Below are 144,179 nucleotides of genomic sequence, written 5' to 3'. Positions count from 1 at the left end.
GAACCCGGGTCTCCGCGGCGCTGTGTAATGTCTTAACCGAATGAGCTAATCGTTCATATCCTTATCAAGAACCTTGTAGATAATAATTCTTATAGAACTTAGAAGTTATTTTTTGTAAAAAGACATACTTATGCGAAAAAATTTAAAATTAGAAAAAAAAATATGTAAAATAAAAAAAAAAAAATTTTGTTATAAGAAAAAAAAATTCAAAAAAAAAATATATATATATTATTTTTATGTTATTATTTCCTTATTAATGAAAAGAATAAATTATTAATAAAATTACAAAATAATACAACGAATTTAATTTGATTTTTTCAGCGCCTTTTTAAAAATGCGTTTTTAATATTTGCTAAAAAAGCGTGGCCGAGTTATCCAAAAAAAAATAAATATCCGTGTTCACTCAAGGCGTGCGACCGCACGCCTCTCCTGGGAAGGCCTGGTCAGAGAAAAATAGGTATTAAATTCGGTGTAAATCAATCGACAATTGGTCATCAGTTAAAAAAGGTGAACATTAAATATAGAAAACGTGAAAAGACTCCAAAATACAATATAGAACAACAAACAAAGGCAAAGAAAAGAAGCAGGAAACTAGTTAACCAACTCTATAACACAAAATTGCTTCTAGTCATCGATGACGAAAAATACTTTTGTTTTGCAGGGGACAACATGCCTGGAAATTCTGGATACTACACAAACAACAAAAAGACATGCCCAAAAAGTGTTCGTTTTATAGGAAATGAAATATTTCCAAAAAAATTATTAATGTGGATAGCCATATCTGACCGTGGTATGTCCGAGCCATTGTTTCGCACTTCCAAGGCTGTAGCAATCAATTCATCAATCTATGTTAATGAATGTTAAGAAAAACGACTGCTTCCATTTATTCACAAGTATCATTGAGACTTTAATTATTTATTTTTGCCAGATTTAGCAAATTCTCATTATTCTAAAGATTCTCTAAATTGGATGGACCAATATGTCTATTACGTTGATAAAGAATCCAATCCCCCAAATGTGCCTCAAGCACGACCAATTGAAAATTTTTGAGGACATTTGGCACAGAAGGTTTACATGGGAGATTGGCAAGCTTCAACAGAGCAAGTTTTGATTGATCGCATTAAACTAAAATTACAAGAAATTTATTTAAACTTTTTACAGTCGCATATGAAAGGCGTCAGAGCAAAATTGAGATCAATTGCAGATGATGGTGTTTTTTCATATAAAAAATAATATATTTTTATTAAAAGATAAATGCTTTATTAAAAAAAAAATATAATAGTAGTTTGTTTTTTTATTTATAAATAAGTTATTGACATTTTTACTTTGTCCGATAACTTCCGCATCACCCGTTATATTGTTCCCACCAAAGAGTTTTTCCGGTGCTATTCGGAGTAATTATTCTCATTTTCAGACAAGTGCGCTTTTTTTGAGTACTAGGTTGACATACTTTAAAAAAATTTATTTTGGACAGTAATATGGACTGGTTAATTATTAAAAGGTCAGTTGGGACCCCTAAATATATATATATATACATATATATTATATATATATATATATATATATATATATATATATATATATATATATATATATATATATATATATGTAACATACTACAGTAATACATATTTATACTGCAATTTTGCATTTAAATATTACACACTACATTACATTACATATTAAAGGACTACACTACAGTCCTGATTAGATTTTTAGATCCGGATCCAGCTCTATTTTGTGGGAATTGTTTTGGAGAATTTGAAAATAAAAATTATTTTCTTTAAGAAATGCTTCTGTTTGGGAGCATTTCTTAATGTGCAATTGTGATGAGTGTGTACAGGATGCAAATGTATTTGAAAATTAAAACAGCTAAAAGTTCTCATTATGTTCTACAAAGTAATTGATAATTTATTATCATGATACTGCTAAAAGTATCAAAAGGTAATTAAAATTTGTTTTAGCCAATGGACTAAAAATGCCTGCTAGTTCAATTGTTAATGTAAATATTTTAATGTACTATGCTGAAGATATCAACGTTTAAATAATAACACAATTTAAAAAATGAAAGTTGAAAATTTTATTTCTATAATTTGAAAAAATATCTGAGTATTAAGAGTGCCATGTTGTGCATGGAGAATATCTCTAGTAGTGCATTATTTTTGTCCCTGGCAGTGCGTTTCTGATCAAATTGATTTTTCCTCTAATTCATCTTTCATTTAATTATAGTGACCACATTTTTTATATTAGACACCCAAATTTTAGGAAAATTTTTAAGAATTTTTTAGGAGACACTTTTTTTTTTCTTTCCATTTTTTGAATGTTTTATTCTGAATTCACTACCAACAAAAAATTTATTTTTTAAAATCTAATTCACTCCCAACAATGCTGCAAGCGGTAGTTGGTAAAATGCAAACCGCGAGCTGCAAATTGGTAGTATGCAAACTGGTAGTATGCAAACTTTTTTTTCCGTTTGCCATTAAATTGTTTATTTTACTATATATTTTATGGACTTCAGCAAAAATATAAATTATATTTTATTTAAAAGAAATGTAATCTAATTTAAATTAAATATATCAAATTCCACTATATCTAATTCAAATTAAAGAATTGATTAGCAAAAGTTTTTTTAAATATCATAGATGTAGCGATCATTAAAATATAATGTCTTGATTCACAAAAAAGTTTTTAGTTTGCATTTTACTGGCAACCAATGAAAGCAACAGTACAGGAAAGTACATGAAAACATGATGGGAGAGAGTTCCAAAAGATTGAAGTGCGGGAAAACAAGATGGAACAGAGTTCCAAAAGGTTGAAGTGTGGGAAAACATGATGGGGGAGAGTTCCAAAAGGTTGAAGTACGGGAAAAAAAAACTAGATGAATGAAAGTTTTTAGAGCATGCATAGACAGATACATTGAAAAAATAAAAAAGGTAATAATTTAAATAATTTGTGTACTGTTTTACTTTTACAGTTTTAAGTACATTAAAAAGAATAAATTTCCTTTATTTTATTGTTTTTTTAAAAAGGAAAGCGAAAATATAAATTGCTATCTGTTTGTAAAATGTATTTGTATACTTTTAATGGAGCAAGTATATATTGTCCCTAAATGAATATGTCTATGTAATGAATGCGTATATTTTTATTTACGACTTTTATTATATAATTATATTTATTTGTTCCTTAGTATATGCATATTTAGCTTATTTGGATAAGGCATTTATTCATACACGGAAACTCCATGGTTCAAATCCCACCATTATTTACTTGCTCCATTAATTTTATACAAATACATTTCACAAACAGATAGCAATTTATATTTTCACTTTCCTTTTTTAAAAAAACAATAAAATATCGGAAAATCATTCTTTTTTATGTCGACTTAAAACTGTTTTTTTTTTTGCTTTTCTTTATCCAATTTCCTTGCTCAAAATAACAACCACCCTAAAAAACAAAAGTGAAAACAGTGCACAAGTTATTTAAATTATTACTTTTTTTTTAAATTTAAATTTAATTTAATTTCACATTTTGTTAGCTTTCTACGCCTAATATAATAAAACTTGCAAATGCCCGTGACCAATTTGTCTAAAATAAAATGTAGTTGTCTAAAATAAAATGTGTGGACATACAAGAGGAAAAACTACTCATTTTCTGGGAAAGCTTGATGTATGTATAAATGTGTGTTTAGATAACATGTCTAACATCACACTGAAATAACCTGCGCCCCCTCCCTTCAGTAATAGTTGTGTATATAAGCTTTTTGTGCTACCACCAATACTTTAATTTTTACGCCACTTACCAATCTACTATAAAGATGAATATATATACGTTCGATTCAAGAAGGAAAGGATTCAAGAGGAAATCATGTAGTTCAAACAATGTAATTCTTAATGAAACTTAAATTACTGACAAATAGATAAGTTTATAACAGTATTTTTCTGAGAAAAATTGTTCAATAATTTTTCTAAAGTTGAGTTTTTTTGCCTCCTTGTTTTCAATGAAGAATATTGCAAATGGTGTCAATCTTTTTTGCGTCATCAATGTACCTAGGTAGGTTTTAATTAACTTCAACTTGCTGAAACTATGTTCACTGCTGGGCATTGTTGCTAGAATTGTCAGCAATCTGTACTATCCACAGATTAGTAAAAAGGTCTTTTCAATTGGTGTTTTTGATTATATTGTGTGATAGTGTTTTGTTGGCTGCCTTCTGCTTCTGCTTCTGCTCACACCATTTGTCAAAAACAGTTGTTATCAAACTGACGTGTAGAATTTTCATGGTATAGTTTTCCCCCATTTATATCTGAAATGTTTTTCATAGTCAGGTGTTCTTGTAACATTTATAATCCCCTTTAAGTTTGTCCTTTGGTGGAAGTTTTTTCAGGACAAATAGAAATCCCCAATGACTCGTATTTGGAAAACTTGTCCATTCTGTCTTGTCAATTAGGGACACGAAAACATAATTTTTGAAAAATTCTTCTGTGCTATGTATTTGACCAACACTCGATTTTTTTTGATTTTGAGCTTGAACACCTTTTCAAACTGCAACCATATTAGACCTGCGTCATAGTCTTAACCTCTACAATTGTTTACGTCTAGCCTACAAGTCTTTATTTCTTCAATTAGAAGGTTAGAATGAGCTTCACCAGTCGACCTTTCTTGGCCGATTGCTTCATTTTCTTTATGAACATAGCGGATGGTTAGAGAAATTTGGCCTTTGAGACTAAGGTCAAAAGTGTAATTCAAAATAACTAAAAAATACTTTCCAAACTTTACCTTGTTCACTAAAGTTATAAATGGCGTTTTTTTTAATTTTAGAATATTCTTCATTGCTCTTCAGGAAAGGTTTTGGAAATTTCAGTTTTAGTCAAAGATAAATAAAAAGAAATCATTAAAAAATATATTAAAAAAACTTTTTAAAAACATCATTTTTTAAATTGTCTAAAAAAGTAAATAAGTATTAATATATTTAAATAAATTTTTAAAAAGCAACATTTCTGAAATAGACTCAAAAGTAAAAAATGAACTTTTTCTCGGGACCTGAGGACTTGTACACAACCTGTAAAACCCATTAAAGTCAATGAAAATGTTGAACGCCTTAGATTTTAAATGGTAAAGATATTTTATGAAGTATGTATAGTAAACGACCAGGGCTATGGCCGGGGCCAGGTTTGATAACACATAGCCGCGACCGGGGATGAGTTTATGATCAGTGCTGAATTAATATTGATAGATCCTATAAAAATGTTATTTTTAGTTGAAATTTATGATGTGAGTTATAATTAAAAACAATTCTTTTATTGGATCTACCAATAAAAATGCAACCCCGGTCATAAACACGGCCGGGGCTGCATTGAAATTGATAGATCCTATAAAATATTGTTTTTAAATAAAATTCATATCATAAATTTTAATTAAAGATAACATTTTTATAGGATCTATCAATATTAATGCAGCCCTGATCATAAACCTGGCCCTGGTCATCGCTATGTATTATCAAACCTAGCCCCGACCCTGGCCCCGGTCACTTACTATATATGTATATATATATATATATATATATATATATATATATATATATATATATATATATATATATATATATATATATAAATGTATATTATTTGCCTGCCTAATCCCTCACTTTAATTCAACATACATACTGAGGTGTATATTTAACTTCATTCATAAAATTTAAATTTAATGTAAATTCATAAAATTTAAAATATATTACAATTTTTCTATTCCTATTTTTCAATCCAATATTTTATTGCGACAATTTTATGTGCATAACTCTATATATGTTACAGCTCTATATTTATGTGCTCAAAGCAGTTAAAATGTTTTATAATTTTGTAAAATGATGTAGTTGTGTCAAAAGCGCCTATAGAGTCATCACTGGAAACAAAAACTGAAGAATCGAAAGCATCTAAAAAGGATGTTAAAGAAAAAGAAAAGGCAAGGAAAAAAGATGAAAAAGAAAAGGTCTAAAGTTTATTCATTATCATTTTTTTTTTAATAATATTGAGTGTGTATATTTTCAATTTAATTTGATTTGTAGTTTTTTATCGTGGTGTTTTTATATTGCTGTTGTTTTCTTTTTAGGAAAAAGAAGAATTAAATGATATTAAAAAGTTAGAAAGTTTGTTTGTAAAAGCCTTTCAAAAAACTAAAGAAGATTTACAATTGGAAGATTCAAAGGTAATTTTTTCACTTTAAGTTGTTTAATAGCTTGTATTTTTTAAATTTAATTAAAAAATTTTTTTTTTCACTTATTAATGAGTTAGGAAAATTTCTGTTCTTTTGTTAATTGTTATTATTTCTGAAATTTGTGAACTGCTCTTTTATTTTATTTATTTTTTTAAACTATGAATTCACATAATTATATATTTATGAAGGTTTAAAAATAATAAAAGAGATACTGAAGAAATGTATTTAAAAAAAGACAATGATAAATTAATTGTTGACTTTAATAATTTTTGGTATTTAATAATTTGTAACGGAGTTGTAAAATAACAAAAGTTTCAAATTTATTGAATTATTATTACGCAAAATGTGTATATGAAGAAGCTTACTCCTGCTTCGATAGTTGGAATTGGTTTCAATTAATTTTCTCAAGTTCTGTTAACTCAAATAGAAAGTTGTAACAAAGATCAAATGTGAATTATTTTGATATTTAAAAGTTCAACTAAAACATTTATTAAAATTTGTTTATAAATTGAAATATAAAATAAATATATATATAAAATGAAAGTCTAAGTTAAACCTCCGATAAACCTCAATCAAACATCCGATACTTCTCTGTTACATTTATTTAAGACGTTTATTAGGGGTTGTCCATAAAGTACGTACGCTCATAGGGGGGAGGGGGGAGGTCTTCAATAAGCGTACGAAAGCGTATGGGAGGGGGGGGGGGAGGGTTCAATTTAAAAGTACGTACTTCGATTTTCTAATTTGTCACAATTAAACAGCTAATCAATAGAAAAGTTACATTCTGACTAAAGATTCTAGTTTGCCAACATAAAAAGATGTATGGTACATGGAGTAGAGGGTAAGGGAAAGTATGCACCCTTGATCCAAAAATCCAAGGGGAAAAAAATTAAACAAAAATTTACGAAAGAAAAAATTATAAAACTACTTTAGAGTTTTCTATATTTATGGTTCTAATAAACTTTAAGAAAGTATATATAAATTTTGTAGTCAATATTATTTTTACAATTATTATTAATTTAGGAGAATGTTATTAACATAATGCGCCCTGGATTTTATGATCAAGGGTGCACACTTTCCCCTATAGTTTTCCTCTATGCACACACATGTATGGGCGCCCTCAGAATTTTTTGATGTTCCAGATAGGACACTTTCACACATCGTGCAAACTCCAAATTTAAGTTTGTTTATACCTATGAGGAGGCCTTGCAAAATATCGGGATGGCGGAGGCCTGTGAACAAAAAGCCCTAAAACCCCTACCCTCCCCTGCCCATATGTGAGGGCACTAATATAGTAAAATTTTAAACTTTACCATCTAAAACTAAGTTTAAATTTTTATTGACAGATTGTAATTTTTGTAGAAAAATATTGTAAATTACAAAAGTTATGACCATGCAAATTTTCCGACCCCCAAAATGAGAGGGGTGTAAATTTTGCATGGTCATAACTTTTTTGTAATTTACAATATTTTTCTACAAAAATTAAAATCTGTCGATAAATTTAAATTTAGTTTTAGATGGTAAAGTTAAAAATTTTGCTACCTATTTCCCTCACGTTTGGGCAGGGAAGGGGGGAGGCAAACGTTTTAGGGCTTTTTGTTCCCAGGCCTCCGTCATCCTAATTTTTTGCAAGGCCACCTCATTTGACATATTAACAAACTTAAGTTTGCACGATGTGTGAAAGTGTTCTATCTGGAACATCAAAACATCCTGAGGGAGCCCATGCACACATGCCACTCCTTATATACTGGCCCTGAGTAAGTCGTAAAGTAAAGTATCTAAGGTACCCTCCGCCTTTTTGTTTTTTTAAATAAACTTTTTTATTAAGAAAAAAAAGTTAAGGGGGGGGGGGGGGTATTTTAGAAACGTACGTATTTTTTAAGGGGGGAGTGGGGACATAAAAGTACGCATGGCAACAGGGGGAGGGTCAAATTTCAAAATTTTTGGCGTACGTACTTTATGGACGACCCCTTAGTATAGCTAAATTTGTATGTATATTGTATATTTTATAAATTTATCTACACATAAGATAGTACTTATAACATCATATTAAAATAACCATGTACTTAAGAACATACATTGATGAGAGTTAGGCCAGACAATATCTACTTATGAGAGACATTCATCATAGCAAAAAAAAATATATTTTTCTTTTAGCTTTCTATCTTGTTAGAATTAAAAGGAGTATTTGGTAGTGGTGTAGTTATATATATATATATATATATATATATATATATATATATATATATATATATATATATATATATATATATATATATATATAGTTATATAAATTGTGTAGCTTTCTATTTTGTTAGAATTAAAAGGACTGCGCTCAACTTGTTTCTCCGCGCAGTGACCTTGTTCGTCAAGGTTCGTGTTTCTGAGTTAGAGAGTTGAGAGAGGGTTATAACCACAAGTAGCCTCCTCATATGTAGTGGCCTTCTTTGCCTTGGGAGGTGAATTATAAAATTTAAAAAAAAAAAATTTTTTTAAAAGTGACCTGAGTATACTCTGCCAACTTAAATCTGCATTGATAAATTAATCCAGATTCCAAACAAAAAAACTTTCTTTTGGTCTTATAAAAAAAAATCTCTATCATATTTAGCTACTGCTCTAATACCTAGGTACTGCTCTAATCTTTAGTTCCTATAAATAAATGTTTTTCCAAAGTTTGAAATAATTTTGTTTTTGTTATTATATTAAAAAATAATACTGTTTTTTAGAATTTTTTATCTTTTTTATTTTGGAACACTGTAAAACTCAAGTCACAACTTAATAACTATAAAGTATATAAATGCTTCTGAATAGATAACTATATAGGCTTTTGAATAATATTTTGTAAACATTTTTATTATAGCCTTTTCCTACCTTGGTTCCATTTGTTTGCAAGCTTGAATCAGAGTTAGTTGGTGATGCAATAATGGTGGTTGAATTTATTAACATCTTTGGAGCTTTGTTAAATATATCTAAAGAATTGGATACAAAAATAACATTTAGTAATAAATTATTTGTTTTATAGAAATTATTGTAAATCTAAAATCAGGCTTGGCCTTTTTTTAATGTCATAACCTTTATGTAAATAAATTTGTGATAGGTTGGCTTGAAGAAGCTCTTTTGGAACATGATGCTGAAGGAAAATATTATAAATTACTAAAATCTCTTCTACATTCGTATTTATGTATGGAGCAAGAAGAAACGAAACAAGTAGAGGTTGTTGATCATTCTTCAGATGAAGAAACTTTAACTCAATCATCAACAGGGGTTCAGCCTAGCCAAACTGATCTAGGGGAGGCAAATGATACAAAGGATGTAAGCTCATCAAGCTCTAAAGCTGCAGCTGCATGGCCTATACTTCACCAAGGAATGGCTTTGCATGAAATACCAATCGAACCATTTTCGTTAACAGAAATTTTAAGATTACATATTCTCTCATCAGGGATCAAGCTTAGTAAGTTGCAGTATTTTTTTTTTTAGTATTAAAGTACAATTACTTTTAAAGTTTTTTTGAGAATTAGAGTATTATACAATTTTTTAGTTTGTTTAAAATAGTTCTGTGCAGTATAAGATTAAAAATAAGGAAGTTTCCAATAAACTAGGAAATATTTTGATACCTAAATTTGCATTTTTCAGGTATTTAAACTTCGTGTATCTAGCATTTCTATATTTGATAAATTAGATGTCTGCATTTAATTATATATTTAAAAAAATATATATTTATTAACAAATACATATTATTAAAATGTGTTAGTTCTCATGAATGCATACACAGCTCTTGAAATCCAGATCTGCATTTAGCAATATCTACATTTGCATCAGACATTTAGGAATTTCTACATGAAAACTTGCTATGGCAGGGTGTTAGCCAGAAATATATTTTATACTGCTGTTTTGCAATATTGGAATAGTTATTGTTATTGTTCTACAAACGAATAAATTTTTTTTAAAAATTGTCTCATTACAACAAAAAAAATAAATAATAATAAACAAAAAAAAATTAAAATTGAAAATTTGAGCAAATTCCTCAAATTTTTATTCTCATAAAGCGGAGCAATTACTCCAAAAATGCTGAATAAAAGCAATTGCTTTTTTTTATTCACCCAACCTATTAACTTAGCAAGGTTATTAATTAATTAAAGAGATCAATTTTAAAATTAGGTACCTGTTCTAAGGTATCAAAAGCGATGGCTTTTTGTCAAGACTCAAGATGTGTCATAAGCAAAAAGAGTCATCTAAAAGATTCATCAGGAAGATTGTTATTAAAGATGAAAACTGGGTCACCAGCGGTCTTAAAATATAAAATATAAAAACTTGTGGTACCTCAAAAATTACTGGAAATGAGAGAGTGCTGTTGATGATTTTGATGTTGCGGTCAGAAAGGAATGCTTCAATAATTTATATACATTATGTTTACTGTTTCATGTTCTCTTCTCATCTTTGCTATTGCTGCGTTGTTTAAAGTCAAAGAAGAAAATTTTTTTTAAGTTGTATAATCAGTTCATAAAATACATCTATAAGAATCGCTGCATTTTTTCTCCTTTTACATCTAACTTTTCATAGTTTTATCAAGCATAATCTACCTATTTTTTTCATTAATTTCTTTATTAAAACAAGTAAAATATTGGATCTAAAATACAAAAAATGGTACTTTTTAGAACAATTTGTATGGCAAGCTTTCCATAATTCAATATATTTCTCTTATAAACCAATTTATATGATTTACATAAAAAAAAAAGATTATAAATACCAGCAGAAACCAAATTAAGTTTTTTTAAATTTTTGTTTAAATTTTTATTATGCTAATAGTTATATTTTTGCTTTAGTTGCATACTTAATTCTATTTATTATTTTACTATATATTATGTATTTCTTTTGCAAAAAAAAAGTTATTTGCTAGGTGCTTTTTTATACAAAATATGATTTAGATTCTCGAATTAACTATGTGGATTGGCAGCGTCGAGGACAACAGCAAATGTCAGATAATCCCTGTGTATACTTTCGGCATACTGAATATGATATTATGAACAACTTAGTTACAAAGTGTGTTTATGATTTTTCACCGAAAGACAAATTGAAAATTCTTGTTTTGATATGCAATCAGTCTCTTATGTTATCCACTATCAGAGAGTATATGGAAGATGCTTTTGACAAGTATTTTTTTTTGACTTTTTATTTTTATACCTTTATGGTGGTTTTTAAACTTTGTCAATTCTTGTGGGTTTTAGTGTTTTATAAATATGTGCTATACACTGACAAATCTGCTGTGAATTGGCAAAATGGGAGCATGTTACAGTTTTTCCATAAAATGATTTATGATAAATTTCATTATCGGAAGCATGTTACCATATTTTAAAATATAGCGTCATAGAAACCGGCAGTAAACAAAGGGTTAAAATATTGTGTTAACTTGTTTTTATTTTGTTTATAAACGTTACACTTTATTTTCATATTTTTATTACATTATTTTGTTACGTTATTTTTATCACATTGTTACTTCATATATTTATTGCAATATGTAAGTTAAGAAGGAAGAAATAAGCATATAAATTTACTTTTTTATTTTAAAATTTTTTTATTTCTACTTTTTTTAAAGTACATTCTTTTATCAATTTACAGCAGAAATCGAGGTAAAAAAAGAGTGACAATTGGATAAACACATAAAAATAAGTTTTAAGTAATCACAATTTTATAATTGTTGCAGGTGGAGAGAGCCAGATTGCCTTCTGGATCTGTACTTGATCTTACTTGGATATGTACTTTCTTCACATTTTGTAATAGCTTTATCAAGAACAGCTTTGAATAAAAAAATTATTTTTTAGTTGTAATCAATTTTTTTTTTCAAAAGGCAAAAAGAGCTGAGGAAACAACTTCGAGATATACAGCATGAAGAATCAAAACGTAAACAGCTTATTCAAAAAGAAAAATGGCAAAAAGTACTAGCTGACAGGAATAAGCTTAAAGAAGAAATGAAAAACAAAAAGTAATTTTTCTTTTTAAATAAAAAATTATAAATAAATAAAAAAATGTTAATTAAAAAAATATATTATTTGATTTTAGCTTGATAAAAAAAGATGACCCAAAAGAAGATTTAAAGGAGCAAGATCCTGAAAAACTAAAAAAAGAAGCAAGAGATAAAAAAACAGAAGAATCTTTGCTTGAAAAGTACCAATTAAAAGAGTTAGAAATTTTAAAAGAGATGGTAAATTACAGCTCAGTAACAAATGAAAAACCTTTAGGTCAAGATCGAGCGTTTCGTAATTATTGGAGTTTGGAACATATGGGTGGGCTTCTTGTAGAGAATTCTGACACTAGTGCATTTTTCTTAGCAAATACTTCAGATTGTGAGAGTGAAGAAAGTGACGTAGAGCCATCAGGTGTAAGTTTTTTCATTTTTATTCGTTTAGGTGCTGCATATCTTTAAATTTAATGCTGTTTTCTTCAAATATATTCAGGAAAATACTAAAGATGTTATCGAACAGTTCCCAAAAGTGAAAGTTAGTGATATAGTACATGCTAGAGAAACAAATAATTCATTAATTGAAGATTTAGTTTTAAAACGTTATAAACTTCCTTTTACAAATAAAAATAATTTATACAATAAAAGTAATATAATAAAGTCATATATGGATAATATCAAAAATGGTGAAGATCTGTCTATTTATTCAACTACTTGTTTAACAAAATGGTATTCTGTAACAACTAAGGAACAGTTAGAATCTATAATTGATTCAATGAACTGCCGTGGTATACGCGAGAGTGCTCTAAAAAAGAATTTAATTAAAAAAAAAAAAGAAATTATCAGTTATTACGAAAACAAACAAGAAATAGAGATTAAAAAGGGAACTAGAAGAGAAGGCAAGTTAAATGCAAAACATGAAGAAAAAAATGATATAGATAAGAATATGTTTAAGACGATGGATGATTTTATAGAAGCAAATTTGCGTGACCAACTGGTTGAGTTAGAAGAACAACTTTGGATTGCAGGTTTAGGTGGTTGGAAAGATAATAGAACAGAATGGCGTTTAAAAATGGAAGACCAAATGATACAATTAGTTAATGGGGATAAAAACGAAACCCAAAAAACGACAAATGACGAAACCAATGGTGAAAATCATATTACAACTGAATACATTGCAAATGGACATCGAGAAACTGAAGTCAATTATAAAAACGAAATATCAGACTTAACTATGAATCTTGAAGTTTCTGAAAATGAACATTATATTTCTAAACAAATAGATAATTTTAGTGTATACAAGGAAAAAAAAATGTCTAGATGTGGCACACCAGTTACACTTCCTCACTCTGATAAACAAGGTGTTGTTTCTGAACTTTCTCTTGAGCTTTTAAAGGTAAATTCATACTTTAATATATTAAAATAAATACCTACCTTTAAATATATTATGTAGTAATATATTTAAAGGTAGGTATGTAAGTATATATACATACATACATACATACATACATACATACATACATACATACATACATACATACATACATACATACATACATACATACATATATACATACATATACCACATTGGCTCACTTTGGGAATAATGTGAGCCGTAAATATAGGCATAATTTCAAAAAATATGGAAAATTTGGAGTTGAATTGGAAATAGTTTTGGGAAATCACTGTAGTTTTCAATTATTTGTGGTTTTTCTTAAATGTTTAGAAGAGTTAAATATTTTAAAAAATACTTATTTATGAACCCATTTTCAAGTTTTCATGTTGATTGTTTATAGAAATCTCTTTAAAATTTATCACATCAACTAATTAATTTTTGTCTTTTTTTCCATCCATTCCAATTATTTTTAATTAAAAACTTTTTAATTAAAAAAACTTCTTGATGGTGCTTAGTGTTGATTGAAATAGTCACTTTCTAACAAAATACCTTATATTCAGCAGACTTGGACAGGAACAGGGTGCCATCGCACGCTGTAACTGGCCACGCTTGTATATTTTTTCTTTACAATTTGACCAGGGCTGTTTTAATGTTTTAACCATTTAAATGCAACAAAAAAATTGTTACATTATGGATAACTTTTATTTGTTGATCTTTTCTAAAGTTTTTAATTTACGAAAAGGTTTTAACTAAAATAAAAAATTAGTTATTATAGTTTTTAAAACAGATGCATTTTGTGTAAATTAACAAAAAATGTTATATTTGAATTTTCTCAATGTAGGCATGTATTTTGATAAAGCATGTATGATAAACTTTAACAATTGAAACTATTTTCCATGTCTTTCTAAAAATCTTTTAAAAGATAATATTTTTAAGTTATTTTAAATTATGAATAAGTTAAATGAAATCTTCTTATTGCAATGGAATGATTTAATCGCTTTATTTTTTTTTGTTTCTATTTTTACAAAGAATTCTTTAAAGCTTTTCTTTTTTAACTTGACTTACTAAAAAGTATATTGTATTTTAAAAAGACTATGCTATTTTTTTAAACAATTTTTGTTTTGCAACTTTTTTGAAAAAAATAAATTATACAATTTTAAAAATATAATATATAAGACTTTTTAATTTAATTTAATTTATATTAAATTTGTTCATTTATTAAACAAACATTAGAATTTATTTGTAAAATGTTTTGGATTACTTTATTAAAGCATTTCAAAAGATAAGTTTTAAAGTAAATTTATTTCAAATTTATTTCAAAAATAATTAAATCCTAACAAAAAATAATTTGAGTTTTTTGAGTTTGGTTTTAGTGGTTATATATTTTCTTTTTCTTAAGGAATTGTGTTCTTTTTTTTCAATTTTCTTCCTAGTTTAAGTTTAGCTTAGCTTTTTTTTTTTCAGCGCATTTCTGAAATGTTTATATCATCAAAACATCTAAACAGTCTTGGTCAAGTTGTCAGAAAAAAAATCATTTGCATGGTCAGCCATAGTGTTCGATTGTACGCCATTCCTGTCCAAGCCTGATTCAGTTATCATTCCATATTTTTCAGTTACAATTCCATAGTCAATTAACACAGCTGTTGCTATCGCAGCTGAAGCCACATCACTAACTTCATATCTTATTGCAGCTTTAAATTAACTCTATATTTTATTTCAAACCCCTCACTTTCAGCTCTATCTAAACTTGAGGATTCATCACTAAAACTATCATCTGAACTAACTTCTAATGTTGTTTGAAGATTTCTCTCTCTAAATTGCTTTCTAGTAGCCTCTTTTTCCTCTCTAGTAAATTTTTTGCAACCCTTGTTGCCTCTGCTTGGTTCATATTGCCCAACTACCAACTTCCTCTCAGTCATATCTTGAATCTTTGATTCTTTAAATATTCTCTTTTCAGAACAGTAATTGTGCAGAACTAAAGTTGAAAGTATTTTAATTTAAAGTGACAAGTTAACTAAATATGAAGTCTTGATCAAATGATTAGAAATAAGCAGTTGACATTCTTTCCTTTTACTTAACAAAGCAATTTTATGAAGTGTATCCGTAAATGCTAATAATACAAGTAAAATAAAAACCACATGTATTACCTTTCTATTTTCCTCACGGGGACAAACTATGTAATTCATTGTGCAGTCTTTTTTCCGACATCCAACTCACGTAAATGTTTATTTAAAAAAATTGTATTGAAATGATTTAGAATTATATTTACCTATCTTTACAAGCATCAATAATTGGAAAATCGCACTAATAAGCAAACAGATCGAACAACCATCTGTATGATTTTCATCATCATGTCCAGTTTCTTTGGACCTACAGTTTCTAGATTTATCTCTTTTTTAAAATGTTCTTAAAATTTTATTTTTCAATGATTTATCTTTTATCAAAGGGAGATTTGAATTAACACTATATCAAATCACTACTGACTTTTGTTACAATTGATACCGAGTCAATTTCGTCCATTAAATAAATCTTTCTCAATCTTGTAACTGTATTAAATATGAGCTGTTTGTAAGTCGTTAGATTGTTCATTCGTAAATGTTAATTCACCTTCCCAAGACCGAGAACGCCACTACAGTTGAGGAGGCTACTTTTATTGTGGTTACAACCTTTTCTCAACTCTAAAACTCTGAAACACGAACCTTTAACAAAGCTGCTGCTTGGAGAAATAATTTGAGTGCTGTATTATCAAGGACGTGGTGTGGGGATCAAACTGGGAACTCCTCGGTTCTGAAGCAAGATCTCTACCACTACACCACTACCGTATTGTTTAAAGCTTTCATAGATTTTTTATGCTTTTTTGAGATCATGTTGATATCACGATATAAATTTATTGTATAATTAAAAAGTAAAGCAAGAAACTATTTTTGGGGCCACAGTAGCCTCACAAAACTGGCAACAGTTTTGGATAAGGGAAAACATTAAACAAAACGTGTTATTACTGCGTTTGTTCAGTGTTTTTATTGTTAGCGCTGCATTAAAATATTGGAAATATCAAACAAAACGCGCTAATGATGAGTTTTCTTCAATGTTTTCTCCATCCAAGTTGATATAACATTTTGTAACGCTACTTAGACCCCAAAGATTCTTCAATTTAACTTACTGAAGTGAGATTAATTTTGGAAATTTAAACATGGTATAAACAATTATTATTGTTATAAATCCTCATAAAAACATGATATAAACAACTCAACACATTATTACCATGGTCAGTTTATATTAAATAATGTTACGGGTCCAAATATACAAGCATTATACAAGCAACTAATAATAATAATATTATAATAATAATAATACAAAAATATGATACAAACTGTTAATGTTATTTAATACGTAACAGTTACACAATCAATAAAAAAATGTTGTGAATATGATACAACACATAAGCAATGCTTAAGTAAACTAAATTGTTTTTAAATGTATCCATATTATGTACTCACTTAAAACAGTTCATTAATTAATTGATTGTTTTAAATGTATCCATATTATGTACTCACTTAAAACAGTTCATTAATTAATTGAATATTTTTAAATGTATAAATATTATGTACTCACTTAAAACAGTTCATTAATTAATTGAATATTTTTAAATGTATAAATATTATGTACTCACTTAAAACAGTTCATTAATTAATTGAATATTTTTAAATGTATACATATTATGTACTCACTTAAAACAGTTCATTAATTAATTGTAAAGCATTAGTTTTATTAATTGAACATAAAGCAAAGTTTCTTGCAACTTTTTCAATATCTTTATTTTTATTATTTATTATTAAAAATTATTATTTACTTTTTATTAAAAACCGTCTTAAAATGTTTTATTTGCTTTTACCTTAAGTGTATTTTGCCTTAAATATATTTTGACTTAAGTGACTCCACTGTAAAAAATTGCAGGTTTTTCTTTTATATTTCCCAAAAAGATTAAAGGTTTTTTAAAAAAATTTTTTCGGCAAATATTTAATATATCTATAATACATAAACTGCAGACTGAGCCAAGTGTTATTCTGTACATGACTTAACATATATAAATTTTGTATATGCTAGGTTATTTTAAGCATGAAATAGCCTGGCATATATTTAAAGGCAGCAATTATTCCAAGCATAGTTGGAAAATGCTGCCAAATTAAATAATTAAAGGTGTTGCTTAGTAAGTTAAAAGTAATTCACCAAATACTTAAATGTAGCACCATTTTAAGGTGAATTAGTTTAAACTGAAAACTTTTCATATGAAAAATTTGGATACAGTGAAAATATTGAAAACTTTAACTTATGAATCAAATATTTATATATGTTAATATACACTAATTTTATATTTCAGATTATGAAGAGTATTGAAATGAAATATTTAAAACCACCTCTAGGGGAAACTGAAGAATCTCGAAAGTTGCGCATAAAAGAAATGATAGAGGCTACAAAGGCGGAATCAGAAGCTAACAAAATTAAAAAAATTGATAAAACTGAAGAAGAAGAGCAAAAAAAACCATCTACTTGTCTTGCTCGTTGGCAAGAATCTTTGTTAAAATGTATGAGTTTTTCACAAGTGTTTGTTCATCTATATACCCTTGATCGTTCTATCATATGGGATAAATCTGTGCAGCATGTTAAGTGCAGAATTTGCAGAAGAAAAGGTATGGGTACTAAGTAACACTATTACAATATTATGCAGATGATTGTTTGTGTATATAAGTGAACAGATCTCAAATATCTTTATGAGAGGAACAAAGTAGCATTCATATGTATGCTAGGAATATATGTTCATTTGTATTTTAGTAAAGAGCAGATGATTTTTTCATAAATTTTAGTCAACAATTTTTAAGTACATTAAACACAAATATTTAAAAATGTGTAAAAGGTTATGGTTCATTTCTATTCAGCTTCTTAAATTTATTCCTGGTTTATTTTCAGAATAGAATTGAAAGTCAAAATTTCAAAGTTGTAAAAAATTAAGATAAACAAATTTGCATAAAAATTAACATTCAAATTTAAATTGTTTTAGGTGATGAAGATAAAATGTTGTTATGTGATGGATGTGATAGAGGTTTTCATATGAATTGTTTGAATCCTCCACTTAAGAAAGTCCCCACTGGTAACTGGTTCTGCAGTGACTGCCGGCCAGTAGAAATAAGACGTCAATATCGAAAACAATCATCTAAGTACCGCGATGATACTGAGGTACAACTTTTTTTTATTTATTACCTATTTATAGTTGTTGTAAATAATTATGAATAGTTATAAATTGTTAGCAATAAAAAATAATAGTATAGATAGTTATAATTATTGTTTTTGTAAAAAAACATTTTTTAAACAAAGTTTTTTTTTGCTGTTTGAGTTGGTATTTTTAATATCTGTAATGAAGAAAATGAGTTCAAAGATAAATTTTACTTTGTTTAAGTGATTAGTAGAAAAATAAACTTGTTACCAACTAGTTTATCTGCAATTAAAGGTGATTTGGAGACAAGTGTTAAATGTGTTTTACAATCAATTACTACTTTAAAAAGTTTAAATTGATTTTTTTTAAAATTAACTGTAACTGTTTTGATTGTAACAATCACTCTACTTCTGATGATTATTTATATCTGCATGTTATATCACTGATGAAGTCATACTGAAATAACTAGAAGTAGGGGTTTTGTTGCATACATCTATAAAGGACATATATCATGGTTAAAAGTTTTTTTTTGTGTTTCTTCTCTTTTTTTTAAGGAACTTTCATAGAATTTAGAGAATTTTTTATTAGATTTTATTTTCTACAATGATGTCTTGATCAATATAGTTATTTTATAATATTAAGAGTTTTGATGTTAAAATGCTATATTTATATCAATTTATAAATTCCTATCCATTAATTTCAAATTTAATTCAAGCTTTAATTTTATAGGAGGAGGAAGTTAGTGAAAAAGAAGAAGATTATGAAGAGAGTGAATCTGAAAATGATTTTGAAGAGCCTAATGATGATTATCAAAGTGACAACAACGATGATGATGAAAATGATGATGGTATGTATGTTACAGAATTGTTTTTGATTGTTAAACCAATAAAGGTGTAAAAATAAATGCCAAAGTTTTTTACATTTTAAGGTAATTATGATACAGTGTGTGGATACTACATATTCACACACTGTCTGTTAATATGTTCACACCCTAACCTGTTTGTTAATATGTTCACACCCTATCCTGTCTGTTAATATGTTTACATCATAGTCTAATGAAAATACAGTATTTAATTGGGCTTATGTTTAAAAATTTTAAACATTTGTTATAATTAAATGTATACACTAAAACTTTGTGTTAAGTTTTATTGAAATAATTAAGATAATGAATAGAAAAATTCGAATACAAAAATAAAAATTGTTAAATAATGTATAACTTGTCTACTTTACAATGTTTTTGTTTTCATGGTTTAAATAAGTGGTAATATTAACTGAAGCTCTTTAATAATTTTATTTAATCAATACAATGCACAACTGTTTTATTATTATTATTATTATTATTATTATTATTATTATTATTATTATTGTTATTGTATTCACCTTTTAACTTTAAAGCATAAACCTTTATGAACAAGACCAGAGAGAAACCAACTTAACTTCTTATTGCCAATCATAAAGAACTTCTGAAGTACATTCCAAAAAGTGTCTACGTAATTTTATTTAATGGTGTAATAAGATAAGATAAACAGAGATAACTAGATAATAGCAAAATATTTACTCGGATAACTATTTACAGAAATGACTACTTACAGAGATAATTATTAACATTAAACAAAATAATAAAGTTGTATAAATTCATATAAGTTTATTAGTTTAATAAGAGAATCAACAGTTAGTTGAAATAGTTGATATTTAAGGTAGAAGTATTTTAGTTGAATTCACTTGAAAAAGTTGATATTTAAGGTAGAAGTATTTTAGTTGAATTCATGTGAAATAATTGATATTTAAGGTAGAAGTATTTTAGTTGAATTCACTTGAAATAGTTGATATTTAAGGTAGAAATATTTTAGTTAGTTGAATTCACTTGAAATAGTTGATATTTAAGGTAGTTACTGATATTTTAAATTTTATTTTTTGTTTTTATTTTTAGTAAAAATGATTAATTTCCTGAAATATTATGTTTGAAAATTTTAACATAAAAAGTTGTAAAAAAATTGTTTTCATTTTTTTGGGTGATATTTAGAGAGTTATACATCTGAGCACAATGAGTTATGCACAGTCTGTAATGAAGAAGGGACTTTAATTTTGTGTGAAAACTGTCCGCGTGGTTTTCATGTTGAATGTGTTTATCCTCCTATTAAAAAAGTTCCTCGTGGTTCATGGACTTGTCAGATTTGTAGAGAAGCTGAACAGGATCTTCCTTTACGCAAAAGAGCTATTACTATAGAAAAGCAACGAGGTAAACTGATTTCTTATATCAAAATTTAATTTTTAAAACTTGTTGAATTGGTTATGGTTAAATCCACACATTTTAAGTGCAGGTTTAGCTGTGTTTTTTTTTTTTTTTTTAATTATGAGTAGTTATTATAATTAATTATGTACCTTTTTAAACAAAACTACTTTTGTTATTATTTTTTTTTTTTATTGATATAATATTATATTAATAGAATTATTATTATTACATTACCTTTAGCTATTATTATTATTATTATTATTATTTTTATTGTCATTATATGTATGTATTGTATTGTATATAAGTATGCATGTATGTATTGTATTGTATTGTATGTATGTATAGTATTTATGTATTGTATGTATATATGTTTATATATATAATTCAGCAAAAAGTATAGTTTTTATATAGAAAAATGTTTTTATAATAAGTTTAAAGTTATATTTTTTCAAAATATGAATTTTTTAGAAAAAGCTAATATGGGCTCTAAATGTACTAAAAAATCAAAAAAAGAAGAAAGCAAATCAAAAGCACAGAAACGAAATGCTTCACCATCCAATGATAATTTGTATAAAAGAGCAAGATTAGAAAACAGTATGCAATTTAATTTTCAGTTTATTTTAAAACAACCTAAAATAAATTAGAAATAACTTAAAATAAACTAAAAAGCAAGCAATTAGTTATAAAAAAAGCTAAATAGTTTATCTTGATAAAAATTAGGTTTTTTAAACTTATAAAATGTTTAATTTAATAAATTTTTAATTATTGTCATAGAAGCAAATGCTTTTTATTATTTAATTATTTATAATTTAAATGATTTTTTTCAATAGTTAATGAATTTTTAAAATGGAAAAATAAAAGTTTAAATTTTATTGAGTTGGAAATATCAAATTTTATTGAGTTGGTAATATTCAGTTTTATTGAGTTGGTAATATTCAGTTTTATTGAGTTAAAAATATTAAATTTTATTGAGTTAAAAATATTAGGTTTTATTGAGTTAAAAATATTAGGTTTTATTGTTTTGGAAATGCTACACTTTGTTAAATTCGTACTATTAAATTTTATTGAAAAGTGTTTGAAAGAGTTAAATTTTGTTGAGTTAAAATTTTTAAATTTTTATTGAGTTGAAAAAAATTTATTTTTATTGAGTTGAAAAAATTTATTTTTATTGAGTTTGAAATATTAATTTTTATTCAGTTGATAAATATTAGATTTTATTAAGTTGAAAATATCACATTTTGTTGAGTTGGTAGTATTAAATTTTATTGAGTTCGCAAGTGTTAAATTTTTTGAGTTAAAAAATACTTTGTTGAGTAGTTGTAATAAATTGTTTCTGGTTAGGTGGGGATACACTAAACTTTTCAAGTTCATCACATCGTTCTTCAACTGGACTATCAAGGCAACAACTTAAGCAATGCAGTGGGCTTATCAATGAGATCTTCAAACAAGATGAAGCAGAACTTTTTCTCTATCCAGTAGATTTAACTGAGGTATTTTAAAAAATCATTTGAAAATTATTTTATTGTTTATATTAATGAAATTTAAAGGTAGTACATATATCCTCCTGTTGTTACTTAAAGGTAATACATATATCCAAGTTGTTGTTGTTACTAAGTTGTTGTTATTATTAAGTTATCGTTAGTAAGTTGTTCTTATTAAGTTGTTATTAAGTTATTGTTGTTATTGAGTTATTGTTGATATTAATTTGTTGTTATTAGGTTGTTGTTGTTATTAAGTTGTTGTTGCTATTAGGTTGTTGTTGTTGTTGTTGTTATTAAGTTGTTGTTGTTATTAAGTTGTTGTTATTAGGTTGTTGTTTTTATTAAGTTGTTATTATTAAGTTGTTGTTAGTTAGTTGTTGTTTTCATTAAGTTGTTGTTATTAAGTTATTGTTGTTATTAAGTTGTTGTTAAGTTGTTGTTGTTATTATTAAGTTATCATTAGTAAGTTGTTGTTTTTATTAGGTTATTATTAAATTGTTGTTAGTAAATTGATATTGTTATTAAGTTGTTATTTTTATTAATTTTTTGCTGTTATTATGTTGTTGTTATTAAATTCTTGTTATTCTTGTTTTCATCAAAATTAAAAGAAAGTTAATTGAGATTATAGTTCAATTTTTAGTCAGTTTATATATAATGTCATGCCCTAAAACGCATGTGCAGGGCCTCATTTGTGATGTTGTTAAATTGATTGGTACCCTTAGACCTATGAATAATCGTCACCCAAAAGTTAGTAAGAAAGTTTAAAAAGTTACATATCTACACTAAAAACTACAACTTTTCAAAAAAAAAAAATGAAAAGTTAATTGTCTTTTTTTGATTGGCTCCCCTAGGCAGTTGCCTATATCACAATACACATTACACATTATGGCAATGTGCCTCGGCATATGTGAACTGTTCTCGAGAAAATCATCAAATGCATGTTGTTAAAATGACTTCAATAATATTTTTGTATATATGTTTTTTAATATTATAACTTTTTTATATTACAGGTTATGTACAAAAGCTCTTATGCATTTTAGTATGGAAGACAGTGTTGTAAAATTTTACTGTTCCTTCAATCTCTTAAACTTTTTTCATCTATTTTTTTACCTGAACATTGGTGCTTCCCTGTCTTTGTATTTTCCTAACTTAACCAATTTTTAAGTTTTCTGTTAATTGTTCTTTAACTATTTTCTTTATTTTCAAGTAGTTTCCAACCTAATGTGCATGTGCAGTAGGGTGATTCAGATTGTAATAGAAAAAAAAAATGTCACAAAAAACATTCTCCTCAAGGTTGCCTGTGTTCCTTTATCACCTAGGATCATGTGTACCAAAAATTAGACTAAAAGAAGCAATTTTAGGGGTTGCCATGTTTTATAAGATGAATTAACCATTGGTAAAATTTTGTGATTTTTCTCAAATTTCGCAAATTTGTTTTTTCATTGTTTATTTATTTATAATTTAGAAATTGATAATATGGCAACCACTAGATCTTCTGCTGAGGTGTGGCTTGTTGGTAAACCTACACAAACTCTGTCAACTGCCAGACTTCCTTCAAGAGGGGATGTTCTTCGGAGGTTGCTCTTCCATCATATAGAAGAGAAACAAGAAGTGAAAAAAAGTATTCGGGCAACAATTGAAGCAGTTCTTGTTATATGGGAGAGAGGAAAAATTCCAACTCAAAGAATTGACAATGCGGAAAGAAAGTTAAAAAAACTTTATGACGAATATCTGCTGCTGAAAAAACACCGAGGATCAAAATTGGACAGCTGTCAAATGAAAGAAAGAATTTTCCACGCTGACCTTGAAGAACTTTTTGATATTTCAACCAAGAATGCATCAGAAGTTATGAAAAACGATGAAGATAAAGCATTTTTACGTCAGCAGCAAGAAGATCCATTAAGTTGTAGTATGGCAGGAATTGATCGGAATTTAACAGCTAGGGAGGCACGGAAACGAGTCCGAGAAACTAAAATGGAATTGAGGCATCAAAGAAGTCAAGCGGAACTGATGGAAAAAACAGAACTCATTTCTTCTTCATCAGCAGTTGACATTGTGAGTGAAAGTAGCTCTAGTTCCTCGGATGATGATGAATATCAGACTCCTTCCGCTTCCAGCACACTGAGCACAAGTGGTTCAACGAAAAAGAAGATGAAAGTTCTAACAAATAATGTTGTATCATCTCTTGATCGTGTTAATATTTCTGATCGCCGTGCACTCTTTGTGGTTGGAACAGTGTCTCAGGCTCTTAGTCACTCGGTAAAAGATTTATCATTGTCGTACAGCACAATCCGCAGAAAAAGGCGATCTGTTCGTGAAGCGGTGACTACAGCTGACAAGGTTGATTTCTCTCCTGATGATCCACTTCTTCTGCATTGGGATGGAAAGCTCTTACCTGATATCACTGGTGGTCAAAAAAAAGTGGATAGAATTGCCATCCTTGTGACTGGTGGTGGGGTGGAAAAATTGCTGGGCGTTCCAAAGATTGATCGAGGTACAGGTGAGCAACAGGCTGATGCTTGCATGAAGGCTCTTAAAGACTGGAAATTGAAAGAATTTGTTCGGGGACTGGTTTTTGACACTACTTCATCTAACACTGGGTTGAACAATGGTGCCTGCACAATAATGGAGCAGAATCTTGACCGTAATCTTATATGGATAGCATGCAGGCACCATATGTTTGAAGTCATGCTTTCCACCATTTTCACGACTGCATTTGGAACCAGTGGAGGACCTGAAGTTGGAATTTTTAACCGTTTCCAGAAACAATGGCCAGCAATCAACAAGGAGGTGTTTACTATAGGGAATAAAGAATTTTACAACTGCGATTTTTTTCTCAAACTCCGTGAAGAAATGGTAGTATATTATAGTGAAGCAATTAAAGGTCAACAACCCAGGGATGATTACTTAGAACTCTTGAATTTGTGCCTTATTTTCCTTGGAGGATCAACTACAACATCGGAGTTCAAAGTGAAGTTTCGGGCTCCAGGTGCAACACACAATGCACGTTGGATGGCAAAAGCTATATATTGTATAAAGATATATTTGTTTCAGGATCAATTTGTTATTACTGCAAAGGAAAAGAAAGGAATAACAGATATAAGTCTTTTTGTGGCATTTGTATACGGGCAGTTTTGGAATGAAGCTCCGTTAGCTGAATGAGCACCATTCAATGATGCCAAGCTTCTTCAACGGATTCAAGAATATCCAAATCGTACAATTGCAATTAATGCAGCAAAAGTTTTGCATCGCCACCTCTGGTATTTTTCTGAACATCTAATAGGATTGGCTTTCTTCGATTCCCGTGTCGACAACAACATCAAGAGAGACATGGCAAACAACCTGAAACAACAGCCAAGGCAGAAATCTCTCAAAAGACTTGATGCTGCCACATTCGATTGTCACAGCCCATTGTCTTCCTTCGTCACACAACGCACCGCAGAACTTTTCGATCTAATTTTGAAAAATGGAAAAGAAAAAGCTGAATCATTTTTAATGAAAGAATCTTCAGAGAGGGATATGGATTCAACATATCTTGAAATGAAGCACAAGGTTCGTCAAATGAAAGTCGTCAACGATTGCGCGGAACGAGGCATAGCACTTATAACATCCTTTAACTCAAGCGTTACGAAAGATGAAAACCAAAAGCAGTTTCTTCTTAGATTGGTTGATCTTCACCGGAAGGAATTTCCAGTTGCATCAAAGTCTACCCTGATGAAGATGACTGTTAAATGATGAAGATGATTGATTTATTATTGCCTAGTAATAGTATTTAGTATTTATTATCAATAAGAAATTGATAATAAATAATTCAGTAATATAATATAAAAAATGTAAAAATAAAAAATATTTTTTTTACTTTTTGTAACCTTATACCAAAATGTGACATAACATGGCAACCCCTAAATATCATCCGATTTGATTCAAATTTTGCCCAATAACTACTATTGTCATATAGAACAAGGGCAAGCTTGAGGACAACTAAAGTTTTGAACCTACAAATTTTGCATCACCCTAATGTGCAGCCTTGTTAAAGGTAAAGCATTAATTGACATAATACTACCTAGTCCTGCGAAATAGATCTGTAGTCCTCTAAATAGAAATAGTCTTGCAAATCTGTAATGTTTTTCCTAATAAAATTAAAAAAAATAAAATAAAATAATACTTCAATTATTATTAAAAAAAAAAAAGTTATGTATTAATGTATTAGGAAACATTGTTTTTACAATTAAAGAAATCAAACAAATGAAGTAGATATTTTTCATTTTTAATAGCTTTTTTCATTTACTCCCTTTTATCTTTTTCTTTTTTTGCATTGCTTTTTTTGAGTTTTTCACTTTTACAAATAATATTTGTTACAGAAAAGTTTTATTGTTTATTTCAAATGTTACTTTTTAGTGTAACATTTATTAAAAATGAAAAAAGTAAAACAAATAATACATGTTTTGACTAGTTTCTAGTCTACTTCAGTTGAGTTTAATAACTTATTTAATTTTATATACATATATTCTATGGTAATAAAATATAATATAAAAATGTCGTAATAAAAAATATAATTTTTTATTACGACTAAATAGACAATAGCAATAAATACAATAATAAAGATATTAAAATATTTAACAAAATGGTTAACAACTTTTTAAATATAATAAAATGCATTATATTATAATAATAAATATCACACAATGTGCAGATGAAAAATTATATTATTTTAAGTTTTCATGCTTATTTTAAATCTGCAATTCTTTTTAATTTTTTTTTCAAGTTTTAAATAGTTTTAGTTTTAAATAAAAAAGTTCCACAACCAACAAGCAAATAAATATTTTTGTGAAAAAGTTCCTTTGTTGTTGAAGTTTCTTTCAATAAAATTAAAATTTTAGATATATAAAATTTTAATTTTATGGAAAGAAACTTCAATTTTACTAAATAAAATTTGAATTTTTTTCTTTTTTATATGTTTCTAAATTACAAAACAAAGTCTAAATTTAAAAAAATCTTAAGTATTCAACTTTTTTTTAGATTTAAAAAAGATTATAGATTCAAAATAAGCATGAAAAATAAATCAAAATACAAAATCTTAGCCAAACAGTAATGACATTTTTTTTTCATTTTAATAAATTGTGTGTTTTAATTTTAACATTAGGTTCCTGACTATACTGATTTCATTGACTCTCCAATGGATTTTTCAACAATCAAATCTAAATTAAAAGACGGATGTTACTCTGATATTAATGGTTTTATTTCTGATATCTACCTCATATTTAGTAATTGTGATACTTACAACCCACCTCGTTCACATGTAGTTCGCAAAGGAACACAACTCAAAACATTCATCAACAAACGACTAAAAGAGATGAGATTAAAGAGTTAACAAAACAAGTTAACAATTAACAAAGAGTTAACAATTTATAAATCAAGTTTTTAAAGTGATCATTAAAAAAATGAAAAATACATTTTATTAGAAATCAATAGCAAACTGTTCATACAAATTTTTTACAAATAATATTGTATTTTTTTTTTTTTTAATTTGGGAAAAAGCTTTGAAACTTTCAAGAAAGAATTTTATATTTATTAGTTCTTGTTATTGAAAAATTTTTGAAAGTTAAAACTTTTAACATGTTTTTTTTTTAAAGTTAAAACTTTTCAATATGGTTTTTTTCTGAATTATTTATCTAGATTTCAATGTTGTATACAATAAAAATAAACAATGAAATTAACAATGTATTTTAAATAATGTTCAGGAAATATGCTTTTAAAGTAAATATACTTCTTTGAATAAAATGTTTTTTTGATTTTTAAGGTATATAATAAGCGTTCTTTAAAATATAGCCATCAATTAAAATCACTTAAAATGTCTTTTGAGTGATTACTAGATGTTTTTGTCTAAAACAAATAGCATAAACCAACATTGTGATAAAACTTATCCTTAGTCTTTTAGAATTAGGTCATGGTTTATTTAAGCTATCACACCTTTTATTGAATAAATCGCTCAGTCTTTTTTGTTTTGCTAAGTACATTAGTTAGTCAATAAACAATTGGTAATACTAATTGTTCATTGATAAACACTTTATATTACATATTTTTATGTAATATGAAATTTAATGATTATATGGTATGGGGTAACATGATATCATGAGATTAATGTCACCCCTACCGTATATATATATATATATATATATATATATATATATATATATATATATATATATATATATATATATATATATATATATATAAACACACATATATCTCTGTGTGTGCAACAGAAAGTACTTTGGTCCATTAAATAAAAATATCTTAACATGCTCATGGATTTATTCATGGAACATGCTCATAGATCGTACGAGATCACTAGTATAAACTTAAAGACATTACATAGTTGTATTACATAAATTTTATTTGATAAAAATATCCAAACATAGTTTAAAAAATTTAACTATTTACAGAAGGCTTTGCTTAATCATTTTAATCCGACCATTTATATTTAAGAGAAGGAGTTAATCATGTATATACTTCTTTTCTATAATTTTTCAAAATCATTCTAATATTCATTTTTTTTTTAATTTTTTTTTTTATGTTCTAGATTTTTTAAGGTTAAATTATTGAACAAAGACTTCTATGCTGAGTAAATGTGCAGAAGTTTTAGTACATAACAGAGATAATGCAAGTATTTAAAAAAAAAGTATTTCTAGGTTTGTAACCTTTTTTCTCTCCCAGAGTATTGTTAGATAGCCTGTGTTGATAGTACAGAACAGATGAAATAAATATTCTTATGTTTCACTATTTATCTAAATAAATAGTTTAATATAAGAGTTTAAGAATTATTTAAGTATCTAGAGTTTAATAGACTGATAGAATACAAATGCAAAAATCTAGCAATTTTCAGCATTTTTTTGGTGTAATTTCAGCAATACAAAAATTTGTATTTATGTTAATATTGTTAATACATTCTACAATGCACCATAACTGTTAGTTTATTTGTGTACTAGTACACCCTTGCTTTTTTCCCCATGTTTACCACTAGAGTTATTTCTAATGTTACTTTTAATGATTTAAAAAAAAAAAAAATACATGTATTTAAAAATATATTTTGCTATACATGACCAGCCAAACTATTGAGCAAAATGAGGCTTCCTTAATTTTTATGTCGATATCCTTCCTATTATTATCATCTTATAATCACTAGATGAATTTAGATGCTGGAAAGACTACCTGTTACCTAAGACCACCACGGATGACCGACTTATTTTTACATATTTTTCATTCATGACCACTTAATTTTACTCTCAATCACCCTTGACCAACTGTTACCATTCATTTGTTGTCGTGGTTTATCATCACTTGTTTATAACACATGTTGCTAACCATAACTACCTGTCACCCATCTGTTATCATCTGTTACAACCTGTTACCATAATCTTTGATTTTATATTTTGTATTTTTTATTTATATAACAACAAATAAGACAACAAATGTGGTGAAATAAAAACATATATTTAAAAAAACATACTTTAAGTTATAGTTTTCTAAATCTATTGTTTAAACATGTTTTTATTTGGTATTGTTTAATGTATTATGTATTACTATTTATGCCATTGTTTTTTTGTATGTAGTATTTATGTTGTTTTCTATAGACTGTTATTGTTTTGAGTCTGGTTATGGATTTTTTCGGACCATGGCAGACCTTAGGAGATTTGTTTGCTGATTTCCCTTCTTGCTAATAATGTTATACTTTAGTTGATTTTTTGCTATTGTATATTTTAGTTGCAAGACTCTTTAATCTAATGGGGATATAATTTGATATATAGCTAACAAACAGTGGTATTTAAAATGCTTAAAATGCTCTTGAGATTTATTAATATTTATATATTGTATATAATATTTATATATGAAATATATTGAAATATAATTGAAATAAAATTGTCTAATTTTGTCTAATTGTATAATTGTCTACAAATTTAGTAACTTATTTTTCTTATCAAATACCATTTGTAAGCCAATCAGTTTAAGATTAGATTTGAAGTTTCTGACTTATCAAGGCTCCAATACCTATTCTGGTAAATTATTCCATCTAAAAACAAACCTGTTTGTAAAGACTTCTTGTCTACTTAAACAGTTTTTGATCAGTTCAGATGTAACTTGATGTTTGTAACCTCTAATACTAGAAGCTAGATGTATTAATTAAATGCTTTGAACTTTCTTCACATCAATGGATTTGAAGCATTTGTATATATATATATATATATATATATATATATATATATATATATATATATATATATATATATATATATATATTTATATATATATATATATATATATATATATACATATATATATATATATATATATATATATATATATATATATATATATATATATATATATATATATATAAATATATATATATATATAATATATATATATATATATATATATATATATATATATATATATATATATATATATATATATATATATATATATATATATATATATATATATATATATATATATAAGAAGAACCAGCCCAAATATGACAACAGTATTCCGTACTGGAACAAACAAGAGATTTGTAATTGTAGAGAATTGAATCAGGAGGTCGATAGTGAATAATAATCCAAGAAGGCAGAAAGGACTCAGCGAGAAGGTTACCATTCTATATCCATCTTAGTTTTAGATGGATATTCCATGTTCATCCCATCCTTATCATACATATCTCAGATGTCATTATTTTAAGATCATTTTATTGGCTCTTCTTTGAACTTTTTTTAGTTTTTTTATATATTTTATATAATAGGGGTAATTAGGATATGTTAGGCATAATTTGAATATAATGCAAATCAGGTCTTATGTACATGCAATAAAGCAACTTCATGAGATATTTATCTTTATACTCAAAGCGTTATTTAATATTGCAAGCATACTATTTGTTTAACTGGCAGTATTCATTGCTTGTCCAAAAAATAAAGCTGTTTTTTTTACTAATATCTTTTTTATTAAATGCTTTATCATGCTATTAGCAATAATCAGTGCTCAAAGTGGAGAAAAAAAAGTAATGGGATGGTATTCATTAAATTAAAAATACCATCATGCCTAATCATTGTTATATATAGATATATATCATATATATAGATATATCATTGTTATATATATATAGATTTTTAAAAAGGTGGCGGGATGGCATCTCGCCGCATCCCGCCACACTTCGAGCACTGGCTTATAGAAGGTTTTACAAAAATAAAAATGTTTGTAAAAGCTTCACATAAAATATCTTATGAAAAAAACTTGAGATAGTTGTGCTATTTAATTTTTAACCCTTTAATGCTCAAATTAATCAGAGTAAGCTAAACAGTTTAAACTGTCTACACTCAAGATAATTTGTGCTGTGTTGTATTTTATGCTTCTGTAATTTACACTTCGATATATTTGAGAATTGAAAATATGACAATATGAAATTAAGGGAAAAAAATTGTTTCATTGTATTTTCTTTATATGTGTAATACTTATTCTAAACTATTTTAGTTAGTAATATGTGTAATAGTTGTTCTATATTATTTATTCTATATTTTGCTTTATATGTTTTATATTTTAGTTCTATATTTGTAATTACTTTTTATTTTATTTTCGTTATATGCGTACTAATTATATACCATATGTGTAACACTTTATTCTATATTATTTGTTGTATTTTTGTTATATGTGTAATACTTATTCTATATTCTTTTTTGTGTTTTCATTACATGTAGTACTTATTCTATATTATTTGTTGTATTTTTGTTATGTGTAATACTTATTCTATATTATTTATTTTATGTGTAAAAAGTATAATATTGGATTGCAGATTGCTTTGAAATTTATAACACAAAAAAAACTTTGCATAATTTTTTCAAAATAAATTGTTATTATTATTATCATTATTATTATTACTATTATTGTTGTTGTAATTATTATTTCTGTAGAAAAAACGTTTATAAAGATTTCTATTGATAAAAATGTGTGTTTTTTTTTTTTAAAAGCTTTTCGAAAAAAGAAAGATAAGAAAGGTTGTTGTACGAAAAAGATTATAATATTGGCGCTCTTTTTATGTTTATATTTTGGATTATATTTCAAAATTAAGTTAAAATTTTATATGTTTTGTGGCATAGATGAACAATTTAACAGACTTTAAATGCAACACTTTTTTAAAGAAATATTTCAGGACAAGGTCTTGGATGATTGATTTTGTTATGGCAGAACCATAGCAAAATATTTGTTGATCTGCCAAAACATTGATAATCTCTGATTTCTCAGATTAAAAGATTCTCAGATACAAAGGTATTCAGATGTTAAGAAAAGGTGTTACAGATACAGAAAACAGGTGATAAAAACAGATGTTAAGAAAATGATTAAATGAGTGTTATTTGAACTGTTTTTTGTGTAATTTTTTTTTTAAATACACTTTAACTCACTTGTACACACACAAGACATGAGTGTTTTGTTTTGATATTGTTCAAGGATCTTTGTTAACAACATGAATCTTATGAATGAATAATCTATGATCAGAATTATTTGTTTATGCTTTATTATTTTTAAAAGCTTTAAAAGTTTCTATTTCATTTTTTCATTTTGTTTAGTAATGAATAAAATTCTTAGTATATAAAAAATGGTTGATAAAACCCCACCTCCAGTAAAACTTCGTTTAGAATATGTTTATGGTTATCGTGGACATCAATGTCGTAATAATTTATACTACACTAACAGTGGTGAAATTGTTTACTTTGTGGCAGGAGTAGGAATTGTTTTTGATCCAAAATTAAAAAAACAGAGGTTTTTTTTAGGACACAATGATGACATAGTAAGGTAGATGTAACAATTTTAATTTTATGGATAGGATAACATTGATAACATTGTTTGATGGATAAATGATAACATTGTATAATGGATAAATTGGTTTGTAATACCCTATACACTTATAGAATGATGCTTTGAATTTTTTTAGCTTAGCATTACATCCTGATGGAAAGTCTGTAGCAACAGGGCAGGTTGGTAAAGAACCTTATGTATGTATATGGGATGTTTCGAGTTGTTGCACAATATCCATATTGAAAGATAACCATCAGAATGGTATTGCATGTTTAGCTTTTAACACAGCTGGAACTGTAAGTTAATAGTTCATAAAGTAAAATTGATTTTAAGCATTTCTCTAGTTTATTTTCTCTGATTTGTTTTCTCTGATTTATTTAATTTTTGTTAAAATAAAGTTACGCAAAGTGTATATTCTTGAAAACTTTTTGATCGATTTTTTTTTAATATTTATTTGTAGGTTTTAAATATTAATTGGTTCTTTTTAGCAATTAGCTTCTGTTGGTCTAGAAGAATATTCTCAATTAACAATATGGGATTGGAAAAAAGGCAAAGTTATATCAACAACAAAGGCACACAATGAAAGGGTATAAATTATTAGATTATTAGAGTTAATGATTTTAAGAATATAAAGTAAATGAAATTAATAATGTTAAGAATATTTTGAACACATAAAATACAAACTTTTCTAATACAGCTCATGTAAAAATAAATTTTAATCATTGAGATGGGTTTGCCCTCCCTGTCGCTCCCCTGTCCACAGTACTCTTATCTAATTTATTTTCACAGGAAAAAATTTTCTTTAAAGTATGCTCTTGTTAATGAAAATTTAATAATAATTTTATCAACTATTGAATAAACGGATTAATTTTTATTATTTTTTAGATAATAAATTTTTTTTCTTGATTTTCAATTCTGATTCCATTATTTTAGTTTTTATATTTTTAAGCATTTTTTTTTTTCTTCAAAATTATTTAAAACTACAACAAAACATAAAATAAAAACACAGTATAAAAATAGAAAAAAAGTATAATTGAAAATATTGGATTAATTTAAGTATTACACAGTTTTATAATCCATTTATAAATTTTTATTATCCATTTATAATGTTTTAGCATGGTTTTGGAAAATCAAGATTATATAAAAACATATCACAAAACTTGACAGAATTATAATAATATAATTTATATCATTTTACTACTATATTGAATATTTTTATTCTTTATTTTTATGGGTTTTAAATTGTTTAGTAATTTTGAACTTTTTTATTTTTGTTTTAGATTTTTGATGTCTGCTTTAATCCATATGAAGACAAAAAATTGGTTACAAGTGGTGTAAAACATTTAAATTTTTGGACATTAAGTGGAAATTCTGTTATACCTAATAAAGGTAACATTTGAAATTAAGTTATGATTGTTCAGTAAATGTTGAAAAACCAATACTCCATGCAAATTAATTACTGTACCCAATTGCTCAAATTTTTGAGTAACCCTATGTTTTATTATTTGTTTACAATATGCACTAATTTCATCTTTTTTTTTTGCTTCTTTTTTTTGTTTTGTTTAAATTCACATCCCCAAGGCAAAATAAATAATATTTACTTAACACAATTTTATTGCTATAGTAATATCTTTTTTTTTTTAATCATAAAAGGGTACAGTTTATGGCAAGAGCTTACTATATAACATATAGCCTAAATATATATTTATTGTTTTAATATAAAAATTCAGCAAAGTATTTTATTTAATGATAGTTAAATTTTTTGCTTAAACTATTTTTTTTAGCTGTAAAAGTATGTTCTTTGGCAGCTGATTATAATTGTTTATTCATATAAATAGTCTATAAGTTTTTTTTATGATAAATTATAACTGTTTATTCATATAAATAGTCTATAAGTTTTTTTTATGATAAATTATAACTGTTTATTCATATAAATAGTCTATAAGTTTTTTTTATGATAAATTATAACTGTTTATTCATATAAACAATTTATAATTGTTTTTATGATGAGTGATGATTGTTTATATACATAGAAATAATTGTTTATATGATGAGTGATGATTGTTCATATACATAGAAATAATTTAAATAAAGTTTTGAAAGTGATTAAGAGAAGCACAATTATCTTGACATTATTTGGAAATAGACATTTGATTAATTTTTTAAAGATAAAGTTTAAAAGTGTGGCAAATTAATAGATACTGCTAATTAATATTTATCCATCTTTTAATGTCCTAATAATATTATACCTTATTAGTGTTTTATGTTACCAAGGAAATGCAATTAGTAAAGTTGTTAAAATAAGTAAATTTGATTTGATTATGTCGCCAAAATAAATATATAAAGTTAGCAATATTTAACCATTGGAGTACTTAAACTCTTTTTGAAAAGAGTTATTAATGGTAATAAATAAGGGATTTGATAAGCAAAACTATTAATCAAAACTTTTGATTTTATGTTTTAAAGGATATCTTTAGCAACAGAAATGTTGTTTGTGTGGTTAGCAGAAAAGCAGTTCTGAGAAATAAATTAACACAAAAATTCAAATTTTTATGAAATACGCATGAGCAATTTTACAAAAATTGTTTTAAAACTTTCCAAAACCAAAAGTGTTATCTAAATTACTGTCATGTTGACTCTTTCTTTCAGTTTTATATTTAGTTTAGTTTTATGGTGAAATTCTTAAAGATTTTGTCTTGCCTAAATTGTTAAAAATTTTGATATTTTGTGGATTTTCAGGTATTTGAACTATTTTCGTTATTTGTATCTATTTTTCTTTCATAATGCACTTCTGATAGTTTTAACTTTTGATTAACATTTTTTAGAATTCCACAAAGTTTTATAATCAGATTTCATGATTATTCATAAAAAAAATTCCTTCTTAAAGTTCATGTGATATCTGTGTCCGCCATCATTAATATATGAATTTTTTTTTTAAAAGATAGGTGGTGTATTTATCTTTCTGAAAATGTATAATTTTGTGGTGTAAGTATGCCATCCATCGCTATTCTATCATTTTCAGTATAGTAGATTGATTTTTACATTGATTAATTGATCAATTCATTGATCAATTAATCAATGTCAAATTAAAAAACTTTTAGTTTGTTAATTTGATAAAATATGATAAATTTTTTTACTGTTTAATCGTGATACTTAATAAGTATTGAATATATGTCAAATATTAATTCTAGGTGTGTTTGGTGACAAAGGTGATCTGCAAAGTATACTATGTATTTGTTTTGGAACTGGTGGCTTTATGTACAGTGGAACATTAAGTGGAGATATTTATAAGTGGAAAGATAACATTTTGATAGAAAATATTGTTTCTGCACATTCGGTATATTTTTGATATATATATATATATATGTTTTTAATTTAATACATTTTATCATAGTTATGGCCAAAAAGATCTGAAATAAATTCGCACACAAAAAAATAGTTACTATAAATATTCAAATATTTATAGTAACTATTTTTGTAAAAATGTTTATAGTAACCATTTTGTACTGTGTAGTGTATGGATTTATTTCTAGAAATCTTTTTAATTCATAACAACACACATGAACATAAAAGAATAAAGAAGTTACAGTAAAGTTTTAGCCCTTTGTATGAACTTTTCAATTCTTTTTAGAAACTTTTGGTTTCAATTTTACCCTTTATTTTTTTGAGGGATTTAAAGAGTATTATCTTGGAGCCTGTTTTGACAATTTTTGACAGATCACAAGTTGCCCTGATGTCCATAAAAAATATCTAATTTTCTTATTCAAAAGTAATTAGGCACACTTTTTTTAAAAATGTTTAAATATAATTTGCAGAATTGACCTGGTTGTAAAAGGTGTTTGAAGTGCAAGTTTTGTGGCTTGCAAACTACCTAACTAGCGCTTTGTCCAAGATAAACACTTAAAAATCTTCACATACAAATGGTGTATAAAGTTGTCAAGTTGTTAACAGTGATAGTTCTTGTTCTTTCACAGGATTTTCCTTAATTGATGCTATTCGTTGATGTGCTGAATCATATCATGAACAGTAGGGTTTCTGAAAAACAGTGGTTTTTAAAAAACAGCCATTAACAGCTTCTTTACTGTTTTTTAAATTTTTTACTTATAAATGAGATTTCTTGGATGCTTACGCTTATATATTATGTTTATGTTATGATAGTTTTCTCCACCCAATCTCAAGCTTATTAAGAACCCTTCCACCCCCCCCACCCCCCCCCCCCACCCCCACCCACCCCCCCACCCCTCCTCCTTGCAGTGGTTAGACTTCTGGCTCAGAAATAATAGGTTCATGGTTCAAATTTTTTGTCACTTAAATTTTAATTAAAAAAAAAAATATGAAAAACCAGTAGAAGCAATTATTTAAAAAACAACTATTTGCTGTTTTTGATTTTTTTTTTTTTTTTTAAAAAAAACAGCTGTTTTGCTGTTACTGTTAAACAGTGTTCAGAAACCCTAATTAACTGTTGTCAAAAGCTTCTTCAAGCGTGTAGCCATCATTCATTTAGGTTTTCCATAAAATTCATTCAGAAATTCATGCATGGATATTTTGTAATTTTATGTAATTATCTAAAATAATTAATTAGTGTTTGGATCTTTTTGTTCATAACTGTATATATATCTTTAATGTAAAAATCAACTCATTTAATGGCAAGTTGTTTGGCAATTGAACCATCAAAAGCAATAGTCATGATAATCTAATTTTGGTTGTGATTGTTGGTTTTGATGTTTCAATTTTTTAACAATTTTCAATTATGTTGGTTATTCAAATTACATTTTCAAAACATGCAATAACTTTTAAAAATTTTGATGACTAAATTAATGGATACGAGTTTAGTTTCTAATGAGAAAACATGTCCCTGAAAAATTCATGTGTGTTGACTAATATTGTATTTTAAAGAATACAACAGTTTTTTTGTTTAAATGTTTCAAAAGATTCTGTTGCGTCAAAGTTTGATTTTGCATTAGATTGGACAAGTTTGAGTAATTATCAAAATGTGCTCAAAACAAGAAATGTGTTAAGAAAGTCTCTTACATTTTTTTAATGCAAAATCAAGAGCTGTCCAAAAAAAATTTTCTGTTCAGTTGGAAATTCCACTGTTCATTATCTTATCAATATGTATGATAACAAATGGTTGAAAAAAAGAGTTTATCAAAAAAGTTTTCACTGCAAAATTGAGCTCAAAAATAAAAGTCAAGTAAAATTACGGTTAAAAGAATTAAGAAATCACAAGGTTGTAAATCCTATAAAAAGATGAAAATCTTAAAGCACGAAGAAAGTCCCAAGATAAAAGCTTGTTAATTGTAAATCTGCTTTATAAAGTTTATCCACAATAAAATTAATATTTTTTTCTGAAAGCAAGTGAAAAAATTAAATAAAAATTTGAGTTATTTGCATTTCATTATTTCAAAAGTTTGAAAAAAACTTTGTTTTCAGATCATATCATTCTTTTGCTTTAAGTTTTTTTAACACAATTATTTAAAGTTAAAAGGTTCACTACTCAAGCTATTTGCTTCCGTACTAAGTTAGCTGTAAAAAAAAAGTTCAAGCTATTTGCTTCCAAACTAAGTTAGTTGTAAAGCAGAAAAAATTCTCTATTCAAGTTATTTGCTTCAGAACCAAGTTAGTTGTAAAACAAAAAACTGTATTAAAGTTACTCATATTAAAAATTATTTTTAAATCAAGAAGAAAAGCAAGTTTATACTTGTTTAGAAACTTTTTTGAAAAAAAAAGTTTTAAAATATATTCTTTATTATGAATATTTAATTTCTAATTATTTCAAGGGGGCAGTTTTGACGTTGTATACTTCTGCAGATGGATTTGCTAGTGGGTCCAAAGATGGTACAATTGGGTTGTGGGATATAGAGTTCAAACCAATAACTCGAATTGATCTGAACCAGCATGCTCTTGGTTACAAAGGTACCTTTTTTATTATTTTTAACAGTAACTAAATACAGTTCAGATATACTCTTAAAATAACAATTTAAGTATATACACTTTAACTATAACACTTAAAGTGTTATACAAAGGTTTTCATACTCTTGATTTAAAATGCATGTTTGTTTACCTCCATAGTTAATTTTAAACTTGAATAGTTTCTTCATTATCCTTAGCTTATTTTCTTTTCTTCATTTCTTAATCCTACTTTTAGCTCTTCATTTTCACCTCTTTAAAAGTTGTGTGATCCAAAAAAAGATATATACTATAACATATTACATACTATAAAACATATTAAATACTATAAAACATATTACATACTATAAAACATATTACATACTATAAAAATTATTACATACTATAAAAAATATTTCATACTATAAAAAATGAATGGGAGATAATTTTTAAAAAAGCTTAAAATTTCTAAAAACATTAAAACATCAGGAGAAATTTGTTGTGCATAAGTCATGATAAAGATACTTATGTTATTAATGTGTACTTAGGTTATTAGTTAAGTCTGCGTGTTTCAGGGTTGGCAAATAAAACCCAACACAAAAAAACCCAAAAAAAAATATATATAGGGTTTTTTTTAAATATCTTATTTTACAACTAATGAGTCTGATTTTAGTTCCTATAAATGCTTTATTATTAAAAAATTTTCACCCTCTTGTGCAGCCGTTATATCGTAACCATTTTTTTCATATTTTTCAAAAGAACAATTCTCTTGAAAACAAACAACAATTTATTATTGCAAGAAATCTCTGTAAAAAGGTGCTGTCAGATGCTCAGTTCACTAAATCTTGTATCTTATTTCAGAAGTTAGGCTCTAGAGGCTTTTAGAAAATCTCTCATTCATTGGATCTTATTACTTCTCCCAAAAACTATTTGCAAAGAACTTTTTTCTAATTCGACTCTTAAATCTTATGGTCATTCTCTTCCTTCCATTCCAATCAACCAGGTTAACCCGTTGTTAGACATTTAAATCACTCCAGCTTCCGTTGCTTAAGTCATATCTCGATTAAACTCTTCTATGGCTTGTGGTCTAAATCATATCTATCATAGTTTTATAAAATTGTTTTCCAGAACTCTCTTCAATTCTCTCTAAACTATATATTAAGTGCTTGACTGAGTCTTGTTTTACTGGTTGCTGGAAAATGGCATCTGTTGTTCCGATTTTCAAAAACTCTGGTGAACATTCTGTTCCCTCCAATTATCACCCAGTCTGTCTTCTTTCTGTTATTAGCAAGGTCTTTAAATCTTTGATCAACAAATTTTTCACATCTTGAGTCAAATAACTTCCTCTCACTCTATGGCTGACTTGCTGACTGCTGTGACTGAAAGATTTAATCGTGCATTAGATGGAGGCAGAGAGGCTAGGGCTATTACTCCTGACATATCTAAGACTTTTGACAAAATTTGGCATGCTGGTCTTCTCCATAAGCTTGTTTCATATGACATATCTGGGAAGGTTTTTGAGATCATCAAATTGTTTCTTTCTAGCCGCTTTTTTAAGGTTACCCTTGAAGGTTAACACTCTTCTTTATTTCTAGTAACTTCTGGGGTACCTCAAGGTTCTATCCTTGGTCCTGTTTTGTTTTTTATCTGCATTAATGATCGGACAACCTTACAGTAGCTGTTTTTGCTGATGACTCAACTTATGCTCCTGTCTTGACAAAAAGTTTCTTTTTTTTTAATTGCTTAGAATAGGCAGCTGATCTTGAATCTGATCTCACTTCTGTAACTGATTGGGGCTCACAGTGGCTTGTAAACTTTAATCCCAACAAAACTCAGTTATTTACTGCAAACAACTATCGCAATAATGTCAACATTTATATATTAATGAATGGCAACCCTCTCACTGAGTCATCTTCTTTGTGTCTTTTTGGATTATTGTTTACTACTGACCTTTCATGGAAACCATATATACAATAGATTGCTAATTTAGCATCCGCTAAGGTTGCTTCTCTTTATTGCTCGCCATTTTCTCTCTTCTGATTCCATTCTCTACCTCTACAAATCTCTTATGTCACTTATTGTCATATTTGGTTCTTCTAATGATGCTCTTTTTCTTTTAGACAAGGTACAAAAATGCATTGTAAGCATAGTTGGACCTGCTCTATCTACTAAACTTGAGCCTCCTTCCCATCATTGTAAAGTTGCATCTCTTTGGTCGCTGCTCAAAGGAGCTATTATCTCTAGTTCCATCAACTAAAACTCTTTCTTGCTTAACTCATCATTCAGCAAAGTCTCATTCTTTATCTATTATTATCATTATACTGTATCTGTCCCTGCAAGCTTTAAAAATTTTTATTTGTCTAGTTTTTTACTCTCCCATCTTTATGCTTTCCTGACTCATATAACCTTCAACTTTTCTGTCAACTGTTTGCTTGCTCTATAACTCTATAGTTTTATACTGTAAATACTCTATACACTTTTTATATATAAAATGGTATTTAGAATATAATTTTTAGTTTAAACTCCTTACAGAATAATCCAAAATAAATGATCAATCCTTTTTTTTAGCAAGTTGGTTATTATTAATTTTCAAACCATTAGTAAGTTAAATATTAAAAAATATTATTGTAATATGTATTAAAATACTAGGGCAAATTAGTTGAATGTTTATAAAGAAAAATAAAATCATTCTATTAAATTTTAATGTACAAGAGATTACTAGTTATCTTTTAATTGTTTATGCAATACAAAGATCACAAAAAGTGACCAATGGAGCCGTCCAGTTACGTAGACCTAGGAGATGTGAAAATGAAAACAAATTGTAGATGGTGTTGTTGAATAAAAAATAAAAGTCATAAGAAAATATAAAATGAATGGTAAGACTTTAGTGTGTAGTGTGTAGATGTTTGTGTGTAGATCATATATAACAAAGAACAAATATTTGATATACTGATTTTAGAGACTGTTGATGTCTGCCCGTGTGATGGTGTAGTGCATAAGTATGTACCGTTTGGTCGTCTAGTATGGTCTCGTTATGTTTTCGTTCACTTTTTAATCGGGTGAATAGAAAGCTAAACACTCCTTGCGCTTATGGGCTAGCACATCAGAGCCAGACGTAAGACCTACAGAATGGATTTCAATTGATCGAATGCACACATTAGTCATTGTAGGCCACAAGCCATCACCCTTAGCTAAAAGAGCTACTGCCCCATGCTGGTGTGGATTGATGTGCTATGGAGTGAGATTTTAGATCCAAGCACATAGTCAGCGAGCGCTGATCTGACGTGCATTGTGAAGCTTCCGATTGAATGTATGTTTGAATGTCAGCGTAGTCATTAGGTTATTGAGCACCGTAACCACATCCAGCGGGATAGCCTAATGTCTGTTTTGTCGTTGTGGTGTGCATTAGAAAAAGTCAGGGCTCACCAGCCACAAAAAATATATTTATTGTTTATGTGACACCATGATGCAAAAAGTGACCAATGGAGCCGTCCAGTTACTTAGACCTGAGAGATGTGAATATAGAAGTAGATTGTAGATGATGTCATTGGGTAAGAATCATGAATGAATGTAAAGACTATTTATATAAAAAGAAAAAACAGGGTTCGGGCAATATAAAAAGAAAAAACAAAATATATGTGTTCCACAAGGTTCTAACTCTGAATCTGTAGATTATGACACAGCGCACTAACCACCACGCTATAGTGTTGGTATGTAATCATAAGGAAATGTTTATAAGTGTCATATAACTAATGTACTAAACAGTAAAAAATAGGAAACTTGACAACTACCTGTGTTTCAGCAAAATATTCAAATATCGTGAATAAAACAAATATATAATAAAAAGCTACCTAAGCATAAAAATATATGGGTACAAGAGGTAAAATAATGTTGGTGCCATGATAACCAATCAGAATTAAGTAGTGGATAATGGTGATCCCCTCCTCAGGAATGCACTGCAATCACTAATGACGCTTCGGAGAGCCCTAGACCTGCACTAATGCCACTCGTCAGGGGCGTGTCCTTGCAACAGATCTCACCGCCTGCACTCTCCTCTCAAATGCCTAAACAAAAGTTTTAGATCTGTCATTTTGTAATGGTATTTTATTTTGTAAAGTTATAAACTGAAAAAGTTATTACAAGGTCACCAGCAGGACACTATATAAAAATTGTTCTCTTATTTGAAAAGAAAACATGTTGGAAACTTGTATGCATTCACAAGTACAGGATTTGTTGATAAAAATGATACTCATGCTCATCTGTCTATAGATTTAAAAGTTTTATATCTGCTGCAAGTTTACAATATGTCCCGCCAACAGGGGTGACTTTAAACAGTGGGGTGAAAATGAATATCAAAACCAAGTTTACTAAAAGGTGAAGAAACACACACAGTAGAGCTATTTTGATTCAGTTGCTTTAAATATAATATATAGAAGCTAATTTTTGGCTGCACAAACAATTTGCATTTTTTAGCTTTTTTCTATCGCATATAAACGGCGACTCAACAAAGTTAAGGAGAAAATATCCGAAGAAAATATCAAGCTTAGGCCCTTTCGTTTTCATAAAATGCCATTTTATTTTGTGTGCGTTCTGATTGGTTTATTTTTTTAAAAATCTTGAAACTTATTGTATTATTTTGTTTACAAATATTTGGTGATTTTATTATCTACAAGTTTCAAGTTTTAACTTAATACTATGGGGCAGAAGTTATATAAAAGCTAAAATGTTTCTGTTTAGTACTTTATTCAAACAACTATAAAGAGATTTAAAGAGTATAAAGATAATAATATATTAAAGATAATACTATAAAGAGTAAATTGCGATGAGTGAAAACTAATGTGAAAACTTTGGTTTTAACGTTTTTACTGTTTACGGAAAAATAAAAGAGGTTTTTAGCCATTTGTTGAATATTTTAATGCCGTAAACAAGAAGACTTTTTACTTTTGAATAAAAGAGACGTTTTTTAAATGTCTCTTTTATTCAAGACATTTAAAAAATGTCTCTTATTTAAAAGTAAAAAGTCTTCTTATTTACAGCAAAAGAGACATTTAAAAAATGTTTAAACTGTTTTTATGACGCTGCCCTAATGCATTTTAGTGATATTTTTGCTTTGTTTGATACTTAGGTTAAAAAAAGATTTATAAGAAAAGCTTAAATTTAAATAAACTAAAACTTTAAAAAAATATATAACAGTAATAGTCGAAAATAAGCAGAAAGCACAAAAAATTGAAGTTTAAAAACATAAATTTTTGTTTTTAAACTTCAACTTCTCCTTAACTACACTGATAAGAGTTTAGGCACTTAAGTGACTTATTTAGCTATATTAAGAAACCTGAAACAAAATACCATAAAATTTACTATACATCAAGTACATGTTGTTCTAATAAAATCAAAATTGTCTGTATCTAATCACTTGCTTATATAAAATGACCTTTTTTTATCAAGTTACACTCAAGCAGACCTAGAAACAGCTGTAAACAAAGTGAAAAATGACCTTTTTTTATCAAGTTACACTCAAGCAGACCTAGAAACAGCTGTAAACAAAGTGAAAAACAATGGATTTTCTACAAGGAAGGCTGCTAAAACCTATAACATTCTATATGGAACACTGCATAAAAAAAGTAAAACTTGGGGATCAAGTTCCAAAAAAGCATGGTGGACAAACCAGACTTGGTAGTTCAATAGAAAGTTTATATGTTCAAACTATTACTCATATGACCAACTAGAGAAACAAAACTGAGATGATAAAATGTCTTCCAGGAAAAAATGGAGAATCTGGTGGTATAGACACCATAATGGTTCTTAACAAATATGTTTTAGATATTCTTAAAAACAATCTAGGCTTAGGCACAAAGCCACCTGCAAAACTAATCTATCCATAATCTAAAAAATAAAAAAATTATGTTGTGTTCAATGTCACCCCAAATCAGCTAATCATTCTTGCCCAATTTTAAAGATGCGATTATGATCATATAAAATAAGAAAGTAAAGATATTTACTGCATAATGTTGATCAGGCCTAGAACTTTTCTAGGAAGCTGGATAATATAAGTTTCTGTTTAAAAAAAGGTTACGATTAGGCTAACAGTTTCTTGTATGATGCAAAAATATTTAAAAAGTGTTCACAGTCATCCTGGTTCAGTATAATTTACAAAGTTGCAACATCATGTTGCAAACTTATAGATGACATGTTGTAAACTTGTGTAAACTAGTTTTTTAAGTAACATGTTGAACATGTTAGTATGAAAAAAGTTTGCAACATTTATATTGTCTTACCAACTTTAAATAACTCAGTTGCCCTAATAATTTTTTTTGTAATTTTTCTTAGTCAAAAATATTATGACCATATTTTTAATTTAATGCAATTAGTTAACATCATTTATAGTTGAAGGAGTCCCCTTGAGCATCATAGATCTAATGTAGTAGTAGACTAGTGGTTAAACTTTTGGCTCACAATCAAGAGATTTTTTTTTTTTTAATTATTTACCTCCCCAAGACCGAGAGGGCCACTACAGTCGAGGAGGCTACTTTTTGTGGTTGCAACCCTCTCTCAACTCTATAACTCCGAAACACAAACCTTGACGAACAAGGCCGCTGCGCAGAGAAACAAGTTGAGCGCGGTACTACCAGGGTTGTGGTGGGGATCAAACTCGGAACTTCTCGCTTACGAGGCAAACGCTCTACTATTACACCACTACCGCGTAATAAGTAAGATCGAGATTCAAATCTACCCTGTGCTCTCTGAAATTAACTATGCTCAATCTGTTTTCTTGTTTCAGCACCCTTGTTTAAAAATGTTAGTGTTTCTATTAAAATTATATTTGATAATTATAAATTCTATTTGATTGAGAGAGAATATTTTTAAAAAAATGAGTTGTAGTGACATTAGAGTAATGGGAGGTGAATATATAAAATTAAAAAAAAAATTACAGTAAACATACAATTATAAAAATTTGGAATTTTGATCAGTTTTTAAAAATAACCCCAAAAATCTTATAAAATCCATAAGAACCCATTTTTTAAAAAAAACGCTGGGTTTTTTCCAACCCTGACGCGTTTAATAAATGTGAAAGAGAAAACTTTTTTTCTTATAGGAAAAAAGATTTTACATTCAAGCTTTTGTTTTCTTTAAAACTTTTATATCGATTGTAACTAATCAACACATTTCAAGTAGGTATTCTAAAAATTATTTAAACTGACTGGTACTAATATCCAAACCGCTAATAAATAGCGGTTTGCGAAATGGCTACCAAACCGTTTAAAGTTTTTAAAATTTAAAATGTCATTAATTTTTTTTTCTTCGTAACTTTGTAGACAATATGTATAGTTTTTCTTAATATATGACAACCAATCATGGCCCTTGGGATATATGATAACCAATCATGGCCCTCGCAACCAATCATATCAAACCAATCATGGCCCTCGGAATTAGGAAAAATAAAGTCGGCAAAAATTTGCTGACCTAAAACTGTTTTTGGTCGGCAAAAATTTTTATTGTAAATATTTTATTTAGAATTAATGAAACTTAATGCTTCTGCTTCTATTTTAATTGATTTGTTTACTGTTTAAATAAATGGTTCACATTTAGAATTTAATTAAAACATTCTATTTTTGGCATTTTTATTTTAATAATTTTATTAAGGATTTGAATAAATCCTTAATAAAATAAAGTTTGGTTTTCTGTTGGTTTTTTGTAAAATTTTATTTGTAAGTTAATTTAGAATTCGTCTTTATTTTAATTATTTCAATTTAGATTTTAAATAAAATTTTTTCTGTTTTTGTTTTGTATTGTTTACTATTTGAATAAAGTTCATATTTAGAATTTAATTGAATCATTTGCTTTGTTGTTGGTTTTTGTAATATTTTTTTTTTCTGTTGGTTTTTGTAATATTTTATTTTTCTGTTGGTTTTTGTAATATTTTTTTTTTTCTGTTGGTTTTTCTAATATTTTTTTTTTCTGTTGGTTTTTGTAATATTTTATTTTTCTGTTGGTTTTTTTAATATTTTTTTTTTCTGTTGGTTTTTGTAATTTTTTTTTTTTCTGTTGGTTTTTGTAATATTTTTTTTTTTCTGTTGGTTTTTGTCATATTTTTTTTTTCTGTTGGTTTTTGTAATATTTTTTTTAGAAGTTAGTTAAAACGTTCGTTTTTTTGTTTTTATTTTAATTATTTAGAAAATGTTTTTTTTAAATTTAAATAAAATGTTTGTTTTACCATTTTTATTTTTATTACTTTATTTGGAATTTAAATAAAACTTTGTTTTGCCAGATTTTTTTAATTATTTTTTTTGGAATTTAAATAAAATGTTCCACTTTAATTTTTATCATTTTATTTAGAATTTAAATAAAACTTTTGTTTTGCTGTTGAGTTTTTTAATTTGCTTTGTTCAGAATTTAAATAAAAAGTTTGTTTTACCTTTTTATTTTAATTAGTTTATTAGGAATTTAAATAAAACATTCTTTATTCTGCTTTCAATTATTTTATTTATAATTTAAATAAAATGTTCATTTTCCCATATTTAGTTTATTTGAAATAGAAAATGAAGTTATGTTTTAAAATGCTGAAATGGCAAAAAATTGTTCTAATTGAACCCTAATTCTGAGGACTGTATATATATAATTGTTTTTCTACCGCTTTCTTTAAATACTGAAGTAAGGAATAAGTATAAATGTTTCGTAAGAAATAAACTAACCAAGATCCATAGTATATGGGTTTGAACATTTACATGTAATGTGGGTGTAATTTATGTGTAATTTACATGTAATTTTGCTGTAATTTACATGTAATGTGACTGTGATTTATGTTTAATTTACATGTAATATGGCTATAATTTACATGTGAATGTAAATTTAATGTGGCTGTAAATAACATGTAATGTGGCTGTAATTTATGTGTAATTTACATGTAATTTTGCTGTAATTTATATGTTATGTGGCTGTGATTTATGTTTAATTTTCATGTAATATGGCTATAATTTACATATGAATGTAAATTTAATGTGGCTATAAATAACATGTAATTTACATGTAATATGGCTGTAATTTATGTAATATAATAAAGATTTTTAAAAAAACCAAAATATTTTTTAGGGATTTCAGTTCGTAGTGTTTGTTGGATAGGTGAGAAAATTTTATTGGGGACAAATAATGGAGAAGTTTTGGAAGTTTCAGCAGCTGACAAAAACAAACCAATGACTATTACTGTGGTGATTTTAATTTATTTTTTGTTTCTACCACAGACTAAAAATTGATTTTGAAAAATGATTTGAATGTATTTAACTAAACATTAACTGAAGTTAAAGAAATAATAATAGCAAAAGTTATACAAAATATTAATTTTTTGTTAATGAATGTGATAAATGTGTCACATTATTCATTAAGTTCTAAGAAAAATGAGAAACCTAAAAACTGGTTCTAGTAATTCAATAATTTTAACAACAGTATTTCACAGCAGATCCTGTTAACTCTCAACCTTTGAGACATTAACACCCATTTAATTAGCACAATACTGCCAGTGACTTTTTGTTAGATATAGTTTTTATTTGTATAATGTAATTAATAATAGATTTGCATAATAGTAAATTAAATTTATATATATATATATATATATATATATATATATATATATATATATATATATATGTATATATATATATATATGTATATATATATATATATATATATGTATACCAGGGGCTATTTAAGGAAATTAATTTGGGTGGCGGTATCCCCTGTCCCGGCAAAATTTAGCGAAATATTGCTGAATGTAGGCGTGTTTTTGCGAAAAAACAATATTTGCCGTAAAAAAAAGGTCTTCAATTTTGAAATCAGCGCCCAAATAGCATTATCAAAAACAGTGTAGAATAGCCCTTTTATATATTTATATATATATATATATATATATATATATATATATATATATATATATATATATATATATATATATATATATATATATATATATATATCCACGGGTTGTATATATATATATACACACAAAGAAACATTTATAATAGTATAATATAAATCAGGTGTAGTTGAGTACCTAACCTCTTGTATAGAAGCCCAAAGTTCATTTTTGTTCTTGGTTGGAGTGGGAAAATTGTATACCCATTGTTTAATTATTGCCTATAAATTTGTAAGTGGGCTAAAATTAGGACTTTGTGCTTGCCAGTTAATAACTTCTCGTGAAAGAATTTAATGGTCATATTAGCCTTATACTTGGGGTTGTTGTTTTGCATGAACATTATGTTGCATACAGTTCTGGCCCATTTTTGAAGTGGCTTGAAATATCCAACCTTAAGGATATTGATATAGTCATCAGCATTCATTATCCTAGTTTTCACTAATTCAATGACTTCGTGGGCACAGAAAAATCCCCAAAGTAAGAGTGTTCCTCTGCTACATTTAGCAATTGATGTAAAATCTCAAGCACTTAATGGTTAATTAGGCTTTCTCCAATTATATCACCACCTGATCCAAACATGTTAGTTTTACTTTCATCTGTCTAAATCCAGTCATAAAAATTCAAGTCAAAAGTGTTGTTTGCATGAAGATTAGCATGATTTAATTGAGCTTGGTGGTGACAAGAAACCAACAGTATTTTCTTGATCTTCTTTCTGGATCAAAAACCAATTATTTTGATCTCTTAATTCACTGTCTGAACTGAACCATGAGTCCTTTAGCTGTTATTCATTAAATTTGTAACATTCTTTGCAGTTTTAGACTCTCCAGAAGCAATTAGATAAGCAATTGTTCTTTGATTTTTTGGATTGAAAATTTTCTTTCAACCATTTTTAGCCTTATTTACTTGTAAATCATTGCACAATTTGATTTTATATATGAGATTATGAGACTTTCCGAACTCAGCAGCAATTTCAGATCTTCCAGATTTAAGTCTTTCCACAATGTTTTTTTATAGTTCAAGATTATTATCTTCCTGATGATAATAACAACATTTTTAATGTTTTGTAAACAAAATCTAACTTTAGATTATGTTTAATCATTAAAAATCTTTGGAAAGTGATAATTCAATCATATTGTTCATAAGGTTATTAATTTATATTGTATGCATAATTAACTGTGAATAATTACGTCAATTGCTTTCATTTGTGACAAAATAGCCACCATTATCTCTTTACATAGAAATTTTTAAAAAAATTCAATATCCTCTAAGTTTAATATAAAGCAATATTTTCAGTTACCTAAGTCTTAAATCTAATGAATAAAATTAAAATATATATGTATGTATGTATAATATATTCAGGGGCATGCAGAAGGTGAACTGTGGGGTTTAGCAGTGCATCCAAAAAAACTTGTTTTTGCTACAGGAAGTGATGATATGACTGTCAGGTAAAAAAATCTTTTTGGTAAACTACTGTTAAAATTGTTTTTTATTACTTGAACGTTTCTAAAAGCTTTTGAGTAATTGAAATAAAAAGTTTCAGTTATGCTAGAAAAAAGCTGAAATTTATTCGTTATTTGTTTAATGTAATTTAATAACAAGTTTCTTTATTTAACTATTAACAAGTTTAATTAACAAGTTAATTAACAAATTAAAAAAAAAAATTTCTAATCTTTTTTAGAAAGTTTTATCTTGAAAATAATGGTTTTTATTTACTTGTATCATATTAACAAAAAAGATTACCTTCTCAACATTAGAAAAAAAATTTTAAAATGCAAAAATGAAGTTAAATGTAGTATTTTTTTTATTCGTTGACAAGTCTTTAAAGGTTAGTTCTCTGATTAACTATTATTGTCTGCAACAAATTGGCAAAATATAAGCAGTTTTTTACAGTTTAGAACTTAAATATATATAATATATATTGTCCATTCACTTAAGTTGTCCAATTTTCAGTTATCTGAGATTGTATATTTTCTAACACTTTGTATTATCTAAGATTATCAGCATATAAGATCAGAATGCAAATAATAACTTGTCATGTTCACATCAAAAATAGCTGCATCTTTTAAAAATCTTTTTTTTCAATTATTAAGGGTTGAATGCATTGTTGAAAACCAGTGTTCCTTCAACCTGCCTTCTAGCCATGTGAAGGGTGCAACCAATTATAATTCATTTTTTTTTCAAAAAAAACCTATGATTGTTTGCAATCTTCTATCCAGGGAAATGGCAATCTGATCTGGTTTTTATACTAGATAGGGGGGGGGGGGCACAAATAAAGTAACAGTAGCTATTTTGAGCTCTGCATTATTATTCAAATGTGATACTTTAAACATAATTTACAGAATTAAGAAGTCTTATATCCTTAAGTAAATGTTTAATGTTTTTCAAAATTAATTGTAAACAGTTTAAGCTTTTTAAAAACATAATACATCAGGGGTATTAAAAAGCTTTATATTAAAAATAAATGAAGATTCTTTGAGAAAAAAATCAAAAATTGTTACAACTTTAATTAGTGGGTTGGGTTTTTACTTTATGATAATTCACTTCATGTTTTTTGAGCTCGGGCTCATGTAGTGTGGCAATAATGTCAGTAACTGGATACCAATAGGTATTTAGTGTTTTTTTTTTTGTAAACAACAGACACAAACAGACCTTTAAGATCTGTTATTTTTCCTGGAAAAAATTCACTAAAATAATGCACTAATACCCAGTTAGCAATACTGACATTTTAAATGACTTTTGTGAATTAATGTAGTAATCTTCCAGCATTTGTAAATTGTAGATTTTACTGCGCATTGGTATTGCATAAGTTTTTAAACAGCCTTTGAGATGTTAAATAGTATTTTATGAAGTTGCTTGGTAACAGGAACCAATTTGTTTAATAAGTACTTGGTGTGTTATAATAGCTGTTTTGGTTTCAGAAGAAGAGAGAAATCTAAAAATAAATTTTAATATAAATTATAATTTTAAGGTAAAAAGGTCTTGTTTTAATGAATCATTTTCTATACAGTTATCTTTAACTTTTATAGCAAAATATTCAAGTTTTTTTTTATTAGGATTGGCTTTTTATAACTAAGCATAATATAAGCCATTTTAATGACCCAAAATGTATAAATTTGACAATTTAGTGCAAAAGTAGGCAGTGGATTCATTAATGACGATGTGAAGCGAAATATTTATTTAAATAACTATTATTGGAAGTCTGAAATTTTACAAATATTTCCTTTACAGATTATGGGATATGTCTAATAAAGAATTGATTGCGAAAGCTGTCTTCGATGTCACAACACGAAGTTTGGCTTTCTCTCCAGATGGCAGTCATTTATCAATAGGTCATGGAGACGGTTCATTTCGAGTCCTTAAAGGAAGGTCTGTTTTTTAATATTTATAAGTCTGATAAAATAGTTTTTTTCAAGATGAATGTTTTAATGGAAATTAATTTTATATAATATTATTTTTTTGTTTACAGAGAGCTTTCTGAACTATTTCACATTCATGACCGCAAAGATGTTCTGCATGAGATGCGTTATTCACCAGATGGTGCTTTTTTAGCCATTGGGTGCAATGATAGTTTTGTAGATATATATTCTGTACGAGATAAGTACAAAAGAATTGGTCAATGCAAAGGAAGTACAAGTAACATAACACATATTGACTGGTCAGAAGATAGTAATTACTTACAAACTAACTCATCCAGCTCAGAGCGATTTTTTTTCAAAATACCTGGTAGCTATATAAGTTTTTATTTTTTTAAACATAATAACTATAGTTTAACAAAATACATTTACATCTATTTCTGTAATAATTATTACTCTTTAGTTAACTTTCAATTGTGTAATTCATGTTAGGAATTGTCCATAAATTATATAACTCAATAAGGGAGGGGGAGGAGGATGAGTTAATGATTTTGTGACAATTTGTTACAAGAAGGGGGTATTCAGTTTTGTGACACAACATTTTTTTTTTTTAATTTTAAATCTAGAAGATTTTTTATATTGATTAAAAAAGTGCCTGCCTAAAACATAAGCCATCAGTTGATGTACACTTGACTGTGACTATTTTAATTTATCTTAAATCGGAATTAACTTTTTAAATTCACTTAAATTTTAGTAGACAAATGTAGTAGACTGTTGCGTCTACAGCTTTATCAGTCATGATATATCATTGATAAAAAAAGATAATCAATAATAATATAATAATTAATAAATAACAACAATAGTTGATATGCATTTACATTAACTATTAAGTTAAAATAGCCTACACTGAAACACTTCGCTAGTTTATGTAATTTTTCATTGAATTTTGTTTAACACTCTACAACCACTTATGTGAATTTGACAACTCCATTATGTCATCACTCTGTTTTAAAGCAAGTAAAATAATAACACATATTAATAATTATTTGTTATAGAGCTAATTATTACTTAAAAGGAGTGGCTTTTCATGTCTTGCTTATTACTTAAAAGGAGTGGTTTCTCATATCTTGGTTATTACTTAAAAGGAGTGGTTTCTCATGTCTCGGTTATCTTGATTTTTTATAATTACACAATATTTCATAAAGTCTATAGTTATTCACATGATTCTCTGTTGCACAGGCAATCTAGTCAAGATGGAGTAGTTAACGGATAATTATTGTTGATGAATGAACAAAGATTTAAATCATTACAAGTTAAGCATTAAAATAATTATGAACTAGTTTATAATGAAAATAATAGTTTCAAAAAAACAAAGTTAAGCATTTTTAAATAAAGTTAATGCTGACATTTAATGTCATCTTCCAGTGTCTAAAGTTTTGTCAATATATGCTCAAAGATATAAGAAATGGAATTCTCTTTTTATTTAAAAAGACAACTCTTTCATATTCCATTAAAACAAAACTGAAGTTTGATTTATTAAACTGATGGTAAGTAAACAATGGAAAGTTTCTATTTGTTAGGATAATGATAAATAGGCAATTTGTTTATTTGTACTAATATGTTTCTTTATTAGGATGATGGCAAGTAAATAATGTTTGTTTGTTTATTAGGATGATGGCAAGTAGATTTTTTTTTTTATTAGGATGATAGCAAGTAGAGAATGGTTGTTTGTTTATTAGGATGATGACAAGTATACAATGTTTGCTTGTTTATTAGGATGATGGCAAGTAGACAATGGTTGTTTGTTTATTAGGATGATGGCAAGTAGACAATGGTTGTTTGTTTATTAGGATGATTGCAAGTAAACAATAGTTGCTTGTTTATTAGGATGATGACAAGTATACAATGGTTGTTTGTTTATTAGGATGATGGCAAGTAGACAATGGTTGTTTAATGAGTTGTAATAATAGTTAAAGCCTCGTTATTGTAGGATTTTGAGCATATAAGTTGGACAAAAAATTATAATAATAATTTGGAGTTGAATTTGTTAAATTTTTATCTTAATCAATAAATTAATTGTTTATTCTTAACTGTTGTATCATCTTTTTTTTTAATATTTTAACATTTGTTGTGCTACCCTTACCCTTAAAATATGAACTTTGGTGCTTCTTTTCTAATGGGTAAGCAATGTAACCCTCTTCCAAATAATGTTTGATAGCAGTTTTAATACTTCCACTCTCAACAAGCATTCACTTTAACAAATAATATTTAATTTTTGCTTTAATAATATAAGAATTTATTAAGTGTTGGATTTATATAGCCTTGTTTGCATTACATGTCAACAAATTTAGAAGAAAATATATTTTTTTTTAGTATGATCCATAACTTTTTTTTAATATGATATCTTCAAGCAATTTATTATGAATTATGTTTTTATAACATTTAAATGAAATAATGAAATGCTTGAAATGTTTTAATAACATTTCAAGCAATTTATCATAAATGATGTTTTTTAAATGAATGAATGAACAAATGATTTTTTTTAAATGAATGAATGATGCTTTTTAAACAAATGAATGGTTGATGTTTTTTAAACGAATGAATCGTTGATGTTTTTTAAATTAATGAATAAATTAATCATGTTTTTTCAGGTAAGATTGTAACTAATACAGATGAAATTGAGGCAATACATTGGAAATCCTGGACTTCTGTACTTGGTCCAGAAGTTAATGGTATATGGGAAAAGTACTGTGATACAACAGATATTAATGCCACAGACACCAATTTTCAACTAGGGCTTATTGCCACAGGGGATGACTTTGGTTTAGTGAAACTATTTAGATTCCCATGCATTAATAAAGGTTTTTAAATTTTATTTAATATGACATATAATAATAAACAACCTGAAATGAATCTTTTTAAAAATTGTTTTAATAAAAATTAATATAAATCACTAGGAGCTAAGTTTCGAAAATATGTTGGCCATTCAGCTCATGTGACAAATGTTAGATTTTCATATGATGGTTTGTATCTTGTTTCAACTGGTGGTGCAGATCATGCAATATTTCAGTGGCGTGTAGTTTCTGAAGGATACAAAGAAGATAATTTTAATTTTGAAATGGTTTCGGATGGGCTTTACTATGATTCAAATGATGAAGTTAGTGATTCTGATCTATCTGACATCAACCCTATTGACAGTGATATAGAGCAGGTTATTATTGTTGTTTTTGTTGTTTCTAAATACATTCTAACCAAATTTATTCTGCAAAAATTTAATGAAATGTAAATTTTTTTATTTTAAATATATTCTTAGGAAATAAGTATTGATTATGATCGACAGATTTACAAAGAAGATCTTCCTAAAATACAAAGAGAACTAAAATTATCCACAGAATCTAAACAACCACGCCCTTCCCCGCCTGTTAAAAGCATAAAACTTAATCATGTTTTTGGGTATGTTGATTAACATTTAAAATTTATAAATTTTTGTACATAAAAATATTTGAAAAATATTGATTATGTTGTGTTTTCATTAAAAGTCCTACAACACTTAATGCATATGTAATTCACTGCCACCCTCTTACTTTTTACTTTTTTACTCTAAAACACTGACCTTGAAAAACAAGGTTGCTGTGCAGAAAAACAAGTTGGTTTAATGAAGATCTTTCGATTCAAATTTGTTTCAGTTTTTTTTTTTATAGTTGTTTATTATTGTTTCCATTTTTATAAAATAGTAGAATTTTATTTTCTTAGATATCGTGGATATGACTGTCGAAACAATTTATTTTATACACAATCAAATGAAGTTGTTTATCATATAGCTGCCGTAGGTATTGTTATCAATCCTATTACAAATAACCAGCGTTTCTATCTGGGCCACAATGATGACATTTTATGTCTAACATTGCATCCTATAAAAGACTATGTTGCAACTGGTCAGGTTAGAAGTATTTAGATTTTTAATTGAGATATATTTTTTTAATTATTAGTTTTTATTCAATGAAAAGCTTAGTTTTAGAAATATAGAAAGCTTTTCAGTAATGTATCCAGGCCAGTTTTGATACTGGTATACTGGTATGGGCCCCCAAATTTCTGCCCAAGCTCAATTTAAAACAATTTAATATTAGCACCAAGTTTGCCATAAAAACATTTAAATAAAACAGTTCTTTATTATTGTCTTGCTGTTTTGTAAGAATAAAATTTGTTATGATTACAAAATTGTTAATGTCATTTAGAAAAAGCAACATTTGCAAATGACTTTTAAAATGTATTTTAAGTCAATCAGAATGCTACAGAATGTTACAATAGGATTAAATGTAAAATGCACGTTTTGATTGGATTAAAATTTTAAACCCTTAGTTTTTTTATATTTTTATTATTCCTTTAACAAAAACATTGTTTTAAATTATACTTAATAAGAGTTTTTCCTCCGCTTACGATTTCATAACTATAATTTACAAAATCTATAATCTTTAAACTTTCTCATTTTAAGTAATAATAAAATTTCAATAAAAGTATAAATTTTAGATAATAAATTAAATAAAAGTTTTTTAAAACATAAAAACATAATAACATAATAGTCAAGTCAAAAAAACTTGATTTAAAAAGTGAAGAACAGCAAAAAAAGTTATTAACTTTTGAATGAATTAATGACTTTGCTATGCAATAAATATGCTGTGTAATAAATCTTTTTAATCTATTTAAAAGAAATATAAATATAATGTTTATATAATTATATATAAGTCTATAAGTATTTTATATAAATTATTAATATGAATATATTGTTTATTAAATGTTATAAATATACTGCTTATCTCACAAGTACTCGCAATAAAGGATATTCATGGGAGAAGCAATGAGGAAATAAATTTGATTTTATTCTTTATATTAGTTAGCGAAGTGAACAAATGAACATTAAATAAACATATAAGCAAATGGAAATTAACGAATCGATGTAGGTGTTGAAGCTGTCAATGTTTCATTAATGACTATTTCATTTTTAATTCATATTTTTATTTTGAAAAACCTTATTTAATGCGATTTATGCAATTGCAAGATATTAGGTATATTATATATTTTTTAATTTGTCTTCTTAAAAAAAAATATCTTCTAAAAATAGACATTTAGACTGGTGTGCCCAAAAAACTTCTGGATATGTCACTATTAAAATTAATATCATAGAAGTGTTGAAAAGTATAACTGTAAAATTTAATAATATTTATTGATAACTTTTAATAAACAGATTGGTAGAGATCCAACCATTCATATTTGGGATATTGAAACAATGAATGTTTTATCTATACTTGCAAGACATCATATTCGAGGTGTTTGTGCAATAGATTTTTCTGGTGAGTTTTGCTAGAAATAAGTTATGAATGTTACCTAATAGTTTACATTTTTTTGTTTAGTTATCATTATTAGGCTTTTAAGGTATTTTAAAATGATTTTTAAAATCTGAACAAACTTTTGAACATTTAGAAAATTTAGATTTAATTATGTATATATATATTTTGTACCATGTGATCTTTGTTACACGCAAATTTTGTTATCAAAACAAAATCAAACAAAATATTTATTTTTTACTCTAAAAATATTTTTTTTACAAAAACATACCCCCCTAAAAAATTTTACCATACTGCCTTAAGAGAATTGTTTGGAATTTTTCAGAATATCATAGAGCGTTGTGTGTTCAAAAGCTGTTCTTCTTCTTTAGCTGTTTTGCTGTGTGATATAAACTTGTTTCCTTGCATCCTTGAGTAAAAGGAGTCTCATGTCTCAGAAAAACCAAGTCATTGGACGCTTCAAGTTTCTAGAATCCACCACCAAAGAACAGAGTAAAAGAATCAGTGTAATTGTTGAGCTTAAAGTTCTATTGAGCAAAGCATTGAACTTTCCACATTTATCTGGATCACAAAACAATCCAGATACATGTGATTGTACAAAATTAGCAAAACTTTTGAAAGATTAAGCACTGCAGAATGAAGCAAAACTTTAATGCATTGAGTAAACTTTTTGAGACCACAGGTCTCTAAAAGTTCACTCATTTTTCAAAAATTTTTTTATAAATTCTGAACTAATTTAAAAAACACAACTTTAAAATGAAAGTTTTATTTAATTAAATAAAACATTTGATTTAATGTGTTTTTAAAATAAATTTGTTTTTATTTTAATTGTTTAATTTCGAATTTAATAAAATTCTAAATTAAATAATTAAAATAGAATTTAATAAAATTCTAAATTAAATAATTAAGATAAAGACAATAAAATAAACGTTTTTATTAAATTCTAAATAAATGCAAAAAAAACTTTTTTTTATTCAAATCCTCAATAAAACAATTAAAATAAAAATGAAAAAAAACAAACATTTTATTAATCCTAAATAAAATAATCAAAATAATATCTGTAAATCTAAGTTTTATTTAATTTCCTAATAAAATGGAAAAATGCTGCGTTCGTTTTTCAAATTTTTTGAGTGCTGATGTTTGAAAGAAAAATAGGCAAACTTGGCGCTTGTTTTTTCAAACTTTATGCTAAATGTTTGCAGTTCATTAATTTGTAGAACCCTGTTTCTAACTTTTGTGCTGACCTGATGCCAACCTAAAACAGTTTAGATTAGCAATTTTCAGCCAACCTAAACTGTTTTAGGTTGGCAAAAAATGGTGTGTAATTGTTTTTTTTTTTCTTATTAAGTTCTTAATTAAATTTGCTTTCATAATAGTCGTAAATTTTTTTATTTTAAACAATTTTTTTTTTGAAAAAACCTGACAGTTTATTTTTCACAATAAAATGTTTTGTTCAGATACTTATTTCTTTGACTGTATATTCAATCAATTGTAAAACAAAATTACTGGAACTGTAAAGAGGTCTATTGAAAAATTGCTCCAGATTCCAATCTCTAGATTTATAAATCTTTTATCTTGTATGAAATACCACCATTGTATTTTATCTGTTCATGTATGAAATACCAACATTGTATTTTACCTGTTCTTGTATGAAATACCAACATTGTATTTTATTTCACATTATTTTTAGATTTTAATTCGGGGAAACATTTTTCTTTGTTGTCATCAAAGGTGAAAATTCTTATATTAAAATTATAAGAAAATTGTAAATTCTTTTTTACATGATGGTTGTATGGATGGATGATGGTTGTATCATGAGTATCATGGTTTTTTTATAATTCTAGTTGTAGAACAATCAACAGATTTGATATGTCTATCCATAAAAAGTTATCTACATAAGCTATAGTTAAGATCTCTAATGCTCTGAACTTGAATAAAAGAAACACAATACTACTTTGTAAAAATATGCTACAAAACTTACGAAAAACTTATAATATAGAACTGGAAAAATTATAGAAACATAAAACTATAATTTCAAAGATCACTTTTTCAAAAAAAATTACTAAAAAATTTTTTCAAATATGATAGAAATAAATTGTAATTTAAAATGTTAGTTGGTGGCAAAATAATCAGCTTTAATGCTAAATCCTTTTTCTTCACGTCAACTTTTCGATTTTCTTCTCAGAGTTTTGAAGATTTTGAATGAAATTTTAGAGAAGATATATTAAAATTTCATTTCAAAGTAACAAGACCTTCTGTCTTATTACTTTGAATGTTGATATTGTAAAATCCTTATCTTCTTTACCTTTATTTTGTTCTTCTTCCAAGATTTTTTTTTTGGGAATCTTTTATTTGTAGAGTTTCTTCTCAGAAGCTATATTTCTAATTTCTGAAGGTCTGTGACTCTTATTTTAAATATAATTTATGAAAGTGTAAAAAGTTTGTCTGTGCATTTGTATGAAGTTTTATTTTGTTATGTTTTGAAAAATTAGATTCTCTACAGTATGATTTTTGATACATGCCTTAAATCAAACTATATTATGTTACTATATATAAGGTTACTAAAGAGCAGGTTTGGATGGTACAATTTAACTGTCAAAAACTTTTTTAACAAAATTTGTTTTAAATGTGTAATAGCTTTTTAATTTTTAAAAAATAATCTATTTTATAACATATATGAATACATTTGGAATTTTTATCTTTTAACAGAGGATCTTTAGTCAAAAGGGAATATTTTCTCTTTGACCTTCCCTCCTTCTCCTTCGCTATGTTATAGTTTAAATCTGGCTTTTTTTTTTTTTTAATGTTTTGGATTTTGAAAATTATTTTAAAAGACTCTTCCAAGCCCAATAATAATTAAACAAAAAAAAATTATTCAACCAAAATTTATTATAACGGTCTCAGAAGAGCATAGTAATATATATATATATATATATATATATATATATGTGTGTGTGTGTGTGTGTATATATATATATACTTTTATGTATATATATATATACATTAGGGATGCGCTGAATGTTCCGTTGTTTTGCCAAATGTTTGGTTTGGCCAAACCTTGGCTAACCTATGCAAAAAATGCAAATTTTAGAAAACATACATTTTCCTAAACATATTTCAAATTTATTTGTAGCATGTAATATATATTTGTTTTATAATTTGCTAGGGAGCAATTAACATTTGTAAATTTTCTATAATGAGTGAATATTCGTAAATAAGATTTACAGTCAGATGGTTATACAAAAATAAATTGTTAATAAAAATAGTGAATTATCTAACTTTACAATAAATTCACCACAATATTAAACACACTAAAACATTAACCTTAAAAGCTGTTGATACTCAACCTCTCAATTACACAAAGCTAACTGGATTGCAGAAGTGGAAAGTAAGTGGATAGGAAATGTGGCCTGATTTATAGTTTATACAAATTTGAGAACAAAACAAGACAAGCACAAAATTTACTGTAGAAAGCTGCTATATGATTTCACTTAGCGTGTTTCTGCAATTTACAAAAATTTAAAAACAAAATGCAACCCAAAAGCTTGAGAGTTTACATGTTTCTGTATAAGACAGTGTGACCAAAGTTGGCCATTTATAATCTATAATATCAGTTTTGTAAAAAATGTCAATTGATGAAGCTGGCGGCTACTGAAATAAACAATTCGTTTTATAAATAGATATTTATACAATACATTATCATTTTTTGTATTTTATATACATATATATATATATATATATATATATATATATATATATACACACATATTTTTACATTATTATTTTTTCATATATGTACATATATATATATATATATATATATATATATATATATATATATATATATATATATATATATATTCAATTTATAGCTGATGGTAAAAAGTTGGCTAGTATTGGTTTAGATGAAGATCACAGCATAGTGATATGGGATTGGAGGAGAGGTGAAAAACTTTCAATTGCGAGGTAACACTGATTAAAAAGAAAAAATTTAAATAACTGTTTAATAATAATAAAAAAAAGCATTACAATGGTTTGTCTAATCACATTGTGAAAATTAGTTTATTGAATCATTTTATGTTTTAGTGTCCATAAAGATAAGATTTTTGAAGTACGATGGGACTCAAACAATTCTGACAAACTTGTAACTGTTGGTATTCGTCATATAAAATTTTGGACTCAGACAGGAGGTGGACTGATAAATAAACGTGGAATATATGGGAAAGTAGCTAAACCAGACACTCACCTTTGCGTGACTTATTCTAAATCTCCTGGAATCATTGTTTCAGGTGGTTTAAGTGGACTTATATATGTTTGGAATGAGGAGTTGTTAAAGTCTACAGTTCAAGCTCATCAAGGGCCAGTGTTTGCAATTCAAGCTCTTGAAAAAGTTTGATTTTTTTTTTTTTAATATTTAATTTTCTAATATTAAAGTAGAAAAATTTTAAAAGATGTTTCTGTCTACTTATTCAACACAGTTTTTTTGTTTAAAAAAGTTAGTGCAAACAATCCTGGTTTATTTCTAAACCTAAAAATATGATATAAAATATAATTATGTACTTTTAGGGTTTTGTCTCAGGTGGAAAGGATGGGTTAGTTTGTTTGTGGGATGATGTAATGAGTAGGTGCTTAAAAAGTTATAAAGTTAATAAAGCTAATCTGGCATCTGGTCAGTCTAAAGATGTTTTAGTCTACGACAATCCACCAATACGTGCTGTCACACTTGGACAAGGAAAAATTCTTATTGGTACAAAAAATGGAGAAGTATGTTTAAACTTTTATTTAATTTTATTTAATCAAAGTGAGATTAGTTTGTATATTATAAATAGTATAATAGTTTTGCAAATGTTTTGCTGTATGTATATATTTTTTTATTGTAAAAAGATATCTTTTGTTTAGTTTGGCTGATATATATATATATATATATATATATATATATATATATATATATATATATATATATATATATATATATATATATATTTATATACATATATATATATATATATATATAAACATATTTTAAAGAAAAACAAGATATTTTTAAATCTTGACATGTTTCGTAATTAACATACTACATTTTCAAAAGATAAAATTACAATTTAAAACTCTGGATATAAATATAAAATCAAAATTTGAAGACATTACAAAGAAATAATAACAGACAAATAGAATTGTTACCAACCAATAAAAGTTATAATACAAAATATGATACCGTAAATAGCAAAAAAATAGAATTATTAGTAAATAAAAAACAAACAAAAAAACAAAAAAAACTAGATAGACAAATTTATATTATAATGCACAGTTTGTTTATTTAAAGATGGGTTTTCCCATTTAATATGGAGTGCTTCTTTAATTTTCAATTTGTTTTTGTTAGAAGCAGTATCCAAAATTTTAAAACAATTATAGTTACTTACATTTTTACAATTAACAAATGAAATTAAATGCTTATAAACATTAGATTGTTTGTCACTTGTAAGATGCTCATGAATCTTTGTTAAGTGTCTGGAGGTTTCTCCAATATAACTGGCATTACATCCAGCACAAGAAAATCAGAAAGATATTTGGCAAGTTTATAATTATATGTCCCGATTGTTGAAATAATTGGTCTAAAAGGTGGTAGAGAAGAGTTTTTACTAAGTTTGTGCATCTTAGGTAAAGCATAAATTCTTGCTGTTTGTGAACCAACAGGATAAATTTTATTGTAAACATCATTTTCAAAATAATTATGTTTTTTAAGTTTCCTAAGATACCCTTGTAAAGATTGTTCTCTTTTAATAGTTGGATCATCTTTTAACTCCTTAAATTTAGTTTTATCTCTTATAATATTAGTTAAAGATTTAATATAGTCAACCTTATTAAAAATAATTATACCATTCTCTTTGTCTGGTTTTGTGATTATAATGCTTTCATTTTTCTTTAGTCTCTTCAATATTTTGTGTTTCCTTCGACAACCTTCAGATGATGTGTATTTATATACATAATTGTTCGTTAAATGAGAAAGTTCGGTTTTAAGTTGAGGTTCCAAATCACTGCTTCTAAGTTGAGTGTTGAGAAACTGTGCAATGCTATCAAACTGAGCAAAATCATCCGTCTTTTATAAATACTGGCGGTATTAGAGCAAAATTAAGACCGTTGTTTAATAATTCTAGTTCATCCTGTTGTAAAGTGTATGATGACATATTATGAACAAAGTGTTGGTGTTTAGAAGGAAGGCTAGTAAATTTTGTGAGGGAGCATAATTTCTTCTTATGAGTTTTAATAATGGAAAGTTCTTTTTTCTTTACGTTATTATTAATTACTTTTAACAAAAAATACCACTGTATAGTTGTGCAATTGTTTCTTACTTGAGATTTTAAACCATTTAATTTGTTCAACAGATTTTTGTTCGTTGATTCTTTTATGTAATGCACTTTTGAGTAATTGCTTTTTTATCGAAATTATATCAGAGTGGTTTGCATGAGGTATGTTGAAACCTAGATATTTTGAATACACTTTAAATAGTTTGCAGTTTTTAAGAAAATTTATATCCAAACGAGCTTTGTTACTTTTAAAATAAAGCTTTTCCAGCCTTTGAATATATATATATATATATATATATATATATATATATATATATATATATATATATATATATATATATATATATATATATATATATATATATATATAGAGAGAGAGAGAGAGAGAGAGAGAGGCTAAAGTTGATATTGATGAATTAGATGCATAGATGACATTTCTTTGAGATTAAAGTAACTTATTATTAACCCTGAAATTCAAGTTTGTTTTTATATTTTGCTTTCTTAAATTTGTTTTTTATTACTTTGATAATGATTTTTGTAGTCATAGTTAATAAATATAAATATTTATATATATATATATATATATATATATATATATATATATATATATATATATATATATATATATATATATATATATATATATATATATATATATGTATATTTAAACACAAACTCTTTTACTTTATTTTAATCTATAAAAATTGTTGAACCTTGTGCTACCTCTTGTTGGCTATAACAGCTGTGAGTATTAGTATCTTTTAAAAATATTATTGATTAAAAGATTTATTTTGTCTTTAAAATGCATAATCAAAGTTTATATCTTATCCTATATCTGACTATTTAAAGTTTAGATAAGAACTAAATTACTTTCATAATCTAGCATTCATAATTCATAAAAAAATTCATAAGAGTTTTAATATTGTATAAATGATTTTGTAATTGAGGTTGTTCCAAGGATGCTGAAGAAGATACTGTTTTTCTAATTTGAAGTTATTTGTCCTTTGGGTTATTAGTTTGAAAAAAACTATTTGTTGTGAGAGGAATAATGTTATCATGGAGTATTAATCTTGGCTGATGCAAGCTTTTTTAGAATTACTTTTGTTGTAAATGAAATATTTTTATTATGGATTAAAATTGACTAAATATCCATGGTGAAGAGTAGTTAAGTGCAGTCCAATTATTTATTTACACTAATATATATATATATATATATATATATATATATATATATATATATATATATATATATATATATTTATATATATATATATTTATATATTTTTCCAATGTATATGTTTAATATATCAAACTAGTTGAACTTATGTCATTCAAAATCTTGGTCTCAAAATAAGTACAAATTACAAAAGTTTTTTTTACAAGAGACAATGGTTGAAGTTTGGCTGCAAGAGCAGGTCAAAACTATGTTTACGATGCGTTTTTGTACCTTCTTTAAAAGAGAAAGAACATCATTTGAAGATCTGTTCCAGATATGGCAACAGTATTCCATACAAGAACAAATTTAAGGTTTAAGAAGATAAAGAATAGAATCTGGAGTAAGAAAGGGACAAGCATGATAAAGAAATGCAACCTTAGCAGATGTTAATTTTGCAATGAATTTGATATACCATTTCCAAGAAAAATTCTTTATAAAATAAAGAATTTTTCTTGGAAATGGTATATCAAATTCATTGAGAAATATTTTATAAAGAACTTGAAAAGTTCTTTATAAAATATTTTATATTACAGTTCTTTATAAAGGTAAAATTCAAAAGAAATGACTGAAAGTGTTAATGATGTTTTAAAAAAAAAATCCTAGTTGTTCTTATGTCAAGTTCAAGGACTTTGTCAATAAATAAACAGCCCTATCTTGTATTCTATAACAAGATACTGTTGACTCTCGATATCTCAAACTCTCAGGGGACTGGGGAAAAAGTTTGAGATATTGAAAGGATTTTGCCTCAAACTTGTGTGCGCAAAGAGCCTGAAATAAAGTTTGAGATACATAAAAGTTCGAGATGTCGAGTAGTCAAGGTATCGAGAGTCAACTGTAGTAAAGTTAAGGCTTCAGGGCTCTTTCCTTGTATTCCATTTTTGTTGTTAGTTTTTAATTTTTTTAATTTAACCAAGTTCTACCTTAAAATTTATTGCATTTAAATTTACCAAAGTTACTATGTGAGCAAAAGATCTAATTTTTTGTTCATTTGTTTTATTAACCAAAGTAATATAAAAGTGTTGTGTTTGTTCAATTGCAAAAAAATTAGTAACAGTATTTTTTTCAGCTTGCTGTCTTGTCGGTCTATTTATCTTTTGTTTATGACCTTGTCTGCGGAAAACAAATATTAGTTTAGCAATTAAAACATGTAAAAGAAATCAATAGCAGAAATTTTAAATTTTGCTCAAAAAGTAATTAAGTTATGGAGTTTATATAGTTTAGCTTGAACTAATATTAATAATCAGTATTAATAAAATGTTTCAGTTGTTTGTTACTATAGAAACTCAGAAGTGGTTTAAAAAATGTTTTAATTATTATAAAAATATGAGCCAATATAATTTATACTTAAACTATTTAATAAATGCAAATTTCTACTTTATATTTGTAGTTAATTTATTTTCTATTTTTTATATTATATTTATTACAATACTTTTTTTATTGTGGAGACTAGTGATCGACCAAAATTTAGTTTTGGTTTTGGTCCAAATTTCGATTTGGGCCCAAATTTCAATTTGAACCGATACCGAAATTTCAGTTTCGGTATTTTTTTTAAATTCGGTATCGGTTTCAGTAAAATATTTGCTGAAATGTTGGTTTCGGCACCAAATTCGAGTACCAGAAATTTCAGTTTATTTTGGCTTTTTTTTCTGTTTCAGTTGATCACTAGTGGAGACGCATTTAAAGTTTTTCAAACAAAATTTAAATTTTCAGCAATTTATACATTTACAGTAGATCAAAGTATCAAACTCATTCCTACAAAGTTATTAAATTATTTTTAAATTAATGATTTTTATTTTGATGTGAGCTGATTCCTATACTAACAGTTTTTTGCTGTGCTAAAAAATGCAATTTTTTTTAATAATGCTAGTTCTAGTAGCTTCAGAAATCTTTTTTCAGAAAACTTTTCTAATGTTTGATTTGGATTACTTAACTTTCTTCATTGTAATTTATGTATATTCATGGCCATTATTATTGTCATCACTACTCTCGATATCAGATGATCTGAAGAGATTATAAATAGTAAAGATCACTCTATATATATTTTTACTCATTTTAAAATATATTATAGTTGTGTTTTATCTTACTTTCAAGAGAGAAAGGGAGAGAGAGAGTTTAAGCTTTTTTTTCTTCACCAAGATGTCATTTAACCAGGTCTGTTTTTGTACTTGGGTTTGCATGAAAAAAGGGGCTCCATATTTTTTGACATATAGACAAAGATTGTCATTATCTATCAAAATAAAAACCAAATACAGAGTCGTAACCACAATTTTGATATTGGGGGGGCCTGGGGTTTCTTCGATTGAAAAAAAATATTGGGGGGCCTATGCCCCTCTGCCCCCCCCCCCCCCTTCCCTTCCCCCGGCAGTTACGGCTCTGAAATATAAATTGATCTTTTTTTTTTTGTGATTGTATTTTGTTTGTTTATTTATTTCTTCTTCTAACCTCTTAGATTCTTGAGATTGATAAGGCTGGCCCTCTCACTTCTTTAGTTCAGGTAATATTTCTCTTTCTAGTTTAGATATGATTTTCTGTATTTTCAGGTATTTCAGGTATCTGTATTTTCTTGTATTTCAGGTATAGTTTTAAATTTAAAATGTAAATGACTATTAAATATTGTTACAGGGTCATTGTGCAGGTGAGTTATGGGGGTTAGCGCAACATCCTAGTGAAAATTTTTGTGCAACAATTGGTGATGACAAATGTTTGCGCATTTGGGATATTTCTAAATATCAGCTCTTTAAATTAAAAATATTTGAAAAATCTGGACGCTGCACTACATACTCTCCAGATGGTCGTGCGTTAGCGGTGGGTTTTGTGGATGGCAGTTTTACTGTAATAAACAGCAATACATTAGCTGATATTTGCAACTTTCATCATAGAAAAGAAGAAATTTCTGATATAAAGTTCTCTCCAGGTTAGCTCTGTAGTATATTATGTGTGTAAGTATCTCCAGGTTTATAAAACTCTCTTCAGGTTAGCTGTGTAATAAATTATGTGTGTAAACATCTCTAGATTTATAAATTAGATTTAAATTTGATTTAAAGTTGTTTTTAAGTTTTTATATGTTGCTACAACTTTATAATTTAGTTCATTTAAAATCATTTATTTGTTTTGCATATTGCTGTCGGTGCAATTTTATATACCTATTTTTTTTAAGAAGTTTTCTTATTTATCCTTATATGATGATATTCAAATAAATTTATATATATATTATATATATATATATATATATATATATATATATATATATATATATATATATGTATCAAATTTATTTATAAAAAATAATTTTTTTATTGCAGAAGAAGGCAAATATTTGGCAGTTGCTTCTCACGATGGGTTTGTTGATATATACAATGTTTTTTCAACTAAAAGAGTGGGGATATGCAAAGGCTCTTCAAGTTACATTACTCACATTGACTGGGATACTCGAGGTGTGATGCTTATAATATTTAAAAAAAAAAGCCTAAAATAATTTTTTTGACTGAGCTTTGTTTACTATAATAGGAAAGTTGATTCAGGTCAATAATGGAGCAAAAGAAGTGCTTTATTTTGAAGCTCCGCGAGGTGTGAGGCAAGCTATTCCTTCTCTACAGTTAGACAGTTTAAAATGGTTTTCATGGACTTGTGTTTTGGGTCGAGAATGCCAAGGAATATGGGCTCCGCATTTTGATGTGTCAGATATTAATGCAGCACACTTATCTTCTGATGGAACATTGCTCGCTATTGGAGATGACTATGGATTTTTAAAGTTGTATGATTTTCCATGCACTGTAGGATTTTATTTTGTCATTTTTGTTGTTTTTTGTTGTTTTTTTATTATTATTGCATTTCTGTAATTAGTATTCTTTGTATTTTCCTTTTCATCTTTTCATTTTATTACTTTTTCTTTTATATTCAAGGGTAAAAATGCAAGATGTAAGAAGTTCAATGGCCATTCTGCAGATGTTTGTAATGTACGTTGGACTCATGACAGTTCTTTTCTTTTATCTGTTGGTGGGGCAGATACCTCCTTAATGGTATGGAAAAGTTTAGATGCTATTGAGGCATGCACTCAAAATGCTTTAGAATCTGATTCAGATTCTGAATTTGAATCAGGGTATGACAGTGATGTAGAACGTGAAAAAAATATTGATTACCTGAGTAAAATTTACACAAATCCTTTAAGAGAATCTTCTGGCAATAAACCACAGTTAAAAGAAATTTCAAATGAGGAAAAAAAGTAAAACATTTTTTTCTTTTATATATATATATATATATATATATATATATATATATATATATATATATATATATATATATATATACAGTGGTGTACACTGGATTTTTAAATGTTTGAGTTTTGACACTTACAGGCATTGTGCAAACTCCAAACTTTTGTATCTTTATGCTTTTATCAAAAAAGAATGTTTTGCAAAGAATTCGGGTGATTGGAGCTTGGGAACAAAAAATCCCTAATTTTTGGGCCCGCCCAGCCCTTAACGTGGGAGCAACGAGTTTATAAAATATTTTCTTTACTTTTTTTATCTAAATTTATATTCATCAACAAATTTCATGCAATAATCTTTTATTTTTCAAAAACTATGACCATATAAAGTTTTAACCCTCCTAAATTTGAGGGGGCTGTAAACATTGCAGGGTCATAAAAACTGAACACTTAGAGATTATTGCATGAAACTTGAAATTTGTTGATGAATATAAATTTAGATAAAAATAGTAATAGATAAAAATAATAGATAATAGATAAAAAATAGATAAAAAGGACAAAGTAATTTTAGATAAGTTAACATTAATGTTAACTTCTTAAAATAAAACTGACTAATGATTAAAACCTATTAAGATTAAATTGCAATTAATATTAAAATCAAATTTTAAAACAATTAAAATATTGTTTTAATTGTTTTAAAGTGTGGTTTTAATCTTTCGAAATTTTAATTCAAAAATCAAATTTTTTCAAAATAAAACATCGTAATGCAGAAGTTTATAAAACAATTTAGACATTTTAATTCAAAAAGTTGTTTACATTAACAAAGAAATAATTAAAAAAGCAAACCAGTTTTTTCTAAGAAAATGAATAGCACTGATAGATTCAGCCGACTGTATGCTGCCATGTACAGCATACAAATCTATGCCTCAGAGTTTGAAATCAGTCCAACAGATGGAAGCAAATTGTTTGTGGGATGCATCTAAAAGTGGTGACAAAACATATGATTTAGTAATATGTTAATTACATTGGGAGAAAGTCATTGCAACAGAACAATCAACGAATGTCATTTTGTGTTCATTCCAGTATCCCTAAATCTTCAATGTCTACCAATTCAAAAAAGCAAAACTGAAACAGCAATTACAGAGATAGTTGAGGAGACCGTCGGGCAACAATCAACAGACAAGGCATTCACTTCTACTGTTGCTGACAGTATTTCAATAGAAATAGTTAAGCCCAACGCAGAAGCGTCAAAATAAAAAAATCTAAGTTTAGACATCTCACAACTGAATGAACAACTGTTAGCTTTGTATGGGGTTCCAGCTTGATTAATGACTGAAGACCTGAAATTGAAAATTAATACTGTCGAAATGGATATTGAAAAGAAAAAGAATTAACTGAAAAGGTTGGAAGGTGAAGCTGATTGTCAACACAAGCGTAGTAGTAATGAAGCAGACTCTGCAGGAAATAACTGATGAAATGCCACATCTGGAGTCAAAGCTCCAAAAGTTCAAACATGATACGGTTGGCAGACCAACAATTACAGTAGATCTATTAGATGCAATAGTCAAAATTGTTTCTATTGGTGCAGCCAGCGATCGTTGTTGTTCCGAAATGCTGAAATCATGCAAAACATTAGATGATTTGCATAAATAACTGGTGGCACAAGGATACAGCTTGTCATGTTCAGCAACATATCTACAGCTCTTGTCTAGGAAATCATCTTGACTTGAACCCAAGCGACTCATTAAGACAGTGCCTGTTAAGCTGATCCATGCAGAGAACACTACCTATAATAGTCATCATAGTAGCTAAAATAGTCATCATAGATGCTGCCTTCACTTTCACATTCATAGCCTACTTGGATGAAATGTGTGCCACGTTTGTTCCTGAGGCATGTTTTTTTCTAAGCATGGGTGGCAAGGCAAAAATTCCTTGGGGTTTTGTGATAGCTACAAAACAAGCACTGATACTGATGCATCTGAAATGCAAAGTCAGACTACCAGATCATGACTTTGTATTCCATAAACCTCTGCAAAAACTAATTCCATCAGTTTATGCAGCATGTTTCATCATCCTGAAAAATTCACCAATGCTATCTCATGTTCAGGTCCAACATACATTCCAATAAGATCGATGAAACGAGACGCCAGTACTGCCTTCACACATGGTTATGACCTTGAACGTTTGAGATCCATTGACAGTTTTAAGATAATCATGACCACATCTGATGGTTAAGTTAAGCCAATATTTATTGTTGCAAGCGATGGTGGCCAGATTTAAAGCATGGAACCTTGATGCATATTTGACAGGTACCAATTCACCTCAATACTCAACATGCAATAGAGTGGAGAGACATATGACACCATTTAGTTGTGAATTGACAAGCTTGATGCTACCTCATGACCACTTTGGTTTATGTCTTGATGCCTCTGGGAAAAGCAATTAAAGCAAATTGGAGAAATTTTTGAGAAGGCAGGAACAACACTAGCAGAAATATGGTTGGAGTTAATGAATGGCAATCAAGAAGTATTTGCTGAATATGTATATCATGGCACAGTTCATGGAAAACTTATTTCCTGCAACGCTTTCTTCCAGGGCTAGTGGTATTATCTCATTCAAATGAAGGGTTGTGTATTCAAGAAACAAACATGGTATCTGCAATTACCAAGTCGTATTTTGCTTCTCTTGAACAACAAGTAGCATTTACGTCAGCCAAGGTGCCACTGGAATCTCCATTTGACATGTACTATCCATCAGTAACCAAAAATGAGCTTTAAAAAAGATCTTTCCCAGAGTGCAGGATATATCATGGATCACAGGCAAGCTTGAAGCGCCACCGCCAGAGAGATGCCAGCTATTCAAAACTTGTTCGAGTGGCTGCAAACTGTATTCTAGACAGAGCCAAAGGGAAACTAATCTGAAAATTAACTAAAATGATTGACATTGAAATACTACAGATTTTTAGTTGCTTAGTATCATAACTACTTAAGTTCTGTTCTGTAATACTTGTAATGAACATATATTAATGAGATTATTATAAATTCTTCAAGTTTAGGGTTTTATTTCTCAGAATTATTTTTGGTGTTAATTTTGTCTATACACATTAAGTAACTATAGGTGAGGGGGTAAGACCTCCAAGCATGTGTATGCATGGGCGGGAGGGGGGTGGGGGTATAAAAATGTACAAGGTGCAACAGGAGAGAGGAAGATCCAAATCTGGAGATTTTTGTGTGCTTAATATATGGGTGGCCCCTAATCTGGTTTACACAAGCTATTAATGGCTTGCGCTAAAGTAAAAAATTAAGAAATTTTCTTGATGCACATAGTTCATTTCAATGATTTTTAAATAAGCTGCGGTTTATAAACTTCAGCAGGCACAAAGTATGTTTGTTAAATATAAAATTATAATAAAGATACACTCAGTTTTGTTTTCCTTATCTGGTTACGAGAGATTTAGAGTGGTTACGAGATTAATTATAGTTATAAGAACTATTATTGTGCATTAAAAGATGGCATTTAAAAGATATTTTTATTGAGTCACTTGTTTTTTGCATCAAAATTTAGAACCGAAAAGAAAATTTTTATTATTGTTAAAACAGCTACTCATGTTAAGTGTAGGGTTTAGGTTGATACCAAGGTATTTATAGCCCAAGGTGAAACATATTAAGTTGATGTTGTAGGGTGCATTCATAGTATTTGGTTGTCTTAAGAACGATTTTCCTGTACCAAACAACATCTATTTTGTTTTACAGACTAGGTTGAGAATCAGCTTGTTTTTCATACATCATTTTGAGATTTCTTCCATATAGGATGTATGAATGTTATAAAGCTAATTTTATAATATATGATTCGACACTATTAGATGTATAGGCACTTGTTGTAAAATTTCTTAATATATATAAATTTAGTAATTATAAACACCTGTTGTAAAATTTCTTGATATATATTAAGTTTTTATAATAGTATTTATATATATCTATTCCTTTGTCATGTTCTTTTATTTCATTCACTTTTAGATAAAAGTTACTTCCCCATAATGTTTCCGTCTAAGAATTGATCTTTGTGGCGTTTAGACAAACCTTTTATTTTCTTTATTTTTCCAAAGAATTTGCTCAAGCCTAGAGAGTTGTTTACATCTAGCTTTTCTTTTTCAGTCAGTAATATAACAGTAATTTTTCAGTCAGTAATATAACAGTAATTTTTCAGTCAGTAATATAACAGTAATTTTTCAGTCAGCAATATAACAGTAATTTTTCATTTACCAATATAACAGTAATTTTTAAATTAGTTTTAGCTGTTACTAAATTGTTTGCAATAAAAATATTGATTTTTCTGGCAACATATTTAACTGTGGCTCCTATTCCATCTACAACTCCTTTTGACAAATTACATGTGTAAAAATAAAAGGTTTTTTTTTTGGCATTTGCCTATATACAATTTGCATAACTTTCTGCCCAGTTAACTTGAATAACAGCTTGTGTGTGATAATGTTAACTTGAATAACAGCTTGTGTGTGGTAATGTGTGATAATGTTAACTTGAATAACAACTTGTGTGTGACAATGTGCAATAATGAAATTGAATAACAGCTTGTGTGTGATTATGTGTGATGATGAAATTGAATAATAGCTTGTGTGATAATGTATGATAATGAAATTGAATAACAGCTTGTGTGTGATAATGTGTGATAATGAAATTGAGATTTTGATGTGTTTTTTTTTTGTTGACTTTTTCTACTTATGTATAATTTGTTTGAGGTATCTACTATTGACTCCGTTAATCATCTAACTCTAATGGTTTAAATTGGAGTAGTAATTTATCAAACAGACTTTAAACATTTTCTCAAATAAAGTAATTTCCCATTTTAATTATTGAAAAAACATCTGAACTCCACAAAAATGATTCAAGAGCATAATGCATATTATCCTGTAACTTGCGGACACAAATATTATAAGGAATGGATGACTTACATTGAACATTTACTTGGTAAAAGAATGATTAAATTTTTTTTATACTTTTCTTCAACTTGAATATTTGCAGATAAAGAGTTATTTGATTCCACAGAGGAAGTCGTGTCTTTTTGTGGTTGTTGTTGTTGTTGTCTTTTTGTCAAACTTTTTAATTAATATAATTATAGGTGTTGACAAGAGTCTGGCCATTTCTTTAGCTTTATATTTGTCTTTCTCAGGATTTCTTTTTTATTCAATTCTTTTGATTCAAAGCTTTTCTTTGTTTAAACTTGATGGCTTTGTAAAAGAGTAAATATGCAAATTTTAAAATAGTTCTATAATATTCTATGAAAGCTTTTTTTATTTTGATGGGGTGAACAACAAATTCCTGGAGAGATTCCGTAATTTTGATTGGGTGAACAACAAATTACTGGAGAGATTTTGTAATTTTAAATTTGTTTTGAAGTTTCAAATAATTTTTTTTTTTATATAATAAATCTAAATTCAAAAATTTAATGCATAAAAAAACTTTTAGAGGCACTTCAAGATCTTTAAGTTATTATTATTTTTTTTTTGATTTTGATTTTTTGGGGGATTATTAGACAAGAAGTTTAAAAAGAAAATAGCAAACTTTTCCTTTTCAACAGTTACATAACAAAATTATGAACCAAACTAATTTGCTTATAACATCTTAAATATTTAAAAATTTATTCTGTGTGCTTCAATAGTTTACACCAGCATTGCTGATGATCCATTTAATATTAACTACTAAATCTTTGCAACACTACATTCAACACTAAATGATATTTAAAAACTAATAAAAGTAAAACAAGCTTTTTTGATATAAATTTTAAAATTTTATGTCTTTAACTCTTACTAAATGTGTTCCATATAATAACTCTAAATTTAAAAATTTAATGCATAAAAAAACTTTTAGAGACTTTTAAAAATTTAATGCATAAAAAAACTTTTAGAGATCTTTAAATATTTAATTGGATTCTAATATTATCAACAACAAAATTTCTTCAAAACTATGTTATATTGGTTATGTTGGCTAAGATATAAAATGATATAAAAATTTAAAAATTATAATTATTTTATTTACAGATTATTATTCTTTTTTAAAATGAATGAAAACAATTTTTTTTTAATGTTTTTTTATAGATGATTGTGATTTATGATTATTTTTGAAAGTTCTGAAAGCATACATATATATATATATATATATATATATATATATATATATTATATATATATATATATATATATATATATATATATATATATATGTGTATGTATGTATGTATGTATATATTGAATTTTTTTTTTAACAAGAAAGGTGAATCGTGGTGAGTCAGAGAAAACTGTCATACCAAAGAAAGATAAAAATGCAGCTCCAATTGATGTAAATATTTTTAATTTTACAGTTTTATAAGATCTTATAATATTGTTTTATTAGGCTATATTTTTTCTTAATAGACAGATTTCTTAATTTTATTATATCGGAACTAATGTAATGTGATATAATTACTTCCATTTTTATAAAATTATGGTAATGATCATCTGACAACAACAACAAAATTGGTGATAATGACTTCTTGCAACAAAAAAGTTATAAAATGGTGGTAATGAGCTTTTGATTTAAAAAAAAAAAAGTTTTAAATGTGTAACAAGTGATAATAAAAATGAGAAAATCTATCAAATTTAATGTAAAAATTGTAAAAACAAAAAGTAAATAAAACAAACAAAAATTAAATTGATTGAAAATATTTTTTCAAAATAGTTTTTGAATGTTAGTTTTATTTGCTCTATTAATTTTTTTTATTGTAAAATAGAATAAATGTATGGCCAGAAAAATTAATACAATATTTATGTTGTTGAATTTAACCATTTCTGCAAAATTAGTTATTTTGAAAGAAAAAAACCTGGGGTAAGTTTATGTAAGTATTCATGTTTTATCGTAGTATCTGACTGATTATGTAAGTATTTATGTCATAGTATCTGACTGGTTTGATATCTATGATGGTCAAAGTATCATGATGATCACTGATCAACATGATACTTTGATGTCTTTGTTTTTCATAGTATCTATATGAATTAATTATTAAACAGTTATTATTTATACAACAGTTATTAATTACAATTAATAAAAAGAGTAATTAATAATTTTCAACAAAATCAATCAAATTATTCATTATTAACAAGCTTTAAAGGACTTCACAAAAAAATTCAAATTGTCTAATCAAAGTTAGGATTTTACATGGATTTTTAAAAGATGCTAAAGAATCAAATTTAAAAAAAAAATTTGAGAATTTTGCACTTTTTCCACCAAAAAAAAACTAATTCACTCTCAACAAAGACGCAAACAACCACTTGGGAAGTTGGGAATTAACAAAGACGCAAACAACCACTTGGGAAGTTGGGAATTAACAAAGACGCAAAACAACCACTTGGGAAGTTGGGAATTAACAGAAAACAAAGAGTGTTGAAGGGCAAGAAAATGGTTGAAGAGGGCAAGAAAATGGTTGGCAGGAAACTTAAAAAACTATAAATTGTATGAGTCAGAAGATATGAGAGAACTCCAAAACACCAATTCTTCAGTAGAAAATGTTGTAATATTTTCATAAGGCATTTTAAACAAATTTTGGTTTAGGTATAGTATAAACACTCAATCAACTTCATCGAGAATGAACACCATCTTTTTGGTCTTAATAAAGAATCAAGTAAACTAAAAGTTTATTTTTTCATTTGCAACGGAAAATTTTGAAAAAAAGCTTAAACTTTTAACAGTGAAATATTTCTGCATTAAGATTTGAGTTTTAACTCGTTGGGTTTTAAATTTTGGCATTTTCTAAAAAAGATAAAAAGATAACGCATAAATATTTTGAATTTGTTTTGAGTTTGTTGTTTTTTTTTACGTGTTTACATTATGCCAATATATTTCTTGATTTTTTAAAGTTAAATTATGTTTAGGTATTTTAATGTATACTTTATTTATATTTAATGATTCCACCCGTGTGCGGACTATTTTTCTTTTTTGATTAAATACAGGTTGTTTTTTTTTAATTTGACATTATGGATGAGTATTTATGCATCACATACATTGTGCATTTTTATAGGATCTTACACTTGAGTTTGTTTATGGATATCGAGGTTTTGATTCAAGAAATAACCTTCACTATTTAACTGATGGAAGTGTTGTATATCCTGCTGCTGGTACCTGTGTTGTTTTTAATTTAAATGAGAGCAAACAAAGTTTTTATGTGGAGCACACAGATGATGTAATTTGCTTGACAGTTAATAGAAATCCAAAATTTAAGGTATAATGTTGTAATAACAATTTTTGTAATATTAAAGCACTATGTAACTATAGCTATGTTACTGTAACTATGTAACTGTAACTATGTTGCGGTAACTATGTAACTATATAACTGTACATATGGTGTTATATAGTAATAAAAATACTTTAGCATTATAATATGATACTTATATAGTATTATATAATTGGAGATTTCTACAGTCATAATCAGAGTTACTAAATATAAAACTATAAACATTTTTTAACTGCAAATGAGTGTTATTATTTAAAAGTATACATTAGAAGCAAATTCTATTTTTCAGGCAATAAGTTTCATTTTTATTCTTTTAATCTTGGTTGATAAGACTGAAGAAAAATAGCACTAAATAAATACCAAGGACAAAACACGGGTTTGATTTTGAGCACATTAGAAAAAAACCACTTCTACTATTGCTAGTTCCACAGTATTGCTAGCTCCACTAGTTGAACTTATATGTGCTTTTAACATAATTTATTTAAAAATTTTGCTTTATTACAAAAGGTTTTTTTTCCAACCATATATAAGAAGTAACTATTTTCTAATCATGTATAGGATGTAATTGCATCAGGTCAAATAGGTGTTAGTCCTTCAGTTCACATTTGGGAGGCAGGCACTCAAAAAACACTTTCTGTTTTACAAGGTTATCATACAAAAGGTATTTGTGGAGTCAATTTTAGTTCTAGTGGGCGATATCTACTAACTATTGGTCTTGATAATGACCATTCTCTTGCTGTATGGAAGTGGATTGATGGTATGTTTCATTGATTGCTTATAATCATTATTTATTTAATAGATGTTAAATTTTAAAATACTAAAATAATTTTTCAAAATTTTTTAATTTTGTGATTTGACCTTCAACTTGATTAATCAATCATAAAGACAACTTGATTATTCAAATTTGTGTTGGGTATTTTAAGGAACAAAGGTGGCTTGTGGTCCTGGATCTAATCATCGTATATTTGTCGGAGAATTCCGCCCAGATTCAGATACAACATTTGTTACATGTGGAATTAAACATGTCACATGGTGGAATGTTACAGGAGGATCTTTAGTTGCAAAGAAAGGAAATTTATCATCATATGCTGGAGAAGCTATCAATCAAACTATGTTATCAGTTGCATATGGACCTGTAAGTCAATAGTTTGTAATTACTTTAGTAAAAAATTAAAAGTTATTAAGTTATATTAAAATATTGACTATTGATAGATAACATTTATAAACGATAGATTAGATGGGTAGAAGGCAAAACAGCATATATCTATTTCTACCAAATGTGAGCTTTTTCCACCAACATAATGTAACATAAGGCAAAATGTTGTATGTCCAACTGGCCTATAACCATCTAGACTAGAGACATCCATAATCTTATGTTAGGACACTACTGGTAATCTTAATATTATATTTTATTAATATATTGTTTTTCAAAATTTAGAATCTACATAAGTTGGATATTCTAAAAATATCATAACAGTGTTGCCAGAATATCTAAACATTTTTAGCTTGTAATTAAAAACTTTAAGTTGCATTATAAACTCAAACAAAAAGTGACTATTTTATGCTATTTTGCCTTATAACCATCTATATGATGGTTGACAAGGTATGAATTTAGTGATCACAAATTGAGATATCTGCAAAAAATTTTCTGATCCTCAAAGTTTCAGCCTATGGAAAACACTGGTTATCGAAGGGGCGAATTAACTTGAGTTTATTTACAAAAAAATAAAACAATAAGTATACGACTACAAAAAAGTAATAATTTTTTGTTTGTTTAAACAACAGGTATTATAATTAATAAAAATGATTAAAATAAGTATTATCCCAAATTTTAATTGAAATAAAAAGGCATTGAAAAAAAATACAATAATATATATAAATAATATTAAAAACTTTAGGAACCTTTACTAACACTTTTAAAAACAAACATTTCTAAATCTGTTACTAATGGTCCGGGAATACATGCATTAATTTTAAAATTAACCAATAAATGTTTTTAGTTTATTTTTAATTTCTATAGGAACAAATACAACATTTGTTTTAAAATCTGATAAATAATAAAAGATGTTGCTTATAGGAGATTTATTAGATATGTTAAAATTTTAGATAATATATTATAATAATAAATTGTTAAAAGTTAAATTCAACAGGTTTTGTGTTATAGTTTCAAGATCAATGGATAAATATTTTTTATGAAATACTAGTTATTGAATTTTATGATAACAGACACATTGTATAATAGAGAGTTTACCAATTTAAAAAACTGAAAAAAAAGAGGATTAGAACTATTTCCAGATATTGCAATTTGCAATCGCTTATTTCAACCCTTGGTTGATATATGAAAAATACATTACGTAAATAGTATATAATATAACAACAGTTTATATAATATTAATTTTAAAAAAATATTTTAGATAATAATTTAATTTGAAATTTCTTAAATTTACTTTAAATGTTAAAGAATAAAGTTTTATTCAACTTTAAAAAAATAATAATAACATAATAATTAAAAAAAATAATAATAAACTTTTATAAATACTGTAAACTGATGTTCACAGTATTTTATTTTTTATGAAACTTGTTTTTAATATTAATTATCGGCTGACCCAGCAACTGTAATGTTTTAAAGACAAAACTTTAAAATTTCATAAAAAATTTATTTTTAAACAAAAAAGAAAATTTTTACAAATCACGAATAGCTAGAGTTTTATTGACTGAATAAGTGAGTTTTATTGACTGAATAAGTGAGTTTTATTGAGTATGACCTCAATATCAGCTTCATAGACTTGTTCGAGTCAACCTTGGAATAACCGGCAAGCATTGATGATGTCAATAGCTGAATATTCTTCTATGCTGTAGAGTCTTGATACTGTTATGGTGTATCTTTCATGCTTCCTTCTCAACAGCTGTCCACTTAAAATAGTCCACCTGATTCTAGTCTAAACTCAAAAGGGGCCACATTAACTTATCCTAGAATTGTGCCATTGTATCAGAGTGGTGTTGTTGAGTTTTTTTAGAGGTATGAGTAAGTGCACTGTCCTGCTGAAATACATAATTACCTTATGGGTTTGTCTTCTTTATCCAGTAAGCAACTTTTGTCTGTAAAAGTCTCAAGTATTCTTTTCAACAATTGAAGTCAAACTTTTGAAGAACAAACAATAGAGAGCACCTCTTTCCATCACTTCCAATGACACTCAGAATCATCACAGAGGCTGGGTGTTTTGCTTTAAAGAAATTTGATGTGTTCTGGAACATCTTAAGCCTTATCAGTGCTCTGATAACTTGTATTTTGCCAATTTACTGCAAATAGTTTTTCACCAGAAAAAAAGTGTGACAAATCCTATATGTGATTTTTTTCTATTTAAAAGCTATTTGCATCATTCTTTTCTGAGTTCTTTTTATTTTTAGTTATTAAGTGTTTTGTCATCACAACCCTTGACTTCATGTTAAAGTCTTTCATTATCCTTTGCATTGTAGAATTTGACACCTTTGACTTATTGGGGTGCCAGGGTGAAGATAGATCGAATTGGCTCTCACTTGACTATTTCTTTGACTGATTGATAAATTTTTCTTTTTGTTCAATCATATTCTTTTTTTGTTCTTTTTGTTAAATTTATTAAAAAGTTTTTTTACACAAAAAATAGCATTTCTTGGTCTTGGTAGTGGTCTTACCTGACTGAAGCAAAACCAATATTGATCGTCTTTTTGTTTCCTGTGCCACCATTTTTTATTGAATATTCAAATTTTTGTGTCTCTTTTTTTTTATATGTATGACTCAAAAAAAAAACAAGCAGTGCCACAGATATCTAAAAGTAGTTGCTGGAGCCATAAAAAGTAATGTTAAACAGTTGCTAGGTCACCCGGTATTGTATAAGTTATTTTTAAAATCTTTAAAAGTTTAACTAATAGAAATAAACAAGCAAAAAAAGAGTCAAACAAAAAGTTCTTGATGTTAAGTTTAAAATTCACAAATTTAAAATTAAAAAAATATATATTATTATGCAGAATGATGCAACATTCACAGGAGCAATAAGTGGAGATGTTTATATTTGGTCAGTAAATTTGTTGACAAGGATTGTAAAAAATGTTCATTCTGGTCCAGTTTTTTGTATGTTTACAACAGTGACAGATGGTTTAATTGTTACTGGTGGTAAAGATAAAGCGTGAGTTTTTATTATCATTTTTTTTCTTTTTGATAATGTACAACTCATTGAAACTCACTTATGAATATGTGACCCATTAAAATTCACTAATGAGTATGACAATAATAAAATCAGACATTTTTTAGAAATGATTTTTATGCAACCCATTGAAACCATTAAATAAATATATAACCTATTGAAACTCATCAATAAATATGTGACTATTGACATTTATAAATATGTAATCATTGAAATCCATTAATAAATGCTATCCATTGAGAGAGTAAGCTTATATAGTAATACCCATAATTTATTTTAGAATTTTTTTTTTTTTTTTTTCATAAGTGACCAGAATAGTTCAGCTGTAAAGTTATGGGATCAAGAAATGAAACGATGTAAACCTTTTAAACTTAATCAAGCTGTTCGTTCAGTTTTCAGGGGAACTAAAAAAGTAAAATTTTAAATTTTTAGCTGAATGACAATATTGTAATGTTATTTGTTTTAAAGTTGCCAAGCATGTGATAAGTTGTGACATTTTAGGGTACTATACTTGTTGGAACACAAGATAATTGTATTTTTGAAATAAATGAAAAAACTGGATCACTTCAGGTTTGTTTATTTATTTTTATAATGCTTTGGTATGTTTTTTTCCTAATAAATTATTATTAAAACTACAGTATTTGTAGACATTAATGGATGGTCATGGTGATGGAGAACTTTGGGGTCTTTCTTGTCACCCTTCAAAAGATGTATTTGTTTCATCAAGTGATGATAAAACAGTTCGCATTTGGGATATAAAATCTAAGGTGCTATTTCTTGTGTTTTGTTTTTTAAATAAATTTGAGCTTAATATTTTACCTTATTTATTGTAAATCATTCTTAAATTTATAAAGTTTTTTTATTGTTGTTAACATAAAATGACAAGGAAGTAAAATGATGTTTGCGGTGTAGTGGTGTTGATGGTTATGGTGGCAGTGTAGTAGTTGCAATAAGTAATTGACCTGATAAGAAAACTTTTTTCTAGTCAAAGTAGTCAATTAAACCTAAATATTTTTTTAATTTTGATTTTAGTATTGAACTGAAAAACTTTAATACCAGTTTATCTAAAAAACTGTGTGTGTGTTTCTATAGAAATTGTGCATATTTCTTTAGAAGTTGTATGTGTTTCTTTAGAAATTATGTGTGTTTCTTTAGAGTTAACATGATTGTGTTCTTAAAACATATTAATTGAAAAATGGTTTACAAACCATTTTAAAACTTGTATATATATATAAAACTTGTAAAAATTTATAACCAAAATCAATTCTGAATTGTTTAATACAGGTATTGGATAATATTTTGCCACCTAACATCTTTATTACTTATAATGTAGTGCCTAGATCCTGTAGACAGTCATGGCTAGAATTAGTTCATTTGAACATTTAACAGGTTCTTACTATTATCAAAAAAAAAAAGTTTTTTTAAAGTATGTCATGTTAGGTCTCAAATAAAGGTAGACAAAAGTTTTAAAGATAATATCATTTCATAAAAAAAATTATTGTTTTAGATTTTACTGCAATTAAAAATGACATTTTTTGAGCACATGATTTTTATTATGCATAAAAAAATTGATTGAAAAACATTTTTTTTGATTAACTTGATGTTCCAGAGAGTCTCTGTAAATTTCTTTCGTTTTTTTTTTTTAATTTCATGTAAAATTCATTTGTTTTTCCTTCTAAAAAAATCCCTAAAAAGTGTCAGATCTACCTTCATGTTTTACAGTTTGTAGTAAACTTTTTTCAGCATCTTTTCTTTTCGAATATTTGAACAAAAACACTGCTTTTTGAATAAAAAAACACATCTAGCCTAGTTCATTCTTGTTTTAGAAATTTATATTTAAAATGCTCTAGACTGTTGCTCTCCTGTATTTGACAAGCTTTGTTTTAAAATCTTCAATCCGTCTTTCTTAATACCAAAGATTAAATCAAAAGCATTGAAATGCACTTGTATAAGCTGACGCCATTTGTAGAAACCTGTACTTGTTGCAATTTAATTTGATCATTTTTTCATAGTTTATTTATGATATCACAGTCAGAAAAGAATATTGTAAATCTTTGCTCAACATTAAACTTAACCAATAAATATGCCATGTCAATGTACAATTTCAAAACACTTAAATCTTGTAAATTTACGGTCTGGTCCTGTTTTTCAATTTTAATTTTTTTGTTTTTTCAGTTTTTTTTTTAATCCTTCACCTGTTTTTCTTTTCTTTGGTTTACTTGCAACATTAACATGTTCACTATCTGCTATCTTTAATGCTGTCTTTATCAACGTTGCATTTTATTGGATTTGTGTCTTAGTTTTTTTTTATGTGTTGTTTTATTTAACTTATTTTTGTTTTTGTGTTTCACTTGAAAAGTAGTTTAGTACACAATATATGGTGATATAGAGAGGCAGTAACTTGTTTGGTTTGTGACTAATCTCTGACCCATGCTAGTGATTTCTCTTTGTTCTCCATTAAGTTGTTCAAGTCATGCTAATTCTTTTATCCTACAAAGCCAAACAAGTCACTGCAGTGGAGGAGGCTGACAAGGTTGTTGGACAGAGAAACAAGGATGTAATGGGAAAAAAACTTACTTCTTTAATGAGCGCCCTACCACTTACACCACCGCCACATGTTGTATATTATTTGTGTGTATATATATATATATATACATATATTGTATAGATAATTTTTTTTTGGCATGCAGTGGCCCTATCACGTTTTTCTGCTTAAGAATAGGATATGTAAAACTTTTTTTTTTATTTCTTAGTAAAATTTAGAAAAGTATGCAAAAATCGCTTTACTTTTGTATTGAAAAGAATTTTTATGCTTATACCAGCAAGGTGATGTTCTACGGTTGCAGGTGTAAGTTTTATTTTGATTAAGGCAAATGTTCGCTCAATGAAAATACTTCTAATACAGTTGGATATCATGGTTGGTATGGATTTAATAATACTTGAGGGATTGGTTAAAATTTATTTATAAAAGGTAGTCTCCTGATTTTCTATATAGTCCGAAAGTATTATCTGACAAAAGTGACAAGTTTTTTCTGATTTTTTTGGTTTGTGGTCCATTAATCCCATGAAAACCACAAAGTATGTTTTTTGGCTTTGGCTTTTTTTGGCTTGTTTTGTAAAGTCTCACACTGGTATAAAATGTGAAACTATGTATATATATATATATATATATATATATATATATATATATATATATATATATATATATATATATATATATATATATTATATTTTTTTTACTTGAAGGGTTTATATTTATTATATTTAGTCTTTGTTGAATAAAGTTGAAATCAGTGTTGCAGCCCGGTGCTGTTGCTTTTCTCCTGATGGTAATAATATAGCTGTGGGAACAGCAAATGGGGAGTTTTACATTCTTGACACTAATTCTTTGCAAATTATAACAAAGAAAAGAGATAGAAACAAATCGATTACTCAAATAAGGTTTCAAATACGATTTTGATAAAGGTATTTTGTTATTCAGACACAGAAAGAAATAGTTTGTAGTTTTTAATTCTTTTTTCACTTAGATATTCCCAAGATGGACTTGTTCTTGCTGTTGGAAGTGAAGATAATTCTTTAGATTTCTATTCAATAAAACCAACTTTTACACGCACTGGATATTGCAAAAATCTATCAAGTTCTGTTGTACAACTTGATTTATCTGTGGATGGGAAATACACTCAGGTAAATTGTTCTTTTTTCATTAATGATGATAATTATTATTTTTGAATAATTTATCTTTAAAATAAAGAAATTTTTCAAAAATGCTTATTTTTATTCTAAATAATTTTTTGTTTTAAGAGAGGAAAGGAGGCAGAGATAGAGAGTTATTTATTCATTTGTTAATTTACTGAAAAAATATCTACATATATTTATATATATCTATATATATATATATATATATATATATATATATATATATATATATATATATATATATATATATATATATTATATATATATATATGTATGTATGTATGTATGTATGTATGTATAATAATAAAATAACTACAATTAAATTTGAAACATAACTCGGAGTTTCATGCTTTATGCGATCATCAGACAATACAAACAATCATAACAACAAAATTATATAAAAAGATACAATAAAATGTTAGCTTAGATGACCTTAAAGTTGGCAGGTAACAAATTTGTCTTTCTAGCGATATATTGATATTTGTTCATTTCGTTTGTTCAATAGTTTCAAAGATGATGAAATGATATGGTATTTTTTGGCTAAACAAAGGTTATACAACTTTCCGGCAGTTGGAAATCGGTTGCCGGCAGTTACACATTGGAACAAATGTGTTGGAAACATTAGATAATACTTTTTTGTTGTGTGAATTAATAATCTTGGTGGTGTTAGGAAGACAGTTATAACTGACTTTTTAATTATTCCTACTAAAAAATTTGCAAAACTTGTGTGTTTTGGAAAATGCTTTTCAATTAGATTTATAAAATTTTTTGCGACATTGGTTTTTACATTTTGTGAAAATGGAGGATTAATTTTTTGTAATCTTAATTTTGGTTTTGATGAGGCAAGATTTTTTGGAAAGTAATCTTTTCATCAGTAAACTCCTTCTTAGATATTTTAGGAAGAATTTTTTTTTTATAAATATACATATTTAACTCAGCATGCTGTTTAAAAATGGAAGTAAATTAGGTAGGCTTTTAAAATTGATATGAAATTGGGATGTCATTATATGACTTAGTTTCATATTTACATAGATTAAAACAGGTAGTATTTTAATATTCTAAAAATAACTAATATTCTAATTGGTGGTAATGATGATCCACTTGCACACAATGCATTATTTACCGTTACTAAGGTACTATGTTTAGTACTTGTAACAACAATTTTGTAGTTTTTTTCTTCTAGTTAAAACATAATGATGCTTAAACTATAGACACACCAGTCTCATCAACATTCCAAATGTTTTTTGGTGGAAACTTTGGTGTAGTAACTTGTACAGTCTTTTAATGTAATTTCATTAAAAGACTGTACAGTAGAGTGTATTAAAAAAATAAAATTTGGATTCTTTAAATGTAATAGTAATAAAAAGTGGGGAAAGGGAGCCAAAATGTCCCTTTAAAAAAATATTTTTTTTTCCCTCAAATTTAAGAAATTCTTTTATAAATTAAGTGTTTTCAAAGCTAGTTGTAAAAAAAAAATTAAAATTAGTTTTTGGCCCCCTTTTAACGCTTTTGGGAAACCTAAAAATCATTTTTTTTAACTTTTATTAAATTTTTTTCTTATTTTGAAAAATAAAATTTAAAAATCACAACTTTATACTAATTTAGTTTAAATTATTATTTTTGTTTAAAGTAATTGAATTCCCAAAAAAGTTATGGTCTTCAGCTGCCCAAAGCGAGTAAAAGGGAGCCAAAAAGTCTTTTAATTTTTTTTCACAATTAACAATTCGCATTGCTAATAGTTAAAAAAAAATAATAATAAAAAGTTCTAAAGCGCTAAAATAATAATTATAAGTACATTTTGGCCCTTTTATACCCCCTTGGGGTACCTGAAGAGCATAGTTTTTTAATTTTTTTGGCAATTTGATGATTTTAAACCAAAAAGAAACTTTTTATTGCTAATTCATATACAAATTTCCTAATTAGTTGGAGCATGCTAAGTCTGAATATGGCATTGGCTTTTTAATTGCATCTACAGTTTGCCCATAAAACCAAAAAAAGCAATTAAACTTATTACTAATGTTAATCGCATTGCATGAAATACACCTTTAGCGAGTAGATAACATTTACTAGTTCAAAAATGTTATGTTATGTAACAAAACATAATATTACATCATGTTACATGCATATATTACAAAACGTTACATTATTTTGTAATGTAATATTCTCTTACAATTTTATAAAACACTAAAATTGAACAGTAGAACGTAGTTTTCCTTTATGAAGTTTATTGTCATCGTGTACCAAACACCAGATGTAGTCACCCATCACAGCTCTATCCCATCTGCACTGGTATCTTTTCTCAATTTCAAGTATATCCTGATGAAAACGTTCTTCTTGCTTTTCACTTACATCACCCAAATTTGGTCTGAAAAATTCCAAGTGTGAATGTAAGTAATGCAGCTTTATTGACGTTCTGCATTTCAAATCTGCGTACCGTACAACTGCGTAACTAAGTTTTCCACAAGCTTTTGTAGTTATCACTCTTATTGTTGCCTAAAACAATATTGCCTATTATTGTTGCCTATTAACGTTCCTATTAATGTTACCTTTTATTGTTGCCTATCAACAATGTATCTAAACACAATCCATGCTTCTTATTCAACTGTAGACTGTTCTACAGCTCCTTACATGCCAACATAACTTTAATTTGTTGACCAACAAATAAACCTGCTGAAATTTTTGCATCTTTGGAAACATCTGCCGAATATGCTTTGACATATTGTTTGACAAGATCTAGTTTAATGTGAAGAAGGGAAAGTAAGATCTTCTCAAAAGGTATCATGGGTTGATTTATAACAATGTGTGAACCAGGCCGTAAATGTTCCCTTACTGGCCACTCCCATCTTATAAAGTGCTGATCAACAGCCCTGCTATCCAATAAACAAAGAAAATATGAATACTTTGTGTATCCTCCTTGACCTAGAAGAAATGCTAACATCTTAAAGCCTCCACATACATCCTACTTATAACTGTCACAGTTGATTTTTTCATGCAACAATTCACGTTTTTGTAGTCTTCTTTTAGATGAACGGAATGAGTTACTGGGATTGAAGGAAATTGATTTTATGGAGCAAAACTGCCAATTTCATCAAAAAGACCACGAATGTCATGACAATAGCACAGTGATTCTGATACTACATAAAAGCATGCAAATATTTCATGTCTCTTTCGATATTTTGAAGTTTTACAGCTTGGATATAATAAATTCTATTATTTCAAACGCGATGTAAGAAGTTCGGCATTTGATTTAGTGAGACTTAAATCTCAAACTAAGTCATCTAGTTCTTTTTTTTGATTAGGAAAATGAGGTAAATCATTCGGTTCATTTAAATCTCAGTCATCACAGATTTTATCTGGTGTATCTTCTTCAGAATGATATGCAGCCGCTTCTTTGGACTGAGGTGGAGTAGGAACAGGCAATTTATCACTGTGTGGAACTGGTTTAATAGAAGATGGTATACTTGGATAAACTAGAGTCAACCTATCCTGCGGCTTTTTATACTTTGAAATATCAACCATCCAGAAATAACAGTCAAAATGATGATTTATTGGTTCTCTCCATATTTTTGGAATCGCAAAAGGCATTTACTTGCGGATTCTACGAAGCCATCCTTCCAGATGTGCACCACACTACAGTTGTGGCAGCTGCCACAAACTGTAGTGTGGTGCCCAAGATTTATCCTGATCTTCCATAGCCATGCCAATATAAGCATGATATGCAATAAAGAATTTTGTACCACTGACAATTTTATGTTCAGTTTGTGTTAGATAATATAATAACCACAAACATAACAGAATGAGTCAGGACAAAGCTTGCAGGATCTACTAGACATATTCACCACTTCATATAACCATTGTAATTAGTTAAACTGAAAATAAATATATAAATATAATTAAAGCATATATATGTTATAAATATAATTAAAGCATATATATGTTATAAATGCATTACACATACATGTGTTTTTTGCAAAACCGTTGGTTTTGCTCTTATTAAGAGTTCATGAGAAAAAGCATAAAGTATATTTTCTCAGGAAATCTTGATGGTAGATCAAAATCAATGGTACCATTGAACTCAGCATCCCAAAATTATGTAAGAAACATTAAAAGTTAACATAAACAAAGATGTTGTAACATGGTGTTATAAAATAGATTAACATTTTTGTTGAATGCTGACATTTGATTGGATGTTGCTACTAGATTTTGTAACTATTTATTAATGACACTTTAAAAAAGCTCTAAACCAAGCAAGTTTCCTCTTCACTAACTTTATACTAAATACTGTTGTTTTTCCACACGACACTACGTGTTTTAGCGTTTGTTTCCTGAAATTTTGTGCAACTTTTGAATAACTGTAGAGCGTTTCTTTTTAATTTTGTAGCATTGATAGTTAACTTATACCATATCTATCATGACTTAACTATACTATATTATATTTTTAATGAAAATTTGCAATATCTCTATTTTATTTTATTTGTATTTTGTAAATATTTTAATAGAAGTAATAATATTAGGGATTCACTTCAGTTTTTTTAATCTATCTGTTGTTTTCCAAGCTGCTTTAATTCTCCTCTTGAGAGTTTTACATTAAATACTTCATTAAAAGTTTTTTTATTTGAAAAGGTTAAATATCTCAAAAACTACGCATGACAAAACATTTGATAAATGAAAGATAGGGAAACGGAAAACGCTATGGACAACAAAAGGTTTTTGAGAGGAAGTAAAGTAAATGCACCAAAAAAGTAACTTTAAAACAGAGGTAGTTTTAGTAATGAAAGAGGGGGAGGGGCAAATCTCTAGAAAGTACCAGACAGCCTACTTAAAAAAAAAGTCCTCAAAAATAAATTTCACCCGACTCAAATACTCGATTATATTCCTCAAAAAACCGACTATAACTTGAAAATCGTCCTCTTCGGGGAGTTATAACCCCCTCCTTCCCGCATTAAAATTGCATCTGCTGCAAAGTAAAAGTAATTTTTATTGAAAGTGTAATTTTGTTGAAGATTTATCTAAATTCTATGTGATGCAAATACATTTGTATGTTTATTGCTCAACTTGGTTGGTAAACTTCAGGTAATAAAATAGTTTTCTCTTATTCATTTTAATTTTTTAATTCAATTTCTAACAGATTTATCTGCATCTAGCAGGTTAAATTATAACAGATTTAGCAATTATCTTTCTAATAGTGAAAAATTTTTGCAAATCCAACGTACCGTTTATAAGATCTGTTAGATTTAGTTAAAATTGCTTAACTAGTCTCGCCCGACTTTAATAATTAATTCTTAAAAACAACATTGTTGTTAATATTATTATTCTTTTAAGAAATAAATTAGAATACTTTTTCACCTTAACGCAGATTGTTTATATAAAGTAAACGTCAATCATTTATTTTGGCAAGTAAAAGCTACTGTGCGGTTAAAACATACGACAATATTAAACTGGTCTATTCAGCACAAACTTTAAATAAAATGATTTATTTAGCATGTTTATTAAATTATGCATGCTACCTGTATGATTACAATAATCCACTTATCAAGTAATTTTTTTTCCCGTTTTTTTGTTAATAGTGTAATAGTAACTTGTATTTCTTCTACATAGTACCGTGTAAAAAGAACTCTTTTTACACGGTACCGTGTAAAAAGGAGTTAGTTTTTTTTTAAAAGGTTATTCACTAACCAAAAAACTTTCAGGAATAATGTATTTATTTTGTTAATATATTTACATATATGTTTAGGAAGGCCCATACCTTGCTAAATTCCCAAATATTAAGTTACCCTCGATAAGAATTAAAACTTGTAAGTTCTTTATATTCATGCAATATATTGTGGGCTGTGAAAGTTTCTTTTAAAGTTTGGATTTTTTTTTTTCTTAATGCGGTTAGCTTTTTTTGCAAATCTCTTATTTAAAAAATTTTTTTTTCAAGAAGTCGACACCTAGAAAGGGATTTACTTGTTTGATTAAAGATTGTAATTATGTTACGTAATAATAGTTAACGATTAAGTTTTAAAAAGACACCTGAGTACGCTTACGCTTTGTCTCTTTGATGTATCAAAGATTAACAAAAACAAGTTCAGACCTGTCTAAATTTTGATTTAAAAAAAATGTAAGCATTTTCCAAATACGAGTGCTTGCGCAATTAACTTGCGTTTACTTTCAATACCATATTTATTATAAACTATCTAACAAAACTGTATTAAGGACAAAAGTGTATAATTTTTTAATGACATTATGCTATTTTCAATAACATTACGCTATTTCTAGATAAGCCTTTATAATTAGTTCACTCTTGCGGTTTTAATAAGCTTGTTTTTTACAAAAGGAAGTGGAACGATGTTTTCTCGTTTCACGTTAGAAAGTGAAGTACGTCACAAAGTATATTTTCATAAGTGTAATACATTTTGAATTTAATAGGAAATGAATAACTTATACCATTTTATAGAAATATTAGCTAAATGCCCCTAATTTTATATTCTGTTTTTATGAATGCTATTCTATAATGAATCGATAATTTATAAAAAGGTATTTAACTAATCGAAGCAAGTCATTTTCCTTATGAATCAACTTTCCAAAATACCCACCTATTTTCAATAGTAATGGAGATCTCCTGGCAAAAAATACGGGGGCCGCCTTTGGAAGTCAGAAAAAAGACATTTTTCGTTTTGAATTTATTTTCTATTTTTAAATGGGTTTTTAGTTCAGATTTGGTTTTTTGTTTTTTTCTTTACATTTTAAAATGAACAATATTAAAATTAATTTAAAAAAAAAAAATTATAAATTGGATTTCTAAAACGAGATCCTTAGCAAAATTTATATTATGAAAACCTCCTTTCAGAGAAAAGTTAACAAATATGATATAGATAATTTTGAAAAAAAAAAGTTCCAAGTAAAATTAATGTAAAATTCACTGTAAAAAGAGATTATCATCAAAATCAAACAAAAGTAAAAAGCGTACATAAAACGTACAAGAATTATTTAATGAGAATTATACTTATTATAGTCTAACATAAAAAATAATGAACAGAACAATTTTGAATAAAATTTACACAACCTATGTTTAACAGGTTTTTATATCAATATTTTATTCCAACATCTTTTTTGATTATCATATATCAAATCGATCGTTAAAATTTAAAACATAAATAAACGTTAATATTAGCAAGTTTCCGATAAAACTAGAAAACTAGCAACTTGACAAAAAAAAATAACGAAACAAATAAACGATGCTAAGCACCGTTTCATTTTTTATTTATAAAAATACTCTAGAAAATGATAATTCCAACAATATAATGATCAGCTAGAATGCCATTTCACTTCGAACTCTTCGTTTAATGGTACGAACCTCTTTCCTTCGTATTCTAAGTAAAACTTTACGATCTCAGTTCGAGTTTGTTCTTTGTCGAGCAACTTTCGTCTAGGCGCAAGAATTTTGAACAAAAATCTTTCGCTTATTTGCATTCCTGGGTAGTAAAGTTTTGTAGAATGGTAGACCTTTTTATCCCACGTATACACAATCCTGAATTTATTAATATTTAAATCGGTATGGCGAACTATAATGGTACCGAGTACGGCGTTTCTGTTTGTGACGGTTGATTCTAAGTAGCATTCGTCATTGTTAGCCTTTACGTGTAAAAAGTTAGTGACTTTAGAAAGAGTTTGAGAAATTGTCGGTGTATAGTGTCTTTTTTCTAAAATTAGTCCACAGTCGTCTGCGAATTTAACCTTTTTTCGATTTTTAGCTAAGTATCTTTTTACTTCGGCGAAATCAGCTATATCTTTATAAATGTTTGCTTCGATAAATGTTTGCTTCATCGCAATGTTTTTTTCTCTTCGTACGAAAATTTCTCCTACTTCGCTCATCTATCTAGAGTGATTTTTAGTAAATAACAATTTGTTGAATTTACATTTTTATATTGCTCTGCTAAATATCTTTCTTTTAATCTCTGTATAGTTCTATTGTTTTCATCGTAATATATTCGTTTATGCTCATTTAAGCGTATAATTATGCGTTGTAAATTATAAATAGACCATATGTTTTTAAAGATATATTTGCTATCGGAACACACAAAAAGAAATATTCGGGGTTTCCCCTGAAACTTTTTTTTTTTATGTAATACAGATTAAAATATAACGGGTGTTATTTAAATCTAACATATATTATTTACCATTATTAAAATTGCAACCCATAAAATGAATAGTAAATTTAAAAATTATTTTTTTAAGCAAAAGAGCAAAAATGATAACAAAATAATTGTATATTTTAAAAAAATTGTTTTTGATTTTTTTATCGAGAAACAAATTAATCATAATTAATTTTTTATAACCAAACTTAGAACTTTATAATACCCCCCGATATAATCTGAAATATTAATTTTAATTACATCGGGTTAATGAAATGTTTTATTTCTAATTAATATATGTAATTGGCGCCATGATTGTTTTTTTCGGCTGGTTATGGCTTGTCCAAATATCCTTACTAATAAAACCCTGCCACGCGCGTATAGTATATTACAAAATAATAATAACGAAAATTGTCGTTGTTATCATAAAATATTTTATCGACCAAAAGATTGCAACTAAACAAACATTTATTTTCAGATCTTAGATTTAACGTTACCACGTTAGGTTTAATATTAGTATGATAAAAAATAAATGTAATCCTAAAAAAGAAATAAAGGTATGCTTTATATTGAAGAAAAAAAAAAAAAAAACGCATTCAATCATGCGTGCGTAGTCTCTAGCTGTTGAATTTCACAAATTTCACAATGAAATAGTACTGCAAATAGTTTCGGAATGATTAACTTAGACGAAAATGACTGCCATTTTAGAATGACAGAATTTCCTTTTGCCGTTTAAATTTTTGAATAGGTAGCTTTCATTTTACATTTATATGTTAAAAAAAGGTAGGCGCTTATTTTTTGGAAACCAAATCATACGGATCATCGAATGTAAACTAAAATTCAACAGCGAATGCTGGTAGAAAGATTGCCAGGTATATAGGTTTACAGACAAAACGCACAGTTGTTTTGTTTCTTAATCTTTGCTATTATTTACGGCATCCTGGCTGCACGATATAAAAATCACTGAACACTGAGACTTTTTGTTACTATTTTGAATGTAGCGTGACTACTTTTTGAGTAATCAAGAGAACTTTCAGGCATCACATAGCCACCCGCATATAGCCATCAAATAACTCAATCAAACACTTACGGGTGGTTTTTCTCAGGTAAAATTTGCATTCTATGCTTTGATTTGCTTTTTTTTTTTTTCGTTGTTAAATCTGACCAGTTGTGTTTATTCTCCAGTTCTATTCAGTTTGATCTTAATTCAAATATTGATTTTTAAATCAAAGGTAAAAAAATAATTTTTTTTAAATAATATTTGTTTTAATGAAAACTTTTATATAAAGGGACTATTATTTATTTGTGAAAATAATTTAATTTAGAGACCTTTATATACATAACCACTTTTATATATATATATATATATATATATATATATATATATATATATATAAATATAAATATATATATATATATATATATATATATATACTTTAATTTTATTTTTATTTAAGGTATGTACAGGTTCCTATGAACATCTCGTATTTTCTGTGCCTGATGGAACTCAAATTACAGATGAAATCGAAATTAATCGAATAATTTGGATCAGTTGGACCTGGTGAGTTATAAGTGTTTTAACAGATTCCTACGAAATTCGATGCATTTTTGTTGTGTTTGCTTGTTATTTTTTCTCTTTGTAGCATTCTAGGATGTAATGTTATTGGCATATGGCCAAAAAACTCAGATAATGGAGATATAAATTGCGCTCATTTGTCGCACTCTGGAAAAACTCTAGCAAGTGGCGATGATTTTGGTTTTGTTAAGTTGTTTGATTTCCCAGTTTTGCAAAAATACGTGAGTCTTTTAACTTGATCAGTTTATTACAAAAATTTTTATAAAACCCCCGTTCTATTTTGCTAAATTAATTTTTTAAGTTCTGAATCTTGCAGCTGCAAAAATAAACTTGCGTTCTTTGTCTTATAGCTGATCAGTGCTGCAAAAAATGTGGGGAAAAATCTGCTTGACTAAGCAATTTTTTTTATTTATTTTTTTGAAGTTTTGCGTTGCATTGTTAGGGGAAATCCCGCATGTTGTTTTAAAAACAAAAACTCCACGAATTTTTAGCACGATAAACAAAGTCACGCGAGTTTTTCACGAAAAGCTTTTACTAAATTATGCGGGACGTCTTTAGTTTGTTGAAATATTAAAAATCTTTTTAATATTTTTACGAAAAAAAAATTATAAAACAGAAACCAGAAATGACATTGCGATAAGATGTTTTTTTTAACTTATGTGTTAATAATTTTATTTTTATTTACTTTAAATGCTTGCAGTATGATCACGTGAATTTTTATTTACAGTAAGCTCACGTGAATACGTTAAAAAAAATATAACTAATATAGATCATAACAATTTTATTAGTAATAATCCGAACGATAACGTTAAAAGTGCTAAAAAAATTGCTAAACAAACTGGAGTAACATGGCTAGAAAAGATGTCTATAGCCATATCAATATTCCACCAATCCAATAATTCCCTCGATACAAATAAAAATTTTAGAACTTGTTTTTTTTTACAAAAATTTGTTTTTACTTTAAAAAGCTAGTGAGCAATAAACGGTTAGTAAGCCACCAGTTACATATTAGAATTTATTTTACTCAAAGAGTCTTTTGTAAATTGTAATGGAATGATCTTTTGCAATGTTTTATTCAATTTGAACCTTTGTTTTTAAATACTCCGCCCTATTATTATTGTTGCGTTTCAAAGATTTATTTATTATTTTTAAGACTTTTTGCTTTAACTTTTTACTTCAATAATAAAAAACTAAAAAAAAAAATTTTATTTAATTTTGTTGTTTAAATTTGTCATTCATTTACGTTCTTGAAGTGCTTTTGGTTTTGTTTTATTGTTTAAAACAACTTTTAAATTATCTTGTCTTCATCCTATTCTCCTTTATTCCAGCCTCTTGCCCTAATTAAAAAAAGTCTCAGCCGACGTTTTTGAACTGTTATATAAATCTGGTACATGGCAGTAGAATAACTTAAAAAGTATAGATATTGAGTGATTTTTTTTTTTTTTTTTTTTTCTATTTTGTGTCGTACTGTTTATTTAGCACAACTTCAAAAACGATATCTTCAAGTAGATCCCAATCCCCATAAAAATCGTATATATGTTTTATTATTTACACATTTAATATTTTATTCTTTTTTAATCTTTTTACATTGTATAGTTAAGTGTATACTTTGTTCATTTAAATTGTAAATTTAGACAAAAGGAAAAGAATTTTTTGGTCACTCTGCTCATGTAACTAACATTTGCTTCACGCACGATGATAAATACTTAGTTTCTACTGGTGGAGACGATTCTTGGTACGTATTTCGTTATTGTTTTGATTTCTGTTTACACCGCAAGGGTGTAGACAAGTGTTTTTAGTGTTTAAGATAACGTTTAAGCATGAAACGATTTTTATATTTTTAAAGATGAATAAAGCTGCTTTGTAAAAAATTGCGGTTATTAAAGCCTGAGAACTGTAAAAACTTTAAAATACTAGCCCATTGAGTTTATAACACTTTTTTATAGTTCTATGTTCCCAGGATAGAATTATTCCAGATTTTTTGCGAAGCGACTATATTCGTCATAAGTATGAACATGATCAAATTTAGAATTTGTTTATTGATAAATTTTTGTCAAAACTTGCCCACTGACATGACGATAACTTAATGTGATCGACTTAACAGTTCTTTATAGTTCCACATTGGAAGTTTCAACTTTTTAAAAAAACATAAACATATATACTTTTTATATTTGTTGTTAAAATGTAGAACTTAATATACTTTATGAGGTCGGTATAATTTGATAATTTTTATTTTTGCTTTAAGTGTCTTTGTTTGGCGGTGTCATCAATGTTAAATTTACGAGAAAACTGGTATATTTTCAAAAAAATGAGAGGCCACCTAGATTATATATAATTAGATTATAACGTAGATTATATATACAGAATATGTAATATATTATTATTTTTATTTTTTGAGAAGAAATTATTCTGCAATACACGATTTTGTTTTCGAGTAAACAACGCCTTTTATTATTTAACATTAAAGAAATTCCCTAGATATGCCTTTTTTAGAAAGTGTTAAAATAATGACGTCATTTTAGTCAAATACGTTGAAGAAGAAAAGCAAACCATATTTAAAGACATTCTACAACCTGATTATTTGAAATTTTTAATTTGAATCTTTGACCCAAAGTCTTATTTCAGTAATAGTAAAATATGACATTATTTACTTTATTTGGTCAGATCAAATAAAAACTCGACATCGTCTGAGAAAGATGTCAATATTGCTTTCCTTTTGTTTTTTCTTTTGCTATGACATCATCAAAAGTTTCCGTCGCACTTGATTCTGCTTTAATTTTTCTTTTTTTATCGTCTGCCCAAAGGTGATATTATTTTGGCGGTAAGTAAAGAACCATAAATAAACTTTTTTCTTTTTTGTTTGTTTGTTTCTACTTAAACTTTATTGCAAAGTCAGAGATGTTTTGACAAAAAAAAAAACGTTTATAGATTTCATTATAGTTCATTTTTTGACGGAAAAAACGTGCCGGGTTTTTATAGAATTAAGTACTTTATTTTTGTGTTTTGTAAATCATCAACATGAGGATATCCTAGTGATCAATGATTATCGAAAAAAATTGTATAAAAAGATATTTTCTATGAACGTCCAGTAAAGATATCCTGGTTAATAAGTATGTCGCCCTACAATAATAAACTTTTTTATATTTTTATAGAAGTTCAGCTAAAATAAAATTTCCTTTTTGAAAATGTTATTATGAACAATAATGGAAAACTAAAAAACAAAGTATTAAATTTTTTATTTATTTTTGTTTAAATCATAGAAACCCTTTTATTATACTTGATAGCTCTGCACGTGTTATGCAAAGGTTTTGAGATAATTTCCTTCCCTTCCCCACCTTATTTTCACTCCTAATATGTCCTGGCATGACTTAGCTTTTTTTTTTAAGTTCTTGGTGCTCCAAGAGGTCCTTATGGTCTTATCACAGAGCACCGCGGAGTAGCGTTTAACCAGGAAGTTCACGCCTTCTTCCTAACTAAAGATGGATATATGACTAGAGCCGGCTTCGAACACGAACCTTTCTAAAGCCAGAAAGGTTCTAAAGCCAGAACTCTAAAGGTTCTAAAACCAGAACTCTAATCACTACTTAAACGTCTGCTTAAACGGCTGCTTAAACGTCTGTTTCTAACATTTAAAATTCTTAAAAACATTTTGTAATGAACGATAAAAGCAAGTTTAAGATACATTTAAGAAAACATTTTTTTCAATTAATTCAAAATATAATATAAATTGTTTGATTATTATTACTGTTTTTGGGAGTTTTACTGTTGGAATTTGTCTGATAAATCTTTAGTTTAAAAAAAAATTTTAATTAAAAAATTTTTTATATATTTCTATTTTTTTTTCTTTTTGATTTTTTAAATAAAATATTATTCAGCATTTTTCGCATATTTTATTTCAAAGTTTATGCCATTTCTAATTAATTTTTTTCACAAATCAAGATTTTATTACGTTAACTATTTTCTCAGTAAGTCCATCATAATACGCGATATATGCCAAACGATTTTCAGATTATCTTAAGCAAATTGTCATTAATCGCTAATGATTTTTAAGAAAAGCAACAAAATTATATGTTTTGAAAAAAACGAACTTATTTACAGAAATCATTGTTGTAATATGAAAATAAGTTTTAGTTTGTTGTTTATTTATTATCAAATTTGGATTTTTACCACTACCTAAACTGTATAATAATAATATTGATCTGTTTACCCACAATACAACATTCAAAAACAAGCGCGCGATGTTAAACATTAAATTTAATAAATGCGCACACCCACAATATGCCTTGGCAAGCGTTTTGAAATAATATCGTGAGATATGAAAATCATTAGCTATTTTATTAACTTAAAATGGCTTTCAATCTTCCAAAAATAATTTTACAATCATTCTCTTTCCCACACACGTACGAACACACACGCGTATGTCTTATTTATAAACTTTAGATTACTTTGTGTTAAGAGATTATGTGTTAAATGCATTTAGTTCATCAAGTTTGAAAAAAACAAAACACTTGACCGAAAAATTTGTTTCATTTTTTACATTCCTGTTTAATAAAAGGCTTATCAACAACTGACGTTATTCTTGTAGTTTAGAAGAGGAATGTTAACGTGTCAAGTGTTTTCGGTTAATTTATTTTGCCCAAATAAATTCCATATTTAAAGTACATTTTCGTGCATAATCAATATCAATAACTATAAATAATACCCAGTATAATCAGACTTGTTCGCTGAACTTTTGAGATTTTTTTTTAAAAACTCATAAATCCTTTGGCTAAAATTTATAATGCTTAGAGCATATGTTTCTTGAGCATATCACGTAGGTTTGCTTTATAAACATAGGAATTAAACCCCGAAAATGAGAAATTTCACGCAAAGCCGTCCCGAGGAGTGTGTGTAGGGGGGTGTCTAACCTCCCTAGAAAATTAATTAGTCAGCAAATTTGGACACTGAAGTCGGCGAAATTGGATCTATAGATGGCAGTTGGCAAATGTTAGCCAACAACAACTCTTTTAGATCTTAGTCGGCAAAAAAAAAAATTCTAGGCAATACTTGGCATCTCCACTTCCCTCCTTTAAAATCTCTTTGGGACGACCCTGTTTTTACAATAAAGCAAGATCTATTATGAGGGATGTTTTCCAAAAGATATCATATTATGTCATTATATTTATTTGTAACAATTTTTTATTTGTTTACAAAATACTCTGTTATAAGAATTTATTAATTTTTGAATTCTTTTAATAGTTTACCTACTAACATATTTGGTAAGCATTTTACATCCCTATATTCTTGTTACCTATAATCTTCCGAAAACAATTGGATTTTATTACCTTTCGAAAAGAAAAAGAATTTAGGTTATGTTTTTAAAAGGTAGTTAAAGAGAGACGAAATTGAAAGAGTTTCTCACATTAGGAAAGACTGGGGTTAGTTGGTAGCAAGTGTAAGTTGAAGAGTTGCGTTTAGAGCCTTTCAGCAGAAAGTGTCAAAATTTACATAGAACTTTCCTAAATGACTATTTTGTCATTTACTTTAGTATTGTTAGGATTCGCGCACGCGCATGGGAGATTTTGGGATTTATGTGTTTTTTATTCAAAAGCGTAACTTTTGGAACATTGCTTCCTTTATACTTTACAAAGCAAATAGTTACAAATAGCAAATAGTCGTATAAAAAAAAAATTAATGTAAAAATTCCAGCCACAATTTTCAGTCACATTTTTTTCAATAGTTTTTCAAACAGCCTATAGACTGTTTATCGAAAAAAAGGCTTTTGGGGTAAGTTGGCAATATTTTCACAGTGCTAGTTCGCTTGTAGCATTAAATATGCAAACAAAAAATTCTTATAAAATTATTTTCTTTTTAATTTTTAACAATATTGAAAAAAATATATTAAAAAAAAAGTTAAAAAAAATTACCAAGAAATCTTTTTTTATAATGAATGCAAGTTTAAAATGTTACCTAAATTCAGACTTTTTAAGAATGCGTTTCAAAAATTTAGTCTCCATGGTTTAAAAAGAGAAAATGCTACTATTTAAAAAGAGAAATCTTTTATCGACCTACCAAACGAACCATAAGCATCTTGGTATACGCTTTCTTTATTACTTTTGTTACGAAATATCCTTCGTATCTTTTATATATATATATATCTTCTATTTAGATTCTTTTTAATTTATACGTATAAATTTTTACGTTTTTATTTATACGTATAAATTTTTTTAAATTTATACATATAAATTAAAAAAAAAGTTCATGTACAAAGTTAAAAAAAAATTAACAACGTTTTAATATATTTTCTATCAAAAAAATTTTATAATCATATTTTAATATTTAGGTTCAGGGCCTTCGAGAACACCAATGGCGCACGGGTCAAAAATGGAGAGCGACGCCCCTATTTCAAACCAAGAAATGTTACTGTTAATTTTCTGGATTGAGAAACAGTTCATTAATCAAAACTGAAATATGAATCAAAATATTAGTTTTAAAACCAATAAACGAAAAGTCAATTAACAAAATCTTTGAGAAAGATAAATAAGGCGCTTAAAAATAAAGTTTTTGAGATTTTCTGGCCAAATATCAATGACATCTTAGCTCACTTTTAAGTCAAATGGTCTTCAATCGAATTAATCAAAAGGTCAGTAATGCGATACTGACCCATGGTCAAACACAAATAGTTTTTACACTCTTCAGTTTATTAAACGATCGTTTACTACCAGCAACTTACACTGGAACAGTGTTGAAATCTGATTTTTTCTGATTTTGGTTTTGAAAACCTCCAGACTTTCAAAGTCAAAAAAATAATAATAATAATAAAACAGAAAAAGGCGTTCAAGCTTTTTCTCAAAGATTTAATTGAAAATTGATTTGCTGGCATTGTTAAAATGGCAAACTTCTATAATAAGATTATTTTGTTCGTATATTTTTGATAAAACTGTGCAAGTTTGCCAGCTTTATTTTAAACAAAAAGATTCATTAAAATCCAAAAAAATCATTAATATCCAACCGGATGAATGAAAGCATATTGCCAATCATCCTGCTTGCTTCAAATATTGAATCAATATGCTGGATCAGACTATCTAAACCAACATTAAAAACGTTCACTTCGAATTCTTTTGGCAGTAACAGCAGTATGGGTTTTGTACCAAATTGTAATTTGCAATAAAAATTTATGGTTTTATTATTAAAGATGAACCATTTTTAAAGCTCTTGCTTGCCTGAGCTGCTCACGGTTCAGATCCATTTTTTTCATTGCATATTTTAAAAGCTACCAACATTTCTTTCAACCTCTTAGCAAGTGGTTTGATCGCGTCAGTACAAGAGCTCTATCTTGTCATAGAAAGTCTGTGAAGTAAAATTTCTATCGTTTGAGTGAGGATCTTTCTTCGGGTGAAACTCGCACCAAAAAGTACGCACAAAAATTTGGCATTTCCAAAGAATATTTTGATCTCAATTGCTGATTCAACTGCGTGCACGCCAGCTAAATTTAGACTGTGAGTGCTAAAGGGGACGCACAGAGTTTTTAAATAGTTTTTTCTTAATAAGGCTTGATTTTTCTTGTAAGCGTCTGACAAATCCATTCTTGTATCCCTGACCGCGACGTTTCGAATATCCAAAATAACCTTGCTAGGTTTGAATCTTTAAAATTACAACACACGAGAATTGTTCTTTGATTTGCCAACAATTAGTTTTGATTTCATAGAGGAGAAAAAAATAACAAAGGTTATCTGCTCAGTGTGAGATGTATTGGGGGTACCATTGACTATGATGGTGAAGTAGATCCTGATGATGGTAAAGTAGAAACCATCTTGGATTTCTTTGACAGCTGCACTTCGAATGAAACCAGCGCATTTTCTGATTTACATATTTTGAGACAATAGAGAGAAATAATGAGCAATCATTATGGAGTCTTACATCTTACAAGTGGGATGCAACGACAATGTTGTAACAACTTATAAACTCCCTACCGGCAAGATAGTTTCAATTTCCTTTCCCATTCACGAGTGTTATTTCACCTGCAACTATAATTGTATACAATAATTATAATTAAACTATTATAAAAGTCATATAAATAATTAAAATTGATATTGAGAGAACTTTATAATAAATTACTTTAAAAAAAATTTCAAGAAGCCAAGAAAAGATTAACATCCAAAATTACATAAATTACCCTTCATTTAGCTGCCTCAGAATTTATTCCTTCTAAAAGTCTTAACCTATACCGGTATAGATTGAAAGACGAATGTATGCCTCTTTACAATCCATTTAGAACCTTTGGTGCAATGGTCTGGATTGATGCTACTTCACACAACCAATGAGTTTTCTCCATCGATCTCTTGCTCCTCCGTTTCAACGAAAAAGAGACGACTCCCAGGTTTTGAGTACTGCTTTTGGTCTCAAGAAATAGCAAAGAAAACAGTAGAGAGTTGGTCAAGCTTCAAATCAAAAAATTTTTTACTGCTTTTTTTTATTAGGCAAAGATTAATAAAACATATTCAAAGAAAAGATTCTCTGCTTAGAATCATGACGATAATCTCGTTGCTTCAAAGAATATGAGGAAGGTCCATTTAAAATGATTACATCTTGATCTTTTTAACTCAAAACAACTGGCCAAAAGGAGGGGTTGACACTAATTTTACGAATCAGGTTGAGCATTAAATTCTCTCCTTTTAGATAAAAATCCTTCTTTTGGCTCTGATGAGTCACTTTGAAATTCATTTATCTCAACTTTAGGTGAATTTTGTTAGGCTCCTACTAATCCACAGCCCTTCGAACCTCACATGTTAAGTGCAGCAGGTGATCGTGAAATATTAGTAGAGCTCATTGGTTTCTCTTAACCCTTATAGGCTGACTGGGAGTCATGGTATTTATTATAGAAATACTTAAGGAAAAAGTTTAATTATAACAATAAAGATTAAAAAATGATGACAAAAAAGTGTGATACACAAAACAGAAGACAAAAAAGTATGATACACATAACAGTCAACTTACTAATGGGCTTAATTGAGTATTCGGAGAAGAGGCATTTTCTTTAGTCTGAGTTATGGTTATCTCATTTCCTTGAAAGTCTATTTCTATTAACACGGTTTTGAGCACCGAGAGATTTCTTTCCACCTTTTTTTTAGTAACGCCTAAAATGTTTTTTAATTAATACTTAGTTTATAAACAAAGATTTCAATATTATATTTCCGCATTTATATAAAGATTTATATAAATTTTTTAGGTGACTTAAGAAGCCCTTACAGTCTTTTTGCAGAGCATCTCATTCCTAACCGATCTTGCAAAACTTGCCCAGATATGGTTTTAAACCACCAATCTTATGCTTCTGAGGCAAGCGCGCTATAAATGCCTTAAAAAAATTAAAAATTTTTCAAAATCTTTGTTAAAATTATCAACCAACTTATTTCATTTTTCATTATCAAGTATAAAACAAAACAAAAAATTCATTATTTATCAATCAACTTATTTAATCCACACCAATTATCCTAACCGTAAACCAAAAGCGCCACTACAACAAGTTTCACCAACGCATCGAATTTGAAACTTCAACATTTCCACTAACGATTTGAGCAAAAAGTTGCTTTTTTCCTACTGAGATTAAAGTAGGCATTCTGCCTACTTAAACCCCAGTAGTTTTTGAATTTTCAGAATATCTACTCTAAGCCTTAGCCGTTTTTGCATCGGGTTTAAAGCTGACAAAATGTCTAGATTTAACCCGATACAAAAACGAATGATACAAAGGCACCTAAAAAACGCGACACTATGATTTCCTCTTTTGATTCAACAATCAAATTACTACTTTAAAAAGTAGCAATTTTATCGTGATAACAATAAAACAATTGTCCGCAAATGTCTCGTTCGCTTCAACTTCTTCAATAACCGCGTTGGTCACCCATGAAACGCACTACCTAAAAAAGTTGTAAGTGCTACCAGTTTCAACTGCTTCAAAGCAAAATTTGATTAGATATCATTCTATTCACCATTGCACATCATCTTCCGTGCAATAGAGCACAAGCTAGAATGGATAACTGTTCATTAGCTACCGGAATACGCCAGGTTCCGACTAAGAGGCTGATCATACGGCAAAATACCATCCCACCTAACCAAGGTATCCAAACAAGCGGGATAAATTTTAGCTCCTGTTCATATGGAAAAAAACATCTCACTCAGGTAGTAGGTTTTTACGGTCACGTGATGGTTGTTTAGAAATTATAATTCACGTCAATCTTTAAACTAAAAACTAAAAATGAAAGTTTTACAAAATAAATACCATTTTGTAACAAAGCTGTCCAGTCTACCCGGGATGATTTTCAGCTTGTGTTCATATGAAGAATTTTCAGCCCGCCAAACCGAGATCCGGTAGTTCAAAGGCAAGATCTTGTCTGAGCGAGGTGAAGAATTTTACATATAAACGCAGTGTTAAAATTAAATGAGTTTTAAAGGAGTGGCAAGATCTCGGTAGTTTTTCTATCCCGGCTAGACGGGATGATTTTTAGCCATATGAACTAAATACTATTTTATCGTAAAAAATTATTTTTAATTAATTATAATAATAGAATTTAAAATTACAAATTTTTTTTTCGTTCACATATTCGTTCCGAATACTAAGCTTTTAACCTCAAATAGAAAAACTAAGCAGATTTCGCATAGTAAGTCATTAAAATGTTTTCTATTAATTGTAAAAAAACAAAATAAAACAAAAAACAGCGAGTCATCCGGCGCCCCTTCTAGTTTGATACCAGGGTCAATGCCCTTTGCCCCTCCCTCTCTAAGACCCTGTTTAGGCTAAGATTTTAACCTAAATATATTATGTTGTTATATATGCTTCTTATAAAAATTATTTTGTTGTTAATAGATTAACCAGATTTGCTTGATTAACTTGCCTTGGTTAATTTAATATTAGAGATATCATTTTACTTGCGAATGCATTTTGTTAGTTTGTTGTAAATTGTGTAAGATTCTGTAAATAAAAATAACAATAAATATCAACGACAGTAACAAAATAACAAATTAATGTATCTTTAAAAATAATATGACTTTTCTTCAACGAAATAGTAATTTATATATTTTTTTTTTTTTTTTTTTTTTTTTTGCCATATAAATTTATTAAAGTCGTAAAGCATAATATAAATACAAATAGCAGGGGCAAGAAGAAGACATAATTGGTCTTATCACCAAGCCCCTTAGTCTATACCGTAAATATAAGACAATAAAAATTAAAAAACGCAACACTATATAATATAAAACATTTTTCTAAAGACTTAATAGAATAAAAATCAATCTTTAACAAAAAGTTAAAGTCCTACTTTAACTTTTTGTTTTTGTGTTGGTTAAGAAAAATTAAAAAAAAGAGAAAAAAGAATTTGTACAAAGAAACTATATTACTAAAAAGCAAGCAAGTAAATACGCATAATCCTGAAGCTTTCCTTTTACACCAGCATGTACCTTTAAATATGTGAATAATTCTTATAAACCATAATTATATATATGTTTGTTAAATAAATATATATATGTTTGTTTTTTTACAAAAAATGGAGAATAAAGTAGGATTTTATAATATAAAATTACCATAACAGGGTGTGGTAATTTAGACATCTACATACAAATAATTTTAAGTAATTATATTTAAACTGTTTTAGAAAACAAAAAAGCCTGATTTGTCTGCGTTTCTTGAATTAAGTGGTCTCCAGGTCCATTTAAAACTTTTAATTTGATTTTCTCAGTTCGGAAAAATATGGAGTTAGAACAAAATAATTCTAACCTCTCAAAATGACATTTAAACTGAGATTGTTCCTTGCGCAGACGAGTTGCGCAGACAAGTTGCACTGACGAGTTGCGCAGACGAGTTGCGCAGACGAGTTGCGCAGACGAGTTGCGCAGACGAGTTGCGCAGACGAGTTGCGCAGACGAGTTGCGCAGACGAGTTGCGCAACTCTTCTGCGCAAAAGACTCCTTCTTAAAAACAACCCAACTTGTTATTGACATTACCTCAAAATTACAAAGTAAGAAGTTTTTTTTTAAATGATAAAGATAAAGATAATTTTCATTTACTCGATTATTTATTCACTAGTCGAGAAGAAAACATCGTAATAGCAGAGTAGCTGAGCTTTTCCGGCTCACATAATCCCGGCTCACAAAAGCCATTATATATTCCGGTCAATTACAAAGTAATACCTTTTTTTTTTTTTTTTTTTATACATGTTTTATTTTACAACTACAAAGTAATAGTTACCAATTATTGATTGGCAGTAAAGATATACAAATTTAAATCATAAATATAAAGTTCAATATATACGAGGTAAATAAAAATACAGTTGCTTACAACTCCGAGACATGAATAAAATAAATACCAATTACAACAATATAATAACGTGTAAGTAAAAATAATGGTCTTACCTTGTAAAGTAAACCTATATTCTTTTATATTTTTGTGTTTATGTAGTTTATGTGGGGTTTCCAGAAGATGTGTTCATCAATTAGAACTCCTAAAAACTTTGTATTCAGAGCTCTTTTGATGGATATATTCTCTATATTAATTGTTGGTAGGTTCAGGGGTATTTTTTTAATTTGTTGATTAGAGTGAAATAGTATATACTTAGTTTTTTCTATATTGAGTGACAGTTTATTTGATTTAAACCATATGTTAACTTTTTTTAGTTCAGCATTTGTATTTTCATAGAGGTCTTCGATTGTCTTTGACGAGTAAAATAAGTTTGTATCGTCGGCAAACATTAATATTTTAAAGATATTAGAGGCGTTTGGAAGATCGTTTATATAAATAAGAAACAAAAGAGGAGCAAGAATGGAACCTTGGGGTACACCATATTTTGTTTTTAGTAAATTTGAGTTGCTTTTTCTATCTATAATAACACAGTGTTGTCTGTTATCAAGGTAGTTTTTAAACCAATTTAAAGCTTGATTTTTTATACCATAGTTTTTCATTTTTGTTAGTAAAATCTCATGATTGACGGTGTCAAATGCCTTTAACAAATCAATAAAGATCCCTAATGTGAATTTTTTCTTTAAATGATCTACTTATCCTATTTGAGAGGTCAAGGATTGCATGCTCAGTTGAGTGTAGCTTTTGAAAACTATATTGACCTTTATTGATAATTTTGTTGGTTTTTAAATATTCATTTAATTTATTATAGATTATTCGTTCTAGGAGTTTTGAGAATACCGAAAGGATAGAGATTGGTCTATAATTGTTTAAAGAACTGGTTTCTCCTGATTTATAGATTGGTATAATTTTAGAGATTTTTAGTTTATCAGGTACAATACCTGTTGAAATTGATGAATTAAATATTTGGTAAATTGGATTACGTATCTCCTCAAAAACATCTGATACTACTTTGCAAGAGATATCATCAATTCCTGGGGACTTAATTTTAAGTGATTTAATAGCTATTTCAAGTTCGTCTTGATTTATTTCATTGAAATTTAAAGAGCAGTGTGAGCCTGTTAAGTAACTTTTAAATGTATTATTTGGGCATTGAATTTTCGATGCAAGATCAGCACCAATGTTGGCAAAGTATTTATTAAATTCATTGCAAATATCTCGCTTGTTGTTTGATTCACTTTCTTTTATTATTACTCCAGAAGGCATTTTGTTAACATTAAATTTACTTTTACCAATAATTTACTTAATAATGTCCCATGTCTTTTTTAAGTCACCATTAGATTTTTGTATTTGATTAGGATAGTATAAAATTTTTTTTATTTTTTTATTTTTTCAAATAGGTTTTTGTATTGCTTGTAAAAGGATAGGTTTGCTTCGCTTCTATTTTTTAAGTATTTTACGTATAGTTTTTGTTTTTGTTTTGAGGATTTTCTTATTTCTTTTGTTATCCATGGACAATTTAAATATTTTGTCTTTATTTCTTTTTGTTGAATTGGAAAACTTTTATTATATTGTAGGATAAATAAATTTGTAAAGTTAATGTACGCAGAGTTTGTGTTTCTTTGATCACATTCTTGGTAGACAGTTTGCCAATTTGTTGCCGATAGCAAGTCCTTAAATTTTTGAGTAGACGTTTTATCGATAATTCTTTTATAACATAAGATTCTTGAATTATCAATTTTTGTGGAATTTTGTGACAGAGAGAAGTATATTGGAAAGTGATCTGAAATATCTGTTTTTATTATTCCTGATTTTAGAGAAGGATCTTATTGTATTAGTTTGTTAATATATTGTCAATAGCTGTAATAGATTTGGAAGTTACCCTGGTAGGTTTGTTGATAATTGGGAAGATATTAAGTTGAAACATGTCGTCAAAGAAATTTTTAGTAATAGCATGCTTATTGTACATTAAAATATTTATGTTTATATCTCCAATTATAAATATCTTTTACTGTTCTCTATTATTTGTAATTATATGTTTAATATAATTTGAAAAATACCTGCAACCGGTTGGTATTACTTTGTTATATGCCGGGATATATACTGCCTATATATGTTGCAACATACTTTGCTTAAACTTTTTTAAATAGTTGATGGTAAAAATTAAATATACACAGCCTAAAAAACTGATGTAGTATCAAATATAAAAGACTTTTTTCAATCGTGGAATTTAAAAGAACAAAAAATATGTTCTCAAAATTTGAAAAACATTCCAAGAGCAACTTATTGGATGCCGAGTGAGCACAAACGTGCTTAACACGTTTAAAAAACTTATTGGCTGGTACGTCTGTTTGACAAACAAAACACAATAAAAAAACACAAAAGTTTTCTTTAAAACTTTTATTGTTTTTCTTTTGACAGAAAAAAAAAATTTTTTTTCTTAGATTTATGTTTAAAAAACGTATTGAAACGTTTTATTATATGTTTTTGAAGTGTTAAGCACGTCTTGTGCTTATTGGATATGAAAAACGTAGCTCGCTGTGCCATAAGTTGTATGGGTGTCGTTTTCAATTAGTTCTTATACTTTATCAATAGTAACTGTTTTAATATTATTTACTTTTACATTAACAATTTTTTTTAAATATTGCAATTTGAGTTACTTTAAAAAATCCAAGTAAACACAGATTGGTTCAGAGTTGGGCAATATTTAGTCGAAATCGGTCAAAAAATGGATAAAACGTTTAGCGACCTACTATTGACTAAAAATCGACGCTTTTTTATATTTGCGTTTACTAAGCGTTGATCTAACGTTTAGAATATCGACATTAGTCAATATTGTAAACCTTTAATCGACCTCAATTAAACGTAAAAATGTATAGATTTAGAATCTATGCTTTAAATCTTTTAATATATACGTTTATTAAACGTCGATCAAACGTTAATAATATTGACTAGTATGAGTCGATATTCTAAACGCTTGATCGACGTTTAATAAACGTATATTATACTATAATATAGTAATACAGCCATTGGTCAGAAGACTCACATAACAGCTTAAGTCACGCGGTTTAAATAGGCATAATTAAAACGAAATAAAAAAAATAAAAAAATATTGGTATTAGAAAGTAGACATTCAAAAACGCATGGTATTACGAAAATATAGATGTTGAAATAATTTCAACAAATTGTGAATTCTTGTCACCAACATAACAGGTAACATTGGTTGAATATTTCAATGAAATATATTTTATTAAACTATTATAAGTAAATATTTGCATTGAAGTCATGAATACTCATGAACATAATTATTTATTACTTTATTCAAATATAATAAGCAAACAATTTGTAAAGCTTCTTATCTTTAAGTTAAAGATAAGATTAGATTGTTTAAAGTCTAATGTTGTTATATCAATCCAAAACAATTAAAAACAGACAAGAGCGTGACTACCAACAATCAGTTGTAGTAATTTTAATCAAATATATAAATAAATGGCGGTCTTAAAATACGACACACCCTTGACTCTGTTAAATAAAGAATATTTTCGTTTTACTGCTGAAAATTATTTTTCATTGGCTAAATAATTAAGTTATACTTTAATGCGCTTTCAAGATTCACTTCCTTACAACAACTGAAAGCAAAACGACTGATAAATAAATAATAAACGAGTTTCGGGTTCGCTATTTTTATTTTTAGTTAAAAAGCTCATTTTGCGACTATCTACCTTCCTAAATGCCAACAAATCAATGGATTCCGATATTTTAGAAATTATTGATAGCCACATTGACATAGTTAAAAAATATGAGTTGCTGGTCTATCGTTATGAAAGTCCTGCTGCAAGAACTTTTTTGGTAAGTTTTATAAACAGTTTAAATTCATTTTGTAAACGCTAGTATGATTGTGTAACAGTAAGTATTCATCTTTGCTATAATCAAGAGGTTTAATAATTAAATATAATTTTTTTTATTTTTGATGCATTTTAGATTAATTTAGTTTCATTTGTTAAAAAAATTGGTGGAACAGAGCTGGTAAAAACCACTGCATATGTTATGTCGCAACATTACTAATTTTTTAATGTCAAAAATAAACATGGATGGTACAGGAAATTTTGGAAAACTTCCATTCAGAAAATCCTCTATATATAAAATTGCTCTTTGTAATTCCAATTTTGATTTATGAATGTACATTTAAAATACTAACTATTTTACCCTAGTTTTTTCCGGTTACAAATCAGATTACGAAATCAGACGATTAGGATACGAATGTAGAAGATGATGTTGCACAAGAACAGGTGCACGATAAACAAACGGTAGACGGTATACTAGAAAGATTTTTGATAATGCATACACCAGAGAAAACAGTGATCCAAAATATTGGTTTATGAGTTTATTACCTTTATTAGTAATCTTTGACTTAATCTTAATGTAAACTTTTATTTTCTGCTAACGAGATTAGATTTAAAAAATATTTGATAGAAATTGTTACTCTAAAATTTCCACTGCAAAAAGCTTGATCATTTAATTTTTTTTTAATTATCGAAGCATAAACAAGTATCGTGTACGAACATTTTTTCTCTAAATCCCTACTATATGAAAACGTTTTATATAAGTTTATAACTTTATATATAGTTTTATACTATAAAAGTATAGTATAATTAGCATAGTATAAAAGTTTATAAACATATTATTATAGTTAATTATAAATAAGATATAGTTATAATAGTAATTTTATTACTTTTATAACTATATCTTATTTATAAATTTCAAGACCTTTATAGCTCTTATTACTTATATAAAGTTAAAAAGTTATGACGTAATTTTAATTTATATAAGTTTCAAAACTTATATAACTTAAATAAATTGAAATTACGTCATAACTAAATCAAAGAAACTATTAGACAAGATCTAAAAGTTTAATATAAAATCTAAACGTTTAATATAAAATCTTAACGCTTTATATACGTATGATAATCCTATAACAGACGTCTAAAACACGTTTAAACATAGACGTTTTATAGACGTTTGTTCTAAACGTTAATCTGGATTTCATTCTAAACAGATAATTGATCAAATCTGAACGTTTTGTCGAAACGTTGTTTTGACGTTTAATAGACCTTTGTGTGTTTACTGGGAAGCTCTTAAAGAAAGCTAACTGAAAATGTCTACGGGTGTAAATTGTATGTATACATTGTATATAGATATTGATTAAAATAACTTTTAAAAAATGTTTAAGTTGTTTTAAAAAATTAGAAATATCTTATTTAAAATATATGAATAACTTAATTCTATATTGAGCATTTAGCTGTATTCACGCGGTTTCATATACTCTAATAAGGAAGAAAAGCGATTGGTCTATAATTTTTTTAAGGTTATTATTATGCCTTTGGCCATAATGAAAATATTTACAAAATTAGACTCGAATAAAATGTATATACACGGCTGGGGCAAAAAGAATTTCAAAATAAGAATATAAATGATAAAATAAAAATATTACCGTTATCACAATGTAATATATGCATAAAGTACATTTATAAACGGAAATAAAAATATACTTTATATATACATATAATTTTATTTTCTTTCAAACTTTTATTTATTAAGATTTCGAATTTAAAAATAAATAAAAATGCGATAAGATATGAACATCAAAGAAAGCTAAAGATTTAGATTAAAATCAAAAATAAAGTAAATAACAAGTAAAAAACAAGTGATTCCTCCTATTTAAAAGTTTCAAAAGAAATTGTCGTTGTCAATTATCAATAGTTAATTTTTTATTTTATTTTTAAATTGATCAAGGGAAGAAATTTTTTTCAACTCATTATCCCATAGCGTGTTCCATAATTTAGGTCCTCTGATTACAATCGAGAACTTAGTCGCAGAAAAATATGTTTTTGGTTGAATGTAATTGTTATTTGAAAATCTTGTTGAGTATAAATGATTCATTTTTTCGAAAAATAAGTTTAATAAAATGGGTGTCATTTTATTATCTACTTTGAACATAAATATAAGAATATGACATAGACACAATCAGAGACACAAGAATATGACACAGACACAATCGGAGACACAAAGAAAAAATTTAAGATTGTTTTACTCCTTTCACTTAAATATATTAAAAAATTTGTTCTGAATTCAGACAAGAATATAGGTCAAACATCAATAAAATAATATTTTATGAAATAAAATTATAAAATAATTTATGGAGTTGATAATATTAAATTTAAACAATTTACATCATCAACCCCGAGAGTTTAAATAAATAAAAATTAAGTTGTCATTTTTATGTATAATTTTTCATTTATTATTAATATTAATAATTAACGTATTAACTTTTAGATTTTATTAGGGGTTAGGTATGATGCATAACTTGATTTACTTTTTTAAAGAATTTCTGTGTTGCGGTGCATTGAAACTATTTTATTCACCACCCCTCAATGTTCATGTTAAAAAAGTTATCTTTAAATACAGAAAAAATCGTAATAATTCTTGTTTCATTCCAATCAGTAGAAAAATAATATAGTAATAATACTACAACATCTACATTGCTATTGCATCTACATCGCCTTTGCATCGCATCTACATCGCATCTGCATCGTATTTACATCGACAAAAAATCGATTATATCAAAGTAATTAAAACAATTAGATTTTTTGGAATAATTATTGACAAGAAAATTTTTCTCTTGGAATACATATTATAAATACCAAAGTATCAAAAAGTATCGGCAAATTCTGAAAAATCAAACTTATGCTTTCATAAGAAAATCTTTACATTTTCTACTTTTGTACATTTAAACCTAACATATGCTCATATTGCATCGGGGAGTAAACATAAATCTAAGTGATTTTTTTTTTTTTTATCACAAGGAAAACAATAAAAGTTAGAAAATTTTTTATTGTGTTTTGTTTGTCAAAAAAAAAACGGATGTACCAGAAAAGATTTGGAATTTGTTTTTTTGTTAGCTTTGAACTTTTCTTAATTTTTATCTTTAACTCAATGCTGTTATTTTCTTAATTGATATATACAGTTTTGAGTTTTGTGAAGAAGTTTAGAGGGTTGATTTTTATACATAATATTCAGTATTCGTTTTTTGTATACAAGTTTTATACTTCTCAGCAAACATTATTTTTGTGGATTTGCAGTGGACTTTTATGGGCATTTTGAGCGGTTCATTGGAGTTTTGCTCATCGGCTACTTAGTGGGGTATTCGTGGCAGCCGCTATAAATGCCCAGCCGATCATGTTGACAGTGGCTAATCATCGGCTAGACATTTTTGGTTGCTGCCACTAATGGTCACATAAGCAACCGTTTAGTAAAACTACTGTGAACCGATCAAATGCCTATATAGGCCTACTGAAATTCCGCGAGTTGTATAGTTGTATACTTATATAGATTTGTATAGTTGTATATTTCTATTCTTAAAGTCACTTTCTGATTATAAAATCTTCTATATATAACTACTTTATAATAAGTAAAAAAACTAATCAGACTTTCTAATTAGTTTTTCTAAACAGTATTAAATAGTTATTTATAGAAAATTTTAATAAGTAAGTGACTTAAATTAGACATTTTTGTCTGGCAGTTTTTAATTTTTTTCCGAAAACTTTTATTGACAATTTTTCCAAGTGAGTTTGGTTGTAGTTTTTCAATTTTTAAAGGTTTTTTGATAGAAATTCTCAATGAAAAAACAAAAAAATATATTATTTTCAAATAATTTTTATTAACTAATTTCAGCGTGTTAATCTCCTTTATAAATCACACCAAAAAAAATTGTTTTTGAACATTTTTGATTTATAGTTTTCAACCTCTATGTTACCACTATAACTTAGTGGCGCAACGTCTAGTCACTATAACATTACGCCATTATTCATAAGTTAACGCCATTATTCAAAAGTAACCGTCATTATTCATAGGGTCATTTAGTATATAAACTATAAGATATAATATATATATATATATATATATATATATATATATATATATATATATATATATATATATATATATATATATATATATATATATATATATATATATATATATATATATATATAAATTGCAAATTTAAATTATTTTGGAAATAAAAATTTAGACATTGCACAATGGGCCGGATATTAGACATATGGTGGACAAAATTATTTTAATTCTTTTTTTTTTTTTACTAAAACCCTTTATATGTCCAAAGAACCACTATTTATTAAGATATATTTACTTTTATTATAAATTTCAGTTAAATAGTTGCTAATACTAAAAATTATTTGACAAACTTTGTAAAACTTTAAAAACGCGGATTTAAATTTTTTTAATTTCAAATCATGAAACTTCTTAAAATCGTGGAACTGAATAACAAACTCTTCTGTTGGAATAAACTTAAAATAAAAGTTGATGCAACAAACTTTAAAAATAAAAATGCGTACTTACTTCGGAAAAAACGTAAATTTATCACTAGATTTGAAACTCTATTATCGATATTATTATATAATAGATTTGAAATATATAAATAAATAGAAATATATAGAAAATATAAATAAATATATAGATTTCAAACTCTATTATTAACTTTATTACATGTTCACGACGTTTTGAATAAGTCTGTAGAGTGTTTATCATCTCTATATTCGTCACTATTTTCAGTTCCTCTAGAGGATAGTGCTAGAGCTCTAGCACTATCAAAACTATCAGCCTTGCATCTAAACGTCAGTTTAGTTAATTCCTTAGCATTGTGATTAGCACTGTAGTTTGTATATCACAAAGCTTTTCAAGAGTGTGTTTTAGAAGATCCTTTAGCAGTATTTGTACTGACTAGCCATCTATTTCATCAGGTGAATATATGCAAGCAGGTTTAATGGGTTTTTTTTTCAAATTTCAGAAACTTTTGTGCCAGTTTTGTAGTTAAACACACTTCTTAGTTTCAACTTTATTGCATGAAGTAATTTATGGCTAAATAAAATATTACTAACCTTGTTAGGCGCATTATTTTTGTTTTGTTACAAGGTTTTTCAAAAGAGCAACACGGTTTCCCAACTTCATTAACTGATGATGTAGCATTTAATATACCGTAGGTGTATTGAAAATCTTGAGCTAGCCAATTTTCATTACTTCTCTCAAAATGAGTATTATCATTGTTTACAGCTAACAACTTTTTACATTATAATTTTATAAAGTTTTTCACTCAGAGTCCTCTAGTTTTATATCTGCAGAAACTAGAACAGTTAATTTCAATGAAAAGAATGGTATTTCATTAGGAACTAGTTTATTTTGTTGTATAAGTCCGTAAATGTCACCAATTTTTATTTTATTACTAAACAAAAAAACAAAAAAGTTGTTAGGTAAACAGTGCAATTTGTATTGAATTAAATAACAAACAAAATAACATGTATTTTTGTTAACGAGAAATAAAAGTTTATTTCAAGCAAATAACATAAGTTACAAGTCATTATTTTAAAATGTTAAAGAAACCCAAAAGGGGAAGTTAGGGGCAATGTATATAGTTCAAATAGGTTGTATACATATTACATTTATTAGTTCAAGTATTTAATATAGGTTCTCGTAGGTTCCCTAAATTATGTGACACTTTTTGTACAAAATAAAAGTAATAAATGTTAAAAATTCACCTCGTTATTTTAAAGCCAGGTTATAAGTGTATTATAAAGACTGATCTTTACTTTATATTTTTTTTCGAAAGTTTTACTGTTAAATATTTTAAATATATAAACTAATACCGTAAGCTTATAAAATTTTAAAAGTTACTGTTTACTATAGCTATGTATAAAAAAAAAAAAAAATTTCACACTTTTTTTAAAAAAAAAATTTTTTCGTTATACATGAAACCGCAACTAATTTTTGTGGTTTTAAAAGATACTATTATACTCAAAACAATTTTTAAAACTTTAAATGAGAGTATTACAAATTTGTTTTATTATATAGTTTTTAATATAATAAATACTTATTTTTTAGGTTTTGTCCACCTCACTGCGCATTGTGTCAAAACTTTTTATTTGTTTCATTTATTTTTTGACATTAATAGGGTTTAAGATTTTTTTTTATTTATTTCATTTTTGTTTTTTAACTTTTCGAAAATTTATCTAGTTTCAAAAATATAAAATTTATTATAATTTGAAGCTTTAATCATATAATCATCGTTAACATGATTACTAGTATAATAGTATAAAAAATTGTAAAATTCAAATGTTTTAAAAACTTAAACACATTGAATATCGAATAAAACAAGTTATTAATTATTATGATTTTTCCTTAGAAGATATTTACAGCTGTTCTACAATTGTTTTTAGAAATGTTGTTATTGAACTTTAAACAAAGATAAATTTCAGAGATTGTGGTTTTATTCAAAAGTCTTATGAAACGAGTTTATGATTTATTTATGTAAACAAAAGTATTATCTCACACAAAAAAGGAGTTGTTGCAAACGTCTGAAACGTTTGAATAATTGCAAACTGCTAGTACTAAAGTTAGCGTTGAGTGTTCGACTCAATCGTGGCCTAAAATTTGGCTTCATAAGTGCAAGATTTCTATAACCACGTAACTTATATTAAATAAATTTTATATATTACAGGAAAAGCTTACTACCTCTTGAAACTTTAACTTGAATCACGGACCTACAGGAAAGGCTTATTGTGTGATTAACCAATCAGAAAGTATACGTTTAGAAAGTTAATTTAATAAAAATTCACGCTTAAGCTGAATAATTCGGAATTAACGTGTAGGGTTGGGTGGGGGAAGATATCTCCACCCCACCCTACATGGCGAGAAGCTCCACAACCTTATGATTTTATTTTTTAAAAGAAGCTTTAAAAAAATAAAGACATTTTTTGCCACTTAAGGTACGCGTAAATCCGACCTTAACGAAACCGTTTTTTGTCCAAATGTTGTGCCACGCTTTTTTCAGTATTTTAAGAGTGGCATGGTATGAACATGTTTTGTTGTGTTATTTTTTTAGAAATTTGTATCAACATAGATTTTTTTTGAGTACTAAAATAGTTAACTTTAATTCTGCACGGAAATCTTTTTTGTAAAAATTTGTTTATAATAAGTTTGTTATAATTTGTTTATAACTTTATATTATTTTATAAAGTCATAATTTGTTTATAATAAGTTTATTGTTGTTTAAAACCTCGTAGTTGTTTGTGCATCAGGTATGTATGTAGGTATATGCAGGTAAGAAAAGTTAAGACTTTTTTCTAATATATTTAGACTTGTAGAAAAACCTTTTTTCTTGCAACCTGCAAAAATTCATTAAAAAAAAATTCACCCAGACACTTTACTAACTCTCCCAAAAGAGGTACCTATTTTAGACGTGAGTTCCGCTATACACTATGTAGTTAGGGGAAGGGCGTATTATAATAAATATTTGAACATTAATAATGTTTAAATGTATATTAAAATAATGATGAAAATTATATATAAAATATATGAAATAGAAAAAATTAAATAAAATAAAAAATTTTAATAAAAAATTCAAGTTTTTCCACCTGCAAAACAAGTTAAGTCACAGAAATAAACATTTTGAGCTATTTCCACATTCTAAATACCGAAATCTATCATCTATTTTATTATTAGACCAATTGAAAGTGTTTTTATCATAAAAATAGACGAAGAAAATATTTATTTCTGTTGATGCACAACATTTTCGTCGTTCAAATTAATAAAAATATTAGGAGCTGTTCAGTAAATTTTTTGGCAATTTTTACCTCCTTCCCTCCACCTTATCAAATATTTTTGGAAAAAAACAACTTTTTTTTCTATTTTTTAAGTAATTAAATTTACATAAAAAAGTAACATTGTTGACATCAACTTTTCTTGATCTGCCCCCTTCCCCTTTACAACATTTTTCAGACTCTCCTTCCCCTTATTTTGTTAACGTACTAATGGACAACGCCTTAGAATATTTTAAAAAATATCCTGGAAAATGATTTCACCACTAGTAGCTAAACGTGACAGTTGAAAAGCAATATGGAATGAAGCTAAACTTGTTGCATATAACCAGTACTGGATTAACCAATAAGCCAGACAAAGCCATGGTCTGGGGCCCTCGTCAAAAATTGAATGTCTCCAAATTTTAAAGTTTTTTTAATTTAATTAATATTTAGATAAGTTTTATTTTGAATTAATAAAAAATTTGAATAACTTTAATCATTCTCTACGCCATTATTGCATTTAAATTGAAATACTTCAGTACTATTTTTAATTATTGAACTTTTTTTTAGCTTAAAACAAAATAAAATACGTCATGCATTTTGTTATAAAGGAAAATAATCTAAAAAAAAAAATTATGATAAAAATGCGGCCCCCAAAGGTTTCAGTGAATAGAGTCTCATTTTTCCTTAATTCAGCACTAAATTGTATTAATCCAGCACTATATTGTATTCAGAGAAAACAAAAATTGTGATAACTAGCAACTTTACTTCCAGACTAAAATTACTAAGAAAGAAGTACTCAAGTAAATCCATTTTATTGATCAAAAGTAATTAGCAAAGAGTTGATTAATATAATGGAAGAAAAAATGCGATCTTGTATTTTAAAAGAGATTTTGATCGCTCGCTATTTTAGTTTTTCAGTCAATTTCCAGATTTTTTTTACATTTTGCTCACATCAACCAACTAAGTATAGTTATTCGGAACGTATTGCTTAAAAATTAAAAGCTATTTGATAATAAACTACAACCTTTCTTATTGCCTATTTTCTATATAATGACTTCATAAAATTACAATAATGTTAATATAGTTTTAATTAAGATCTCCATCTCGGAACATATTCTCACATCTTCCCCTTCTGTAAATGAAATGTTTTACTGTTTGTGTTCTAGAATGTTTTAATATTTCCTCCATAATTCTATAGGACGTCTTTCTCTGTTACAGTATGACTTCGGAATTGGTTCTTGATGATAGCTTCTTGATTGTGTCAGTAGAGTAGCTGTTATTTCCTTTTCTGGCGAACTTGATTCGTTCTGAGGGTATTCCTTGTCTTTCTCTTCTTTAATTGGTGTCGGATTGAATTATGTATCCGTTGGTACTTTTTTCATGTGAGAAGCATACCGAGTTTTTTGAGAGTTATCGACGGGAGATTCGGCAGTAATCATTGTGTCGTTCTTTGCAGTAATTGTGTAGGGTTTAAACTCAAACGGTGCTGTAATTTTGTTATATTTATTTTGTTTTATCAGTACTGTATCCCCAATATTTAAATTTGGATTTTTTGCGTGGTATTTTAAATTGTGGTATTTTTTTCTGTATAACATTTACTTGTCTCTTTTTGGCTTGATCTTTGTTACTTGTATCGACCCTTGTCTGGAATGAAGATATTGTAAAAACCTGTAACGCGATTGAACATGAGTGTTGATAGTGGTATACGGGTTGTGCAATGGGTCGTTGTACGGTAGTACTGCTTTTTCCAGTCTTTTCATTCAATGTGTGCTGGTTGTATTGTTTTAATTAGTCGTTTCATAAAAGATTCAGCTTGTGAGTTTGCTTGCGGCCAAAGCAGCGTAATTCGTTTGTGTTGAATATTCAGTTTGTTCAAAAACATCTTAATTTTGAATGAAGGAAAAGGTGGTTTATTATCGGACAATTCGGATGTAATAGCTTATGCCAGCTATTATTTGTAATTAACTCTGTAAGCATTTGTAGAATAGGATCAGCTTTGGTTTCTCTTTGAATATCTAGTAATGAAAAGGCATGCGTATTCAGGACATGCGTATTCAGCTGTAAAATTGACATATTTTTCTAGCCCTTTGTCCTCACAAGGGTCTACAGGGAGTTGACTAGAATAATCAGATATATTATTTTTTCATTGGAAATAGTGTAGATCAAAAGAATATCCCTGTAATCGTAAAGTCATACGCTCAATGCGAAGTGGTACTGTAGCGTTTGGGTTGTTTAAAATCTTTGCAATAGCTTCGTGATTGCTGTACATTTTAAAAGGGTGTCCAAATAGGTATGTTTTGTTGTGCTTGCAGGGGTATACTATTGTAGTAACTATAGCTAAACATTCTCTTTCGAGCGTAGAGTAGCGTTGTTGTACAGGCGATAGTGCTTTCGAATTATAAGATATTAGTTTAAAGTCTTGTTTGTTTGGAGTGTTTTGAACAATGACTGGCAATATGCCTACAAGACTTGCATCGGTGAAGACTGTAGTCTCTTTGTTGGGATCGAAGTATCCAACACATGAGTTTAATGTCATAGCGTTATTTAGTTTGTCAAATGCATGCTGGCACTCAAGGTTCCAGTTCATTAACGAATCTTTATGCGGAAGGTTTCTCAAAGGATAAGTAATTGTATTGTTGTGTAGAATGAAATGTTTTAAACAGTTCATAAGCTCGAAAAAAATTAGGAGATCTTTAGTGTTTTCTGGTGTTGGCATGTTCTTGATATTATGAAGGTTTTCCGGATCTAGTTGCGTTCCTTCTTTTGAAAATATAAATCCATAAAATTTGACTTTTTCGTTTCCAAGTAAGCATTTTTCAAAATTTAGAGTTAAACCTCTCTGTTTAAATCTTTCTAATACTTTATGTAATATTAAATTGTGCTCTTTTGTATTCGAAGTGAAAATTAGAACATCGTCGGCAATGTTCAAAGAACCTTCTATATCTTTTAAAACTTCTCGTAAAGCGTTTTGTAGTTCCTCCTGAGCGGAGTTTACTCCAAAATTAAGTCTTGTAAAACGTTTAATTTGAGTTTCAGATTGAAAAGTATTTATTGATCTGGATTCCGACTCAAGTTCAAGCTGGTGAAATGCCTACTAAGCACCAGTGTTAGCTTCATTTTTGTGACCATAACGAAACGTAACGTAGTCAGACTTCATCTTCCCAAAAACCAAAATTGAACGTAACGAAATAATAATTCAACGAAGTTGAACAAAGTTGAACGAAGTTGAACAAAGTTGAACGAAGTTGAACAAAGTTGAACGAAGTTGAACAAAGTTGAACGAAGTTGAACAAAGTTGAACGAAGTTGAACAAAGTTGAGCAGGATAACTTAAAATATTGAAAACTTCATCACCAATTTGCAATTAGTAAATATATATGAATGTTGCCTCAACTAATAGTTTCAACCTAAGATTAGCAATGGTATTAGGTCAATTTAAGATGTAAATTAATTACCTTAATGCATGAAAAACTAGGATATCAAATGTACTAAATCAAAACTGAAAAAAGATAATCAGGACTTAATACTGGCTATTGCCACATTTGGGGACCTATATTTTATTTATTTTGACTAACTTTTAGTAAAAAACAAAAAGTTTAGTACTACTATTGTAGAGTTATTTCCAATCGTGTAAGCTATTTAATAAACAAAATTGAAATAAAAATTTGACAAAGATAGTAATTCTTTATTAGTATGCTATCTTTTATTTCCCATACATTGAGTAATTTAATAAATCTTGATAAATCTTCACATCATGTTGCCAATTTACTAACAGAGGCATGCTAATTTTTGTTGCTATATGAGAAATGTTGTTAATTAAAATAAAATCATCAACAAAAAGTACAGGCTTGAGACCACATTTTCGCAGGCTTAGGCTCGACTTTCTAAAATCACACTAAACTCTGGCTTTAACATCTTCTTAAATTTAATTTTGGTTATTTATACTAGCAATACAAATCAGTGGTTTTTAAAAGTTAATTAGGTTGTTCAAAAATGTATTTGGTTCAACTACGTTCAACTTTGTTCAACTACGTTTAACTAAGATGATTAATACAAAAATACCGTAAATAAACGTAACGTAATTGAAACAAAACTACGTTACGTTTATTTACGTTTAACTACGTTCAACTTCGTTGACCGTAGTTAAACTTAGTTGAACGAACGTAACACTGATGCTTAATGCCTACATTAAATCTAGTTTCAATAAAACTGCAGAATCTTTTAGTTTTATAATAACATCGTCCAGGGTTGGAGTTAAAAACCCGTTCTTTCAATAGCTTTGTTTACGCAAATTCTAAGGTTGCCGTCATTATTTGGAACGATTACTATTGGACTTAACCAGGGTGTCGCTTTGTCTGTTACAGTTTCAATTATTATCTCTGCTTCAAGTTTTGCAAGTTCAACTTTAACTTTTTCTCTAAGTGTAAAAGGAATTCTTCTTTCTCTTTGTGCGAGGTGAAGTGATCTTTTGAGGAGATTGTTTATCTTTTCAAATGTTTTAAAGTTCAGAATATTGATCGAAGCTCCGGTGTCTATTAAAACGGTTATTGGTATATTTTCTCTGTTAATTGTTACCTCGAAGTTCTCGACTGCATCATTAGTTACCTGTCTAGTATTCACAGATTACAATCCTCCTGCATTTAACTTTGAATGAGGATTTTTGGATTTGTTGATATCTTTGTAAACTATATTTAATGGTTTCGTATAAATTGGTTCATTTCTTTGGTGTTTCTCTTGATGTATTCTTGTATTCTGTTCGTTTTGTTTTTTACTTTTACAGTCTGTTGCAAAATGTCCGATTTTCCCACATGAGTAGCAAAATTTCCCCAAAGTTAAACATATATTCGTGTGCGGAAAAATCGTTTCCGCATTGGTAACAAATTCTTTTTAACGACTTTGCTTTAAGTTTCTATCTTGTGCGGTGCTTGAATGGTTTGTGGAAATTTTGTTTTCTTTACTGTATTTTGTTTTATCGGTTCTTTCTCAAGTTCTTCTTTTTGATCGTCCATCAGCTCGAATGTTTATGCAGTAGTTAACAAATCCTGTAAAGTTTTGTTAGGATTTTGGAGACTGTATTTCCTTAGTTTTGAAATGTTTGCACAAAGCTCAATTTTTTGTTTAATTTCTTTATCCTTATGAGCAAACTTGCATTTAATAGCTTGTTCGTTTAATTGAACAAAAAACTGCTGAGTGGTTTCATCTATACGTTGAGCCATTTTGCAAAAAATAAAGATTTCATAGCTCAGGTTTATTTGGGTTTTGAAATACTCATTAAAAGTTTCGACGGCTTGCTGATATGTGATTAGCGTAGCTTGAGGTATAATGAATTCATTAAATTCGTAAGTGTTATCTCCGATTAAAGTTAGAAGTAACGAAAGTTTCTGTTTGTTATCTGTAATTACAAGTGAATTGCAAAGCAACTCAAATCTTTTAATGTATCGTTTCCAGCTCGAAAATAACTTACTCTCATCTTCAGTACATGAAAAAGGTGAAAAGTTTGGTAAATTAAGGTTTTTTTTATAGCCATGGATAAGTATACTGTTTATAGAAATCTTCGTTAAATTTTATTTTAAATTTCTTATTTTTTATCTTCGTCGCCAATTTGATGATAAACCTTTATCGAAATTTCAATAGCATAAATATAATTTTAGTTAAGATTGTGTCGCATAGCTCAACTTAAAAAAACCTGCACCTACAAACTTGATCTACGAAATAAAACATTTACTAAAAAGTGAAAATAATTTTTAGATGTCCTACTGAGGCCTAAATTGTTTCCAACTATTAATATCTTTTTTAATTCGACCGATTTATGACGTTTTCTTTTTTGACCGATTTTTTTCTCAACCGATTTTAGAGACTTATTTTCAACCGATTTGAGATAATTTGATTTTCAACAGATTACACTGATAAGAAAATAAAATTTTATTGTGCAAATCTTGTTAACTAGGTGGTTTTTTAAAACAAATTAAATATGCTGATTTTAAATATGCAAACCATTTTTCACCATCACGTCAAGTTGTAAAGATATTTGGGCTCAAATCTTTAGTATTTAAGGTAAAGTCCCTAATATTGTCGAAAAAAAAGTTATTCAAAAGTATGTCAACCTGGGTTTCAAATGAAGCGTATTTTCATAGAGATTTTAGAAAAGATAAATATTTTTACTTAAAATTTATTGACAAAAACAATTATGTGAAAAAATGCTAAAGACTTTTAAAAAAATTTTAACAAAATGTTTCTCAGCAGTAATACAAAAAGTACTTATTTTTATTACAAACAAATACCATTTTTAAAATCTCTATGAAAATACGCTTCTTTTGAGACCCAGGTTGACATACTTTTGAATAACTTTTTTTTTGACAATATTAGGGACTTTACCTTAAATACTAAAGATTTGAACCCAAATATCTTTACAACTTGACGTGATGGTGAAAAATGGTTTGCATATTTGAAATCAGCATATTTAATTTGTTTTAAAAAACCACCTAGCTAACAAGATTTGCACAATAAAATTTTATTTGTTTATCAGTGTTATAGGCGATATTCATTTCAACGTACTAGTCCGTGTTTTTACCAATCCCCCCCCCCTCCACCTTGTATTAAGGACTCGAGAGTAATATATAAAAAAGGGCATTTAACAATCCTTGTTAAATGCCCTTCCGTGGCTCTACGATAAGACCGTAAGGTCTCCTTGGACAATAAAATACCAACATTTACAGTGTTAGAAAATGATTTTTTTTCTTTTTCTTCTAATTATTAAGGTGCTCCAACAAGACCTAACGGTTTTGTCGTAGAGCTGCGCAAAAGAGCATATAAGAGGATATTTCTTACAGCGCCATCAACAGTAGCATCAGCAGAGAGAAGATTTAGTAAGCTTAAATCTATGAAAAATGATCTAAAGTCTTTTATTCCAATCCGAGTCAGAATCGCCTTGACAAACTTGCAAGGTTAAATTTTGAGTTTGACGTTGCGAAACATATAGAATAGATAAAGTAATCTGTAATTTTACTAAGAAAAAAGTACGCAAAACAACCTTGCTTTAACAAAGTTGTTCTATTTAACATTTATATCATTTAAATATCTTTTATAGACTCTTCTGTGCAAATTTAACTATTTTTTGAAATCTTTATATTTGAATTGTATCTTAAAAGATACTAAGTCTAATTTTTGCCGCATCCTTAGGAGAGAGTGGGCCTATAAAAGATTACTGCACCAGTACATTTTTATACTCTCCGTGGCCCTACATGTTATATACGCTAAAAGAAGGATTCAAGGTTTTTAAGGTGAAGCAGACAGATATTAAAATAAACTTGTCAGAATTTTGTCAGTTGAGATCAATTTATGTTCGAGCTGTACCATCAACTCCTCATAATATTTGCGTTTGCATGGGTTATGCTCTTGAATCATTTTTGCGGAGTTCAGATGTATTTTCAACAATTAAAAAGATAAATTATATGATTTCAAACTTTATTTGTGAAAATATTTTAAATAACTTATAGTCTGTTTTATAAATTATTACTTTAATTTAAACCATTTAAGTTAAACGTTTCGTTGAGTCAATGGCAGAAATCTCAAACAAATAAATAACTTATAGTCTGTTTGTTGCTGTCTGTCTGTTGACATAAGTACAAAGCAGTTTGCAAAACTGCTTTGCACTTATGAACACACGTCGAACACACGTCAGTTTGAAAACACTTATTCCAATCTTTGCAAAATTTGCAAACATTCCATAAATGCGAATTGGCGTAAGTGCGAACTGGCATAAGTGCGAAGCAGTTACAGAAACTGGCATAAGTGCGCCGAAAAAAATTGCAAATATAGACATAAGTGCAAATTGGCATTTCGCACTTATGCCAATATTTGCAAATTTATTCGGCGCACTTATGCCAGTTTTTGCAACTGCTTCGCACTTATGCCAAAGTATGTCAATTCGCACAAACGCCAGTTTTTGCAACGCTTTGCACTTATGAAACTCGCGCCTATTCAGCCTCCCGGGAAGAACCTCAATTTTATTATCACACATCAAAGAAATACTTGCAAATTTTATTATTCATTGGAACGTTAAAAGCAGTAAATCACCCGTATTTAGGTTTGATATAGGTTAGACCAGGGCAGGTTGGCCCTGTCGAGTTTGTTGAAAGACTATGCGCTTTAGCGAGTTGGGAATCTAAGAGAAGGTTAGTTTAAATTTTGAAATAGTTTAAATATTGAAAAGTTTGTTTGATGTTAATATACTTACTGATATTCAACAGTAATGCATTATCCAAGTTCTAAATATAAAGCTTATAGTTTAAGAACTATTTTAGTATAAAATGTTAAATAATATTGGTTTAAGAATAAAAGCGTTTATACTTTAAACATTACGACGGGGCAGGTTGACCCAAAGCAAATGGGGCACAATGGCTATAATGTTAAAACCGATCCTCAATAAATTTTTTTTTGTTAAATAACTTGTTTTCCGATAATATTTTGTGCTTTGAAATGGTTTGAAAATAAAAAACAAACTTGGAATAAATAATAAGAATTAAATAAACGAGTTTTATGTTTTTTTAATATTTAGCAGTATTCATACTAAGGTCAAATTTTAAGTAAGAACTTTTTTTTAATTGAAAGAAAAAAAAAAAAAAAAAAAAAAAAACATGAAATAATTAAAGAAAAAAAAAAATAGGCGAACAGTAAATTTGCCCCAGTTTTATATTTATATTGAAACATTTATTGTATTTATATATTCCTGGGCCAATATATAAATACAATTAATGTTTCAATATAAATACAGATGACCGGGCAAGAAGAAGACACAATTTGTCGCCAAGCTTTAAACTATTAAAGATTGCTATTCGCAACATAAAATTTTTTATTGAGTTGAATACCCAAACATAAAAAATGCATTAACTTAAATTAAACAACTCACAAACTAAAAAAACTTAAGTTTCAATGCTTTTGTCAACATGTTTATTACTTCGAATAAGCAATCAGAACTCTGCTCAAAATTAAATATATTTTATAATTGTAAAAGATTAAAAAAAAAATTATGAAGCCGAAGAGTTCCTCATGACGCCACCAAATACCTAATAAAAAAAATCATTTCTTCACTAATTATTGGTATAAATACTAATAAATATATAATAACTACGATTAGTAAGTAGTATAAAAAAAATAAAATAATGAAATGATAAAAAAGGTACAAATAAAACAGATGTAAATCACGTGAGTGTAATTTGAAACAAAGTTGGCAATAGAAGAAAAAAAAATAGTCTTATTATTTGTAACCCTCTCCCAAGATATGTTCTATATCTTGACAATAATTATCTACTTAATAAGGGGTAAAAAAAGTAAAGTAACATTTCCTAACAAGGTACGGATGTGACCTAGAGATGAGACTTATGGATAAAAACTTTAAAACTCCTTTCAAAAATCGAATACTACATACATCAATTATAAAATGAGTAAGTAAAGAATTATAATAATAAAAAATGTAAATGTAACAAAAAGTGAAAAAAAAGAAGAAGCACAAACTCCCAAAAAAACGAAACCCCTTTCCTTCTACATCCCTTTAATAACAATAAGAATAAAAAACAACAACAAAAAAAAAGTTTTTCCACCTCCTCTGGAACTTCCCTTTGCATCAACTGTATATCATCTAAATAAAATATTTTTAAAATCAAAAAATAACTATAAAATAAATTTTAAAACAAAATAGAAAACATTGTAAGCATTTTACCTTCATCACCATCATCTTCAGAGCTCACTTCAGCAATGTCAATCTCATCTGGATTTTTTGATTGTTCATATTCTGTTGCGTTAGTTTCACCTCGCACAAACAGAACACTTTTTTGTGTTACTATAGAAGAAGGTGCATCCTTAGCAGCTTCTTCAGCAAGTGCATTAGCTTGTTCTTCTAACTTTTCCATAACATTTTTAGAATCAGCTTCTACAGTGTAAAGAACAAAAAATGAGATTATTAAGTGGTGCTTCCAGGGAAGGGGACAAAATACCTCACCCTCTAAAATAATACTCTACCCAACTATAATGACTTCTTAAGCATTTTTTATGAATATGCAAGAACTAAAAATTCTATTCAACTTAATTTTACATGTTAACAAATTTGAATAACGGAGACCAACCTGAAATTGCTTGAGACGCAAGGATTTGTGCAGACATAAAGTTGACCTGAAAAAAACAACAACTTAATTTCAAAGTATATATTTAACAAAACTGAAACAAACAAAATTATTCCAAATAAAAATTTATAGAATAACTAATCAAGAAAAAAAATCAAACCTGAGTATTGTATTGCGCTTGCACGCTTCTTTTGATTCTCAACATTTCTCTAAAAGTATCCTCATTTCCGTGTTTGACTTCAAAATCATGCCAGGCTTTCCAGAAATTCGCTGCAATCTATAAAAAAAGACAAATTTTATAAACAATTTACCAAATTTAAAACTTTACAACAATTAGAATTTTTTATTCATTTTTTAAGCAATAATTAAAAAATCAATAACAAAAATTTAATAATCAGAATTAAAAATTTATCAATCAGAATTATCAAATAATATCAAAAGACAATTTAAGTAACAAACCCTTGGATCACACATTTGAGAACCAAAACTATATATAGCACGAGCTCGATCTATTTCACCAAGCTTTGTTTCAAGATCAGCATAGCGTAAACAAATAGTTCTAAATTAACATTTGAAAAATTGAAAATGTTAAAATGTTAAAAAAAATAATTGTTTCTATAAAAAAATCTACCTAGCATGCTCGTCTGAAAGTGCTTCAATAGCTTTCTCATATATAGTTCGTGTATGGGTTATTCCAAATAACTCAGCTGCTCGTTTAATGTAAATATTAAAAATCTAAACAATTGAAAAAAGAGCTAAGATTGTGAAACTAATATTATTTACAGTTATTTATAGATTATGAGGTAATAATAAAATATTTTTACAGTTATTTATAGGCTATGAGGTAATAATAAAATACTATTTACAGTTATTTATAAGCTATGAGGTAGTAATAAAATATTATTTACAGTTATTTATAGGCTATGAGGTAATAATAAAATATTATTTACAGTTATTTATAGGCTATGAGGTAGTAATAAAATATTATTTACAGTTATTTATAGGCTATGAGGTAGTAATAAAATATTATTTACAGTTATTTATAGGCTATGAGGTAGTAATAAAATATTATTTACAGTTATTTATTGGCTATGAGGTAATAATAAAATATTATTTACAGTTATTTATAGGCTATGAGGTAATAATAAAATATTATTTACAGTTATTTATAGGCTATGAGGTAGTAATAAAATATTATTTACAGTTATTTATAGGCTACGAGGTAGTAATAAAATATTATTTACAGTTATTTATAGGCTATGAGGTAGTAATAAAATATTATTTACAGTTATTAATAGGCTATGAGGTAGTAATAAAATATTATTTACAGTTATTTATAGGCTATGAGGTAGTAATAAAATAGAAACTATAGTAGTTCGAAAACTACAAGTGAAATTAATAATTTCACTTTGACAGCATATATAGTTTTTCACTAGGTAGGTTTTTTCTAGGTAAATAAATTAAATAATAATTTACAAATCATATAACTCTAAATATTTATCAATGTGAGTTATGAATAAGTTCAAGTGTTTGCTTTTGATGATAAAATCAGTTTGTTCAACATTGATGAGATAGGTACCTATAGGCTATAAATAAATATAATTTTACTAAATCACCTCGAATTGTTCAGATTTAGGAACAGCTCTAGTTGCTCTTTCATAAACAGCCATAGCATGTCGAGACAAACCAAAGTCTTCTTCAAGCTTCGCATATAAAAGGTAAAGATTTTTTGCAAACTTTTCAGGACAATTTTCAAGACATTGTTCAAAAAGATCTCTTGCTCTCTCAAGTTTATTACCTCCCTAAATAAGATTCATTTAAAATACAATCTCCGAAAAAAAAAAGAGTTTATTTTCTCTCTAAAAATAACTATACTATTTAAAACTATACAGCTCAACAATTAATTTAATAATAAAATAATAAAGATAATGTCTTTATTATTTTATTATTATCAGATCATATTACTTTATATAAGTCAGATTACCTTATTTGTGTTCTTTTTTATAAAATAATTTAAAATAAAAATTTTTAGATTTTAAAAATTTGAAATATATGAGCATGAGTAATTGAAATATTTTAGGCATCTTTTAATTACTTTTTAATACTATGACTTTTAATACCAGTATGGTTAAAGTCCCCAAAATTTGGTATACCCGCATGATTTAGTATACTTACAGAATTTTTCTTAATGAATTTAAAAATATTCTACAATCAAATGACTTCTCCCAGTTTATTAAAAATATTAACATTTTATTGACTATTATTAACAATACTTTACTTGAGATTTTTCATCTTTAATTTTTGGAGTTAAAAATGAAGACCAAATACAGGGAAAAAGGTATAATATTAAGGCTTGACAAATCAAGAAACCTTGTTGCAAAAAGGACAAAAAAATAAACATGGAGTTTACTTATTTTAATTCAAACATTGATGTCTCTTTTACATTTTAAAAAAGCATTTAGTAAAATATCTTTATTCTATGGATGACTGCTGTACTGATTTTTATATTAAAATGGAAAGTTTAACTATAATTTAACTGTTTTAACTATGAAAAAAACAACAACAAAAAAAGTCTGTTGTAACAATGTGAAAAAAAAACATTGTCATTAAAAAGTTTTTAGCACATAAATTCTTAGTCAACAATGTAGAAAAGATAGTTAAAAGTAGAGACGAGGTAGATAAAAATGTAAGAAACACTTTTTAGCATATTTAATAGGTGTATGCATATGAAACCGCTGTTTTTTCTTTGAATTAGAACGTTTGTTTTGGAGATGTTTTATTTATATTTCTTTGAATGTAATTTCCATTATTTTCTACTACTTTTTGCCAATTTTTTGGTAACTTATGAATTCCATCCCAATAGAATTTCTCAGGTTTAGAAGCTATCCAATCATCGAGCCATTTTTTGACCTCTTCATAATTCGAGAAGTGCTGATCTGCCAAGCCATGTGACATTGATCGGAATAAATAGTAATCTGATGGAGCAAGGTCTGGTGAATACGGCGGGTGGCATAAGACTTCCCATCCGATAGTTTTCAACGCTGTTTGAACAACTTTACAAACATGAGGACGAGCATTGTCATGTTGAAGAATTATTTTATCGTGTCTCTCAGCATATTCGGGTCGTTTTTCTTCTAATGCTTTTCTTAAACGGAATAATTGGAGTCTGTAAAGTGGCCCATCAATTGTTTCTTTAGGTTTTAGCAACTCATAGTATACCACACCAATCTGATCCCACCAAATAGACAGCAAAGCCTTATTTCCATGAATATTCCTCTTTGGTGTTGATTTTACAGGTGCGCCTGGGTCAACATAATGTGTTGTGTGGACTGGATTGTCAAAATAAATCCATTTTTCATCTCCAGTCACTATTCGATGCAAAAAAGACTTTCTTTCAAAACGATTCAATAACATTTCGCATGTCACTAAACGCCTTTCAATATCACGTTCTTTCAATTCATGTGGAACCCATTTTCCTTCCTTTCTTATTTTACCGAGAGCTTGTAAACGTCTTGAAATTGTTGCCTGATCAACATTCAACTCTTCTGCTAATTGTTCTTGGGATTGAGCATCGTCTTCGTCCAATAAACTTTGCAATTCTGAATCTTCAAATTTTTTTGGAGGTTTACCACGTTCCTTGTTGTCAAGATCGAAATCGCCACTTTTAAATCTTCTAAACCAATCTCTGCAAGTTGTTTCAGATAAAGCATGGTCAGAATAAGCTTCTACAAGCAAACGATGACTTTCTGCAGCAGTTTTCTTTAAAATAAAATAGTGAAGTAATACTTCCCGCAAATGCATATTTGAAGGCACAAAGTTGTTCATTTTGAAAGATGTATAAAATTATCTAGATATGAATAAAATCAAATTAAAAACTATGATATTTAAAGCAAATTGAACGTAGTTTCACACACATAATCATCCATACATTAATTTTGTCTTAAAAAGAAAATTAACTTGTCTTATTTTAAACAGCGGTTTCATATGCATACACCTATTATTTAAATTTTTCTTTGAAAATTTCAAAGTTTATATATATATATATATATATATATATATATATATATATATATATATATATATATATATATATATATATATATATAAATTTTGTTTGTCAAATGCAGGGCTTTGGACCTGCTCCAGAGCTATCTGGAGCTGGTGTTTTTACAAGGAGTTGAGTTGGAGCTGGAGCTGAAATATTTTCAGACGGAGCTGGCTCTGGAGCCGGCTCCAAGCTAGTTCCTCCCTTTGGTAACTTTGAAGATCAAAGTATGAGTATTTTTTTGTTAAAAAGATTCCTAAGAACTATGAAGTTGTTTTTTTATATGAAATTTTTTTTTTTTAAATTAATAACTTTAATTAATAACGTATATAAAGTTTTATTTTGATATTGATATTATATGTATAGATTGACTGTTAAATATTTAATGGTCACCTTGAGGCACTAAGAAATTTCATATTTTAAAAATTATACTTGAGCTGATGAATATAGAGTTGTTTCTTTATACATTAGGGTAAATTTTTTTCTTCTAATTAGATCAACCTGGGTATCAAAAGAACCGTAATTAAGTAAGGATTTTAAAAATGATATTTGTTTTGTTTTTTAAATAAAGATTTTAAATTTTATTAAAGGAAAAAAATTTCCATTTCCTGAAAAAAAATCTAAAATCCTAAAAATCTAAAATAAGCTTAAAATTTTTTTTCAAAATTGCTATTTTTTCAAGTTTTAAATACTATTTTCTATACATAAAAAACTACTCTCTTTATATTTAAAAAAAAAAGAGAAGGGAAAAAAACACACCCTACAGGGCTCGAAACAATGAACTCTTTTGTTTTGAAAAATTTGTCTGATAAACACTCAAGTTTGGCAGAAAAACCCTAAAGAAGAGCGATCAAACGCCATTCGTGACCTCGCATAAAATATTATATTTATACAACTTGACCACACAATTTGTTTTTTGAAACTTAAAAATGAGCTAAAAATAAAACTTATAAGACTTATAATTATTATATATTATTATATTTATCTAAAAAACTTATCTAAAAAAAGAAAATCTAAAAAGAAAAAATCTAAGCTCAAAAAACTAAAACTAAAAAGGAAAAAATATTTATATAGCGTTTTTTAAAAATTACTATACTATGCAAAATGCTTTGTAAATTATTATAAATTATAAATATTACTTTATTAAATAAAGTAACAAATTATTTCTATTGATTTTTTTACAATAAATAAATTTTATTTAAATTATCAAATAATTTTTTACATAATAACATTTATATAAACATGTATTTTTATATAAATCTTTTCAAACTTTATCTATTTATATTTTAATAGCTAAAAAAAGTAAAATTACTACTACCTTATAATTTTTATAAAATAAATTTCAAAGGGGTTTTAAAAGCTGAAATATTAATTTGGAATTTATAAAAAATCATTGGACAAAAAAATAAAATAAATACTAAAATATAAATTTTTTCTAAATATAACTAACATGTGATAACTCAAAATCTGGACAAAGTTTGTGTTAATACAAAAATACAAAGGAAAATTTTATATAACTGTAATCACTTCTACTTTGTTGCAAATTTAATTCTTTAAATGTATTATTAAAAAATAATTTATTTAGGAATAATTAAAAATGAAAAAAAAAGCTTATAACGAAGACTCCCTTAAAAAAGGAGTGTACACATTTTTGGATTTGTATCCGGATGACAACAAAAACTTTATTGTAAATCATTTTCGAATGGAGAACATACCAAAATCTACTATTTATGATATACTTAAAGGAAAGGGGAACAATATAGGACCAGAAAGAAAAGTCGGTGTGGTCGCAAAGCAATAAAGATGCCTGCAAAAGAGATAAAGCGCCTTAAAAAATCGATTGATCAAAAGGATGGTATTTCACAGCGTGGTCTTGCAAAATGATTTCATGTATCACAACCATACATATGCAAAATTATTCACCACAAAACTAGCATTTGTTATCATAAAAAACTAAAACACCAAAAAGAACACCGGCTCAAAAAGCAGCTGTTTGTTCAAAGTGCCACAGGTTTAGTTGATTTTTCGGAAAAAAATTGTTATTATTAACAATGAATCGTATTTTTATTTGAGCAACACTAATTTTTCTGGAAATGCTGGATTTTACTCTTTTGACATAAATGCAGCATCAAATGATGTAAGGTTAAAAAAAAAAGACAAATTTGAGCCAAAATTACTTGTTTGGATTGCATTCTCTACAAAGGGAATCTCTCAGCAGTACATTGCTCCGTCAGGCCAAGCAGTCGATGAAGATGTTTATATTTCAAAATGTTTTGTTAGATAGGAGAAATTCATTGAAAACATCATAAAAATGACAATATTGTTTTTTGGCTTGATCTAGCTTCGTCGCATTATTCACGTAAAGTACAAAGTTATCTTAAAGCAAAAAATATCGAATTTGTACCAAAAGAGCATAATTCTGCAAATGTGCCAGAATTACGTCCAATTGAAGATTTTTGGTCTGAACTTAAAAGATTAGTATACAACAAAAACTGGCAAGCTGAAAACCTAGGCAAACTTAAAAAGTGGATAGAGTTTTCAATTAAAAGAATCAACATAGAGCGCGAACATTGGCTTGCTGCACCCACATTTACAAGAGTAGACACTGTTCGTCGTCATGGCATGAAAAACTTAAAAATCTATTTATTTTATTATTTAGATGTTTTTTGTTATTATACTTTTTAAATTGTTAAAAAAGATGACTCCGTTAAAAAGTTATACCCTTTCTAATTTTGTCCAGATTTTTAGTTATCACATATTAATAATAATAACTAATTGCAATGTATTAATATAAATGATAAAAACCCAACTACCTAATTCAAAAAATATATAATGCTTTGACGCCTTTTAAAAAATGAATTAACTCTAAAATGATGTATTTTATTAATGTAGCTGTGTGTTCAACTTTAATTTCTGTTTTATATAAAAATAAAAAGTTCAAAAAATGAAGTTTATTTACAATACAGAATTTATTAATTATTTTAGAACAACTAAAATGATTATAAAATAAATGCATATAAATTATGGGTCAAACAAAATGACTGATTGATGCTGTTTTTTACCGGACAATGTTTGATGGCTATTTTGAGCCCTGCTCTATTTATACATTCAAAAAAGCAGTTCATTTTTTTTAAAAATTAATTTTAATCAAATCAGTTTGGAAAAAAATCCTTCAATCGTCTTCGTTCTCCAAGAGAGGGTGTATTTGTCAAAGGTCTGGTATGTTGTAAAGAAACTAAGAAATTCATAATACATTTTTAGCAGCAGTTTATGTTGATGCTAGAATATATTTAGAAGAGAATCAGATATATGAGAAAAACAAGGCTTAAAAGTATTAGCAGAAAAAAACTTATAAAAGAGATGCTAAAAATATAACAATAAGTCAAGAAATAAGAAAAACGGCAGAATCATCTTCATTCGGTTTTAGGTGAATCTAAATCTGATGAAGAAGATTTGAAAAAGAGCTTGATAAAAAAGAAAAAAAAACAATTGTCACCAAAATTAACTCTTTAAATAAAAAAACATTTAATGACTGTAAAGTTATAGAGGAAAAGAAATGTTTAAAAGTGGAATTAGATTTTGAGGGAATTGAAGAATACCCAAAAAGTATACAAAATAGTCACTTGTATGGCTTTCTCACAAGCAAGTGTAGAGAAGTTATTTTCTGCACTTAGGTTTATATCAAGTGTTTCTCATTGATATGTTCCAACTTGATATTTTGTGAAATTTTTTATTTTTTTGATTTGTTTTTTGTTGAGCAGCTCCGGAGCTTGAGCTAAAATTTTAATGTAGCCGGAACCTGAAGCCATTTTTTTTACCTTGACTCCAAAGCCCTGTTCGTATGAATATGCTTTATATTTTTTTACTTTTATGTTTTGTAATTCAAATAATATGTTAAATGTTTTAATCTTTTAATGTCTTATTTTTTCTTTTTATTATATGTTTTTATGATTACATCATCCTAATAAGTTTTTGTTCTTTTTATTAAAATAAATTTGATTAATAATCCAGTAAAAAATTAAAAAATACTTACATATCTTGCGATGAATTTTGTTAAATAAGTATTCCATATATCATACACATGTGGCCATTTGAATAGTGCGATACCTCGTTCATATGCCTTAAAAGTTCAATATTTTTTACAAAAAAAAATTGTATTTAAATTGTACCATAGAAATATAATTAAATTTTAATTAACTATAGAAAAAACTTTTTTTAAATAAATAATTTCATACAAAAAAAAAATGAACATATTTAGCAATATATAAAAATGTAACTGCAATACTTTAAAGGACTCTTCGAAATAATTGTTTTCTTCCAATAAGCTAGCAAAATTAATGATAACTTGTGGTGTTGCAATCCGAAGATCGATTATGCGATTATAAACAGCTTTTGTTGACTTAAAAAAAATTTTTAATTAAAATATTTAAATGTTTTAAGTATTATTTTTATTATTATTATATATAAAATCAGAATGTGTTTAAACTTTTGATCAGAAAACTAATGAAACTGTTAAAACTGAAATACAATATCAATTAAACCAAACTTTAAATAAATAAATTTACTAAGGATAAGAATTGTGCATTCTAGCCACATTCCAATAGCAAAAAAAAACATGATTTGGTAGTAAGCAAAAAAAACAACAAAAAAACAAGTTGAACTTAATAGTGTTTTAATTATTAGTTTCATACATTTTTTGACACTTTAAACAAATGCAAACAACAAGTATATATCGCTGATGACAAAAGTATAAATAGCTTTTTTTATAACAAACATTTGTTTAATTTTATGCTTTTGAATTAAGTTATGCTTTAATTTAAGTTTAGTAAGTTTTAAAATTCAAGGCTTATTTAATTTTAATAAAGTTGCATTTAAAATTCATTACAAAACACTGCTTTAAGTCTAGCTTTCGATGCAATTTATTTGTGTATTATAAATATGTAATTAATAGTTAAATATTAAAACTATTATAAAATATATTAAAAATATATTATAAAATATATTAAAAATATATTAAATATATATTATAAAATATATTAAAAATATATTAAAAATATATTATAAAATATATTAAAAATATATAAAAATACATAAAAATATTGGTTTAGGTATAACTATGTGTATTTAGATTAAATTATGTGTTAAAAATTTAAAAATTTTTATTTTATTTTTATAAACTAGGGTTGTTTATCAATATTTAATATTTATTTATTGTATAAAAAAATGCTTTATTATGCTTTTAAGCTCAGTAAACATTATTGATTAACATTGTACGCTTTTTCTTAGTTGTATACACGTATTTAAACATAAGTTATTATTAATTATTTTTTCTATTTCATCTAAAATAATGTATAACTTAACCTAGTAAATTTTTAAATAAATTAAATTAATTTTCAAACCTTATTTAATTAAAATATTAAAATAGTTTTATTTTAAAGAATGCCTAACCAAACCCAATTATAGAATTATGATTATGGAAACCAGATGGAGTGTTAATGTAATGGTAAAGCACTTGCTTCATAAGCAATAAACTCCAAGATTAATCCCTACCACATCCCTGGTATACCATCTCCAACTTATTCTTTTGTTTGTCATGTTTTGGGGTTATAGGGTTGGGGGAGGGAGTTAGGAGATAACAACAATTAACAAAAAAGTTGAGTAGCCTTTTCAACTGTGGAGGCTCCCTTGGCTTTGGGGAGGTGAATAAACCATTTGATGGTACATACGCTACACAATATTTACATTGACAGACGAGTTCTAACATATGTTCTAATTCTTTAGTTCTAACATAACACGTTCACAAGTGCAGCTAGAGTTTATTATTTAGTTTTTATTAGATTCAATATTAAACCTTTACACATTATCAGATTTCTGTCAGATTATAACTCTCAATTACTTTATAATAATTTATTTACTCTCAATACTTTAAGCAAAACTAATATTTTGAGAGGCCCCCTCTGCCTTAGCCTCTTCCTCACAACTATGCTGCATGTTCAAGAACAAATCGTATAATCGTATAAGCATTCATTACAAGTTATGTTATTTAAACATTATACACAAATAATGATGTATTTATAAATGTGGCTTATTTATAAACAACTATTTTACTATCAGACAACACATTTCTGAACTAATTTTAAAAAGAAATTTTTTGTTACTAGTAAGTCTATGGCATCAAGACAAATTTATCTAAAATAATCTCTTGTAGATGACAAAAATAACCATAAATTGGTACATTTAGTTATTAAAAAATTATTGTTATTGATAAAACTATTTTCTTATCTCTTATCTATTTTTCTTATGAATAACGTTATCTAGCCACATTTTAATAGCAAAAATAGCATGATTTACTTGAGTTTCAGCAGGATACGAGATGCCACTACCACTTAAACATTATTAACACTGTTGTTAAAGACACGTACATTATTTGATGACCATTAAAATGAAAAAATTTTTTTTTTACTACATTCACATCCCTAAGGCAGAGGGGGCCAATACAGTCAAGGAGGCTAGCCTTTTTCTAAGCATTGTTGCAACCCTTTTTCAACCCTAGCTGTAAAACACAAACCTTGAGAAACAAATCTACTGTGCTAAGAATAAGTTTCAGCTGTTACTGGGAAGCCAGAATGATTATTAGATTTTATAACTTGCTGTACCTACCATGACTTGATTGATGAGTCTTGATTGCTAGCAATTTATAAACTTTTATTTAATTTTTATTTTTACTTTCACATAAAAAAAACCCAAATCAATTATCATAAAGAAAAATTATTACTGAAATTAAAATTAAGAAATAGAATCATAATACCTGAAAGGTTCCCAAACTTTCTTCCATGTCAGCATACATGCACCAAATTTTAATTGATTTATGTACACGATTTTGAACAGATTCTTTTGTATCATAAAAATTAGTGCCTATTTTCTTTCGGGGAACGGAAGTTGCTCTTCGAAGTACCTTTAAGGCTTCATCACTGTTACTAAAAAATATTTTTAAAATATACTGATTAAAAAAACTTTATCTTTTAAAAAAAAAATTTCAAACATCTAAGAACTTGGCACCATAAAACTAAAAAAACACTTTTTAAAAATAAAACCATGAGTATTTATGTATACATAAATACATACATACATACACACATTCATACATATATATATATATACATACATACATGCAAACATATACATACATACATATATATACATACAAACATACATAAGGGAGACTGAGGCACGTTGGCCCATGGGGTAGGTTGGCCCTACCCCATGGCCAACATGGGGTAGGTTGGTAAGTTTATTCAAAGTCTTGATGCTTTAACAAGCTGGGAATTTAAATGAAGGTTGGTAATAATTCAATTCTTTTTCCAAAAAAAAAAATCATATTTATTGGACCATATTTAAGTGTGTGGAGCTGTTTTAACAATTTTTGATACATCAAAGTAAATTTTGAACAGCTTGCGTAATGTGTTTATACTCACTAGTGTTTGACACTACAGCATTATTAAAGTGCAATATTTAAAGCTTATAGTCTAAGGATTATTTTAGTATATAATGTTCCACAATATTAATCGATGGTTTAAGGAGAAAATTGTTCATACTCTAAACATGACAATGAGTCAGATTGGCCTAATGCAACCGAGACACGTGCCCTGTAGATTTTTAAAATAATTCAGGTAAACTTGTGACAGAAAACTGTTTTTATTATAAAAAGTTAAAAACTTGTAAAACATATTAGATCAGAAATAAGCTTCATAAACAAATTGGCATATGTTTTATACATTTTTTGAGTTTTATACATGGATAATAAGAAAATATCACTCGTATACATAATATTTAAATTTGGATAAATAATCTTATAATAAAATATAATTTTAACTAAGATTTACATATATCTAAACTTAAATATTGTATACATTTATACTATTATCATATATAATATTACTTATATATGTAAATTTAATTGATATTTAAACATTTACATACTAGTTATACTTACATATATAAATTTAATACTTTATATATAATACACTTAACCTTTCATGGTTTAACTTTTCATGCTTAACACTTAAATTTATACATGATATATAAATTTAATATGATACAAGTTTTGTATTATTAATAATTACAAGTAAATAAGTATTTAGTATTTTAAAAAAGAAAAATATAAAATGTAACTTTGTAAATATATAAGTATGCAGGTTAGGGTGACAAATAAATTTATTGAAAAAATTTTTTTTTTTTTTTTTTATGCTCTCAACCTTTTATTTGGTTCCATTAAATGAAAAAATGATACTGGGAAATTTTGGACACAATTTGTTAAGGTTTAGGGATTGCTCAATCCAATATTTTATTTTTACAAAGCTGCTCGAACCCACATTTTTCATATTTTATCATTTATCTTTTCTATTTTATTAATTAAGTTGACAATGCTATCAATATTTTATTATTTGTTAATCTAATGAGTCATGCATAATACACATTGTTTTTTTTAGAAAATTAAAAAGTAAAAATAAAATGAGTTGGCATTTAAAACACCCATTGTAATATTTCATCATCCAGTTAAGTTACTGCATCAGTATTGCACTACTGCTAAAACTATTGCATTATCCTGTAAATACATGTGCTAAGAATAAGTTTCAGCTGTTACTGGGAAGCCAGAATGATTATTAGATTTTATAACTTGCTGTACCTACCATGACTCTATTGATGAGTCTTGATTGCTAGCAATTTATAAACTTTTATTTAATTTTTATTTTTACTTTCACATAAAAAAAACCCAAATCAATCATTAATTAAAAATTTTAATAAAATTATTTAATAAAATTTATTTTAATAAAATAATTTTAAATAAAAAACAAAAAAATTATTACTGAAATTAAAATTAAGAAATAGAATCATAATACCTGAAAGGTTCTTATGAATATAAGAATAAATACAAAATACATTTTTAAAACACATTATTAGAGAGATATTTTCAAAATTGATTTATTGTAAATGGAGACAAGAAGTCAAAATGAACTATGGTGTATTGGTCAAGCTACATCTGTGATCACAGGGCACAAGTTGTCACCTAAAAGACAAGTTTTAAAATCTTATTTTTTCTTCAAAAATAACAAAAATGTAAAAGAAAGTGCAGGCCTTGTGACAGATCAGGTTCTAGACTTTTGGCAAAGAGCTAGAATTCCAACAAAACAACGTTATCATGTTATAACACGTTGAAAAGCTTGTTGAGAAATACAGAAAGCTGAAAAGGAATAAAGGCAGAAAAACAGAAACTCAGCAAAGAAATGTGGAAATTTTTTCTCAAGAAATTGAAGAACTATTTGATAATGCTCATGAAGATGCTTTAAAATTAATGACAATAGAAGAAGACAAGACCTTTCTCACACTACAAAGAGAAGGAAGAAAAGGCTATATGAGTTCAGTTGATTGTGAATTATTCAAACAAGAACAGCATATTTTAAACAGAAAAAAAGCAAATGAAGAAAGAGAAACAAAAGAGTTAATAAGAATAAAAGAAGGAATGTGTTCAACAGTCACAGACCTAGTTTTGACAGAATCAGACTCCTCTCAGGGTACAGATAATAAAGTAGATGACTTTATTCCATCATCAGCAAAGGAACTGAAAAAGAGTGAAAAAACAGAAAAAAAGAAAGTGATTACTCCAGCATTTTGTTCAGCTCTTGATCGTTTGAAAATTCCCAATCGTTCTGGTTCCTTGGTTTTGTCTACAGTTTGTCAAGGGTTAGGTCCCAATATTGAACATTTATCTACATAATATGAATCTCTTCGATGTGCACGTATTGAAAATCGTAAAGAAGTTGCAAAAATAATTATTTTAGAGTTCAAACCACAGATTCCATTAACTGTACATTGGGATGGAAAATTGTTATCCGATTTGACAAGCAGAAATGAAGTAGATCAACTGCCCATATTAGTGACAGGATATGATGTAGAAAAACTGTTGTCAGTCCCAAAACTGGATAGAGTCACTGGTGAACAAATGAGTTATGCAACAGAACAAGCTTTAAAAGATTGGAACATTTCATATGACAGAATTGTGGCGCTCTGTTTTGATACTACTTCAAGCAACACAGGTATACATTCAGGTGCTTGTACCTTGCTGGAAAAATTAATTGGAAAGTCTTTATTATACACAGCCTGTCGACACCATATTCATGAAGTGATTTTATCCCATGTTTACAAAACTTGTTTTGGAACATTTTCTGGTCCAGAGGTTAAGTTGTTTCAACGATTTCGTGATCAGTGGAGTAAACTTAATTCTAAATCATGGCTCTTAACTGATGCAGATCTCAAAGTATATGGCTCACTTGTACCATCAGCTATAGAATTTGCTGTAATTATGATGCAAGGATCAAAACAACCTCGCAACGATTACAATGAGTTTTTGCAACTAGCAATAATTTTTTTAGGAAAAACTCCTCCAGGCCAAAAGGGAATAACTTTTCGTTCTCCTGGTGCTATGCACCAAGCACGATGGATGGCAAAAGCACTGTACTCTATTAAAATCTACTTGTTTCGACATCAATTTTATTTAACAAAAAATGAAGAGAAAAATCTTCTACGATTTTCGATTTTTTCAATATTGATTTACATGGAACATTGGTTTCGGGCTCCCATTTCTTCA

General features: G+C 27.3%; 4 protein-coding genes across 5 annotated transcripts in view; 2 read left to right on the top strand and 2 right to left on the bottom strand.

Annotated features, from left to right (window-relative positions):
• The window catches only part of LOC100198869 (bromodomain adjacent to zinc finger domain protein 1A), a 44,240-nt gene extending 15,977 nt beyond the window's left edge, over positions 1 to 28,263 (top strand). The window contains exons 6-20 of the mRNA XM_065805465.1: positions 5,867 to 5,982; positions 6,103 to 6,198; positions 9,068 to 9,206; positions 9,305 to 9,658; positions 11,133 to 11,358; positions 12,053 to 12,187; positions 12,265 to 12,583; positions 12,660 to 13,559; positions 17,938 to 18,247; positions 18,616 to 18,791; positions 19,498 to 19,615; positions 20,792 to 21,007; positions 21,470 to 21,595; positions 22,343 to 22,491; positions 27,626 to 28,263. Of these exons, the coding sequence (XP_065661537.1) occupies positions 5,867 to 5,982; positions 6,103 to 6,198; positions 9,068 to 9,206; positions 9,305 to 9,658; positions 11,133 to 11,358; positions 12,053 to 12,187; positions 12,265 to 12,583; positions 12,660 to 13,559; positions 17,938 to 18,247; positions 18,616 to 18,791; positions 19,498 to 19,615; positions 20,792 to 21,007; positions 21,470 to 21,595; positions 22,343 to 22,491; positions 27,626 to 27,853 (3,608 nt within the window). The 3' untranslated portion in view covers positions 27,854 to 28,263. The remainder of the gene's footprint in view (positions 1 to 5,866; positions 5,983 to 6,102; positions 6,199 to 9,067; positions 9,207 to 9,304; positions 9,659 to 11,132; positions 11,359 to 12,052; positions 12,188 to 12,264; positions 12,584 to 12,659; positions 13,560 to 17,937; positions 18,248 to 18,615; positions 18,792 to 19,497; positions 19,616 to 20,791; positions 21,008 to 21,469; positions 21,596 to 22,342; positions 22,492 to 27,625) is intronic.
• A 4,832-nt stretch (positions 28,264 to 33,095) lies between these two features.
• LOC100207255 (echinoderm microtubule-associated protein-like 6) lies at positions 33,096 to 97,810 on the top strand. 2 transcript variants are annotated; one of them, XR_010640816.1, is made up of 38 exons: positions 33,096 to 33,324; positions 33,464 to 33,623; positions 33,816 to 33,914; positions 34,608 to 34,716; positions 36,519 to 36,664; positions 39,108 to 39,243; positions 48,304 to 48,419; positions 50,480 to 50,565; positions 52,349 to 52,486; positions 52,587 to 52,843; positions 55,125 to 55,334; positions 55,431 to 55,684; positions 55,787 to 55,926; positions 56,227 to 56,413; positions 57,716 to 57,821; positions 61,688 to 61,781; positions 61,902 to 62,205; positions 62,382 to 62,579; positions 67,786 to 67,830; positions 67,959 to 68,250; positions 68,639 to 68,770; positions 68,844 to 69,109; positions 69,239 to 69,558; positions 75,827 to 75,896; positions 77,611 to 77,811; positions 78,382 to 78,580; positions 78,747 to 78,958; positions 79,056 to 79,213; positions 81,829 to 81,986; positions 82,311 to 82,416; positions 82,506 to 82,574; positions 82,652 to 82,771; positions 85,273 to 85,445; positions 85,532 to 85,688; positions 95,275 to 95,378; positions 95,461 to 95,614; positions 97,028 to 97,128; positions 97,639 to 97,810. XR_010640816.1 is itself a non-coding variant. In XM_065805464.1 (37 exons), the coding sequence occupies exons 1-37, from the start codon at positions 33,128 to 33,130 to the stop codon at positions 97,667 to 97,669; spliced, it is 5,847 nt and encodes a 1,948-aa protein (XP_065661536.1). In that variant the 5' UTR covers positions 33,096 to 33,127; the 3' UTR covers positions 97,670 to 97,810. The 2 variants fall into 2 exon arrangements, 1 of the variants encoding a protein (XP_065661536.1); XM_065805464.1 differs by lacking the exon at positions 79,056 to 79,213.
• Positions 97,811 to 106,754: 8,944 nt separating this feature from the next.
• On the bottom strand, positions 106,755 to 108,984 carry LOC136085424 (uncharacterized). The gene is made up of 3 exons (XM_065806729.1): positions 108,559 to 108,984; positions 106,947 to 106,973; positions 106,755 to 106,823 (listed from the first exon to the last, which is right to left on the bottom strand). The coding sequence occupies exons 1-3, from the start codon at positions 108,982 to 108,984 to the stop codon at positions 106,755 to 106,757; spliced, it is 522 nt and encodes a 173-aa protein (XP_065662801.1).
• A 19,363-nt stretch (positions 108,985 to 128,347) lies between these two features.
• LOC100211944 (pre-mRNA-splicing factor SYF1) overlaps positions 128,348 to 144,179 on the bottom strand; it is a 34,816-nt gene continuing 18,984 nt past the window's right edge. Inside the window, exons 12-22 of the mRNA XM_065805462.1 lie at positions 140,343 to 140,511; positions 137,820 to 137,933; positions 137,568 to 137,654; positions 131,106 to 131,291; positions 130,121 to 130,224; positions 129,949 to 130,048; positions 129,650 to 129,766; positions 129,493 to 129,538; positions 129,090 to 129,299; positions 128,971 to 129,008; positions 128,348 to 128,436 (exon numbers count right to left, since the gene is read on the bottom strand). Of these exons, the coding sequence (XP_065661534.1) occupies positions 128,398 to 128,436; positions 128,971 to 129,008; positions 129,090 to 129,299; positions 129,493 to 129,538; positions 129,650 to 129,766; positions 129,949 to 130,048; positions 130,121 to 130,224; positions 131,106 to 131,291; positions 137,568 to 137,654; positions 137,820 to 137,933; positions 140,343 to 140,511 (1,210 nt within the window). The 3' untranslated portion in view covers positions 128,348 to 128,397. The remainder of the gene's footprint in view (positions 128,437 to 128,970; positions 129,009 to 129,089; positions 129,300 to 129,492; positions 129,539 to 129,649; positions 129,767 to 129,948; positions 130,049 to 130,120; positions 130,225 to 131,105; positions 131,292 to 137,567; positions 137,655 to 137,819; positions 137,934 to 140,342; positions 140,512 to 144,179) is intronic.

Source organism: Hydra vulgaris, chromosome 09 (assembly GCF_038396675.1).
Source record: "Hydra vulgaris chromosome 09, alternate assembly HydraT2T_AEP".
Taxonomy (NCBI): domain Eukaryota; kingdom Metazoa; phylum Cnidaria; class Hydrozoa; order Anthoathecata; family Hydridae; genus Hydra; species Hydra vulgaris.
This window is presented reverse-complemented; position numbering and strand designations above follow the sequence as displayed.

What these genes read in the sequence shown, in the direction of transcription:
- LOC100207255 (XM_065805464.1), top strand. Translation starts at nt 33,128, where the DNA reads ATGGTTGATAAAACCCCACCTCCAGTAAAACTTCGTTTAGAATATGTT. An exon ending in AAAATGCAGCTCCAATTGAT is followed by an intron (nt 75,897 to 77,610) that starts GTAAATATTTTT and finishes GCATTTTTATAG; the next exon opens with GATCTTACACTTGAGTTTGT. An exon ending in ATAGAAATCCAAAATTTAAG is followed by an intron (nt 77,812 to 78,381) that starts GTATAATGTTGT and finishes AATCATGTATAG; the next exon opens with GATGTAATTGCATCAGGTCA.
- LOC136085424 (XM_065806729.1), bottom strand. Translation starts at nt 108,984, where the DNA reads ATGCCTTCTGGAGTAATAATAAAAGAAAGTGAATCAAACAACAAGCGA. An exon ending in GACCAATCTCTATCCTTTCG is followed by an intron (nt 106,974 to 108,558) that starts GTATTCTCAAAA and finishes ATTTGTATGTAG; the next exon opens with ATGTCTAAATTACCACACCC. An exon ending in AATTACCACACCCTGTTATG is followed by an intron (nt 106,824 to 106,946) that starts GTAATTTTATAT and finishes ACATATTTAAAG; the next exon opens with GTACATGCTGGTGTAAAAGG.